The sequence below is a fragment of the Stegostoma tigrinum genome, chromosome 3 (assembly GCF_030684315.1).
Source record: "Stegostoma tigrinum isolate sSteTig4 chromosome 3, sSteTig4.hap1, whole genome shotgun sequence".
NCBI lineage: Eukaryota > Metazoa > Chordata > Chondrichthyes > Orectolobiformes > Stegostomatidae > Stegostoma > Stegostoma tigrinum.
The window spans coordinates 131,994,847-132,114,664 of record NC_081356.1 but is presented as its reverse complement, the minus strand read 5'-3'; the positions used below and the strand labels follow the sequence as shown (position 1 = coordinate 132,114,664).

Below are 119,818 nucleotides of genomic sequence, written 5' to 3'. Positions count from 1 at the left end.
TCCACCCTTCCTGGCACCTTCAGCGAGGGTCAACTTACATTTGGCAAGAAGACCATTGGCATGTGTGGCCTGTCTCGACACAGGCATTTCTGAGGTTTGCACCATGAAACCTCCAGGGCCAATGGACTCAATGGCTGAGCGGGCTTACAGCATCCAGCTGTAGAAGCAAGGGACTTAGTGAGAGGGGGAAGAAGAAGAAAACACATTGAGGGCACTTTGGTGGCAAAGGTAAAAGTGGCCAGTTTCTGCATAAGTGTACCTGATGTTAGCTTTCCTGTAGTTGAGAGTCTCTATGTGCAGGTGCTAAACACATTTTCACAGCTTCTAGCAATGCTTTGATGCCAGAAGGAAGGTTCCCTGGATGGATGAAGGTTCCTGTCTGGGACCAGGGACAACAATTTGCAAACATGGCATTTGATCAGGGTGAAACCTCTGGCCGCCCTCATTCAACATCTCCCTACTGTTCAGCTCCCTCTGAGCACAAAGGTGTAGGCTGTGGGGGTGCAGGGATGTGCAACACACAGAGAGGGTCAATGGTGTAGAATGGCCAGGGAGCAGAGCAGCCTTCATGCTGTGTTGGCTGGCGACTAATGTTCTTTTCCTTTAAAAGCCCAGTGATCAGTGTTTGCTGCAGCTCTGTCCTTCACAGGTCGAATCACTTACCCTGCCCTCTGCAAGTGTGGCTGCAGCCATTTTCTTTCCTGTTGTGCACTTTTGATTTCCAGCACTTTGGATGGTAACAGTGAATACTTCTCAGAAGTTGGTTTCCAGCCTCAGCCTCACCATGCCAGTAAGACCCAAACACCAACATCCCCATCCACCAATCCCACAGGCTTCACATTTCCAGTAGTCCCTACCCAACCACCGACATTTGCAAAACCTGTTCATGTTTCCCTTCCAGCCCCTGCCACATGAGGTGATCATACCAGGCCTCATAACTGTGGATGACTATCTTCCCTTGCTCTATCATATCCTACCAAGTCATACTTTATATACCCCTTGTCAATTCCTGCAGCCCCTTTCCATCCAACATTGTAGAGTGCCCTTGCCCAGAGCCTGCAGGCCCTAGTCACAGACAATAACCCAGCAAGGCTGAATTCTACAGAAATGGCAAAACTTGCCCTCCATCCCTGCCCCCTTCCTTAGGTTATGTGAACAGACCCCAGCAGGCTGACCATGGCGCACCCCATGACCAACATGACCGGACAATCACATACAAGATGTGCCCAGACCCCTAACTGGTGTAACACGGTGTGGAGCCGGATGAACACAGCAGGCCGAGCAGCATCAGAGGAGCAGGAAAGCTTGACTTTTCAGGTCGGGACCCTTCTTCAGAAAAAAATGTTGCTCGGCCCGCTGTGTTCATCCAGCTTCACACCGTGTTATCTCAGATTCTCCAGTATTGGCAGTTCCGACTATCCTCCTAACTGGTGTCTCTGTTTGCTAACTGCATTAGGGACTGCTCCCTCCCTCCCCTCCCCACCCCCCGCCAACCCCTGTCCTGGATCTCCTGCTATGGAGCCGAGAAAATGAATCTGCCAGCTGCTCATTCTGGTTTCTATGTCACATTTTACTGATATAGAGTTTGTTTGGTGGGTTTAGTAAGATAGGAGGTTGAATATTAAAGAAGTGAGTTTTGGCATTAACAATGTGTTTAACAAGCAATTATCCCCATCAATTGGTAACTCATTGCTACCTAAGGATACTGCCATGCCACTTTTGCAAAGCATAAAAGCTGGAATGAGATGATCTTGATATTGAGGTGGCCCTCTGGAATTTTCACCCAAGTCTGCGACACATCTTGTCCACCTCACACAGACCTCTATAAGATTGTACCCATGGTCTTCACACATAGATAAGTAAGAATTAAAATTCACTGTGACTGACTATGGAACAGCAAATGTGAGAATTAGCAAACCAGTACTTCATGATTGATTTGATTTTTTTTATATGAAATCATCATTACTTCATGATTCATTAAAAAAATTGATTGAAATTGAAATGCCTGAACTTCCTCAATTCGAGATTATTCTGATTTACTGAACAGAAGGCTTTGCAATGAAAATTGAACAATCTGTTATTAGGAAATACTGATTTAGTGGAACAGTAACAAAGAACAGTTTCTGTTTATTGAGATCTTCCATTGTGTGTTCAGTTCCATCAATCAGGAGACCAGTGATGGAACTGGCTACTCATTTGATGGAATCTATGCAGAGTCCAAACGAATTTCATGGCTGTGACTGAACTTACATATGTATAGTGCTATTAACATAGGAAATGTCCCATTGTAATACATAAAGACATAAGGACACAGAATCTAAAGCTCCTTAAAACCTATATCTTTGAGCAATTACAGTCATAGAGGTGTACAGCGTGGAAATAGACCCTTCGGTCCAACTTGTCCATGCTGACCAGATATCCTAAATTAACCATAGAATCCTGATAATCATAGAATCCCTGCAGTGTGGAAACAGATCCTTCAGCCCAACGCTACAGGGTAAACAGCCCCAGCCTATTCAGACTTTCCCCTATAGCTCATGCCCTCCAACCCTGGCAACATATTTGTAAATTTTTTCTGAACCCTTTCAAGTTTCGCAACATCCTTCCTACAATCGCAGCCTAACCAATATCCTGTACAGCCGCAACATGACCTCCCGACTCCTATACTCAATGGACTGACCAATGCAAGAGTACCAAATGCCTTCTTCACTATTCTATCTACCTGTGACTTGACTTTCAGGGAATCTGCATTCCAAGGCTTCTTGGTTCAGCAACACTCCCCAGGTTAGTTAAGTTTTGTCTTGATATTCTCTTTGTGACTTGGTGTCAAACTGTCTAATTACATTTCAGTAATCTTGACTTTAGGATGTGTTGAAGATGATAGATTAATGGAAGTTTTGCTTTTTCTGTTTTAAAACAGGGACGGCTGCACAGTATCAGTGTTGAACACAAATACTGATGTTCTTTCCAATGTGTTGGTGGGGGTTAGAATGCTATTGAAACAGCCACTCATGGTATCTGAAGTTACAGGAGGAACTTTTATTTACTGTCAATGTGGTTAACTTTAATTGCTCTTGTTTTGTGTCCAGGAAGGAGTAAGACTGACTCATCACAGATGGCTGAGAAACTTCATGTACAAATTGCAATGTAAACCTGTTCCACTCACCTTGCATTGAATCCTATTCGCAACTTAAGCTGGGAGATAGCAAGAACTGTAGATGCTGGAAGTCAGAGTCAATAATATGTAGATTTGGAGAAGCACAGCAGGTCAGGCAGCATCCGAGGAGCAGGACAGTCCTGATGAAGAGTCCTGACTTGAAACGTTGACTTCCCTGCTCCTCGGGTGCTGTCTGATGTCTGTGCTCCTCCAACTCCACAACTTAATCTGGACTTGCTCTACTGATCATCCATTGTGTGATTTGACAGGGGTGCACTCCCATCTTCCTAAAGACAGTTCAGATGATCAACAAAATGCTGGTCATGCCACTGATTTTCACATCCCATGAAACCGCAGAAGCAAATTCCTGGGTCATGTGTGCAAAATTCCTCATGCTATTCAATTTTTAAAATTCATTCACAGGATATAGCCATCACTGGCTGGGGCCGGCATTTATTGTCCATTCTTAATTGCCCAGAGGGCAGTTAAAAGTGAGTCACATTTCTGTGGGTCTGGCAGAACAGACTTGATGGGCAGAATAGACTATTCCATAGAGACAAATAAATCAATATCAGGAGTAAACCATTCAGCATTCCAGCCTACTCCAGCATTCAATATGATCATGGCTGATCCTCTATCTTAATGCCACATTCTTGCTTTTCCCTTCCCTGAATTCAGTTTAAAAAAAAATTGGAATTAAGAGTCTAATAATGACCATGAATCCATTGCTGATTGTTGGAAAAACCCATCTGGGTCACTAATATCCTTTCGGGAAGGCAAATGCCATCCTTACCTGGTTTGGCCTACATGTGACTCCAGACCCACAGCAATATGATTGACTCTTAACTGCCCTCTGGGCAAGTAGGGATGGGCAATAAATGCTGCCTGGCCAGTGATGCCCACATCCCATGAATTAATTTTTAAAATTATATCTTTAAAATCTAGAAATTCCTTAATCTTTTTTCTTGACTGTACTCAGTGACTTGGCCTCAACAGCTTTCTGTAGTACTCTCTGAGTGATGAAATGTTTCTTCAGCTCAGTTCTAAATGGTTTAATCTGTATCCTGAGACAGTTCAGAGGAAGGGTTACCAGACCTGAAACGTTTCACAGATGCTGCCAGACCTGCTGGGCTTTTCCAGCAATTTCTGTTCTTGTTCCTGAGACTGTCCCTGGTTCTAGACTGCTCAACCAGGGAAAACATCCTCGCTGCATCTAATCTCTACAGACCTGCTAGAATTATATATGTTTCAACCAGATCCCCTCTAATCTTCGAAATTCTAGTGAACACAGGCCCAATTGCCCTACCTGTTCTCAGCGGACAATCCTCCCAACCCTAGTGTCAGCCTAGAGAACCTTCGCTGCGCTGCATGTATGCTAAGTATATTCTTTTTTAGATAGGGAGACCAAATTTCACCCAAATATTCCAGGCATGATCACTCATGAAGGCCTTGTGCAACTGCAGTAAAATATGCCAGCTTCTGAACTCAAATCTTCTTGCAATGAAAACCAATATATCATTTGCCTTCCTAATTGCCTGCTGCACATACCTGGTTACTTTCATTGACTGGTGTACAAGGGCACCCAGATTGCTTTGTACACTCACACCATCAAATACCTTACAGAAAATGTCAGGGTTTCCCTTTTGTATTTGCTGCATTTCTTCATAAATCGTTTTCGCTTCCTTTCTTTGCTGTTTCACCTCCCCCTAAACATTCAGTGTTCCCAATCTATCACTATTTAAATGATATTTTGCCTCTTTCCTGTTTCTCTGTTGCCATGTATCCATCATGACACATGACCAAATTATTCTCACTCATATAACCAATCTTTTTTCTTTCTTTTATATTCCCATTACCTTCACACTTTCCCACATAGTCTTTTCCATTCCAAGTTATTATAACACATACCTGATGTTTTCTCACACATTTCCAGTATTTTCATTCATATTCCTATATATCCTGCCCAATCCTAATTATGTTTTCAGGTGCCCAGTACATTTTTTCCTATTTCTGACATTTTTCACTCACATTCCTGGTGGTTCATTCTCACATTAGCGGTATGTTTTTACTTATATTCTTAGTACATTCAGTCACATTTCCAGTGTTTCTCTCTCACTTGCTCAGTGATTACTGGTAAGGCCCGTAAGATATAGGTGCAGACGTAGATCATTCAGCCCATAAATCAAATCCAGACGTCACTGGATGACAAAGGAGGTAGAAATTAACATTAGAAATAAAAAGTGTGTTTATGACAGGTGTAAGGCCGAAAATACAATTGAGAATCAACAGGAATACTGAATGTTTAGGGGGAGGTGAAACAGCAAAGAAAGGAAGTGAAAACGATTTATGAGGAAATGCAGCTAACACAAAAGGGAAACCCTGACATTTTCTGTAAGGTATTTGATGGTAAAAGTGTGATAAGAAGAGGAGCAGGGCCAAAGAGAAACCAAAATAGGGAGGCAGGTGTTAAATGAATATCTTCCATCAGTCTTCATGAAAGAGGATGCTGCTGCTGCTCAGACCACAGCGATAAAGAGGGGGCCTCTGTCACTAAAAGAGTTCAAAATTAACAAGAAATAAGTCTTGGACAGACATTGATATTTCATGTTGACACCAGGATCAGATGAGATAAATCCAAAGAATTTAAAGGAAGCGAAGGTAGAAATTGCAGGGTCATTGATCTTAATCTTTTAGTCTCCCTGGACTTGGGGAAGGCACCAGAGGACTGGAGAGTTGTAAACATTACAGCCTTGTTCAAAAAAGATTGTAAGGATAAGTCCAGCAATTAAAGACCAGCCAATTTAACTTCAGTGGTGAGAATTAGTTAATTGGAAACAATTAATCGGAATAGAATTAGTCATCACACGGAAAAAAAGGTGGATTGATTAGAGAGAGTCAGCACAGATTTCGAAAGAAGTTGTGTTTCGGTAATTTGCTGGAATTTTTTGAAAAGGTAACAGAAAGGGCTAATGAAGACAATACATTGTAGATGATATTGAGGATTTCTGTGAAGATTTCTAAAAGTAATTTCTAGAAAGCGTTTGATACAATGCCATACAACAGACTTATGAGGATAGGTACAGGTCATGGGACAAAGTAGTTGCTGAGTGATCGGGGCCAGAGAGTAATAGTTAAAGGATATTTTTCAGGCTGGTGCAAGATTTATAGTGGAGTTGTCTCCAAGAGTCAATGTTGGGACCCTTGCTTTTCCTGATATATATTAATGATCTCAACCTTGGCGTGCAGGCGACAATTTCAAAATTTGCAGATGACACAAAGTTTGGGAAGAATTGTAAACTGTGAAGGAGACAATATGGAACTCCAAAAGTACATTAACAAGTTGGCACAGTAGATAGATTGGTGGTAGATGAGATTCAAATGGAGAAAAGTGTGAGATCATGCACTTGGTCAGAAGAAAATTCAAAGACAATATAAAATAAGGGATGCAATTCTAAAAGTGCAGGAGCAAAGGGACCGGTTTAAATATGTGCACAGATTATTAGAAAGAAACAGAATAAGGGTCAGAAAAAAACCCAAAGAACTGTGGATGGTATAAATCAGAAACTGAATCAGAAATTGCTGGAAAACTCAAGAACATAGAACGTTACAGCACAGTACAAGCCCTTCAGCCCTCGATGTTGTGCCGACCTGCCATACCAATCTGAAGCACATCTAACCTACACTATTCCATGTACGTCCATATGCTTGTCCAATGTCGACTTAAATGTACTTAAAGTTGGCGAATCTACTGTTGCAGGCAAAGCATTCCATACCCTGACAACTCTCTGAGTAAAGAAACAACCTCTGACATCTGTTCTATATCTTTCACCCCTCAATTTAAAGCTATGCCCCCTCATGCTCGCCATCACCATCCTAGGAAAAAGGCTCTCCCTATCCACCCTATCTAACCCTCTGATTATTTTATATGTCTCAATTAAGTCACCTCTCAACCTTCTCTCTAACGAAAACAGCCTCAAGTCCCTCAGCCTTTCCTTGTAAGATCTTCCCTCCATACCAGGCAACATCCTAGAAAATCTCCTCTGCACCCTTTCCAAAGCTTCCACATCTTTCTTATAATGCGGTGACCAGAACTGTACGCAATACTCCAAGTGCGGCCGCACCAGAGTTTTGTACAGCTGCAGCATAACCTCTTGGTTCCGGAACTCGATCCCTCTATTAATAAAAGCTAAAACACTGTACGCCTTCTTAACAACCCTGTCAACCTGGGTGGCAACTTTCAAGGATCTGTGTACATGGACACCGAGATCTCTCTGCTCATCTACACTACCAAGAATCTTACCATTAGCCCAGTACTTTCCATTCTGGTTAGTCCTACCAAAGTGCATCACCTCACATTTGTCCACATTAAACTCCATTTGCCACCTCTCAGCCCAGCTCTGCAGCTTATCTATGTGTCTCTATAACCTACAACGTCCTTTGTCACTATCCACAACTCCACCGACCTCAGTGTCATCTGCAAATTTACTAACCCATCCTTCTACGCCCTCATCCAGGTCATTTATAAAAATGACAAAGAGCAGTGGACCCAACACCGACCCTTGCGGTACACCACTAGTAACTGGACTCCAGGATGAACATTTCCCATCAACCACCACCCTCTGTCTTCTTTCAGCAAGCCAATTTCCGATCCAAACTGCTATATCTCCCACAATCCCATTCCTCTGCATTTTAGAGAGAAGGGGAACCTTATCGAAAGCCTTGCTGAAATCCATATACACCACATCAACCAGTTTAATCTCATCTACCTGTTTGGTCACCTTCTCAAAGAACTCAATAAGGTTTGTGAGGCACGACCTTCCCTTCACAAAACCGCACTGATTATCCCTAATCAATTTATTCTTTTCTAGGTGATTATAAATCCTATCTCTTATAACCTTTTCCAACACTTTACCAACAACTGAAGTAAGGCTCACTGGTCTATAATTACCAGGGTTGTCTCTACTCCCCTTCTTGAACAGGGGAACCACATTTGCTATCCTCCAGTCATCTGGCACTATTCCTGTAGACAATGACGAGTTAAAGATCGATGCCAAAGGCTCGGCAATCTCCTCCCTGGCTTCCCAGAGGATCCTAGGATAAATCCTATCCGGCCTGGGGACTTATCTATTTTCACACTCTGTAGACAATAGATGCTGCAGTAGGCCATTCAGCCCTTCGAGCCAGCACCACTATTCATTATGATCGTGGCTGATCATCCACAATCAGTATCCTGTTCCTGCCTTATCCCCATAACCCTTGATTCCACTATCTTTAAGAGCTCTATCCATCTCTTTCTTGAAAATATCCAGAGAGTTGGCCTCCACTGCCTTCTGGGGCAGAGCGTTCCATATATCCACCACTCTCTGGGTGAAGAGATTTTTCCTCAACTCTGTTCTAAATGGCCTACCCCTTATTTTTAAACTGTGTCCTCTGGTTCTGGACTCACCCATCAGCGGAAACATGCTTCCTGCCTCCAGAGTGTCCAATCCCTTAATAATCTTATATGCCTCAATCAGATCTCCTCTCATCCTTCTAAACTCAAGTGTATACAAGCCCAGTCGCTCCAACATACGAAAGTCCCGCCATTCTGGGAATTGACCTCGTGAACCTACGCTGCACTCCCTCAATAGCAAGAATAGGAGTAGGATTTCTAATACCTCTTCCTTGTGAACCTCAATCCCACCTAGTCTAGTAGCCTGTATCTCAGTATTCTCCTCAACAACATTGTCGTTTTCTGGAGCGAATACTGTCGAAAAATATTCATTTAGTGCTTTCCCTATCTCCTCTGACTCCACACACAACTTAATCTTACTTTTGTCATTCTTTTATTCCTTATATACCTATAAAAAGCCTTAGGGTTTACCCTGATCCTATCCGCCAACAACTTCTCATGTCTCCTCCTGGCGCTTCTGACCTCTCTCTTTAGGTCTTTCCTGGCTACTTTGTAACCCTCAAGCGCCCTAACTGAGCCTTCACATCTCATCCTAACATAAGCCTTCTTCTTCCTCTTGACCAGAGATTCCACTTCCTTTGGAAACCACGGTTCCCACGCTCTACAGCTTCCTCCCTGCCTGACAGGTACATACTTATCTAGGACACACAGGAGCTTTTCCTTGAATAAGCTCCACATTTCTAATGTTCCCATCCCCTGCAGTTTCCTTCCCCATCCTATGCTCCCTAAATCTTGCCTAATCTCATCGTAATTGCCTTTCCCCCAGCTATAACTCTTGCTCAGTGGTATACACCTATCCCTTTCCATCACTAAAGTAAACATAACAGAATTGTGATTGCTATTACCAAAGTGCTCACCTACTTCCAAATCTAACACTTGGCTGGGCTCATTACCCAGTACCAAATCTAATGTGGCTTCGCTTCTTGTTGGCCTATCTATATACTGTGTCAGGAAGTCCTCCTGCACACAATGGACAAAAACTGACCCATCTATACTACTCGAATAGTGTTCCCAGTCAATATTTGGAAAGTTGAAGACCCCATGACAACTACCCTGTCTGTCTCACTCCTATCGAGAATCATCTTTGCTATCCTTTCCTCTACATCTCTGGAACTATTCGGAGGCCTAAAGAAAACTCCCAACAGGGTGACCTCTCCTTTCCTGTTTCTAACCTCAGCCCATACTACCTCAGTTGACGAGTCCCCAAACATTCTTTCTGCAACTGTAATACTGTCCTTGACCAACAATGCCACACCTCCGCCCCTTTTACCATCTTCTCTGTTCGTACTGAAACATCTAAATCCCGGAACCTGCAACAACCATTCCTGTCCCTGCTCTATCCATGTCTCTGAAATGGCCACAACATAGAAGTCCCAGGTACTAACCCATGCTGCAAGTTCCCACCTTATTCCGGACGCTCCTAGCATTGAAGTAGACACACTTCAATCCAACTTCTTGCTCGCCGGTACCATCTTGAATCCCTGAAACTTTATTTCAGACCACCCTACTCGCAACCTTTTCTATACTCGAACTACAATTTTGGTTCCCATCCCCCTGCTGAATTAGCTTAAACCCACCCGAATAGCCTCAACAAATTTCCCCCCCAGGATATCGGTACCCCTATGGTTCAGGTGAACACCATCCTGCTTGTAGAGGTCCCACCTACCCCAGAAAGAGCCTCAATTATCCAAGAATCCAAAACCCTCCCTCCTGCACCATCCCTGTAGCCACGTGTTCGACTCCTCTCTCTCCCTATTCCTCGCCTCACTAGCATGTGGCACAGGCAACCGTCCTAGCTCTCAGCTTCCACCCTAGCTCCCTGAGTTTCTGCCTTAAATCCCCATCTCTCTTCCTACCTATGTCATTGGTGCCAATGTGGACCACGACTTGGGGCTCCTCCTCCCCCTTAAGGATCCCAAAAACACGATCAGAGACATCATGAACCCTGGCACCTGGGAGGCAACACACCAACTGTGAGCCTCTCTCGTCCCCACAGAACCTCCTATCTGTCCCCCTAACTATGGAGTCCCCAATGACTACTGCTCTGCTCTTCTTCCTCCTTCCCTTCTGAGCAGCAGGGACAGACTCTGTGCCAGAGACTTGTGCCCTACTGCTTTCCCCTGGTAAGTCGTTCCCCCCCAACAGTATCCTAAACGGTAAACTTATTGTTGAGGGGAATCCCTGCACTGCCTGCTGGTTCCCTTTCCGTCCTCTGACTGTAACCCATCTGCCTTTTTCTTGTACCTGAAGAGTGACTACCTCCCTGTAACTCCTCTCAATAACCCCCTCTGCCTCCCAAATGATCCGAAGTTCATCCAGCTCCAGTTCCCTAACGCGGTTTTCAAGGAGCAGGAGTTGGGTGCACTTCCCGCAGATGTGGTCAGCAGGGACACTAGTGGTGACCCTTACCTCCCACATTCTGCAGGAGGAACATTCAACTGCCCTGATCTCCGTTCCCATTATTCTAAATTCCCAAAAAGACTGTTGAAAAATAAAGAATAAAAAATAAACTCGGTACCTTACCAATCTGGCGCACAGAACCTTTTTTTTGGTTAGAGGAGGAGGATGGGGGGGGAGACACTACCCGAGTCATGTTTCGGGTAACGCAACCACACAAATATACTACCTCACTCACTCACCAGTCCCGTGTCTGCTCCTGCTCAGCGTACGCTCCGCCTATTCACAGTAAGTTTTTAAAACAGTGACTCACCTTCCCGGCAGCTACCTGGTCAACGCTCCCGCTCCTTCTGCTGTTGAAACAAAAGTGGAAGGCCCCGATGCACGCGGTAAGTTTTTAAAACCTTACCTTCCCGGCAGCCTCCTGGTGCTCTCTCTGTCTCGCTCTTGCTCTCGCTCTCCTCCCGAAAATGAAGACCGCTCCCGCTCGAGGTAAGCTTTTTAAAGCATCTATGGAGAGAAAACAGAGTTAATATTTCGAGTGTAGTGAGCCTTCTTCAGAACTTCTACAGAGAATAGAACAATACAGCGCTGAACAGGCCCTTCGGCCCTCGATGTTGCGCCAACCTGTGAACTAATCTCAGCCCCTCCCCCTGCACTAACCCGGCATTATCCTTATACTTATCCAAGGACTGTTTAAATGCCCCTAATGCGGCTGTGTTAACTACATTGGCAGGCAGGGCGTTCCACGCCCTTACCACTCTCTGAGTAAAGAACCTGCCTCTGACATCTGTCTTAAAGCTATCCCTCAATTTGTAGCTATGCCCCCTCGTACAAGCGGACATCCTCATCCTCGGAAGAAGACTCTCACTGTCCACCCGATCTAATCCTCTGAATGCTGAACAGTTCGCACAACTATTCTTGATTCGAGTCGTACTGGACTCAAAATATTCTGTTCCTGTCTCCACCAATACTGCCAAACCCAAGACATTTTTCCATCCCCACCCTTGTCTGCCTTCCGGAGAGACCACTCTCTCCGTGACTCCCTTGTCTGCTCGACACTCCCCTCCAACCCCACCACACCCGGCACCTTCTGCTGCAACCGTTCACCTGCACATCTGCCAATGTGGTATACTGTATCCACTGTACCCGGTGTGGCTTCCTCAAAGTGGGGACCGCTTTGCAGAATACCTCCACTCGGTTCGCAATAAACAACCGCACCTCCCAGTCATAAACCATTTTAACTCCCCCCTCCCATTCCTCAGACGACATGTCCATCATGGGCCTCCTGCAGTGCCACAATGATGCCACCCGAAGGTTGCAGGAATAGCAATTCATATTCCACTTGAGAACCCTGCAGCCCAATGGTATCAATGTGGACTTCACATGCTTTAAAATCTCCCCCTCCCCCACTGCCAGCCAAAACCAGCCCAGCTCATCCCCGCCTCCCTAACCTGTTCTTCCTCTCACCTTTCCCCTCCTCCCACCTCAAGCCACACCTCCATTTCCCACCTACTAACCTCATCCCGCCTCCTTGACCTGTCCGTCCTCCCCGGACTGACCTATCCCCTCCCTACCTCCCCATCTATACTCTCCTCTCCACCTATCTTCTTTTCGCTCCATCTTCAGTCCGCCTCCCCCTCTCTCCCTATTTATTCCAGAACCCTTTCCCCATCCCCCTCTCTGATGAAGGGTCTAGGCCCGAAACGTCAGCTTTTGTGCTCCTGAGATGCTGCTTGGCCTGCTGTGTTCATCCAGCTCCACATTTTGTTATCTTGAGTTTTCCAGCATCCTGTGTTTGTTTAGATTTCCAGCATCTGTGACATTTTGCTTTTATTCAGTCATGGGATGTGGCAGGACAGGTGGAGAGAGCATTTAATAAAGCATACAGTGCTATCTTGGGCTTATTAATGGGGGCATTGAGTACAAGTACATGGAGGTGATGTTGAACTTGCACAAGACACTTGTTAGACCTCAGCTGGAGTAGCGTGTACTGTTGTGGCTGCTACATTATAGGAAATATGTGAATGTACAGAATCGATTTACAACAATGGTTTCAGAAATGAGAAACTTCAATTACAATGTTAGATTGAAGAAGTAAGGATTGATGTATGTGAAATATCTGTAGAAAGCAGGAGATTGGCACTCAGTAATCATGCTCGTTTAACGAGCTGGTGTAGATATGATAGGCAGAATGACCTCCTTCTGCACTAAAGCACCTCTGAGATTGCAAGTCTGCCCCACCATTGAATCGGGTGATGGGTGATCTGATTATTCTCAACTCTGCTTTCCTTCTCTTTTCCCCAATAACCCTTGATTTCCTTCCTGATTAAAAATCTGTCTGTCTCAGCCTTGAATATGCTTGATGTCTTCATTCTGATATTCTTGTTGTGAACCACAGACAATTTTCCTCTGTCTGTTATTGTTCCTCGACTGTTTTTGCCACTAAATTTTTTCCTGTTGCACTTTAGACAGCTCTGCCTTCATTTCTTTGTAATTATCCTTCTTTAGGTTGAGCACCATTATTTCCAACCCAGCTTTCTCCCCCCCAAACTGAATGCTAAATTCTACCAAGTTACGGTAAATGTTTCCTGGGGAGATTCTTTCACCCTGAAATAATTTTTTAAAACCTGCCTCATTTCACATCACCGCAACCAAAATATTGTTCAAGGAATATACTCGCAATTACGATCTTTTAATTTTTTCTCATAGCTACTTCTTTTGATCTCACTTTCCCAATCAACATGAAGTCAAAGTCACCTGTTATTAATGTACGGCCTTCTTTACATGCCCTGATTACCCCCGGTTTATTTTCTATTATGACCACTTTTGGGGCCCTCTAGACTACTACTCCCAGTGCCTTCTACCACCTGATATTTCTTACCTCCATCCATATGGATTTTACATCATTTTCTGCTCTTGTGCTTATTTCATCCTGGACTAACAAAGCAACCCCACAACATTTTCCTGCTGAAAAGTTACATATCTCTAAATACTCAGTTCCCAGTTTTGATCCTGTTCAGACTAGGTATCTGTGATGGTCATTAAGATCATATCCATTAACCTGTAAGTTCATTTATCTTGTTCCAGATACAACACACATTTAAGAACCATTAATTTTGCCTTACAATCTTTTTCCTCCTTTCACCCTATTTACTGCTGACCTTTCAAGTCTATATTCTATCCATTTCCGTGCCACTCTGGCTATCGTTATCCAGATAACTGCCTGTAATGCTGCTGTATCTTCTTGCTTTGTAAGCCTACAGTGCCCTTCTCCTAAACCCTCCACCTGCTAATTAGTTTAAAGCCCTTCCTTCTGTTCTGGTTACTTGATCTGCTAGGATTCCTGTCTCAGCACAGATTCAAGTGAAGCCCACCCCCCTGGAACAGCTCTCATCTATCACAGTACTAGTGCCAGGGCCCCACAAACTGAAATCCATTACTCCCACACCGATCTTTGAGTTACGTCTGGTGGTGGTAAATCTTCTTGAACCACTGTAGACCATGTGGCGTGGGGTCAGCTGGAGTGCTGTTTGGAGGAGGCATGTTGTTTGCGGGGGCGGGATGTGTGGTTATAACCCAGCTTGGAGACTCACTCTATCCGCTGAGAAACAGGCACTGAACAGATCAGTCCACAAGCCACAGGTTTCATCAGTGATTGAAATAATGGAGCTCATGGGTCAGAAGTGATTGTGAGCTTCGCATGTTTGAAACACCAATTATGACAGGTGCTTTGCTCAGAGCCATTGCTGTTTCCAACTCCTTAAATGTAATGGGAGAACCTGCTGCCAATTGCGATTCTATGCTTTTACTGCCAAGCTATCAAAGTTTATATGATGATGCAGTTAGCCAATTGTAAACACTGCAATAAACAGTTCTTTGTACCTGCATATTGGCTCAGGTTTAGCATCAATTTATACCACATTTCACAGATTCTAACAGCACAGATGCCACCCATCACATCTGTGTCAGCTCTTTGTTATTGGTTAACGTGACAACAGAGCCTCTGGCAAAGCTGATGTTTATTAACCCATTCCTATTGTCCTGGAGAAAGCACTGGTGAGTTCCCTTGAACTTCTGCGATCCATTTGTGTAGATTCCCACAGCGCAGTTGGGAGGGAGTTCCAAAATTCTGATCCAGTGACACTGACGAGAATGATAGTCTAGTTCCAAGTCAGGATGGAGTGTGGCTTGAGGTGGAATTTGCATGTAATGGTGTTCCCCTATATCTGCTGGCCTTGCACTTTCCTGGGTGGGAGGCATTTGGGTCTAGAAGGTGAAGTCGAAAGAAATTTGGAGAGTTTACACCAGTGCAGTTTGTGGACGGTACACAATGCTGTCACTCTATATTAGTGGTGGAGGGAGTGAATGTTGGAAATGGTGGATAGATTGCCATTCAAGTGGGCTGTTTTGTGCTGATGGTGTCAAGATTTGAGTATTGCTTTAGCTGCAGATATCCAGGTAAATGATAAGTAGTCCATCATGTGGTTGAGTTGTACATTGTTGATACAGGATAGGAACTGGTAGGGCAGGAATTGAGTTACTTATTGCAGAGCCCCCAGGCTCTGAGCTGCTATTATGTATTTTATACCCATAGAAATAGACAAACAAAGAGACAGGACACAAGTATTACTGAGGAAGAAACAAAAATGGTGAAGCACAGTTCAGGCACTAGTTCAGAATACAGGCATTGTTGAGTTGGTTTCCTTCAGTTCAATTTTAGTTCCTTTTAAGCAGGAGTTGAGGCTGTAGACACAATTCTGACGTGTTCAGGATTTTTCCTTTCATTGTCTGTGAAGGTGGTTTATCCATTTTTTCTTTCAAGGGAACTTGCAGGGAGAGAAGGTAGTTGCTGGGCATGTTTTTCTACATCTCCACTCACAAATGGAAGAGGAAAGATTTTCCACTGTATTGACCAAACACAAAGCTGTAACTGCTCACCTATGAGCCAATGCTGGGGTGGAACAGTGGCTCGGCAGTTAGCACCACTAAGCAACAGGAACCCAGGTTCAATTCAACCCTCAGGTGATTTCACAGTCCAAAGCTATGCAAGCTGGGTGGATTGGCCTTGAGAAATGCAAGGTTACAGGGATGGAGTAGGGATGTAGGTCTGAGTCAATGAGAACTTGATGGGCCAAATGGCCTGCTTTCACACTGTAGGGATTCTATGATTCAATCAAGAAGTTGTCACTGCACGGCGTGTTCCTGAACATACAAAATTGGTCCTGGTTGAAGACCAATCATAAGTCTGTCAACAGTGGGCAAAACTACCCCGAACATGCACCTGTCGAGCTGAGGTGTCTGTACCCTCCCTGATTGCTTACATGAGGTTACCTTGTAGCTTACATAAGCTACCTTGTACCTTGACATGAGGTCTGCTTACCTACTTTCTTTAAAAATAACAGCAGCATCATTTTCCACATTTCCTTGTTTTAAAGCAGTATCTTGTCCCATTTTTAAGTCTACACTGCTACAAGCAAGATTGTCCTTTCTTCCATTTTGATAGTGTTTTCACATGAGACATAGCCATAAAATAAACAAGTAACAGGGCCATGTCAGAAACTTGTAATCTGGGATCAGGGAGTCAGGACATCATGGACCCAGTAGGCAAAAGATGATAATCATTGGGCAGGCTCAAGATGTGAGCATTTCCCATATGGTTTAACAGAGGACTTTTGGGAAATTTTATTAAAGCCACAAAAAGCTAGGACCGTCTCTTAAAGCTTCCAAAAGCCTGAAGTGAACACAACTCAAAAACACAAAAGGCTCGACAGCAGGCGGGAAAATCAGTCGGTTTAAGTTATACTACATTAATTTCTATCACCGATGCTCAATAGCAGCAGTATGTACCATCGAAGGATTTGGGGAAGGTGATAAACCAGCCATGATTAACCAGGCAAGTTAAGGATAGCATCAGACTGAAAGATAAAATATCCAATGTGGCAAAGATAAGTGGTAAGCCAAAGAATTGGGAACGTTTGAAAAAAAAACACAAATGACCAAAAGATAACAGAACAGCAATTTTTTGTCACCTATTTTTACAAAAAAAAGTGAAAAATTTTATAAGTTGCTGTACCACAGCACGTGTGTTGATGACAAGTCATTGATAAGAAAAAAAGTAAAAGTTAAGACAAAGTTCATCTCATCAATTTCCGTTTGATTAAAATGAGAAATCGCTGGAATACCCGGCAACTGCCGCCAAAGAAGACCTCCATGCCAGGACAAGACCACCAGACCTGGGGGCTGACATGCCAAGTTGGGACCACCTTCTGGAACGTGGCAACGGCTTCGCCGTGCTGAAACTGCCACGTTGGGACCAGACCGTCAGACCTGGGGGCTCACATGCCAAGATGAGGCAGACCCTGTGGAATGAGGCCACCATACCAGGTCATCACTGGGCCAAGATCACCACGCCAGGCTGGAAGCCTCCTCTTCACTGGGCCTGGGCTGGGTGAAGATACTTGTTTTAACAGCTTCGGCAGAAGGTAAAATAATAAAGAAATACTTTTTTAAAAAAGCAGATAGATTAAAAAGTAACAAGCTGATGAAGGAGACAAGCTCCAGGCTCCTCAGCAAAAGAGCCCACAGGAGTGGTGGTAATCCATCGTCATCATGGAAGAGGGAGAAGACAAACTTTGAGTGTGAACTTACAAATAATATCAAGATACACTGCAGGAGATTTTTAAGAAGATACATACAAACAGAGAGACACCAAAATGAACCCAAATCCCTTAGAGAATGAAGGTGGGGAAATAATAAGGGGAACAGGAAAGGGCAAAGGAGTTGAATAAGGTTTGTCTTTATATCAGTCTTCATAGTAGAAGATTGTAACAGCATTCAAAAATTACTAAATAAACAAAGGGCAAAACGAGGAGAGGAATTGAATGCAATATCACCAGAAGAAAAGTATGGGAGAAACTAATATGATAGAAGACTGATAGGTTTCCTGAACATGATGGGATGTGTGTAAGACTTTAAAAGAAGTAGCTATAGAGTTAGTGGATGCACGGGTTGTAATCTTCCAGGAATCCTAAGGTTCAGATGTAGTGCTGGAGGTTTTGAAAACTACCAATGTAGCATCTTTATTTAAATAGGGAAAGAAACAAAAAACATAGGCCGGTTTACTTAATGTTTGTTATCAGGAAAATGTGAGTGACTATTATGAGGGGTGTAATAGCAAATAATTTAGAAAGACAGAACATGATCAAGCAGAGTCAGTATGGCTTCACAGAGGGAAAATCATGCCTGACAAATTTATTAGAATTCAGGTGGTAACAAGCAACATGGAAACATGGAAAGCAGGTGGATAGAGCATTGATTAAGTTACTTAATAAGATGAGTTGAATGAGGTGCAGGGCGAATCAGAGACTAAAAAGGGGATTTTCAGATGAAGGCAGCAGGAATAGCAGAGGTGTTAAATAAACACTTTGCATCTGTCAATGCTGCTCCAGCCACGGTGACAAAGCAGAAAACTGTCAGTACATGGATTCAAAACAAATAATGAAAAAATCTTATAAAGATTGCTGGCATTTAAAATTGACTAGACGCCAGGACTGGTCAAGATGAATCCAAAGATTTTTAAGACATGTTAAAATTATGGGGACACAGGCCATTATCTTTCATCCTTCCTGAACTTGAGAAAGGTGCCAGAAGAAATTAGTCCTCCAGGCAATCAGCTTCCAGCATTGAAAATAAAAAACCTCAAAAAAAGGAGCAGCACTGTGGTGTTGCAGTTTGATCAGAAGATCATTGAAAGACAATATGAAGTACGTGCTACAATTCTAAAGGGGATGCTGTATTTGGGCATATTTGTGTACAAATCATTTAAGGTGGCAGGGCAGGTGGATGGAGCAGTTAATACATTATACAGTATCCTCACAGAAAGAGAAATTCCTGTAAAAACTCAGCAGGTCTGGCAGCATCTGTGGAAAGAAAGCAAAGTTAACATTTCAAGTCCAGTGACCCTTCAGAAGGTTACACCTTTATTAATAAGAGTTTAGAAGAACGAGGGGTCATCTTAGTGAAAAATACAAGGTTCTGAAGGGGCTTCACAGGATGGATGTTGAGGTGATGTTTCCATTCATGGGTAATCTCAACCTAGTGAATTCAGCTATAGAACAACGGAGTACTCATTTAAATGTGAAGGAATATCTTCTCCCAGAGGGAAGTGAACATCTGGAATTCTCAACTCTACAGGGTTGTGAAAGTTAGATTAATGAAAATATTTGCACAGGAGGTAGACATATTTTGAAATATCAAGTGAGGGCTATGATGAGCATGAAAGAAGAGTTGAGACCTGGGTCAGATCAGGCATAATCTTAGAGAATTTCAGAGTAGGTTCCAGGGGCTGAATGTCCTCATTCTATTCCCATTTCTTTATATACTAAACAGTGAGGGCTTAAAAATATGGAATTCACTATCTCAAAGTCGTTGAGGGAGATAATATTGATGCATTGAAAGGAAACTCAATGTGTGGAGGAAAGAAAGTGGAAGCACATGGAGCAGAATGGTAAGAGGTCCTGGTGAACTGTAAATTACTGCAGGTACCAGTTCGATCAAATATTTCTGCACCTGACATTTCACAGAATTAGAACCATCATAAAGTGCTTGCCATTCCCATGGCAACATTTTGATTGTCCAGCCTTATTTAGATTTTGACAGGCTACTGGATTTTGACAGTTGGCCTGATGTAGTTTGCAAGTTTGAGATCTGAATACTGAACAGGGACAAGCACTAGCAAGTGCCGAGAGGATGATGCTGGTTCTGAGATGGCTGTGTCTGATTCCTTTAATTTTTCACTTCTTTCAGTCACATGGAAAAATTGGAGAAATTGGTATTCTATTTCTTGGAGAGAAAGCTGGCAGGAGATTTGTTGGAAGTGTTCAAAATCACAGCAGGTGCCTGGACAGAGCAGAAACTAATCTACTTGTGAAGGGATTCAGGATAAGAAGGTTCAGATTTAAATAGTTGTCAAAAGAAGCAATAGCAATATGTGAAAAACATTTTCACACCGACAGAATTTAGAGTCCATTGCTGTGACAAGCTTTATAATCCAGATTTATTCATTAAACTTAAATACCACCAGTTGCTGTGGTCGGATTTAAACCAGCGTTGGGCCTCTGCATTACTAGTTTAGATATATTATGATTAAGGCATCATCTCGCTTTTTTACCAGGGGAATTAGTTTCTGACTAACTACATTAATGAGCAATTGACCCAGAGATATGTCATGACACGTCTAAATAGGCTGACTGAAATAATTACAAAGGTAGGTGGTTAATGCTGGCATTAAAAACACTTAACACTAAGACCCAGCAACAGCACAGCAAAGATCGGCACATTCTCCAAAGATAATCTTTTAATTTTTCCATGGTGCAGACAATGAAATGGCAGTAATTTCATTTTATATTAAGGCATATTTTAGAAACAATAATCAAAATATAAGAATTCTCATCAGTTCACTCATTGGGACCAGACCAATAATTTACACCGAAGATTTCATTACATGATGCACAGCAGTACTGTGCAAATCGAAACTAGATTATACAGTTACACAATCTTGGACCGAAATGTTAGACATAATTCTTTTAACAGTCAGCAACTATTGATGGGAAAGCCCAGCTCTGGTATAACTGGGCAATGGACAACAGAAATCAAAAATCCCAAGGCCACTTTCAAAAAAGTCAGATGGATCCAAACTTATCGTTTAAAACCATTGGCACTGATTTTCCTTCGGTCTCTAACCCACCCTCCTGAAGTCTGGATGTGACCTGGGTTTGACAGGTGTGTTTCAGTTTAATCACTGGCACCAGGCAAAGCCATGCCACTCTAATGACTTTTGTGATCCCTGGACATCCCAAAGTGCTTTAGTAGTAATTCACTGCTTCCTAAACAGCAGTCACTGCATTGACAGAGGAAATGCAGCAACCAGTTTGTGTACAAAATGATCCCACAAACAGCAATACAATGGTGACCAGATAATCTATTTTTGTGATATTGGCTCAGAGATAAACATTGTCCAGATCACTGGGAAGAACATCCCTGTTTGTCTATGAAATACTGTGGAGAGTCCTTTAGCTTCACTTCACAGGCAGCCTAGGACTTGGTTCAATGCCTCCATCGAAAGCCAGCACCTCGAACAGTGCAGCGTGAGAGACCTTGTCGTGCCCCGATTACAGGTTAACAAAACCCATTGACAGAAGCTCACTCTCTATGGTCCCAAATTGCACTTGGGACATCCTGAGGGTGTGAAAAGCTCTATTTAAACACAAACGCTTTGAAACATGACACCTTTGGCTGAAACTCCGAGTGTTTAAACTTCAGAATGCTGCTTGAACAAACTCAGGAGAAAACCTATTAGGCCACTGGAAGAATTATTCAATGTTTCTGATCTGCACTTATGTTTACGTGTTTGACAGTTACGACTCACTTGATCATGTAAGGGAGAATCTATTTGGTTCCTGGTTGGATCCTATCTTGCCATAAGCAATTCTGTGACCAATGGCAGGAGGGTGAAGGTGGGGAATGAGGACTTGGACAATACCTCAGAAATATGTTTAACCAGTGCTGAAAGTCATCAATACTTCCCTGTTTCCAATTTTTTGAACATGGACTTTTCACAATCATAATTGGGAAGCTTCTGGTTTTAAGCTTTCGTTTTGATTCTAATTTCTTTTCCCCTTCCCCTCCTCTTGGGATAGTATGCCTCCAATGTTCCTTTGGTAACTTTCTAGTATATTAAACTACTTTCCTTTAAGTATGAGCAAAGATAAGCTCATTGTTAAGGTTCCACAGTTACACTTAACACAAAGCTTACAGACCAGCCCCAGTGACAGGGGGAACATTGTCCTTGTCACTGATTTCAATGGCTCTTGGCCTGGCTGTGACAACCGAAGATAACTTGATAACTGGGTGCATCAACCCATGGGGTAATTTAGCAGGAATCGTTGGAGTGACGAGAAGTTGGGAGCTGGGACAATGCAATAAGAGTCAAAGCCTGAAAGTGTAAGAGACTGGACAAGGCTGCGTTTAATCCCTCATTGGTCCAGGTTACAGACATGACCAATTACAAGCATTAAACATACAACTGGAACTACCAAATTCTGCGGACACTGAGAACCCCAAGTTGAACAGAGAAACCACGAACTCACCAGGACAGTATTTATGGGCAGAGACAAGTTTCCTTAATCGTATAGAGTGGGGGAGAAAGGAATATTCAAGATTACTGTTACAGCTGTAGTCATCAAATTGATCATATGCAATACACACGATGCATACTTACCATCCACAAGATGCACTGCAGCAAACTGCCACAGACTCTCTGATGAAACCTTCTAAAACGACAACTTTGACTAAAAGGACAAGGGCAAGCCCCCCCCCCCCCCCCCCCCCAAGTCTAACAATGCCCTGACTGGGAGCTTCATTGCTTTACTGTCACTGGGTCAAAATCCTGGAACTCCTTCCGAACAGCACATGGTCAACAACTGTTCAAGGAGGCAGCTCAGCATCACCTTCTCCAAGGGTGAGGGTGAATGGCAGGTTTCTCGTGACTTTCACCTTTTTACACCAACTTAGATCAAATTTCCTGTCATCTCAAAGGCCGCTGAGCGTGCCATTAAATCAGCTTTTCCGGGAAAGCAGCAAATCAAGCAAAAGGACCTTTAGGGACAAGCAGTAAATGTTGCCTTGCCAGTGACATTCACATTCCATGAATGAAGATATTATTCATTTACACTGATTCATACTGTTGTAAGAGAATTACATTGTGTATTTGTTACAGATAAAACATACAGCACCTAAACAGATTCATATTTGATATAGAAATGTCTTTATGTATGCATATACATATAACACACGTTTGCAAATACACAAAGATTCACAGTTTTCTCAGTGCAATATTTACTGTTACTCACTTAATCATTAAGTGTATTCTAATCTAATTAAAGATGTAGCCTTCACTATTTTCTCCATGAGCAGACGCTACCTGACCTGCCTCCTCTTGCCTCACCTTGACTTTCTGGGGTGGCTAACTTTCCATATGTGGCAGTGGGAGAGTCACACTGATTTCAGCCTGATATCCTTTTGATGAGCCCAAAACAGAGCTGCTTTTGTTGGTCTCTCACCTTAGCTATACTCCATCAATAAATACTGAATAAACAACATAACTAAGCTTTGCAGTGCATCATTTCACAACTCAAAATGGATAGTGCAAACAACTTAGCCGGGAAAAGATTATCCACTTGGAAAACTCAGAACTCCAGAGAGGAAGCTATCAGAAGGTAAACTGACATACTTGGTGATAAATAAGCTCACCAAATGCAAGGAAATGAAAGATATCATCTGCTACAAAGCCAATGGTTAAAAAGTAGCTGATTTAAATGAAACCACAGTTAAAAGTCGTCTCAACCCAGGGAAAAACACAAGCTCCTCAGTGCACATTCCATCAGAAAGATATCTCAAAGTTTGGCTGTCAGAGATGGCAACACCTTAAAGAGTTGTCCACAGTGACCAACATCAAAACTAAAACACACTGCTGTCTCAGAGCAGTGGGGATACAAACAGGTCTAAACACACTCAACAAACCAACCAATCATTGCAGTTTGGGAAAGCCCAATTGATCCAATCTTTTGGGAGAAGAGAGTTCAGATAGTTCCGCTAGTCTGTGAATGAAAAGAAATGATTCTTCATTCCTTCCCCTATCCCCTAAAAGTTCCAAGATACAGTCCTCTTACTCCTGACTTCACCAGCAGAGGAAACAGTCTCTGCATCCATACTGATACAACAGCTCAATCAGATCATTTGTCACTGGCCAGAGGGACAGTGAATGTTTAAAGTAGGTGATGGGGTGCCAATAAGTGGCTGCTTTCTCTTGGATGAAGCTTCTTGGAATGCTGTTGGAGCCTCACCCATCCAGCCCAGAGGAGAGTATTCATCACAATCCTATGGATAGGCGTTGGGGAATCAGTTAAGTCACTCACTGCAAAGTTCCCAGCTACTGACCTGCTCTTACAGTCACAGCTCCTAGATTGTAGAAAGAGGGGCATTGACAGAAATGCTGTTGAATGTCAGTGGGAGGTGCTTATTGGATGGTCACTGCTGGGGCATTTGTGTGGTGTGAATGTTGCTTGCAATCCATCAGCTCAAGTATGAATACAGTCCAGGTCTTGCTGCATATGCTTCATTATTGGAGGAATTACCAAATGGTGCTGAACATGCTCAGTGAACACCCTCACTTTTAAGTTTAAACACTTACTTAGTGAACATGAACACAGAAATCAGATGGGAGCGCCAACTGCAACAATCCAAAATGATGGTCCCCAATCAGAAGGACATACCTGTGGAAACATATGAAGTCTTCACTCCAAGGGCCCAATACAGAGTCTTCTTTTTGATTTTGAATTAATCTGTACAAAAACTGTGGAAGCTGGGACTGTTCTCCTCAAAGCAAAGGACAATATGGGGAGATTTAACAGAGTGCTTAAGATTGAGATGCCTTTTGAAGGAGTAACAGCAATAATCTGTTCACCTGCAGGAGGGCAGGAACCAAAATGTATACAACTGGCAAGAGAAACAGAGGAGAGCCACTTATCTGTTATGATCTAGAATGTGCAAGTAACTTTCCAAACAAAAAACTGGATCAATATTTAAGGGAAAGTACTGCAGGAAAAGTGAAACTGATTGACTAAATGCTTCAAAGGGTTAGCACAGGCATAATGGGCCAAAAGACCTCCTGTTGGGTTTAAGATTCCTTGATTCCAGTGGCTTTGTATAGGTAGCACCAGTAGAAATGAGACATTAGACTGGACAAGTAACTGTTTTCTCTGGGAAAATATGCATGGACACTGTACGACACTGTAACAGATAGATTTAAATCAGTATAGACACAAAACGACTAGATCTGGCTACCATTTGAAACTGAGATAGCTTTTATTAAGTTAATAATTGGTCTGTTAAACCCATGGAGGCAGTGTGGTATTACGGAATGCTTTGCTGGGTCAGTTCAGAGGGCAGTTAAGAGTCAGTTACGTCAATGAGAGTCTGGAGTCACGTATAGGTCAGACCTGACAAGAAAGGCACAGTTCCTTCCATAAAGGATATCAGTGAATCAGACAGATTTTAGCAGCAATCTGGTTTGGTGACCATTAGTATTGAGACAAGTTTTGCACTCCAGGTTTATTTATTAACCGAAGTTAAATCCATCAGCTATACTAATGAGATAGGATCTCAGAATCATTAGTTCATGAAGTAGAACAGTCATATAACCATTGGACTACTGTTCTGTTTAAGCAAATCTGACAGCTTTCATGGTCATTTTTGCTCTCTCTGGAGCCAGCCCAGATACCGTGCTGATTGCAGCATGGTGCATAAACAAGGCATTATTGAGATTGTACAATAATCAACTGTACACTGAACATGTTCTGATTAGAACACAGACACCATTGCAAAAAGTTGCCCAATCACACAGCACAACAGAAAGTAAAACATAGTAATCATAGTCATCATAATCAAGTTTTATAACTTGATTAGACCAAACAATATGCTTTGAGCGTAGACACACAGGATATGATGTACTTTGTGCACAACAACATGAACTTTGCTGTGCCTCATAGTGCAGCTGACTTTGCGCCTGCTCAAAGTACACACCTAAGTTTCAACAACTTGGTTAGACCAATCAAAATATTTAGAGCACAAACAGATATTACAATATATTTTATGCACACACATGCACGCACACACACACACACAAGGTAGAACACATGAACAATGGTATACTGTGAGAGTGCCCACATAACAATGTACTCTTTGCACTGCCACACCACAACGCGTAGTGTGCACTGCAGTATGACACTGACAATTCAATATTAAAAAATTAAACATTTCCAAGACATATCTAAACACAATGCACAGTTATCTCAAACTGATCAGCTGATTACTTCAAAAAAATTCAATATCTTGAAAGACAAACTTTAAAATCAGCAGACTAAACAAATCTTGCTGTCATTTACAAATATCATTTTAAAAGTTTCAGCTATGACAATTTAAGCATTGCATAAATTAAAATTAAATTAACTGTACCTTGTGAGAAATGGTTCTATTTAGCGTCCAGCTGGTTCAAACCTATTCCAGCTGTGTTCAGAGTTCAGCACACCCCCAGCCTAATGAGTATTGGCTAAGGGTCAGTCAGTTTTAAATGCCCCTCTGGTTTCAGAGTTCACCTGGTGATGATGGGCAAATGCCAAAGGTCTGGGGATTAGTCAGTTAAAAGGTTACAGCAAGTCTGGGAGCAGGATTCAGTGCTTGAAAATAAAAAAAAAGTTATTTGCAGGATGGGTGGGTGTCACTGGCAATCTCTAATTATGCTGAAATGGTGGTGGGCTTCCTCATACACTTCATGGGACAGTTAAGAGTCAGGTGTGTGACTTGAGAGACTGCAAATAGATATGGGCCCAGGGCAGGTTATAAAAGTAGTTCTGGATGCGAGTTTGCTCGCTGAGCAGGAAGGTTAGTTTTCAGACGTTTCGTCACCATTCTAGGTAACATCATCAGTGAGCCTCCGACGAAGTGCTGGTGTTATGTCCCGCTTTCTACATAACACCAGCGCTTCACCGGAGGCTCACTGATGATGTTACCTAGAATGGTGACGAAACGTCTGAAAACTAACCTTCCAGCTCGGCGAGCAAACTCACATCCAGAACCTCAACCTGAGCTACAAATCGTCTCAAAACTCGCTATAAAAGAAGTGTGGAGGTCATTCCACTGGATTAGCAATGGGGGGATTAGTTCAAATCCTGCCAAGGCAGATGGTGAAATCTGAATTCCATAAAATCCTAATTAGAAGAAGTTAGTCTAATGGCGAACATGTTGCTATTGTCAACTGTCGTAAAATCCAGTTCACTTTGGGTTTTTAGGACCATCAGACAGATTCATGGCCATTTTAACTGATATGAGCCTTTTATTCCGCAATTTTCATTTAAGTTTTCGAACTGTCATGTTTTTGAACTCCCTTTTCCTGGATTATAGACAATAACAAAAGCATGTTCATGTTTAGGGATGAAACAAGCTTGACAAATCTGCAATAACTTTTTAAAGAAAAGTTCTAATACCAAACAAGTGTAACTTTCCACAAGGTGAAAATTCAGAGTGACCACAAGAGAGTGAAAGGTGAGACTTCAGTCTGACATTTACGGTGTTTTGTTTATCTTTCATGCGATTTCACCTTGTGCTGACATGGACGGTGAAAACTGAATCATACAAGTATGCAAGATAGTCAGAAACTCACATTGCATGTCATGAGCATTAGAAACCACAGTTCTACTCAGAGTGCAGTATTACAATGCAAAACTAATGTTGAGGAAAGACTGATGTAGTCAGGTCACCCACTGAGCCAGGCCCTGAACGTCAGTGTATCAGGAATGTCAATAGGACAGCACTATCGCAATTTAAAAATAAGTAATTAAATGAAGAATGAGCAAGGGAATAAGGAACGATGACAGCCTGAAGTTGTTGTCACTGGGCTATTAATCCAGAGATCCAGGCAATGGCCTGGGCATCTGATCAGTGATGAGAGTCTGAATTTTAAAAAAAACCGGAATTAGGATTCTAATGATGACCACTGTCAATTGTCATAAAAACTCATCTGCTGCACTTTAGGGAAAGAAATCTGCCATCCTTACCCAGTCTGGCCTATATTTGACTCCAGACAACAATATGGGTGACTCTTAACTGGCCTTTGGGCAATTAGGAATAGCTAATAAATACTGGGCTAGCCAATTAATAAATAAAAGAACTTGAGTCCAGAGTGCGACCAAACGAGACCAGACTGACATCTAGTGAATGGAAGCATTGGATTCATTGTACTGGAGACTAAACGGCAGATTTCCCACAGCCTCAAATGCCCCCTCAAATTCAGCTGTCATGAGGTACAGGACTGAGAGCTGGAAGGAGTTTGGGCAGGGAAGGAGGGAAGGGAAGTGGCAATCCTCACTCAGTGAGGCTGTGCTTGTGCATCTCATTTCAATAGATTACAGCGTAGCAATAACAGAAACCTCTGGATGGGGTAGCGGACTCTTGATTGGGTTAAAGGAATAACAAGAAGCAGCGAGCTCAGACCTTAACTCAACCAAGTTTTCAAAACAACAAGAACTGAGTCTCTGTCAGCAAAAGTAGGAAAGTACCTGCCTGTCACCATACAAACCAGTCATTAGTACATTCCAACTTTGAAAAATATTAAATACCAAATTTTTTTTAAAAAATCAAAGAACTGGAGATGTGGTAATCCAAAACAAAAACAGAAATTGCTGGGAAAAGTCAGCAGGTCCGGCAGCATCTGTGGACAGAGAGCAGAGTTGTTGGTTGGTTCGCCAAGCTGACTGGTTCCCATGCAAACATTTCATTTCCCTTCTAGGTGACACAGTCAGTACTGTATAGCCTCCAAGGAAGCACTGTTGTTCTGTCCCACTCTGAATTGAAATAGATCTAGGCCCGAAACGTCAGCTTTCCTGCTCCTAAGATTCTGCTTGGCCTGCTGTGTTCATCCAGTTCCACACTTTGTTATCTCGGATTCTCCAGCATCTGCAGTTCCCATTATCTCTGTCATAGTGGGCAGTCTTGTTTTGTACCAGAGTGGTATGTAGATGGGATCTATTTCATTATGTTTGTTTAATGCATCAATGGTTGAAAACCAAGCCTCCGGGAATTCTTGTCTTTGTTTTGCTTGTCCGAGTACTGTAACTTTGCCCCAGTTAGAAAGCACATGACACCAGGTTATTGTCCAACAGGTGTATTTGAAAACACAAGCTTTCGGAGCCTCAGTCCTCCTTCAGGTGTTAGTGAGAGGGATAGTATCAGACACAGAATTTATCAGTAAAAGATCAAAGGGCCACACCACAGAAGAGGATGTACTAAACAAACCAAGATGTTATTAAATCTTTAATCAGTTATAAGGTTTTAATTGATTAATATGTGTATGTAAATCCCTGGATTCCTTTCAAGTCACTATCCTGGGAGAATTAAAGGTTTTATTAGTGTTGTGAAGAGGTGACATTTTAGGTCAGACAGTGCATGTCACGTGTGAGGCCTTGTTTAGAATCTGTTTGAGTTTTGGTTTGGAGTCAGATCAGACTGGTTTTATTTCTAAAGTAGGAATTTATAAAACGCCACATTGATTATCTATGAATTGTGTGCTTTTTGAACAGAACGTACCTGCAAATACAAATTCAGCCCACAGATTCACATGCGCGTGTTGGAGTGTATCGGAATGAGGGAGAGCTGGTCGTGCCATTTTGCTGCAAATTGGTGTTTGTGTATCCTAGTGGCAAGTTTCCTGACAGTCTGTCCTATGTAGTGTCTCTTGCAGTTGTGGAATGGGTATTTTGCATATCACATTTGTCCTGCTCTTTGTGAGTATGGCGTCCTTCATCTTTGAGAGTAGCTGGCGAAGTGTAGCTGTTGTTTTATGTATTATCCTTATGCCAAGAGGTCATCTCTGTACAATTTTTGTAGTCAGTTCCGATGTGTTTCTAATATAGGGTAGGGTGGCCATTGTGTTGGGGTGTACAGTGTCTTCTTGGTGTTGTCAGGCATCAGCAGACTAAGGTGTTGGGATACACATTCTTTCTAGAGATTCTGTACAGGTGCTCCTTTTTGTGTTTGCACAGCTCTGGGGCGTTGCAATGAATTATCACTCACTTTAACATGATTTAAGTGTTTGTGTGCACTGGAGTGGTTACTGTTGTAATTCAGGATTTGGTGTGTGTGTGTAGCCTTTCTGAATGGTAAGGAATTCACCCGTTGTTTGTTCCACCATTATGTATGGAGATGGGAGCTGAATGCTGTTCTCCTCTTCCCTGGTGAACTTGATCACAGTGAATATTCTGTTAATACGGTGGAGCATTTCTTCTAACTTTGCTCGTGTAATGATAATGAAAGTATGGTCCATGTATCTAACCCATAGTTTAGGCTGGATCTGGGGGAGGGCTGTGCATTTCAGTCTTTGCATACGTTTCCACTATGAGACCGAAGATGGGTGAACCACGGGTAAACAAACACGTTGGAATAGACCCCATCTACATACCAGCACGGTATAAAACTTGAAACAAAACTGCTCGCCATGACAGACCAGACCATATAAATTCAGAGCAGGATAGAACAACAGCGCTTCAATGGAGGCTACATCGCACTGACCATATCACCTAGAAGGGAGATGAAATCATTGCATGGAAACCAGTCAGCTTGGCGATCTAACCAACAACTCTAACCACAATCCAAGCCAGAAATTTTCATTAAAACACTAAAGGAGAAAGTACGGTTAATGACTGGGGGTTAAACATTAACTCTGCTTTCTCTCCAAAAGAAAACTTCACCCAACATGTAGCCCAAGTCCTGAGGAAGTAAAGCTTCTGATCTGCCCCTGCCACTTCTCTGCCCACCCAGACCTGGAGTCTAAACTGAAATTGGCTCAAGTGCCAGCTTTAAGCTAACTGCTAAAAAATGGCGGACCTGGTGAGGAATAAACTGGCTCCCATCAGAAAATAGCAACGTGTCAACAAAAGGGGCTGCATTCAACATTTACCTATTGGGGTGGAATCCATGGCACCGCCTGTCAATCCGACAGAGATGGTGGTAAATGGTTAATTAGTTAGCCCCCTTTCTTTGACCGCCTGCTTCCCATTTATGAGTCGCCTAGTCCCATGTATGCTCCAAACTATAGCAAAGGCAAACCACAGCATGACGAGATCACCAACTATCCACGAAGTATGGGTTACATCAATATGCTGTGGGCTTTCCTTGGTTAAAAACTGGTACAACTATTTCACTCTCCCAGGCGATATCCCAGCACCACTGACCGATGGGAGTACATAATCATTCAGGACCCACTCTCACAAAGATGTCTCTTGCAGGACCTCTACCGCCTGATCCCCCTTCCTGATTTCCATTTCCTTTGGCGGTTCAGCTCCAAACTCCTGCTTCTCTTCTCTCCTCATCACGTCATTATTTATCATCCCGTTTGGCTCTTTGGTTGGCACGAGAGAATGATGCAAGCTGGGTTCATTGCGCTGTGTTCAAGACAGGGAAGAGGAGAGGATACAAATCAGATAAAAGACTGACGTTTAAACTTCACATTAACAGAGAAACAGCAAACACCTCAACATTCACCCTCAAACTGGCACTGAGCGTTCACGATAAATATCCAGAGTTGAGATGAAAGTGATTGGGTCCCATTAAAACATTCAGAAGTCTGTATCTTTCCCAGATTAGGGAATGTACAACATTCTGTCGAACAGAGCCGTCAAACAAAGTCTCAGGGCCACAGTTTGACATTTAAGACTATGACGAGGGGAAATTTCTTTAGAGGGTTGCAAAGCTCTGTTGCAGAAGGTTGGGATGTCTAGTAGTTAAGTAGATCCAAGGCTAGTTTGATAAATTTTTGGACAGGAAGAAAATTAAGGAATTTGGGGATTGGAAGCGAAGAGGCGACCTGCCATAAGCTGACTGAGTGGCAGCGCAGGCTAAAGAATCCGTTTCTGCTTGTGTTTCCGATGTTCTTATGTTAATCTCGCAGAGCTGATAGATTGAATCCTCGAAGAATAATACATCAGCCAATGAATAGCCATGGTCTTTTTCCGAGGACATAGATCTCAAAAGGGCCTAAGGGGTAACTTTTTCATGCAGAGGATGGCACATGAATGGAACAAGCTGCAAGAGGAAGTGGCAGAAGCAGGTGCAATTACAACATTTAAAAGGCATCTGGATGGGTACCTGAAGAGCAAGGGTTTAGAGGGATATGGACAAAGGGGATGAAGTCATATTGGGACGTTTAGTCGGCACAGACGAGGTGGATCTAAGGGTCTGTTTCCATGTTATGCAACTCTTTGTCTCAGCTCTGCATTGCCAGTCAATCATTCAGTGCGATCCTAACTGCACGGGCCACAGACAGGGGCACCCAAACGGGGGGTGAGCTGCAGACAGCAAGTTTCACTGGTTGCTGATTTGAACTCTCAGCATTTGGTCAACACAAGGAGGGACGGAATGAAAAATGATCGATGGGTCTGTACATACTGCAGGATGATAGCGGACTCCACAACTCAGCTTCTCCTTGCATCGCTCTGGCAGGAAAAAGAGCAGATAACGCAGAACCGGAACAACCGTTGACGGGTTCACATCTTCTCCTTTCACTGGGCCTGGAACGTGCACAGAAGCAAATGAATCTCTATGAAAGGCATATAAATGCACTAACTTACAAAGACACACACTAACACAGACAGAGGTAGGCACAAAATATCGCACACATGCACATGGATTGATGATAACAGGAACTGCAGATGCTGTAGAATCCAAGATAACAAAGTGTGGAGCTGGATGAACACAGCAGGCCGAGCAGCATCTCAGGAGCACAAATTTTTTTAAAGCTGAGTAGAACTGGGTATTCAGTCTGTCGATCCTGCAGAGGATAAAAAAAACAGGAGAGGTCCTTTGCAGGTCTGGGAGAGGGAGGCTCTGAGCTGGGGCAGGCTGGATTGCTGGAACCTCTCTGATGAAGGGTCTAGGCCCGAAACATCAGCTTTTGTGCTCCTGAGATGCTGCTTGGCCTGCTGTGTTCATCCAGCCTCACACTTTGTTATCCTGCACATGGATTGATACCATTTATCAGAGGCACTCCTATGGAGACATTTTTATGTTACATTTAAAAAGCAATTAGGCTGAACAATGAGATGGAACGCGATCTGCAAGGATGAGAAAGCAACAATCACAAGATCAGGCCTGAGCTGCCTAGCGACAGGGCAGGAACTCCAATGGTGCCTCTTCATTCAATTCAATTATGGCCGGTCTTGAACTAAATTCTAGCTTCTTCCTCGATTCTAGACACCTCCAAACATCTTTTAGTGAGAGGAATGCAGCAATCAGATTGTATCTACCCACAAAGTGCTGTGGGGTAGTCTTTCTTCAGCCTCTAGATGATACTTTTAGCTTCAACATCTCAGAACAAGACTACATGCTCCATAACCTAGATGTGATTTGCCTCTGACATTATAGTTAGGGTCGGATTCAATTGGGGGGGGGGGGGGGGGGGGGGGGGGGCAGTGACCTAGGGGCATGGCATTGGGCTGGTCATTCAGACCTTAGGCTAACGTTCTGGGGAGTAAAAACAGAAATGGCCTGCAGATACTCAGTAGATCTGGCAGCACCTGTGGTAGGAAAGCAGAGTTAACATTGAGCCCAGCAAGGGAAACATGGTATGTTTGCTCAAAATATGATGTGGGGTGTGTGTGTGCGTGCGCGTGCGCGTGTGCGTGTGTGCAGCAGCACCAATGATGGCAATAATGTGCCAGAGAAAGAGTTGTGGGTGGGTGCCCGTGTAGGACTGGAACACAAGGAACATACCCTCCAAAGAGACAGGCATAACCGGGGCTCCGAGTGGGCATTTACGGCCACATCTCCAACCTGAAGAAAGTGACAGGAGTTAAAAGAGAAGTTGTTCAGGGTGAGAGAAAAGCTTGCCCAAGCACAGGAGGGTGGTGGTGGGTGGGGACCGTTCAGGCCTTTTCTCCCGGAAGAATCAGAGAGCCCTGGGACCATTCTGATGGGGGAAATGGGGGTTGTACATCCATAGTAAAGAGGAGGCAGCTGGAGCCTGTGAACTGGAAATTCTGAAACTGATGTAAAGCGTCAGAGGAATTGGGAATGTAAAATGGGAAGACAAGTCAAGGTGAGAGGCAAAAAAAGAGTTGAGGTAGGAAGAGATGGGTTCTCTGGGCCAAGAACAGGCAAAAAGAATGGGTCAGCACAGTCAGTCCAGTGTGTGGATTCTGGGGAGAAGGTAGAAGCCAGCTGTCCGGGATTAGGGATTATGACCCAGGAGGCAGTCGTGGAGAGATCCCAGATGAGGCGAGGTTGGTGACAGTGGTAGACACAATGGCCTGATGTTCAACGGTGAAGTCATTGCCCAGGGGATGATGGGAGGAGGTGACCGAGAGCTGGTGCTCAATCTCCGCAATGTAGAGGTCAGTTCGCTGGACAACAACAGCACCATTCCTGTTGGCAGGCTTGGTGACAAAGTCAGGGTGGGATCTGACAGCACACAGCACAGAGTATTTTGGGTTTGAGCGGATGAGTGTGGGGGCAGAGAAATTAAGGTGACCAAAGTAACATAGACAGTTCTCAACGAACAGATAATGTTCTGGGGACATGGGCTCAAATCTCACCATGGCAGAAGGTGAAATCTGAATTCAATAAAAGAAAAATCTGGAGTTAGAAAACTGACCCAATGGTGACCAAAATCGAAAGAACTGCAGATGTAATTCACAAACAAAACAGAAGCTCCTGGAAAAGAACAGCAGGTCTGGCATCATCGTGAAGAGAAATCAGTGTTAATATTTTGCATCCAGTGAGGGTCACTCAGACTGACCCAAAACGTTATCTCTGATTTCTCCTCACAGATGTTGCCAGACCTGCTGAGCTTTTCCAGCAATTTCTGGGTTTGTTTGTGACCAAAACCCATCTGGTTCATTAAAGTTTGTCAGAGAAGGAAATCTACATTGGGTCTACATGGCCACAGGCTGATCCTTAACACTTGGGGGTGGGAAGAAAATGCTGGTCTGCCAGTGATGCCCACATTCAGTGAACAAGTTGTTTGTGCAGTCTTGGCGCTTAGCATTAGCAGTTTTTTAGAGACGGTGTTCCAGATTTCCACAGACCTTTGGGTGAAATACTTCCTGATCTCAGCCCTCAACAGCCTAGCTCCAATTTTAAGGTTTTATCCCCTTGCTTTGCACAGGGAAAAAAAATTGACAGCATCGCATTAAAAAGTGCAATGAGGCAAATGGTTATTTCAAAAGCTTTTGAGATATGCTGCACTCAGCACTATGGCATACAAGTTAAACAATGTTTCCAAAGAAAATATTGCCAATTTCTCAAAAAGGCCATTCCACTGCAGGTTCAGTGAACTTTGTAGATCTGGTTTTAATTACTGAAACATAGCCAGGTCACAATTAGTCCCACGCAATGGAACATTTAAGAGGCTTAAAGCTGAGCAATAAATGGAGAGATGGCCTTGGCTGTAGAAGTTTAGACAGTCAGATAATCAGAGTTATACTGTGCTGAGAACACTGCATCAAATCAAATCAGCTACACTACATGCGATTAGACTGACAATAGAAAGGCAAATACCTGTGCACAAACTGGAGAAACAATGGAGACTCAATAAGATTTTATTTAACGGTCACTCTCAGGATATTGGTTCCACTGGCACAGCCCACAACTTATGGTCCCCTTTAATTTCCCTCAAGAACATTTAAGTCCTTTCTTCTTGAATTACTGCAAACTGTATTAAGCAGTTTACTCAAGCAAGCTTAGAGTCTTGGTCAGTCATTTCAGAGCACAGTTAACTGTCACAGGGCACTCATTAGTGATACATATTTCTCCTCACTTCCCTCCATTTCTCTTGTTGATCACCGATGCACCCACAACCCCGTCAGTTAGTGTCATGCCACCGCAGACAGTTTCGCTTCTTGTCAGAGAACTCAACTGGCTTTGTTGAGCTGAGTTATTCTCATCCATTCTTTGCTGGGTTCTACCCATCTATTGCTTGTCTGCAGCAGCTCTTCAGAAGGTGTAGAGTACACCTTATCAAGGTTACGTATCAATTCAGAGCTGGATATGGGATGGAATCATGTACAGGCCAGATAAGGCAAGGATGGAATATTTCCTTCATCAGGGAGAAAGTTGTGGTATTTTCCTTTATTCTTTCATGGGATGCGGGCATTAGTGATCAAGTGGTCATTCGTTGCCAATCCCTAACTGCGCTCAGACCGAATAACTTGCTTGGCCATTTCAGGAGGTGGTAAAAAGTCAACCACATTGTCGTAGGTCTAAGGGCTGCATGTATGCCAGGCCAGATAAGGGCAGCAGATTTCCCTTCCTAAAGGGTGTGCGTGGAACAGTTGGCAGTTGTATTTTACAACAATCATCGCTTCATGATCACCAATATTGAGACTAGCATTCGACTCCAGACTTATTCATTGAATTTTTTACTTCGTCCAGCTGCCTTGGTGGGGTTTGAACCCATGCACCGCAAGGCTTTGGCATGGATGTCTGGGTTCCTATTCCAGTGGCATTACCACTACATCACTAAGGGTATTGGTTATCTTAGTTAGCTGGATGATCGGTTTGTGATGCAGAGTGGTATCAACGGTGTGGGTTCAGTCCCCATTTTGACAGAGGTTACCATGAGGGACTCTCCTTCTCAACCTCTTCCCCTCCCTGAGGTGACCCTCTGGTTAAACCATCACCCGACTCGCTCTCTCTCTCTCTAAATGCCCTCCGGTGACTTTACAATTACATCGCAATCTGCCCACCAGTCTTAATGGACGCTCTGGGTAATACCTGCTATGTAAGAGATGAATTCAGACTCATTAACAGTTATTTTACCACTCAATCTTGGAATTATTCCCAAAGTACAAAAACTACAACAGCACCATACCCAAAACTGGAAGCTGAATCTCCGGCTAGTGGTAGAAAAAGATGAAATTGACAAGCAGCAGTTCACACTGCATTGACTTGTACCATACCTGTTAAGAAACTGACCAGCAGTCCCACAATAACTACGGTGGCTGCATTGTGCCCACTGTACCACATGTAGGAGAGAGAGTAGAACTTCTTCAGTCCTGTGAGGCTACAGAACAGAACAAAAAACCTCAGACCAGTAAAGGTGGATCAGCTACTCAAGCAAAAGCAAAATTAGAGGAGAAAGGAACAAACAAAAAACCCTGCATTTATCTAGCACCTTTAATCACCTCAGAGCATCTCAAACACTTCACAACCTCTGAATTTTTTTTTCTGAATGTATTCAACTGTTATAACATAGGAAACAACAACAGTTCAACTCCACAGCAATCTCTCGTAAACAGCAATGTTTAAGCTGTTTAGACAGAGACCCACCAGCGACGCTAGTTGAAATAGTGCCCTAACCATCTTTTCCATTCTCGACCAGGAAGTCAGGGCTTCGGTTTAACTTCTCATCCTGAGGTGGCACCTTTGGCAATAGCAGACTTCATTCGTTCTAGGTTTCGTTCTCAAGTCTCAGGGTGGAACTTGAAGGTCACTACCATCTGAGCCACTAACATTGCAAAGACATGAATTTTTTTTCAGAACATTGGCAAGCCTGAAGGGACTAAATGGCCTCCTTCAGTATTCTGAAGTTTTCTGTCAACTGAATGACTTACTAGGCTGTGAGGCAGGGCAACTGAAAGTCATCCACATTCTGTGTGGGTCCAAAGACACACAAAGATCAGGTTTCCTTCCTTAAAAGGCACCCAAAGACTGGAACACAGGGCTGACATAGAGCGCAGTATTTAAGGACTGTCGAGTTAAGGGAAGTGCCATCTTTCAGAATGCGACAACAAATTGAAACCTCATCTGCCATCTGAGTGTACATATATGATCCTATGGATATTACTGTAAAGGACAGGGGAGATTTCTCTGAAGTCCCAACCAACAGGGTATTCAGTCAATAACTTATTGCTTTTGGAAGCTTGCTGTATGCACATTGGTGCCTTGTTTCCTCCCATTACAACCATACAAGATTATTTACATTGATTTGAAGTAGTCAGGGACACTTAGAAATTATTAACAATGTTTTACACATGCACGTTCTAGCTTACTTTAAAGAACCTTAGTGAAACAGTTGTTTCTTTACAACGTCTGCATAGTCAATTTTTATTGCTAATTTGAGGAGGAAAATTGGGTAGGCTATTTCAAGAGTGTGCACTGCATCATCATCTGATTTCAGTTATACTGTGCATCAGGCTAACAACAATAACAATTGAGTTATCAACTGGATTTCTGCCACCACACTTTCAGAAGCATGGGAAGGCTTAAGAGGCAGAAAAGATTCACCAGAATTATTCCAGGCATGATAGACTTCTGTTAGATAGATAAACTGAAGACGTTGTATACTTTGGGGGCCTACATTATAGGAAAAACACAAACACATTAGACTGAGTTCGGAAGTATTCATAAGAATGGTTGGAGGGATGAAGAGCTTCAGTCAGGAGGATACATTGAAGAAAGTGGAACTATTCTGAACAGAGGAAGGCTAAGAGAGATTTCACAAACCATGAACAGGTTGAATAGTTGCTAGGAAGAAACTGTTCATGCTTGTAAAAGGAACAAGAAGTTGCAATAGAAGTAAATATGAAGGAAGAATAACCATTTTCACATAGCAAGTAGTCAGGGCATGGAATACACTGTCTGGATGGGGTGGAGGTCAACTCAATTAAAATATTCAGGAGGGCACTGGGCAGTTATTTGGAAAGGTGAAATGTACCATTTACATGGGGAAAAAGCAGAAGATTGGTACTAGGCACTTATGGTCTCAGAAATGCCAATGCAGATTTGTCAGGCTGAATGGCCTCCTTTTGCATCATAACACTTACAATATCGTGAAGTTGGGACTTCACTTTAGAATGGAGATGTGATAGGGAAAATGTCTGAGAAGGGGTGGGGGCAGGGCAGAGGAAATGTCTGAGACAAGGCAGGGCGGAGGAGATGGCTGAGAGGGAATGGGATGGAGGAGCTCACAATTATGACTGTCTGGAAGGAGTCAAGAGAAAAAAGCTGTTCTCATTTGTGGAGGATTGAGAACCAGAGGAGGCAAATTTAAGGTGACTGGTTGAAAGAAAGGATGAAGTCAAAGAATTCGAAGGACGAGACGTGACTTGATAGAGGTGTACAAAATGATCTGACGTGTAGATAGAGTAGACAGCCAGAGACTCTATGGAGATAGCTATTACGCGGGAACATAGTTTTAAAGTGAGTGGAGGTAGATATCGGGGAGACGTCAGAGGTAGGTTTTTTACTCAGAGTGGTAGGGGTGTGGAATGCATTGCTGGAGAGGTAGTGGAGTCGGCCTCGTTAGGGGCATTTAAGCGGCTGTTAGATAGGCATATGGATGATAGTATAAGGTAGGGGTGGAGGTTAGATAGACCTTAGGTTTCGGGTAAAAGATCGGCACAACATCGTGGGCCCAAGGACCGTGTACAATGCTGTACTGTTCTATGTTCTAAGAAAGCTAAAGGTAACACAAGAAAAACATTTCTACTGAGAAGGTGCACAACCCAAGGGTGTGATGGAAGCGGATTCAAATGTGGCTTTCAAGATGGAATTAGATCATTAGCTAAACAGGAATATTTGCAGGACTGTGCAGTAAGGCAGGGCAATGGGACTAACTGCGCTGTTCTTACGGAGACCCTTTACCATCACAACGGCCCAAATGAACCACTTTTGAGCTGAAACCTCTAGGAGGTGAGAGATTGTGGTGATCAGAAACCAAAGTTCCTATTGTCACTCCCTGCCCACTGTAGGTTAACCTCAGGCAAGACCTACGGATTTAAAATGTGACTGTCTCCTAGATAAACAACACACTCTGTCTGTTAGCACTTTGGGGTAAGTCCTGAACTTACCTACTGTTTGGCGCTACTGTCGTCAGGTTGACAGGTGTCATGGTGTTAGTTGTCAAGGCAGTGCTAATATTCTTGATTGTGGTTGCATTGACGAATGAAAAAGATGCACGGTTGGAGATAAAACTGCCAATTCCAATCCAGAATGCCATTATCAATCCTGCTACCAGTCCAGAGATTGCACCCTGTTAGAAATCAGACAACCTAATAGTCAGCCACAGAAGCAGTAAGGTTTGTTCATGGGATATAGGCATCACTGACTAGGCCAACATTTATCACCTATTCCTACTTGCCCAGAGGACAGTCAAGAGTTAACAACACAGCTGGAGTCACTTGCAGGATAGAGCAGGTCAGAAATACCTTCCCCTGAAGGACATTTGTGCAGTTGGTAGGTACATGGTCACCATTAGCCTGGCTTCTTCTTCCAGAATTCAGATGTCACCATCGCCATGGTGGGATTCAAAACTCATATCCCCAGATCATTAGCCTACTGTTCTGGATTACTGGACCAGTGGCATTACCTGGTGTGCCATCATACCCTGACTGTACTCAAATGTTACCACTCTCCACCATAAAAAACTTTCAAGTAACTGGTTTCACATTAACTCACCATAGAGTTAGCCATGGGGAAAAACATTCCTAGGCAAAAGATTCCAAGCAGTGGACCACCAACCATCCCAAAAATACTCAATGCTGCCTGAATTTGAACAAGAGAGACACATCAAAACCAAGACTGGTAGAGAGCGACAGAAATACAGTTAAAGAGAGGCAATTTCATACAGCACCTGGAGCACTGAGCCCATCAGTGACGCGACGTATGCCATTCCGAGACACAGCAACCCGTAGCCCAGTGCTGCAAAAACACAGGAAATCACATTTACTGAGCGCTACAGGTAAAAGACAGAATCCACAGGTAAAATCTTCTTCATTTAGAGTGGTGAGAATGTAGAACACCCTGCTGCGTGGAGTCAGTGACGCAAATATCGCAGAAGCATCTAGCGAGGAACATGAGGAGAAGAGAAGGATATTTTTTTGTTGAGTGCGGATTTTAAACTAGTGGTGCATGGGTGTTGTTTTATTTTTGTGAAGGAGTTTAAAAATTAATAAGCTGTAGCAGAACCCTGGACAAGCCCCCATTGGGATGATTCCAGCCAGATTTCACTCTGGGATCTGTCTTATTCAACAGTAACATCACCTGGGATCATTACAGAAGGCAATCAATACATGAGGGAGAAAGGAATTCTCATGCCCTTCACAGGGCTCTTGCGGCACAGTGGTACTGTCCATACCTTTGAACTGGAAGACCTGGGCTCAAGTCCCATCTCATCCAAGAGGTATGTCAATAACATTTTAGAAATGGATTGCAGCACTTCAAGAAGGCACCCTACCACCACATCAAGGGCAACTAGGGGCAGACAATAAATCCTGGCCCAACCAGCAACTCCCATATCCCATCAGTGAACAAAAGAGAGAATACTTCTGAGATAACAAGGCATAGAGCTGGATGAACACAGCAGGCCAAGCAGCATCAGAGGAGCAGGAAAGCTGACGGTTCTGGCCTAGACCCTTCTTCAGAAATGGGGGAGGGGAAGAGGGTTCTGAAATAAATGGGGAGAGAGGGGAAGGCAGATCGAAGATGGATAGAGGAGAAGATAGGTGGAGAGCAGACAGACAGGTCAAAGAGGCGGGGATGGAGCCAGTAAAGGTGAGTGTAGGTGGGGAGGTAGGGAGGGGATAAGTCAGTCCAGGGAGGATGGACAGGTTAAGGAGGTGGGAAAAGGCTAGTAGGTATGAGATGGGGGTGGGGCTTCAGGTGGGAGGAGGGGATAGGTGGGAGGAAGGGCCAGGTGGGAGGAAGGGACAAGCTGGGCTGGTTTTGGGATTCGGTTGGGGGAGGGGAGCTTTTCAAGATTCAAAATCTCCCCTTCCCCAACCACATCACAAAACGAACCCAGCTTGTCCCCGCCACCCTAACCTGTCCTTCCTCCCACCTAAAGACCCACCCCTATCTCCTACCTATTAGCCTCATCCTGCCCCCTAGACCTGTCCATCCTCCCTGGACTGACCTATCCCCTCTCTAACTCCCCACCTACACTCATCTTTACTGGCTCCATCCCCACCTCTTTGGCTTGTCTGTCTCCTCTCCACCACTCTTCTCCTCTATCCACCTTCGATTCGCCTTCCCCTCTCTCCCTTTATTTCAGAACCCTCTCCCCCTCCCCCATTTCTGAAGGGTCCAGACGTGAAACGTCAGCATTCCTGCTCCTCTGACGCTGCTTGGCCTGCTGTGTTCATCCAGCTCCACACCTTGTTATCCCAGATTCTCCAGCATCTGCAGTTCCGACTGTCTCAGAGAATACTTCTGCTTGTTTTTCAAGCTGGAGGAGGCTTTACATTGGGGTTTGTCGTTAGGATCCTTGCACTTTCTGACTTAAACTTGGGAGGGCACAACTTCAAAATGTCTGGAAATTGCAGAACTGGGGAGCATTGTGAACCGAGAGGAGGTTAGCCCTCGTCTACCAGAAAACGAAGACAGGCTGGAGAAATGAATAGACGTGGAGGACTAAATTTAACGCAGTGAAGTGATATATTTCGGTAAGGAGAATGAGAGGAGATGATATATAGGGTACAGGACTACAGTAGTGGAGGAATCTGGGATTCAAAATCCCCAATGGAGATGCAGTTGATAAAGCATGCAGAGACTTTTATTCAGGCATCATTAACAGGAACATCACTTAAAACAAAAGTAAGCTACAACAAACATGTATAAAACACTGGTTAAGCTTGAGTTGTTGTCTTGTGGAGAATTCCTGGGCATCAGGCTTTAGGAAGAATATGAAGGCACTGGAGAGTATGCAGGAAAGATTCACAAGAGTAGTTCCAAAGGACGAGGGATTTAAATTACACAGATAAATTGGAGAAGTATGGGCTGTCCTCCTTGGAACAGAAAATTATGATGAAATTTGATAGAAATGTTCAAAATCATGAAGAGTCTGGAGAGATTAGGCTGGGAGAAACTATTCCCATTTGTGTGGGATCGAGCGGCAAAGGGCACCAATTTTACATGATTTGTAAAAGAAGCATTGGCCATGAGATTTTATTTTGTGTATTTTTTTTTAAACACCAAGTGTTTAGGTTCTGGAATACACCGCCTCGAACAGTGTTAGAGACAGAAACAATCACTGCCCTCGAAGGAGAACTGGATAACTATCCAAAAAGAAAGGATTTGAGGCATTAGAGGGAAAAGGTGAGGGAGTGAACCGAGGAGAGATGTTCTTGCCAAGAGTCAGAGCAGACACAACAATTTGAATGGTGGCCTACTGTGCAATAAACATTCCAAGGCATTTAGACAAAATGAAGATCAAAAGGGGTGGGAGTGGGGGATGGTTTGTGTGGAGCACGTACACCAGCATAAACTATTCGGGCAGAATGGCTTGGTTCTGAGCTGTGAAGCCCCCAAGCTATCACAATACAACAAAACACAGTACCAATTCCACCCTCTAAGCGCTTCAAGAGAAGATCCTGCACAGCAATCCCTCACCACTGACAGACTGTCTAAATAACAACTCTAATGTCTGCAATCCCTCATCACCTCTTGTTAATCTCAATCAGCACCTCCTTTCTAGCATCTAACCTTATGTGGTAAAATGCTTCAGACACTGATTCTCCACCTTGGGAGAGGTGACTAAAGGGGCGGCCAGGTAGGCCTTACATGAGAAGCGCAGAGAAGTGTATGGGATGAAATAGGACTGGAAGCTCTGGAGGGTACAAACATGATGAACTGAAAGCCCTCCTGCTCATGGGAACTTGTGAGAATATTGTCTAGGATAGGGTAGCTTAGGGGCCAGAGGTGTTGGCTGTGAGCAGGCCTCATCTCGGCACGATCAGTGAATCCAGAGGATTCCATACCACTATTTTGAAGTAGACAAGCTTACATTTTCCCCGGTGTCTTGGTTAATATTTATCCCATCGAAGATATTACAAGGACATGATTTGTCTTGCTGTGTGAGAGCTTGTTATGCGAATACATTTCAAAGTACCCATGTTGGATCATAGAGTTAGTGCAGCACAGAAACAGGCCATTTAGCCCTAAAAAGTTGTGTCAGCTATCTGCATAAGCAACCCAGCTCATCTTGGCCAAAGTACTTTCGAATATCGAAGTCATAAAAGGTGCTGTAAAAAATCCAAGCCTTTGTTCCTTTCTGCACAGATTCCTTTGGCCTTGTTGCTAATGTGCAGGCATCAGCTTTCTTTGCCTGGAATGTTCACAATCAGCCATTGGGAGTATGATCACTGCTGCCAATCTATTAGGAAAATGCATTCTAGGCTGGGATAATCACATCAAAGGCAGAATCCGATTAACAAATTAATTAAGTCAGGTTCACTGCTCAAAACTGTGGGAAGCTTGGAAACTGAAAGGCTTGTGTTATCTAATCCTCAGCCATGGCAGGATGAACAATGCTATAGTCACTTCAAACAGATCATGGAACTTGAGGACCCAGGCCCTCTGCTCCACATTCTCAATCTCATCAAGCCACCTAGCAGCCCTTGTGCTCATTGACTTACACAGAGAAGCATCCTGAATCTAAAATTCTCACCCTTGTTTTAGAATTCTTCCATTGCCTCAACTTTCCTTACTCTTCAACTCTTTTAGTCCTCCAAGATATGTATCCTCTTCCAAGTCTGGCCTCTCATGCATCACCAGTTTTAATCACTCCACCATTGGCGCCTATCTTTTCAACTTTGCAATTTGTTTCCTAAACCAACTCCCCAACTCTATTGCTGTCTATCAAGCTTATTTCTTCAAGCAGCCTTTTGGTCACCCACCCTCACAGCGCCTCATCCTGCTCATCAAATTTTGCCTCATGACACTTCTATGAAATGCCTTGGGGCATTTTACTATAATGAACAGTGCTATATAATTGCAAGTTATTGCTGGTATTTTCCATTGTCACTCACCGAGACACTTGGATATCAGTGTGGCTCGAGCCTCTGTCATGTGTGGACACTGAGGTTTCACCAGGTCTGTCATGGTGACGGCAGCTAGCGAATTGAATGCAGATGATATTGTACTAAAGAGACACAAACAATGATTCAGCATTAAAAAGAGAGCCTAACGTGCTTCCACATCCAACCAGAGTTGGCTGTGGATTAATGATCATCCTTTTACTAATCGTTACGTGAAAGCTGGTGCTTGTAAGCAATAAATCTAACAATTGATGTCACCTTCAGAACATCTCTAGAGCAGTACAGGCAGAGCTCCATCAAAGAAACATGTGCCAAGAACTGCACAGTTGCTTTGCAATACCTTGCAGTGAATGTTACTAAAGTTCTGATGCAAATGATGGCTTTGAAACTACCACTTATACTACTTAAAAAGAAACAAGGGGGAGGCGATGGCGTAATGGTATTACGGCTGGACTGTCAATCCACAAACTCAGATAGCATACTGGGGACCCAGATTCAAATCCCGCCACCGCAGATGGTGGAATTGAACAAATATCTGGAATCAAGAGTCTAACGATGACCATGAATCCATTGTCGATTGTCCGAAGAGCCCATCTGGTTCACGAATGTCCTTCAGGGAAGGAAGCTGCCATCCTTACCTGGTCGGCTCTTAGCTGTTTTAACTGCAATTAGGGATGGGCAATAAATGCTGCCCAGCCAGTGACACCCTCATGGGATGACATGAATGTATTAAAAAAAAAGACATACTGTATCTGATCCTTGCTTTGCTGTAATTGTCATGCAGCAAATGAGCTGGATCCACAAACATAAAGGATTGCACTACAGTCAACACCTTGGCTCTCAGCTTCACAATGATCAGAAAACACATTATATTCTAAAGCAATTTCTGATCCTTAAAGACATTCGTGCATTGGTGAGGTTCTGACAGAGAATGCTCAGGTCAAAGCGGTCTGGTGATCCAGACCTTGTCTCCACCAATAGACAGATACAAGTCACTGAAGAGGATGGTTGGGCAGTCACCTGGATACTAGACTTAACTGGAAATGGTGACTCCACGTTACAGAGAAGTCTGACTAGGACCTGAGGAAGGGTCACTCAACCCAAATCGTTAACTCTCATTTCTCTCTACAGATGCTGCCAGGCCTGCTGAGCTTTACCAGCAATTTCTATTTTTGTTTCTGATCTGGACTAGCCCTGCTTGCAGGGCAAGTTAAGAAGGTGGTTATTAAAGCACCCTGGGCTTCATAAATTGAACACAGGAGTCAGGAAGTTATGACATCAAGATGAGATCAGCTATGAATGCATCAAATGGGAGAGCAGTTTAAGGGACTAAACTGTCTATTCTTGTATTGATCAAGTTCTTTACAAATTACTGGTTGGTGTCAACTAAAGGGAGTACAGGGAAGTGCGTGTAAGGGCAGGGATTTGGTTAATTAGGTGAGAAAAGAACAAGAAAGTACAATGTTAAAATTAAAATAGAAGTAGGTTATTGAGGGGTGACTTCAGAAACCTGTTTCTCACATAAAAGGAATTGGAAATCTGAAATTCTCCCCAAAGTCATTGTTGAGGTTGAAAATAGTTCAAAATTTAAAAACTAAGATTAATAGATTTTTAAATAAAAACCAAAAACAAAAACAGCAGATGCTGTAAATCAGAAATAAAAACAGAAGTTGCTGGAAAAGCTCGGCAGATCTGGCAGCATCTGTGAAGGGAAATCAGGGTTAATGTTTCGGGTCCAGTAACCGTTCCTCAGATAGATAGTTTCTTGTTGGGTAAAATACCTGAAAGGCTATGAAATCAAAGCAGATGGATGAAGTACTGATCAGCTTTAAGTCTGACTGAATGGCTGAACACACTCATTGGGAAGAATGGCCTTGTATTAAACATATAGATAATGAAATGTGAAGCTGGATGAACACAGCAGGCCCAGCAGCATCTCAGGAGCACAAAAGCTGACGTTTCGAGCCAAGACCCTTCATCAGAGAGGGGGATGGGGTGGGGGTTCTGGAATAAATAGGGAGAGGGGGGGAGGCGGAACGAAGATGGAGAGAAAAGAAGATAGGTGGAGAGGAGAGTCCGAAGAGATTACAAGAGAGTTGCAATGGGAGAGAGATTCCCTGAGGTTGGTCCAGAGGGAGGAGGGTAACTTCTTCTAGGCATGCCTAACCTGAAGAAGTTACCCTCCTCCCTCCGGACCAACCTCGGGGAATCTCTCTCCCATTGCAACTCTCTTGTAATCTCTTCGGACTCTCCTCTCCACCTATCTTCTTTTCTCTCCATCTTCGGTCCACCTCCCCCCCTCTCCCTATTTATTCCAGAACCCTCACCCCATCCCCCTCTCTGATGAAGGGTCTAGGCCCGAAACGTCAGCTTTTGTGCTCCTGAGATGCTGCTGGGCCTGCTGTGTTCATCCAGCCTCACATTTCATTATCTTGGATTCTCCAGCATCTGCAGTTCCCATTATCACTCATTAAATATATAGAGTTGCTTTTCTAATAATTTTCTTAAGTCTCAGGCGATTCCTTCCGGGAAAACACTCCAATCAGAACCTTAGATAATATAGTGTGGAGCTGGATGAACACAGGGGGCCAAGCAGCATCAGAGGAGCAGGAAAGCTGAAGTTTCAGGCCTAGACCCTTCATCACTCCTCTGATGCTGCTTGGCCTGCTGTGTTCATCCAGCTCCACACTTTATTATCTCGGATTCTCCTGCATCTGCAGTTCCCATTATCTCCAATCAGAACCTTCCTTGGCATCAGGCAAGCAAAAGGATATTGGACAGAGTTTGGGAGGCGGTGACATGTTGGTAATGTCACTAAGACTTACAGTTAGAACCTCAGGCTAATGACTTTGGACATGGATTTGAATCTCACCATGCCAGATCACCAAACGTGAAGCTAATTTAAAAAAAAATAAAAAAAGCTCACGACTGGTCATCAATTTACCATTGATAACTGTTGTAAAAATTCATCTGGTTCATCCAATGTCCTTTAGGGAAAGAAACCTGCTGCCCTTACCCAATTGGGTGTACACGTGACTCCAGACCCACAACAATGTGGCTGACACTGAAATAACCAAGCAAGCCACTCAGTTCAAAGGCAGTATGAATGGGCAATAAATGCTGGCTCAGCCGACAACACATACATCCAATGAATCAAAAAAGTAGGTTCTTCAGTAAAACTGGCAGACACAATGTACAGACTGCACTTTTTAAACAAATATAATGTTAAAACTGGCAAGGTCATCTATTATCTCAGTGCAAGTCTTGGCAGTCTGTGCACTCTAGCTTCTCAGTTTCAGCCCCATTAATTTGTCAAGATTTCATTCTGTAGCTATGAAAGTACCTGAGTGCTCCACTGAACAGGCAGGCAATGAAGAGTCCAGGTAAGCCAGGATAATGCTGAAGAATGTCCATGACAAAGTAAAGCACCATCTGAAATTCAAACCAAATTTAACATTGTTCCATCTGATCAAACACACACAACAGCCTGGCAGGAGTCACAGAACACCGACTCCAGAACACCAGCACTGCCCAGTCCTCACCCACAACACCTTCTGGATTCACGATCCCAAACCAAATTACAAACCCTCCTGGCCCCTTGCCACTTCTGTAGATTCGTTAGGCCTTACACTTCAGGGCGCTGCGCATTTATGTTGCCCTGCCCTCCTGATTCTGTCTCTCTCATCACCCTCTGGGAGAAAGATCTTCAATCCTTTAACTCCCATAGATTCTAAGCCTCTATCAAATCTGACCAGTTTTCTCTTCTTGGCAGTGCAGATTCTGCAAAGACATGGGGACATATAACTGGAAAGCTTAAGAAAAGGAAAACAAAGATTTAAAAAATTTATAGTGACATTCCAGGAATCGAGTGGGTGAATGGGATGGACAACAGGCCGAATGGCTCCATCTATGACACACTGGCTGCTTTATACAGCACCTCTCGCAACCTCACGATATCCCAAAGAATTTCATGGTCAATTGGGTATTTTTTGAAGATTGCGGCCACATTGCACACAATAAACCTCCACAAACAGCATGTATTGTAAAGGGAAGATAATATGTCTTTTAAGACTTTTTTTTATTTACCCTTCATTGGCATGTGGGTATTACCAGTTGGACCAGAAATTGTTGCCCATCCCTGATTATGTTTCAGAAGGTGGTAGTGAGCTGCTAATTTTGAATCGCTGCTAGCCGTAGGATATAGGTACACCCACTGTGCTGTTAAGGAGGGAGTTCCAGGATTTGACCCGGTGACACTGAAAGGTACAGCTTCGAGTCAGGAAGGTGACAGAATTGGAAGGGATCCTACAGGTGGTGGTGCTCCATCTGTCTCCCGTCACTGTCCTTCCAAATGACGGAGGTCACAGGTCTGGCAAGTGTAGATTCTTAAGTATTATTAGGCGAGTTCAAAACTAGGAGCCACATGCACACAGTCACTAATAAATCCATCAAAAGAAAGGTTTTCACCCACGTTATGGTTAGAATGAGGAGCTCACTACTGCAGGGAGTGGCTGAGGTGAATAACACAGACGTGTTTAAGAAAAATATGAGGGAGAAGCGACTAGAAGGAAGGATACACTGAATTGTGAAGAGGAGGTTCATGTGCACCTTGAACTAGTTGGATTAAATGACCTGTAAATTTTTTGTAAATCGATGTAATTTGAGATGTCGCAGGGCTATGAAAGGCAGTTACATATATGCAAGTTCTTCCTCTTGCTTTCACGTGGTTTGGCTCTGTTAAAAAAAAACCACAGGCCTTACCTGATCAGAGGCGTTGACATAACCCTGCTGAAGGGGGCCATTTTCTCCATAGCGAGCATACATAACAAGGCCCAAAATGCATCCCATAGCCAGAACTAACTGTTGGCATGGAAACACCACATAGCACGACCTACAGGGATAACAGGAACAAACAAGATCATCCAACACATTTATGCCAACATTCAAACTGTTTTAGCCTAGTTTTTAAAAGTACTGTTCAGTTGGATGCTCTGTAAATTCACTGGGGAGGGAGGTAGACTGACAATTCCTCGGACTCTGCTGCCAGAATCAATCAGCGCTTCCTGTAGATGCGGTGGGCTCTGCAATTAGGGTCTCAGCGGACCTGCTGTATACCTCTTGGGGATTGAAGAGCCTTACTGTGCACATTTGTCTTTCATCGAATGTGACAAGGTCAGCATTTGTTTTCCATCCTTAATTGCCCTCAAACTGAGTTGCTTGCTAGTGCCATGTCAGAGGGCAGTTAAGAGTCAAGCACATTGTTGTGGGTCTCAAGGCAGATGTAGGCCAGACCACATAAGGATAGCAGATTTCCTTTTCTAAATCACAGGTGGGTTTTACAACAACTGATGATCGTTTTGTAGTCACCAGCATACAGACCAGTCTTAAATGCTGCAAAATTTTATTAATTGTCTACAAAGTTCACCAGATGCTGTGTTGGGATTTCCCCAGATCCATAGCCTAGTTCCCTGGGCTACTATCCAGTGACATCACCACAATGCTACTGTCTCTCAGCATAGTGATGCAAGGATTTACTAGACCTAAAACGCACATTTGAGCAGCATCTTTCATTTTGGAAGGGAGAACACAAGAACAGAGTATTATTTATAGGGTACGTTACTGCAACAGGTAATCAGGAAGGGTGATGGAGTGTAGTCTCTTATTTCAAGTATGTTGGAGTGCAAGAGCAGGGAAGTCTTACTGCAACTGTACAAGGTGCTGGTGAGAGTATACCTGGAGTACTAAGAGTGGTTTTGGTTCCATTAGTTAAGGAGAGACATGTTATTTTAGGCAGAGTAGAGAAGATTCACTAGGAAGGTCACTGGTATGGCAGGATTGTCTTACGAGCAAAGGTTAAATCTGGGGCTGTACTCACTGCAGTTTAGAAGAACGAGAGGGGATCTAATTGAAATAGAGGTTTCTTCTACATTATACATTAATGATCTAAGTGAAGGAACCAAGGGCATGCTGGCTAAGTTTGATACAAAGACACATAGAGGGACAGGTAGTATTGAGAATGTGGGGAGGCTGTAGAAGGATTTAGACAGGTTAGGAGAGTGGACACCCTTGAGACAGGGAGAACCCACTCGCAGGTTTAGCAATGCCAGCTTAACACATAGCAATTTGCCCAAAGTAGGGGCCCAGCTTGGTTTGGTTCAATAACTTACAAAATTGCCTGCTGCTCCGTCCGTGAGCTGAGGTAGCGTTGGACTTGTGCTTGGTTCACCCCGTAAAGTGCCAGCATCATGAACACACCGCCAAAGCTCAGAGTCCAGAAAGTGTGACGCTCAAAGGGGTCAGGATTCAGGCTGCAGAAGGAAAGGACACTTCAGCAAAACAAAACAATTAGACTGTATGCTGGACACACACTCTCTGCTAGGTAAGAAAAATCTATCCAATTAGTCCTGCTTCACCTGCTCTTCCCCACAGACCCATGAAATCTGTGCTTCTCAAATATTTGCTGGAATCCTTTTTGAAAGTCCTTATCAAACTTGTTGCCTCTGCAATGTTTCCCAGATTACAAAATTTACCACATGAAAATTGGTCATCACACTTTTAAACCAAGCCCTTTAAATTAGTTTCCTCTGGTTACCACCCTCCCCTGATCATCAGTTCAATGAAGTCACTCCTGTCTTAGATTAATTCTTCAAGTTTTTGAAATTGCTTTAAAAAGATATACTTACTCAATTCCTGAGATCTTGCCGTTGTTTTTGGCAATTCGCCACACTTCGCTGATTCCTCCGGCCTCCTTTGTTCCAATGATGATGACAGCCAGCTGCCCAGAAAACATCACCAGCGTCTGAAACACATCTGTCCAGATTACAGCCTTCAGTCCACCCTGAGGGTCACATGGAGAGGTGCAGTGAACAGCAATGAAACAGGAAAAGCAGCTTCGACACTAACACGGGCACCAGGTGTGGCTCTGCCTTTCATCTGCTCCTTTCAGTCAGACAATTATCCATTCAAATTCGCACTCCAGAGATTTCAGCAGAAAATACTGACTGACACTCGTTACGAGGGAATTTGCTGTGATCTAAATGAATGGGTGGGACAAGATTGAGGGATTGAACGACCTCTGCCTGTTCTTATGCACTGGTCATTATTTATCCCTCAACCTTTAGAACAAAAATGGATTACTGCTCTTTTATTGAACTGTTCTGTGTGCAAGAGCACGCTCCAGAGAAATAACCACATATTGGAGGTGAACATAATACTCAGCAAATGCTTGCGCTGTCAGGACTGTTTGGTTTTCAGTTCAGGGTCTCTACCCACCCTCTGAAAAGCATACTGAGGCAGCACTGGGAAGAGGAGCAGGGATGTTTTCCTTCATGTTTTTGTCAGGAACTTTTGCTTCCACAAAACTGATCGGCTAGTGGGGGTAAACTGAAATTTCAAAACTGATAGCAATAGTTTAAATGAGGCTACAGAGCCACAGAAGCAAATTAAGGAGATGCAAGCCATCTATGATCAAAATCAATGGTAGAACCAAACGAAAACCTGAAGGGACTTTCTCCTGTTCCTACATAATTTACCCTTCATCATTATTTGAAAACAGTTCTGCTGGGTTCGCTCATTGCTGTCCGCGGGATCTTGCTGTGTGCAACAGCCTGCTGTGTTTCCGAGACTGCAGTGGTGACTACAATTCAAAAATGTGTCTCCTGTTTTAGGCAGCATGGGTTGTGAAAGGCTTTGTATAAAGTCAAGACTTTCTTTAAGACAACACTGAATGGAACATTGGAGCTTGCTGACCCATTGATTACTCACCAGTGCTGTGTACAGTGTGCAAACTAACCCCATGGTTAACACTGCTCCCCACAAATCGAAGCCAGTCACTGAAAACATTAAAAAAAATCTTTTAATATTTCAACAGTAAATGTCAGAAGGCCACAGCAAAGCTAACAAGAGAGCCAAAATCAGTACTCTCAAGACGACAAAACTAATGGAATTGTAATCTCTCCATCATTACCATTGTGAGGAAAATAAAATCTGTGTTGCCCTCTGCTGAAAATTCGTCCCGTATCATGCCCACACCCTTCTGCACTCTCCCATCCCCCTCCGCCTCTGGTCCATTCAGACTACCTCAGTCTCCCGTCCTGCTCTGCGTCTCCACCTCAGTCACTGTTACCCCGATCTGCCATTTTCTGCCTTCTATTTTATGGGGTGAGATTTGTATTCTATTCATTAGAAAGCCGCGCAAATCTGTTTGAAGTGCTGGTAAAATCATTTACTGTTGGAAAGTACCTCAATTTTACTTAGGGATCATATTTAACTCCAGCAAGAAGCAAGGTGACACACCGAACACCACCATTTCCTTTTCTCCCCACAAGCTTAACAAAACATTCCTTTAGCATTTCTCCAGTAACACAGCTAATGCAGCACAAAGGGGAAAACTGTGCTGGTGATTCAACACTGTGTTTCAAGGTCAATTACTCCTTCTGTTCATGGCCAACTGATAGGAGGCCTGCTTTTGGGCACATTTCTCTGAAACATTGAAGTACTTTTGTTAAAAAGTGTTACAATGATTTAATCTGAAGTTAAGGAATGAAAGACCATGGATCTAAAACATTCACTACGCTCCCCTGTCTGAAATGCTGACTGTATTTCAGACTTCTCTGTTCTAATTTAACATTTTCATTTCTACAGTATCTTTTGTCGTATGATTTAGTTCAGTTCATCTGCCTTTAATTCCTCAGCACTGATTCGAAACATATAATTACTGTGGGCATAATTTCCGCTGGGCATGTGTAATTTTACAGGACTTGATTAGTCACAGATCACATGCCAGGGATTCAGTGCCTTTTTAAGTGGTTTAGAGCTTTCACTGGGTGCTTAAACAGCCAAGGATTTTAAATTTAAGCTTCAGAGAGCAGGAAATGCAGTTGAACCACAACTTCAGATTCACTATTAAACTGCTTATAATCACTTCATCATTATATGTTTGGAAATAACAATTTGCAAGTCCACGAGAAACTAGTAGGGCAGAAAAGACAATTGCTTTAATTTTCCAAAACTCCCTGGATTCAGGAAGTTCTCATTAGACAGGAAGGTAGCAAATATGACTCCTTTATTCAAATGAAGGAGAAAGACAGAAAGGAGGAAACTAGGAATGAGTCAGCATTATTTCTGTCATAGGGAAGATATTCAAAGGTATTGAAGCGAATGCTGGACATCTGAAATAGAACCATAAAGTGCTGGAGAAGCTCAGCATGTCCGGCAAAATCTGTGCAGAAAGAACAAAGTGAATGCTTTGAGTCAGGTATCACTCCCCTTCAGAAGAGTTATATTGAACTTAAAAAACATCAACTCTTGTTTTTCTCTCCACAGATGCTCCCAGGCCTGCTGAATTTCTCCAGCACTTTCTACTTTCATTAAAGAAATTGTAGCTTAGCTAAATTCAAGGTGATCAAGCACAGCCAATGTGTGAAAGGGAAATCATGCTGAACTAATCCATTAGGAGCTCTTTGAGGAATAACTTGTTACAGATAAAAGGGAACAGTGTACGCACCATGTTTTGATTTCCAGAAGATGTGATAAAACTGCCAACTCCAAGACCATTGTAAAAAAATGAAAGTACATGCAGTGAAGGGGTGGACAGAAGATTAACTGGGTAACAGGATGCAGAGAGTAGGTCTAAATGTTTTTGTTTCAAATTGGCAGGATATAAAGAATAACTACCACAGGCATCTGTGTTGGGATCTCAACTATTCACAATTTATATAAGTGACCTGGACAAAGGAACAGAGGCATGTTTGCCAAATTTATTGATGATGCATAGGTAAGGAAGTGAACTCTGGAGAGGACAGAAGGAGGCTACACGAAGATGCAAATAGTCTAAGTGAATTGGGAAAGACCTGGTAAATGGATTATAATGTAGGAAAATGGGAAATTCTCCATTTTGGTAGGAAGAGCAGAAAAGTAGCATAAAATTTAAATCATGAGAGACACAGATCTGAGATGCAGAGGGTTCCAGGAGTCCTCATGCATGAGCAGCAATAGGCTATGTCTGGACGCACAGCAAGTAATAAGAAACAAATGCACTTGTTTAATATGAAGGGAACTGAATACAAAAGGAGCAGATTATGTTTCAGTCACACAAGACACTGGGGAGACCACATCTGGAGTACTGTGTAGAATACAGGTCTCCTTCTTTAAAGAAGCACGTAAATGCAATGGAAGCAGTTCAGAGAAGGTTTATTAGACTCATACTTGGTATGGCAGGTTGTCTTATGAGGAATGGTTGGACAGTCTAGGTTTACATCAACTGCAGTTTAGAAGAGTAATGGACAATCTGACTGTAACATATAAGGTTCCAAGGGGTCTTGTTAGAGTGGTCTTGTAAGGATGCTTCCGTGTTACTTTTTATTCACTTGTGGGACGTAGGCGTTATTGCCTGGGCCAGCATTTAGTGCCCGCCCCTAGCTGCCCTGAGGAGATAGTGGTGAGCTGCCTTCTTGAACCACTGCTGTTCACTGTGCTGCTGGTAGAGCTGTAAACCAGATACCTAGCCAACTGAGCTGACCGTGATTTCTCAACCTCTCCCCTCACCTGAAGCATGGTGATCCTCAGATTAAGTTTACCATCAGACATCTCTCTTGAATGAGGCAGCAGTCCTATAGTCCTCTGGGACGATGGCAATTTCACCTAGGTAGACTCACAATGCCTGAAGACCAGAAGAAATAGGAAGGGGAGCAGGCCTTTCAGGCCCCTGAGCATGCTTCACTATTCAACAGGATCGTAGTTGATCGGACACTCCTCACATCCACTTTTGCACATTTCCCTGACCGATCAAGAATCTATCTCAGCCTTAAATATACGCAAGGGGTCTGCCCCTACAGCTGTTTGGGAGTTCCAGGACTCACAGCCCTCTAAGATATTCCTCCTCATCTCAGAATAAAGGGTGCCAATTTAAGACTGAGACTCTGCCCTCTGGTCCTGGACTTTCCTATTAGGGGAAACACCCTCTCAACATTTAACCAGTTACACCCCTTAGAATTCCTTGGGGCAGGTTGGGGGAGATCCAAGATTTTAACACAATTAAGGGAATATTTAGAACTAGGGGTTACTGTTTAAATATATGGGGCTGCCATTTAAGACAGATAAGCAAGAATGTTCTCTCTTCCCAAAAGGTGCTGGAAGCAGAGCTTTTGAATGTTTTTAAGGCAGAGTTTGATAGAGTCTTAGTAAGAAAGGGGTTAAGATGCTTTTGGGATGGGTGGGAACTTGGAGGAATCAGACCAGCCACAATTTTATCGAATGGTGAAGGAGATACAAGGGGTTCAGTGACCTATGATCCTAACATGTAAATTTGTACGTTTTGGAGTTCAAATCCCACTGCTGAGCGTTTAATGCAATCAATCGGAAACATTTGGTGGGCTTTAATAATCAAGAAAATAGAGATAATCCATTTTCGCTTGCAGAAGATCAGGAACTAAGTTAGGAGAATTAATACAAAAACTAGAGCGAAGCTCAGGAGAATTTCTTACGACAAAGTGAACCACTTTGTGAATGAACCACCAAACCCTTACTGCTATTGGACCAGAACTCATTAGTTTTAAGCAGGTGCAAATCAGCAATGCTGTGAATGATCGGATCTGGGTTTAAAATCTAGGTTTTTCAATAAGTGCGTCTTCTGAAAATAACTGATTAGTCGTTTTACATTATTATACTGACAGCTGGAAAATCACCTCAGGTCTGAGGGGGTTCAGTCTGCACAGGTGAGTAATGAATGTCTGGATTATTTCAATATACTGTTGTTCCACCTTAACTTACCTGCATTCAATGCCAGTGCAGGTGCATAGAGCACAACACCCATGTAAATCACCTGCAATTAGAAGAGAAGGATTGCTGTTATTATGAAGAAAAGCTTCTCTCACACCATGCAGCTCTGTCAGCTTGAAATCAATCTCACTGTCAGCGACAGCACTACCATCTGCGAGTCATTGTGTTGAAACCCCATGGGAATTAAGTACCTACATTTCCAGACAATAGTGAGGTGCTGTACCGTACATAATAGGGTGACTTAAGATAAACTATTTCCATTGGTTGGAGATTCTAGAACGAGGGGATGCTGTCTAATAAGGGCCAGCCCATTCTAAAGAAAAACACCTCTACAGAAAGGGTGTTAGAGGTTTGGAACTCTCGCCACAAACAGCAGTTGATGCTAGATCAGCTGTTAATTTTAATTCGGAGGTGGATAACTTTTTCTTAAGCAATGGTAAGAAGGGATGCAGGCCAAAGACAGTATGTGGAGTTAGGTCACAGATCAGCCACAATTTCACTGAATGGTACAGCAGGCTTGAGGGGCTGAATGGGCTACTTCTGGTTCCTATGTTTAATTTTTCCCAAGACTGTCAGCCAATAACAATGCTGAACCATAAGCACTGGGAGCATGAGCTCACTGGGCAGTCTTTCATGTGTGACTATATCAAACTTGCCTTCTGGAGGGTGTATGTTATAGGAATTCACATTGCCATCTTGAGACATCAACTTCTCAGAAGGAAGTCAAGACAGTTATCCAAGTTGGATCTCACCCTTTCTAAAACCACAATGTTTTCAACTTGTTTAAGAGTGGGAGAGCTACTGGCAAGGTCAGCGTTTATAGTTCATCTCTAGTTGCCTTGCGGAGAGTGTAGTGAGCTGCCTTCTGTCGGGGAGGTAGTGTCATTACAGTAACGCCATTAGGTTAGTAATCCAGAATGCCAGGCTAATGTTCTGGTCACATGTTCAAATCCCAGCAAGGCACATAGTGAAAATTAAATTCAATTCCAAAATGTTTGGGAATAAAATTGCTTGCCTAATGGCGACTGTGTACCATCTGGTTCACTGATTTTATTTTCTTTATTCATTCATGGGATGAGGGAGTCGCTGACAAGGTAGAATTTATTACCCGCCCCCTAATTGTCCACAGGGCAGTTAAGAGTCTAACACACGGCCGTGCGTCTGGAGTCACATGTAGGCCAGACCGGGTAAGGATGGTTTTTCCTGACGATTGACAATGGATCATGGTCATCATTAGATTCTTAATTCCAGATAATTACTGAATTCAAATTCCACCATCAGCCGTGGTGGGATTCAAACCCGGGTCCTCAGAACGCGATCTGGGTCTGTGGATTAACAGTCCAGTGCTGATACCACTAGGTTATCACCTCCCTGATGTCCTTTAGGGAAGAAAAACTTCCACCCTTATCTGGTCTGGTCTACATGTGACTCCAGACCCAGAGGAATCAGGCTGACTTTTAAATGTGCAAATCAAGATGGGAAATAAATGTTGGCCTATTTAGTTTAAGCCTACATTTTGTGAACAAATAAGAATACAATTGAGAAGATTTGTAGCTCAGGTTGAGGTTCTGGATGTGAGTTTGCTCGCTGAGCTGGAAGGTTTGTTTTCAGACGTTTCGTCACCATTCTAGGTAACATCATCAGTGAGACTCCGGTGAAGCTCTGGTATTATCAATGTGTTTTAGAAGCATGGCATTCCAACCGGAAGTCCATCAACAAACACATTGATTTGGAGCCCATCTACCACCCTCTGAGAAAAAGAACAGGAAATGACATCACCAACACAGGAAATGACATCACCAACCCAAGGAAACCTAAACAGATGAATAGAAAGCGGGACATAACACCAGCGCTTCATCGGAAGCTCACTGATGATGAAACGTCTGAAGACGAGCCTTCCAGCTCAGCAAGCAAACTCACATCAAAAAATACAATTCTTTGTCCCTTAGAATGTAGGTACACCCACAGGGAGACAGAGTTCCTGGATCTTAACGCAGTGACTGTGACGGAATGGCAGTATAGTCCCATGTCAGGGGAGTGTAGTGTTGGTGTTGTTTCCACGCATCTACAAACCTTGCCCTTGAAGGCGGTACAGGTCATAGGTTTGGAAGGTGCTGATGGAAGTGCCTTGGGAAATTACTGCAGTGCAACTCGTGACAATATATAACACTGCCACTGTGCGTTAGTCGTGAAGGACAGGTATCAATCAAGTGGGCTGCTTTGTCCTAAACGTTGTCAAGATCTTGAATGTTATCATCCAGGTAAGTGGGGATTATCCAGGACATTCCTGACTTTGTAAATGGTGGCAGGTTTGGAGAATCAAGAGTTAAGTTTTGAACATAAGAACCAGGAGCAGGAGCAGGCCTTCAAGCTTCTTCACAGCTGATGTTTTTATGGCCTCAGTTCCACTTAAACACCCTCTCACCATAAGCTTTAATTCTTTTATTTTTCAAAAGAATTGCCTACTTTAGCTCTAAAAGCATTCAATGAGGAAATCTCAACTACTTCACTGGGCAGGGAATTCCAGAGATTCACAACCCTTTAGTGAAGAGGTTTCTCCTCAATTCAGTCCTTAATCTGCTCCCCCTTACTTTGAGGCTATTACCTCTTGTTCTAGTTTCACCCACCAGTGGAACCTCCTTGCTTCTACCTTCTCTATTCCCTTCTTAATTTTATATGTTTCAGTAAGACCCCCCTCTCATTCTTCTAAATTTCAATGAATATAATCCCAGTTTATTCAGCCTCTCCTCATAAGCCAATCTTCTTAACTCTGGAAGCAATCTAGTGAATCTCCCCTGTACCTTCTCTTTCAAGTAAGGAGACCAAAATTGCACACAATACTCCAGATGTGGCCTCACCAGCACCCTGTACAGCTGTAGCATAACCTCCCTGCTTTTAAACTCAATCCCTCTAGCAATGAAGGACAAAATTCCATTTGTCTTAATTACCTGTTCTACCTGCAAACCAACCTTCTGCAATTCATGCACAAGGACACCCAGGTCCCTCTGCACAGCAACATGCTGCAATGTTTCACTGTTCAAGTAATAGCCCCTTTACTGTTATTCCTACCCAAATGGATGATTTCACATTTATCAACATGGAATTCCATCTGCCAGACCCCCATCCACTCACCAGTGTAGAACCTGGACGCATTTCTAAAGAACGGCCCATTTCTAAAGAAGGGTCCAGACCCGAAACGTCAGCTTTCCTGCTCCTCCGATGCTGCTCGGCCTGCTGTGTGCTCTACACCTTGTTATCTCAGATTCTCCAGCATCGGCAGTTCCTACTATCGCTGAATCAATCTTAACCCCTTGTTGAAAAACTGGGAGTACTGCGGGCGCCAGACTCGAGGGTATCGGTTTAGGAAGGAGCAACCCACATTGAGGAATGCTGCTCTGTCAGAGGTACAGTACTGAAGGAATGCTTCACTGTCAGTGAAGCTGATTTTCAAGTCCTACGTTAAATAAACATGCTGTACTGTTCTCTCAGACGGGTAGAAAAGATGCCTCAACGCTACCTGAATAGGTGCAGGGATGCTCTTCAAGCATACTACTAAATGTGAATTTCTCAACGAGATCACCAAATGATTACATGGCTATTATCAGGCTGCTCTTTGTGACAGCTTGCTGTGTGCAAATTGGTTGCTTGTTCCAACACTTCAAAAATTACTTTATTGTAATTTTGTAAATCACATGCTGGAAATGTGTTAGTTTTGAGTCCTTATAGCCAATCCAGGAACTACACCAAACAATGTCCACTTGTACGACAGTGGTCAGCTGACAGCACTGTCGGTGGCCAAGAAACACATATTTAAGGCATTTGTCAAAGGAACCAGAGGGAAGTCAGACTGGGCGGGGGGACAGGGAAGTGGGATGAATTGGGTAACTTTCAAAGCGTTGGCACGGACATGAAGGGCTGTACTCTCTGAAATTTTACATGCAGCATGCAAAACATTTTATTAACTAATCAGAATCCAGGGAATATTTAGCTTAACAATTAACTTCTGCAGATTGAAGATAAACCGAGCAGTGATTGCATGGTTAGTTACGGACATTGACTTACTGGCCAGGATGGCACAATCCCACAGCAAAGTGACTGATGAGTTTTTTTTTGGTTTATGTACAAGTTTATGTTTTATTCCCGGCTATTTTAAAGGAAAATTTCATCTGCGCAGCAATGTTGCCTGTATGGTGCATGTTCACATGACCACACAATTACCATGATGCTATCACACAGGTCCCTTTATGATACTATATAAGCAATAAAACCTAAAAGATCCTTTGGTCAAAATACACAGGTCATACACACCTCCGCCCTCACATCACAACCTCCCAACAAAAACAAAGGAAGAATCCCTCTTGTCCTCACATATCACCCCGCTAACCTCCATATCCAACACATCATTCTCTGCCACTTCTGCTAACTACAATCTGATCCCACAACCAAAGAGATATTTCGCTCCCCACCCCTATCTGCCTTTCACAGGGACCGCTTTCTCTGCGACTTCCTCATTTGCTCCACACTCCCCACTAACCCCACCATCCCCGGCACCTCTCCCTGCAACTGCAGGAAGTGCTACACCTGCGCTACACCTTCCCCCTCACCTCCATCCAAGGCACCCATCAAATCTTCCACATTAGACAAGGGTTCACCTGCACATCTGTCAATGTGGTCCATTGCATTCGCTGCTCCCAGTGTGGCCTGTTCTACATCGGTGAGACCAAGCGGACAATTGGAGACCATTTTGTAGAGCATCTGCACTCCATGCGCAACAAACGGCAACAACTTCCGGTTGCCAATCATTTAAACTCCCCCCTCCCACTCCCTGGGTGACATGTCTATCCTGGGCCTCCTCCAGTGTCACAATAACACCAAGCACAAACTGGAGGAGCAGCACCTCATATTCCGCCTTGGAAGCCTAGAACCCAGTGGTCTCAATGTGGATTTTCCCAGTTTCAAAATCTCTCCACCCCCGCCTCATCCCATGTCCAACTGTCCCTCTCATCCCCACCTCCTTGATCTGGCATAATCTGTCCATCTTCTCCCTCACCTATCCACTCCTCCCACCTCACTGACCAATCCACACTACTGCCTACCTGCACTCACCCATCACCATCCCAACTACCTTCCCCAGCCCCACCCCTCCTCTCCTTATTTATTTCAAGGCTCCCTACCCTTCCTTATTTCCAAAGAAGGGTCCCGACCCAAAACGTCAGCTTTCCTGCTCCTCTGATGCTCCCTGGCCTGCTGTGTTCCTCCAGCTCCACACTGTGTTATCTCTGGCCCCAGCATCAGCACTTCTTACTATCTCTGAGTGAATCACACACAATAAAGACAACTTAAGGGAATCATTATTGCAGAGCTATTAACTATCTGGTGGACGAGACTCACCATCTGGAAAATGAAGGTCAATGTCCCGCATAGTCGCGTTGCCTTGTTAAACCGCAGCTCAAGGTACTGGAAGAGAAACACAAACTCTACATTAGGATTCAGGTTAAGGACAACTGGACCCAAAACAGTCGAAGTAGATTTAGAACCAGAAGCCAGAGAGACAGAGAGAATAGAAATACCATTCTTGAATTCCAAACACCTTGCCAAGCATAGCCCAAGTCAGAAGTCTCTGGGTAAAAGTCACACCGGGGACCGGAGCACTCGTGGTAATACGCAGGAACTGCTGCACTGCTAGAGATCTCCGGATGAGCTATTAAACTCAGGCCACAACCTACTCCCATAGCCCTTTATTTGACAGAATGTGGACATTTGTTAGCAATGTTAGAACATTTTGCTATTCAATGGAGTATTTTGATAGGCCATTTCAGAGGAGTTAAAAATCAACCAGATTGTTGTGTGTCTGGAGTCACACATAGGCCAATTTGGGCCAAGAGTACAAGAGCAGGGATGGTTTGTTACAGACTTGCAGGGTCTTGGTGAGCCTATACCTGGAGTACTAGGTGCGGTTTTGGTCTCATTTTCTAAGAAAGGACGTTCTGGTTGAGGACCGAGTGCAATTGAGCTTTACCAGGCTGAGAATGACAGGACTGATATATGAATGAGATTGGATTGGTTAAGACAATTTTTTTTTATTCACTGTGGGACATGGGGGGGGGGGGGCGGCATTAGCTGGGTCAGCATTTTATTGCCCGTCCCTAGTTGCCCTTGAGAAGGGGTGGTGAGCTGGTGCCTTGAATCACTGCCATCCACCTGCAGTGGACAGGCACAATGCCATTTGGGAAGAAATTCCAGGATTTTGATTCAGTGTCGGTGAACTATTTCTAGGTCAGGGTGATGAGCGACTTGGAGGGGACTTGAAGGGGTGGTGTTCCTGGCACTATCCAGGCAAGTGGGGAGCATTCCATCACACTCCTGACTTATGCCTTGTGGACAGGCTTTGGGGCATCAGGAGGTGAATTCCTCACCATAGTATTCCTAGCCTCTTCCCACTATGTTTGTGTGGTGAGTCCAATTGAGTTTCCAATCGATGACAACGCCCAAGATGTTGATAGCAGAACATTCAGTGATGGTAACACGATTCAATGTCAAAGGGCGGTGGTTAAATTGTCTCTTACTGGTGATGGTCATAGCCTGGCATTTGTGTTGCTCAAATTTGTCAGCCCAAGCCTGAATGTTGTCCAGATCTTGTTGTGTTTTAACATGGACTGCTTCAGTGCCTGAGGTGTTGTGAATGGTGTTGAACACCGCGCAATCATTGGCGCACATCCCCACTTATGGGAACTCCTGCAAAGATGTCCTGGAACTGAGATGGCTGACCTCCAATAACCACTGCCATTTTCTTACGTGCCAGGTATGACTCTAACCAGCAGAGAGTTTGCCCTATTACCAATTGTTTTCAATTTTGCTAGGGCTCCTTAATGTCACACTCAGTCAAATGCAGCCTTCATTTTAAGGGCTGTCACCCTCATCTTACCTCTGGAATTCAGTTCTCGTGTCCATGTTTGAACCAAGGTTGTAAAGAGGTCAGGAGCTGAGTGGCCATGGCAGAACCCAAACTGGGTGTCAGTAAGCAGGTTATTGCTTGATAGCATTGTTGATAACACCTTCCAGCACTTTACTGATGACCATGAGTCAATAAATGAGGGAGTAATCGGCTAGGTTGGATATTCACTGGCGTTTAGAACAGCAGGAGGATTGTGGGGGGGGTGGGGGGGGCGGGGGGGGGGGGGGAGGTGGGGGTGCTGGAAGGAGATCTCAGTGAAACCTTAAAAATTCTAACATGTCATGACAGGGGTTAAATGCAGGAAATGTGCTCCCATTGATCTGGGGAGGGTCAAATCAGGCATCAGATACAGGATAGGGCATTTAAAACTGAGAAGAAGGGAAATGTCTTCACCCAGAGAGAGTGGTGAACCTGTGGAATTCTCTGCCACAGAAAGCGGTTGAAGCCAAAACATTGAATATTTGGAAGGAGTTAGATATAGTTCTTAGGGCTAAAGGGATCAAAACTGTACAGAAAGAAAGCAACTACAAATCACGGAGTTGGAGGATCAGCCATTGTCATCCTGAACAGCAGAGTGGACTTCAAGGGGAAAATGGCCTACTCCTGCTACTTTCTATTACAGCAATTTCTCATCTAAACAAGTGAACCAGATGGGGATTTACATCAATCGAACAAAGTTTCATTCTCTGCGCTTTGTTCATAGAATGAGCGTTTTGATGGCTTGGTCAGCATTCAGTGCCCATCCCTAATTTCACTGAAGCAGGTTGGGAACAGCCACCTCTTGAATCGTTGAAGTCATCAGTGCGTACATATACCCCACAACAGTTGGGAAGGGAGTTCCAGGATTCTGATGCAGCAACATTGAAGCAATGGCTTTAATGCTTTGAGTCTGGGTGTTGTGTGGTTTGAAAGGGTGTAGGTGGTCATAACCCCAAGCATCAGCTGCCCTTGCTCTCCTAGGTGTCAGAGATCACGGTTCTGGAAGATGCTGATGGAGCCTTGCAAGATGGAGAAGGTGCACACTGCCGCCACTGTCCATCGACAAAGCAGTGTCTATTGATCAATACTTTGTCCTGGATGGTGTTGAGTTTGAATGCTATTGGATTGCAGCAGCCAGACAAGTTGGGGATTGGAGGTAAGTTTCTCACTACAGAATACCAAACCTTTGAGTTGCTATTGTAACCTCTGTATTTATATAGCTAATTTAGTTCAGAATTTTTGGTCAAGGATACCTCCAGAATATTGATAGTCAGGCTTCCAGTGATGGTAATGCCATTGAATATTAAGGGTTGGTGGTCAGATTCTCTATTGTTGGCAACGATTATTGCTTAGTACTTGCACAGTGCATCTGTTATTTGTCACTTGTCGGCCTGAGCCTGGCTAGTGTCCAGATCTTGTTGCATTTGAACATGGACTGCTTCAGCGTCTGAGGAATCATAAATGGTGCTGAATGTTGTGCAAATCATGAGCAATTTCACCATCTTAAGATCAGAAGCGGGAAGAACATTGATGAAACAGTTAAAGGTAACTGGCATTACCTTGAAGATCTCCAGCAGTAACGTACTCGGGAGTGCTGAGTCTGTCCTGTCAGTGGGACAGGATCATGATGGCAATAATCAGAAACAGTGTGTGTGGAAGGAATGATCCCACAAATCTGGCTGTGTCAGCCTATTCCTCTATGAGACCTTGCAGGATCCCGAGGGATATGGTTCCCGTTGCCATTCCTGGCACCATGGTCGATGCTGAGAGGACTGTTCAATTTCATTCCTTTCATCAGACTTTGTAGCAGAATGATACAACTGGCAGATTTCCTTCCCTAATGGCCATTAGTGAATCAGATGTTTAATTTTTATCGGCAATCAACAATGGATATATGGTGACAATTAGACCAGTTTCAATTCCAGTTTATTTCTTAATTTCAAGTTTGGATTTGAACCCATGTTAACAGAGCACTAGACTGGGGTTCTGGATTACTGGTCTAATTACAATACTACCACTGCATGCAACTTCCCTAGAGTTTACCTAATTCTCCTTTGATTACTCAATCTGCTTCTAACATCACTCATATTATAAATTTCAGTTTTCAGCTAGAGTAAAGATTCTCATCTAACTCCTTTGCCATTTTGTGGATTTAGATGCAAGTTGTCGAAGATAATTTTCTGAGAGGAAAGGAGACGGTAGTGAGGGGGCAAGGGAATTGCCCTACATTGAAACTGAGTGGCTAGCATGCCAATCACCACAAATACAAATGTGTCCTTGAACAGGACAGAAATCAAGGGCGAAGTGGGAGAGGGAATCTTGGATAACAGTGTGGAGCTGGAGGAACACAACATGTCAGGCAGCATCAGAGGAGCACGAAAGTTGACGTTGCATGTCAGGATCCTTCTTCAGTGATCCTGTTCGTCTGATGCTGCCTGGCCTGCTGTGTTCCTCCAGCTCCACATTGTGTTGTCTCTGACTCCAACATCTACAGTCCTTGCTATCAGAGAGTCTGGACTGCTTTTTCTCATATCTCACCAGCCACCCCACCCACCTCATTTACTTCAATTCATTGGGATCAGCAGGGAATAGGAGAGTGACCATTTTGGAATCCAGGTATGTTTGATGGCATTATGTATTACAAAAAGCGGTAACAACTTTTTTAAAATCACTTGAAAAATATTTTGCTGTACTTTTGGTTGGACTTCAGACACACAGCACTGATCTTTGGTTATCCAATTTGGAGAGGTGTGGGCAACTTGGAGGAACTCACCCCAGGCCTGTCCTTGGGCCTTGCAAGTTGACCATTAAAAGGTGCAGGCAGCAGCCACAGAGAGGATATAGTTGCCAATTGCCTATCTTTATTCCATAGCTATGTTTGTGCTCAAGTGTCGTTCGAGAGGGAGCACAGAGTACGCCAATATCCTCGATGCCTTGGTAAAAGGTGGGAACCACATGGCTAAGTGCTTTATCTTAGCCTCCAACTCCATTTGGATTTTCTCCCCTCCTTCTCTTCCACCTTTTGGTATTATTGCATGTGTAAGTTCATAAGAAAGAGGAACAGGAGTACATGATAGGGTCATAGCTGATTCAAATTCTTCATGTCCACCGCCCTGCCCTTTCACCACAGTCTTTAATTCCCCTATTGATCCAGGATCTCAGCCTTAAATAAATTAAAATGGGCTTTCCATGTAAATTAATCAGTTGGAACATGAGTGATTTGGTGGTGATAGTTAACAGATGAAAGATACCACAGGTGACTTGGTGGTGGGGGAGGGAGAAAAGCTGTTCTCTCATTTGTGATAACAATTCCAGCTATACGAGATAAACAAAAACCTGTATCAAGGTCTCTTGTGATACTGCAGTATTGTCCTTACACCTGAGCTAGGAGGCCTGAATTCAAGATCCACCCACCCTATAACATTTGGGGACAGGTTGATTAAAAATACTAGAAATCGGTAACTGAAACTATCACCATGACTTCAGTCTGAAAGCCCACACTTGTGCAGTGTTTAGATAGGTTGACAGGGTGCGATAAGGCAGACAATGAAAAGCTGTTCCCATGAGCTAAGCACACAGGGACCAGGGATATAGATTAACAGTTGTGGACAAAAGATAAGGGGAACAGATATGTGGAATAATTTAGTTTTAATACAGTAAACAGCAATGGCTTAGAACTATCATAGTGGTGGAAGCAGAAGTGAGCAGTGATTTCAAAATGAAATTGTCTGGGCACTTTAAGGAAATTAACTTGCAGGGTTGGAGTGGGGGAGTGAACTGGATTGCTGCGCAAAGACATGCCTCGACTGGTTCAATTACCTCCTCCTCTGCCAAAACCACTAACCAAATGAACTTCATGCCACAAATGTAAAATACTGCAGATGTGAATCTGAAATAAAATACGGAGAAACTTTAGCCTGTATGGAAACAGAAGCAGTCAACGTTTCAAGTTGATGACCTTTCATTAGCAATCAAATATGTTGTTTTACTTTTTATATTTGAACGTGTTTGCATTTGCTGTTAACAATGATCAGAATAAAAGCACGGAGTGCTGACTTGATCAATAGGAAAACTTTACTTCCTTGTGTTACGACATGCACATGTCGAAAGTCTCAAATGTGAGTAAGGTGATGTCCAAAGCAATCCATGCAAGGGGGCTAAAAGAGTCTAAAACATTTCATAACCACTGCGACTGGTCAACAACTGAACTGCACTGGGCTTAAAGAAAAGTCGCAGTCATTTTCCAGAAAAGGTCTGTAAATAGACAAATTTACAGCCCACTGCGTCCACCTAGTCTATACCAAAGTTAATGTTGTACATGAGCTTCTTCCTAATTTAACACTACCATCTTCCCTTGCACCCACTCACCCACCCACCTCCTGCTTCAGGTACATAGCCAGCTTCCTTAAACAAACGTCAACATTCACCTCAGCCACTCCCAGTGGTAGTGAGTTTTTTTTAAAAAACCATTCCAACCACTTTTTGGGTAAAGGCATTTTAGTGGCTAGTCTACTGTCTGACCGAGTTTTAGACTTGCCCACAAATGGGAACACCCTTTCCTCAGTGGGTACCTCTCCAGAGCATTGAAGAACACTTTTCAGTCACCTTGCCACCTCATCTTCGAGCAAATTGCACCACTGCCTGTTCAATCTTTCCCAATAGGTTATACTCACTTAACTTATTGAATCTTAAAAGCACACAGAGGGACACCAGTTGGCTCGCCCTTCTTGTGACAGTTCTTTGATTTCGAATTAGTTGATCTGGCTCCCAGCTTTTTCCTTTTACTCATCCCACAACTTCCTCCCTCCACATTTCACCCACTTCCTTTGGCAGGTTCTGAATCTGCTTCCTCCACCCTTTTAAGCAGCGTATTCCAGAACACGACCATGCAGTGTGGAATGAGCTGTCTCCTCTGATAAATCTGAGCCCTGCTGCCTACCAATCCTCCTGTCACTGGAAACCATTTCCAGTGATCAAAGTTCATGGTTTTGAAGGCCTCAATTAATTTTTCTTTAAAATTTGTTCCTCTAATTGCCCAGAGAGCAGTTAAGAGTTAATCATACTGCTATGGGTCTGGAGTCACATGTAAACCAGACCAGGAAAGACAAGTTTTCCTACCCCAAAAGAACATTTGTGAACCAGATGGGTTTTTAGAACAATTCAGTGGTTACATGAATATGATTAGGTTAATCTTTTAATTTCAGATTTTTTTTATTGAATTCAATTGAGCTATCTGCCTTGTGGGATTCAAACCCATGTTCCCAGGTATTACCCTGTGGTTGTGGGTTACTAATCCTGTGATATGACCACTACACCACCACCTCCCACACAACCATCCGATAAAAACAATCTCAGGTTCACTCCACAAGACAGAGGAGTTCTGATGTCTCCTTGTAAAGTTTTACAACAATCCCTCGCTTTCCATTTCTCACTCACCTCGTAGGTGCTGGTGATCTTCAGCCGGTAGAACATGGGGACAAAGATGTGGGCGGGAATGAGAAGCCCGAGGAAGTAGGAGCAGCCGAGGAACCAGTACTCAGTACCGAAGGTGTAGATCTCAGCTGGTACGCCTAGGATGGCGACAGCAGACTGGAAGGTGGCAAGGAGGGAGAGTGCCACTGGTAGGAAGGTCATGCTGCGGCCTGCCAACAGGAACTCCTGGGTCGTCCGCTGCCGCCCACCACTCAGTGCGTAGAAAAGGCCGATGACTGATGAGAAGATCAGGAGGAGAGCAAAGATGACATAGTCAACTACGGTAAAGCGCATTACAGCTGAACTGGCCATTCTCACTGCGGGAGGTGTTTTGTGGCCCAACACCCGGCTCCCCGAGCACACTCTCCACCTTATCAGAGAGTCTCCCTAGGGGGAAATCACCACTCAGCATAGACAGGCGGGAGAATGAGCAGAGCTTAGGTCATCACAGCAAAGGTCCGAGTGTTCTAATTAATACGGCGAGAGGTCATTAGTATGCACAGACATACACACCCCACAGGCAACCAGTCTAATGCAGGGCTCGGAGAAAGTGGCACAGCCGGACTCCTTTCCCTCGAGCTTGTGTGTCCTGCTCAGTCTGATTGCCGCCTCTCTCTGGTCATTCCTTTCATTAACGACCCAGCAGGACGTCCGCACAAATAAAACCTCTCAGGGTATGACGGAGCAGAGATCATCGGGTTTTAGCCAGGTGGAACAGCCAGCCATCGAAGAGAACACACTGTCCAAGTCTGGTTAGAAGATAAATCAAATGTGGGGGAGGATACATTCTATCCAGCCTATCAGAGGAGAAGAATAGAAAGATTATTTAAACTCTCTCAGACAAAGCATGTATTTCTATAATCTTGATCACATCAGTGTTTCATAACAGCACAGCAGTTTCTTGAATTACTGTGTACATAAGTCAGCAGGTTAGTGCAAAGCTTGTGAGTTTAAACAAAAGAAGTTTGTAATCCTGGTAAGAATTTAACCTTCTTGAAATGAAAGCTAGTTTTAGAACATTTCTATTAGTGTTTCTGCCTTTCAGTTTTTTAGTTTACCTTGACCAGGAACCAACTGTCAAAACAGTAGGTGAGAGGGAGCTTGCACTCACCAATGTAACTGCCAGTATAAACAACGAGAGCACACAGACTATAAGGGTGTCAGCAAGGCTCAGTGGGTAGTACTCTTGCCTCCGACTGAAGGTGGAGAGTTCAAGTCCCACCTCAGAGTTTCACAGCCCCATGAAAAGGGGGCAGTAATGAGGGAATCTTGCACTGCTACAAGTGCTGTCTTTTGATGAGACATTTAAGATCCCACAGCATCATTGCAAAGGAGACCAGAAGAGTTCTCCTCAGTGTAGAGGCCAATGTTCATCTTTCAACAAGCATCACTGAAACTGACTATTTAGTCAGTTATCGCATTACATGTTTTGGGATCTTGCTGTGAGTAAATTGGCTCCCACACCAAAGGTGTTGCCAGAGGCACACTCATCCCATGACAGAATGAAGAAAATCATTGCTGTTTCATGTTACTGAGATCAATGCTCTACTGGAGGGATTCAGGCAATTCCTCAACTCCTGTCCTGGGTGTCAGCCACATTTGCTCATTTTGGATTACAGTTCATTGGGACAGTGCAGAAAAAGGCCATTCAGCCCAACTACATATGGGTGTTTATGCATCTCACCCCATCAAGATTCCCTTGTGCTCCTTGCTCCAGCATGTTATTCAAACTTCCTCTTTAATGCACTTTTGCTATTTCCCTCAACTACTTCCTGCAGTGTCTAGTTCCATATTTTCACCACTCCCTGGGCAAAAGTTCTACTTGTTTGATTTACCAGAGACTCCCTTAGGTTTTATAGCACTCATTCTGAATGTTACAGTGCCGCTAGCCTCTGGACTGTAGAGATATGAGAGTACATTATACTGCTTAGTTCATGTCTCTCCTTTTACCTGATCATCTGACTCTTATATTCTTGTTAACTGCCATTTGACTAAGCTCTGTGTCCTGCTTCAGGGCTCTGTCTGATCTGTTTCTCACTGGTTAGTTACATTTCAATTGTTATTGTCTGATAGACAGAACCATCTTCATTTCTCCACCTAGATCTACCTGTCACTAAACTCACATCCCTTCACACCCAGTGATCTCCCCCAAACCCTTGTACTTCCTCCAAGCACACCATGGCTCCTTGGTCTCCCTCTCAATCTCTGACCCTCCCTTACCCCCACCCACTCTGTCTCTCCCTCTCCAGCTCCATTTGTCACTCATGATTTCCCCACTACCACACATTGCCCCCCCGTTCCCCAACACAGTCCTTCCCTCCTCCTCCTCACTCCATCCATCAATCCCTCCATCCACCCTCACCCCCATCTCCATCATTCTGTCACACCCTTTCTATCTCAGTCTCCTTTTCTATTACCCCTTTTCCACTCTCTCCCTCTCTACAAAAATACAAAATAGAAAAAAAGATAACCATTGAACCTGCTCGGTCATTCGATAAGATCATGACTGATCTGTTTAAGTTCTACACTCCACACTTCGAGATACCCATCATTTCAAGGGGATAGATATGGTTCTCATGGGTAAAGGGATCAGAGGGTATGGGGAGAAAGCAGGAATGGGGACTAGGTTCGATGATTAGCCATGATCTACTGAATTGCAGAGCAGCCTTGAAGGGATGAATGCTCTTACTTCATGAGTTTCTATCCCAGAGAACATTTGACTCCTCTGTTGAGCAAGAATCCATCTGCTTCTGCCTTAAAAATATTCAAATGATCACACCTCTATCACCACCCACAATGTTCCAACGTTGCACAACCTTCAAAGAAAAGAAATTCCCCTTAAATGATGCTCCCAGCCTTGGAAAGGATCATTGTGGTCCCACTCTCCCCCAGGCCATGGTAGAGACTTCAACAAGATCAGTGATACCCACACACCCCTCAGGCCTCAGCGCATCCAACAGGGGCAATTTAACACACTGAGGCTAGGGCAGTCGTGATCAACTGTGACCCACTCTATGGAGTTTGCTGACTCCCTCAACTGGAGTCAGGCCGAGGATACCGCTGGATGTCCGAACCGTGCTTGCCAAAGGCCGCACTGGCACATTCATTCACAGGATCCAGTCACTAAACCTCAATCTCTCCCTCAGTGCCTGGTCCCTGACCGTCCAGAGCACCAACCCTCCCTCCGATCCCGCTCCTGAACACTCCCCCACCTCCCACCTCCCCCCCGGCGGCCGCTCTCCCTCCCTCGGAGCCCGCTCTCTGACCACCCCCGGACCGCTCTCCCTCCCTCGGAGCCCGCTCTCTGACCACCCCCGGACCGCTCTCCCTCCCTCGGAGCCCGCTCTCTGACCGCCCCCGGACCGCTCTCCCTCCCTCGGAGCCCGCTCTCTGACCGCCCCCGGACCGCTCTCCCTCCCTCGGAGCCCGCTCTCTGACCACCCCCGGACCGCTCTCCCTCCCTCGGAGCCCGCTCTCTGACCACCCCCGGACCGCTCTCCCTCCCTCGGTGCCCGCTCTCTGACCGCCCCCGGACCGCTCTCCCTCCCTCGGTGCCCGCTCTCTGACCATTCTCTCTCTCTCTCTCTCTCTCACTGTCTCCGGACGCCTCAAGGATGCGGCACCTCGCACTGAGCGACAAACATATCGGGCAGCCTCTGGGCACCAGAGGGACGGGAAAACCCGCCCCGCAGAAACATGGCAGCCAGCACGTGGTGCAGAGATTGCCCAGCAAAAGCATGGCAACAGGGGTCGTGTGTGCGCGTGCGCGCTGAGTAAAACCATTCACTCTATTAATCCCGACCGTGTAGAAACACAGATAACAAGGTGCAGAGCTGGCCGATCACAGCCGGCCCAGCAGCATCCGAGGAGCAGGCAAACCAACCTTTTCGGGCCTGGAACCGCCTTCAGAAATAGGGGAGGGGAAGGGGGTTCTGAAATATATAGGGAGAGAGGGGGAGGCGGATGGAAGGTGGGTAGAGGAGACAGACAGGTCAAAGAGGCGGGGATGGAGCCAGTAGAGATGAGTGTAGGCGGGGAGGTAGGGAGGGGATAGGTCAGTCCGGGAGGACAAGGGGGCGGGATGAGGTTAGTAGGAAGGAAATGGAGGTGGGACTTTGAGGTGGGAGGAAGGACAGGTTCGGGAGGCGGGGACGAGCCATTCGGCCCAACAAGTCCCAAGCCGCCCCTCCGAAGAGCATCCCACCCAGATCCATTCCCCTACCCCTGCATTTTGTCATGTCTAACCGAATTATCCCTGGGCACTAACTGCCCCGCACGAACTTTCAGCCAAAACCGTAGAACCTCCGCCTTCCACTTCCCAGCAGCTTATCCCTCGCCTTCCGTAAGCGCCGTGGCTAAGTATGGCTGAGAGAGGGGCGGGATCCGTTCGCGTGAGGCGGGGCCTGTTGGTGAGGGGGCGAGATAACAAAGCGTAGAGCTGGATGAACACAGCAGGCCGAGCAGCACCAGAGGAGCAGGAACCCGAAGCCCGTTTTGTGGCGGGGCATGCGGTTCGAGAGACGGAGCCTGATGGCGGGGATTATACAGCAGAGGGGCGGGGCCTGCTGGCGGGGCGTGGACAACGGGTGGGGGCGGGGCCTGATGGTGCGGTGGTTTGTGCAGCAGTAAGAGGCGCGGGCCCGTTGGCGAGGGGGAGGACCACGGTTTGGGGGGAGGGGCCCGATGGTGGGGTGTTTGTTCAGCAGACAGAGGGGCGTGGTTAGCGGATCGAGGGGCGGGACCCGATGGCGGACGGGGGCGGGGTCTATGTTGCGGAGTCGGGCATGTGCAGCATTTGTGTGGCAACATTATACAGTTTTCACTGTACTTTTGTACCTGAGTACACATGACAATCAAATCAAAATCAAAAATCGACTTTATCTTGCTGCATAGATGTGAGTTATTAGTTTTCATAGCAATGCCAAAAACCTCAAAAATGGGATATTGTTTGAAATAAGAGAAACATTATACTTTTCAAAACTCGCGTCTGTTAAACTCTTGCCTCTCTATCTGAAGGTTACAAGAATACTGGAGTCAGTGGCCCAACATCTATTTATCAAGGAACCACACAAAATCTCTGAGATAATGGGAACAGCAGATGCTGGAGAATCCGAGATAGCAAAGTGTGGAGCTGGATGAACACAGCAGGCCAAGCAGCATCTTCAGAGCACAAAAGCTGACTTTTCGGGCAAGGGTCCAGGCCCGAAACATCAGCTTTTGTGCTCCTAAAAACCTGCTTGGCCTGCTGTGTTCATCCAGGTCCACACTTTGTTAACACAAAATCTCTCAACCCTTTCACCTCAGATCCTCTGGCACTTGTCGCATTATGCTACATGGTTATAACCCCCTCAAAATATTCACTGAATATTGACTTCAATCATCAATGTCAGTTAACGAGCTGAATGCCAGCCAAGATAATAAAATGTGAGGCTGGATGAACACAGCAGGCCAAGCAGCATCTCAGGAGCACAAAAGCCGACGTTTCGGGCCTAGACCCTTCATCAGAGAGCACCACTGTTTATTAACTTCAAATTCATAGCCAGCAACAATACTTAGAAAATGATTATGGAAATTATTAGTAAACAAGGTTGTTTTGACCAATGGGAATTTTGGAGGTGGCGGCGTGTGTTCAATTCTTGTGAGAAACTACGCCACGTTCTTCACTCTTCTTCCATGCTCCCCACACACTCACTCTTTCTCTCTTTCTTTCTCCCCTCTCCCACACACGTTCTATTTCTCTCTCTCCCCCCTCCCATACAGTCTTTCTCTCTCTTCACCACCCACACACTCACTCACTCTTTCTCTCTCTCTCCCCCCTCTCCCACACACTCAATCTTTTTCTCTCTCTATCGCCACTCACTCATACACACACACAAAAACACACATATTCTCTCTCTCTCTCACACACACACACACACACACACACACAAACGCACATTCTGTCTCTCTCTCACACATTTTATCTCACGCACATTTTCTCATGCACATTCTCTCTCACATTCTCTCTCTCACACGCACACACATAATCTCTCACACACAAACACACATTCTCACACACACAAACACACATTCTCTCTCTCACACACATATTTTATCTCACACATATTCTTCTCACATTCTCTCTCACGCACACATTCTCTCAGACACAAACACATTCTCTCTTACACAAACACACGCATATTCTCTTTCACACATATTTTATTTCACACATATTTTCTCACATTCTCTCTTTTACACACATTCTCTCTTACACACATTCTCTCACACACATATTCTCTCACACACACGCATATTCTCTCTCACACACACATTCTCTCACACACACATATTCTCTCACACACACATATTCTGTCACACACACATTTTCTATCTCACACACACACACACTTTCTCTCTCACAAACACACATATTTTCTCACACACACACACACACACGCACACACACACACACATTCTCTCTATCACACACAAACACACACACATTCTGTCTCACACACACAAACACACGGTCTCTCTCCCTCACACAGACACACACATACATTCTCTTTCTCACATACACACACAGACACACATCTTGTCTCTCACACACAAACACACAGATATTCTCTCTCTCACACACATGCTCTCTCACACACACACTCTCTGTCTCCTGCTTATATATACGCACACTCTCCCATAGTTTTCTTTTAATATAGGAAACTGCAAAATACAAAGACACTGTCCTTACAATATGATTTAGGATTAAAAGAAGGCCATTCAGTCCCTCAGGTCAATTCTCCCATTAACTAAAATCATGGTTGATCTGACTGTGACCTGAACTCCACATTCCCATCTACCCCAATAACTTTCATTTGCCCATCTAACAAAAATGTATCTCCCACCTCAAAAATATGCAATGACTTTGCTCCACTGCATTCTAAGGTAAAAATTTGTAAAATTGCACAACATTCTGACAGAAAATAAATAAATCTAATTTCCGCCTGAAAAGGGCAATCCCAAGTTTTGAAACAGCACTCCCTAGTTCTGGACATATCCACAAGAGGAAGCATTTTTCCCACATCTATCTTGTCAAGGATCTTATACACTTTAATTAAGTCATCCATCACTCTCCTAAAAATTTGTGGAAAGAAGCCCAGTCTGTCTGATGTTTCCTCACAGCAATCTGCTCATTCCAGGTATCAATTTAGTAAGCCACCTCCAATGCATTTATATCCCTTCCTTTAATAAGGAAACCAAAACTGCACACAGTATTCATAACGTGGTCTGACCAATGCCCCGTACAACTGAAGTGCAGCTGCCTCGCTTTTATGTTAAGTTCCTGTCATAATAAACACTATGGTTCCACTAGCCATCTTTGTACCTGCACATTAATATTTTGTCATTCATCCTCTGGAACACCTGGATCTTTCTGCACCTCAGAATTCTGCAATCATTCTGTAACAACACACAGCTTGATTCTTTCACCTTCCACTCACTCAACCCATCTATGTCAGCTTCCAACCCCATTATGGCTCCTTCACAACCACTTTTGTGTGGCGCAAATGTCACCGAAAGAGACAGATTTTGCGGACGATTACCCCGGCGACGTTAACTGCCTCAAAAGTTTGAGCAACAGGCGAAACTCACTGTTAACGCTCTGCGACTACACAGTAGCAACACAAGTGGTAATGATGGTCCTGCTGTAGAAGCTCGTTGTGCTCACTTCGTCAGCCTGGTTTCATAGCAGCGAGTGCACTCCAAAAGTAAGGTCCTTAATACACTGTAAAACACACTGCTGTCTGCTGACTGTGGCAAGTGCAATATAAATGCAGCTCTGTTCTTCTTTGATTAATGATATATGCATCAATAGACCCTCCATTATGTCACTCATTCTCAGGATTGCATGTTTCTAGAAAGGTTGGAATTCTCAGCACATAATCATGTTAAAGGCTTGTCAATAAAGGCTATAAAACAGTGAGAGGGGAACTAGGCCATTCAGCCCCTCAAGACTCTCTGCCGTTCAATGAGATCATGACAGATCTAATAATCCTCAACTGTACTTTCCCCATAACTCCTGATGCTATTACTAATTAAACATCTGTTCACCTCAACCTTGAACACACTTAATGATCTAGTCGCAAAATTACTCTGTGGCAAACATATTCAATCACCACGAGAGAAAAGAATTCCTCCTCATGGAGTCATAGAGACGTACAGTACAGAAACCGACGCTTTGGTCCAGCTTTTCCATGACGACCAGATATCCTAAATTAATCTAGTCCCATTTGGCAATATGTGGCCCAGATCTGTCTAAACCCATCCCAATCACGTACACATCCAAATGTCTTTAAATGTTGTAACTGTACCAGCCTCCACCACATCCTCTGGCACCTCATTCCACACACGCATCACCCTCAGTGTGAAAAAATTGCCTCTGAGGTCCCTTTTAAAACTCCTTAAAATTGGTGACCGATTATTTTGAGATTATGCCCTCTGGTCCTTTTAATGCATTGCTAATTTAAAATGTGTCTCTTCATTAAACCTATTCAGTGTCCTGGTTTCTATCACACTCTGGGACAGTAAATTCTGTGAATTCATGGCCCTTTGAGTGAAGCAGTTCCTCTTCAACACAGTTTTAAATCTGCCGCCCCTTATCCTAAAACTCTCCCACTGGGGAAATAACCTTTCCACATTTATCCTATCAATTCCTCAAGAATGTTGTCTGTTTCAGTAAAGTTGCCTTTCATTCTTCGAAATGCCAACAGGTACAGACACAACTTACTTGGCCTCCCTCCATATTGAGTAACAGCCTCTGGAATTCACTGCCACTGAATGCGGTTAAGTTAAATGTTGTATGTTTTCAAAAAGGAGGTTGTGGCTAAAGGAATTATGAGTGTGTTTAAGGTATTGAGTTTGAGGATCAGCCATGATCTTATTGAGCAGATGTGAGGGGTCACATGGCATACCCCTGTTCCTGTCTTCTACGTTTTTATTTACTCAGAGATAGTAACAACTGCTGATGCTGGAGTCTGAGTTAACACAGTGTGGAGCTGGAGGAACACAGCAGGCCAGGCAGCATCATTGGAGCAGGAAAGCCGACGGTTCAGGCTGAGAGCCTTCTTCAGAAATGGGGGAGGGGAGGGTCTGAAAATAAAATAGAGAGGGGCGTGGAATTGGTGATAACTGGTTGGTCTTTAGTATCTGGTCAAGCAGATTCTGGGCTGAAGAGATTACCGGACAGTTGCAGTGGGAGATCCACTGAGATCTTTCTGGATGGAGGAGGATAACTTCTTCAAGGTGGGAATCCTGAGAAGAAGTTTCGCAGTGGGGTTATAATTGTTTCAGAGATAGTAGGAACTGCCAATCTCTGAGTGAGTTATAACCCCCCTTCAATCCTCTGGTAATCTCTTCGACCTTGAAGCTGCTCAACCACATACTGAAGACCTACCTGCTATCACCAGCCACCCCCTCTCTATTTATTTCAGAGCCCCCTTCCCCTCGCCCATATCAGAAGAAGGGTCCCGAACCGAACTATCAGCTTTCCTGCTCCCCTGATACTGCCTGGCCTGCTGTGTTCATCCAACTCCACACTGTGTTATCTCTATGTTTTTGTGTTCCTCTGAACCTGCTCTGCACAACCTCTAATGTCTGCACATCCTTCCTTACTGAAGTGGCCCAAAGTTGTTCACGATGTTCCAGAGTGCCTTGTTTTGTTTTAGCAAAGCTGCCCAACTTTTACAGTCCTAACCCTTTGAAATAAAGGTCAACATGCAATTTACCTTCCCTATTACATGCTGATCTGCCAGCTTCTTGTGGCTCTTGGGTGAGGACTCTCAAATCTCTCTGTTCTTTGGCTTTCTTTCACCGTTTAAATAATGTTCACCTCCTCAATCCTTCATGCCAAAGTGCATAACCCCACATATCTCCACATTAGTTCCCTGATGTTAATGCCCCAGGATTTTCCTGGGCTGTGGGGCAGGCAGTAAATGCTGGCCTGGTGAGCAATGTCCTCATCCTGTGAATGAATAAGAAAAAAACCAATTATCTAATCCTGACCCTCCCTCATTCTGAACTGTGGAAAGTATGGACCTAAACCATTCAACCAAAGACAACCCTTTGCTCTCGGGACTCAATCTAGTGAACCGTCTGTTTGATTGGTGGGACTTCATTTCTGTACCGTCCCCAACAAATTCCCAAAAGAATGAATTTAACCCTTTCTTGCCCTGCCTTTAAAGTCAGTCAACAAGTTACAAACTGACGATTGCTAATTACGTTTAAAACTGCAGTCAGCTGTACAGTATGCTAATTGTTGTGTTGGATTAATATAATGAATGGTGGTGTTTGCAGATCAGGGTCCACAGTAACTCTGTAACTACAGTCCCCAGCAAATTACTCTTGCAAAGGTATAGGAGGAGACTTCTTCCGAGCAAAGTTAGAGAACGATAGAGCCCAGCAGAAGGCTGTTCAGCCTGTGCCGGCTTTTCGTACATGCAATCCAATTAGTCCCACTCCTTCGCTTTTTCCCTAAAGCTCTGCAATTTTTTTTCCTTTTCTCGAAGTCCCTTTTCGAGAGTTACCTTCCCCTACCACCCTGTCAGACAGCACTTTCTGGATTGCAACAACCTCCTGCCTGAAAGAAATTCCTGCTGCTGCCTGAGGTTGACCGTCTCTTTCTCAGGCAGCGGAGACAAAAGGCCAAATTAGCCAATGATTCACTTTAACCTTCAGTTGACCCCTTCGATTCCTGACCTGTCTGACATGGGAAACAGCAGCGTCAATTTTCCCAAAAGAACTGCGGATGCTGTAAATCAGGATCAAAAACAAAGTTGCTGGAAAAGCTCAGCGGGTCTGGCAGCATCTGTGCGGGAGAAAACAGAGTTAACGTTTCAGGTCGGGTGAAGCTTCCTCAGTTTCAGACCTGAACCGTTAACTCTGCTTTCTCCCCCACAGATGCTGCCAGACCCGCTGAGCTTTTCCAGCAACTTTGTTTTTGTCTCAATTTTTCTGACATTTGGCTAAGCGTTGACCTTGGGAAGGTTCCACAAATGGCATCTCTCCTTGAATTCTGGCGCGCTTTCTTGTGCAAATCTCCACTGCTTACCTTGTTAATGATGCACCATGCCTCTGTGATGCTGCTGTTGTGCTATCTTGTACTCACCGCCAGCAGCAAATGTGCTCCCTGCAGCCAGAACCTACTGGTTTCCCAATGTCTGTGATGTTTTTCGACTCCAGCTGTGCACCAGGTCAAACACAGTCAAAGTCAGGGATTTGCCTTTCACATAAAAATGTAGGCAATAGGTGCAGCAGTAGGCCATTCAGCCCATTGAGCCAGCTCCACCATTCAATAGGATCATGGCTGATCATCCTACACAATACCTGCTTTCTCCCCAAATCTTTTGATCCCTTCAGCCCTAAGATCTATATCCAACTCCTTCTTGAAAATGTTCAATGTTTTGACCTCAATCAGTTTCTGTAGCAGAGAATTTCACAGACTCACCACTCTTTGGGTGAAGAAATTTCTCCCCATTATGTGAAGAGTGGGAATACTTGTTTGTCATCACAGGAAAGCAGGAATGCTCCAATTTATTCACAAAATGTAAGTTGCCCACCAGTAGGGCAGCACGGTGGCTCAGTGGTTGACACCGCTGCCTCACAGCACCAGGGACCCAGATTTGGTACCAGCCTCAGGCGACTGTCTGCGTTGTACATGATATCTATGTCAGCATGGGTTTCCTCTCATAGTGCTAAGGTGTGTGCAGGCTATGTGGATTGGCCATGATAAGTTATCCCATACTGTCCAGGAATATGCAGGCTCGGTGGGAAAGGCCATGGGAATACAGGATTACCGGGATAGATGTGGCTGCATGGGCTGTTCTTGGGAAAGTCATGATGGACTTAATGGGCTGAATGGTCTGCTTCCACACTGTAGGGATTCTATGGCAGTAGAAAGCAGCAAAACTAGCATTACGTAAATCAAAACCTTTAAAGCAAGCCAAATGTATAATCATATTTGCAAGACATGGCATCAGAAGTAATGTTACCAGGAAGACTTAACTTCAGATATGAGCTACATAGAACACAGATTTGGACATCAAAGAGAATACAATTTTTGTGCTACAGAATAGCTTCCAACTTAGAGACCAAATCAAGAAATGAACATTACATACACATTTACAGACGAGTGAAATTATAGAAAACAGCACACAGTGGGATAAGAGAAACAAAGATACCTTTGAAGAGGCACTGAAAGCTTTTCACATTTATTTCAGCCCAAAAACTATTAAAATGGCTTGAAAGTGCAAGACTTAATGGAAGATTTAAGCATCTATGGAACTCCATTGACAATTTCATTAAGGATCTCTGTGCGTTAGTGGAGAATGTGAACTGTGGTGTCTTCAAGAATTCATAACACACAGAATTTTTGCACAAATGTTGTTAATGAGCCTTCATCTGATTAGGTACATTTGAGATTCTGTAATGGGAGGAATGCACTGATAGTAAGTCCCACTATTCCATGAGTTGTACTAAAAGTGTAAATGTTTTATTTAATCACCAAAATGGTCAAATTTTTTTCTCTTTATTACTGTTATCTGGAACAATATGAACTTTCACCATACTCTTCAATAAAACCAAAAATAGCTTGTTTATTAAGAACGAATGTATTCCTTAAATAAATAACAAAATAGCTTACCAATTAGGCTACAATGCAGACTTAAATGATATCCTCTTAATCTCAAGCACACATACAGGGAAAAGAAAAGACAACATAGTTCTGTGGAGGTATCATGGTTTTGTAAAAAAAGGCTTAATAAAGAAACAACACCTCCGAAGGTCAAAGGTTCAGATGCAGAGGGTGGAATGCATTGACATCTCACAATTCCTTCGATTTTTCTGCTGACGGTATCTCACTGATGAGCGTCACAGAGCGAGGGAAGATCATCAAACCAGTTAAGAGCCCTGACCATTGAAACTTTTTCATGTGTTAGGGTTGTAGCTCATGGCATTACTGGACAAATCAAATGCCAGAATGAGATCTACTTGATCGATCGTATGTTTACTTTGCTTTATATAATTATTTAATGTGGTGGTCAGTCACTGAAGTTCGCGCAAACATAAGAACTGGACAGAGGTTTCTTCCACAAAAGATGAAGAAGCAAAGTAATGCTGTCTACTTATAGGAGACCATTTAGAACAATCTTAAACCAAAAGCAAAACAAAGTTTTCAGCCTATTTCCCACCATCATCAATCACAGAATTGAAGTCCAGGTAAACTACCCCTCAGGTTAAAATCCTTACCTTCTGCTTGTCTGAGTCTCTCCAGCTTCTTTCCTGTGAACTCTGGAGCCTTCTTACATGAACGCCCATCAAGCTGAAAATTCAAACTTTCTCAGCCTCAAATAACCTGCGTATCTCTGACCAAAATCTTCAGCTTTAGAAGCTGCACAAATGAAACTTCTGCAGAGATACCCTAATCTTTGAGGTGTTCTGACAAATTCCCAGAAGAGAGACTATATATGCTTGTGACTCCAGACAGGTATCCCTCAAAACTACCCTAGGAACCTTCAATCTCTGGGGTTTTCCTAATCACTTGTGGTACCAGCATGCTAACTGTTCATTGATAATGGGAACTGCAGATGCTGGAGATTCCAAGATAATAAAATGTGAGGCTGGATGAACACAGCAGGCCAAGCAGCATCTCAGGAGCACAAAAGCTGACGTTTCGGGCCTAGACCCTTCATCAGAGAGGGGGATGGGGGGAGGGAACTGGAATAAATAGGGAGAGGGGGAGGCGGACCGAAGATGGAGAGTGAAGAAGATAGGTGGAGAGAGTGTAGGTGGGGAGGTAGGGAGGGGATAGGTCAGTCCAGGGAAGACGGACACCTGAAGGAGGTGGGATGAGGTTAGTAGGTAGCTGGGGGTGCGGCTTGGGGTGGGAGGAAGGGATGGGTGAGAGGAAGAACCGGTTAGGGAGGCAGAGACAGGTTGGACTGGTTTTGGGATGCAGTGGATGGGGGGGAAGAGCTGGGCTGGTTGTGTGGTGCAGTGGGGGGAGGGGATGAACTGGGCTGGTTTAGGGATGCAGTAGGGGAAGGGGAGATTTTGAAACTGGTGAAGTCCACATTGATCCCATATGGCTGCAGGGTTCCCAGGCGGAATATGAGTTGCTGTTCCTGCAACCTTCGGGTGGCATCATTGTGGCAGTGCAGGAGGCCCATGATGGACATGTCATCAAGAGAATGGGAGGGGGAGTGGAAATGGTTTGCGACTGGGAGGTGCAGTTGTTTGTTGCGAACTGAGCGGAGGTGTTCTGCAAAGCGGTCCCCAAGCCTCCGCTTGGTTTCCCCAATGTAGAGGAAGCCGCACCGGGTACAGTGGATGCAGTATACCACATTGGCAGATGTGCAGGTGAACCTCTGCTTAATGTGGAATGTCATCTTGGGGCCTGGGATGGGGGTGAGGGAGGAGGTGTGGGGACAAGTGTAGCATTTCCTGCGGTTGCAGGGGAAGGTGCCGGGTGTGGTGGGGTTGGAGGGCAGTGTGGAGCGAACAAGGGAGTCACGGAGAGAGTGGTCTCTCCGGAAAGCAGACAGGGGTGGGGATGGAAAAATGTCTTGGGTGGTGGGGTCGGATTGTAAATGGCGGAAGTGTCGGAGGATAATGCGTTGTATCCGGAGGTTGGTAGGGTGGTGTGTGAGAACGAGGGGGATCCTCTTGGGGCGGTTGTGGCGGGGGCGGGGTGTGAGGGATGTGTCGCGGGAAATGCGGGAGACGCGGTCAAGGGCGTTCTCGATCACCGTGGGGGGAAAGTTGCGGTCCTTAAAGAACTTGGACATCTGGGATGTGCAGGAGTGGAATGTCTTATCGTGGGAACAGATGCGGCGGAGGCGGAGGAGTTGGGAATAGGGGATGGAATTTTTGCAGGAGGGTGGGTGGGAGGAGGTGTATTCTAGGTAGCTCCCGGCACCTTCCCCTGCAACCGCAGGAAATGCTACACTTGTCCCCACACCTCCTCCCTCACCCCCATCCCAGGCCCCAAGATGACATTCCACATTAAGCAGAGGTTCACCTGCACATCTGCCAATGTGGTATACTGCATCCACTGTACCCGGTGCGGCTTCCTCTACATTGGGGAAACCAAGCGGAGGCTTGGGGACCGCTTTGCAGAACACCTCCGCTCAGTTCGCAACAAACAACTGCACCTCCCAGTCACAAACCATTTCCACTCCCCCTCCCATTCTCTTGATGACATGTCCATCATGGGCCTCCTGCACTGCCACAATGATGCCACCCGAAGGTTGCAGGAACAGCAACTCATATTCCGCCTGGGAACCCTGCAGCCATATGGGATCAATGTGGACTTCACCAGTTTCAAAATCTCCCCTTCCCCTACTGCATCCCTAAACCAGCCCAGTTCATCCCCTCCCCCCACTGCACCACACAACCAGCCCAGCTCTTCCCCCCAACCCACTGCATCCCAAAACCAGCCCAACCTGTCTCTGCCTCCCTAACCGGTTCTTCCTCTCACCCATCCCTTCCTCCCACCCCAAGCCACACCCCCATCTCCTACCTACTAACCTCATCCCACCTCCTTCAGGTGTCCGTCTTCCCTGGACTGACCTATCCCCTCCCTACCTCCCCACCTACACTCTCTCCACCTATCTTCTTCACTCTCCATCTTCGGTCCGCCTCCCCCTCTCTCCCTATTTATTCCAGTTCCCTCCCCCCATCCCCCTCTCTGATGAAGGGTCTAGGCCCGAAACGTCAGCTTTTGTGCTCCTGAGATGCTGCTTGGCCTGCTGTGTTCATCCAGCCTCACATTTTATTATCTTGCTAACTGTTCATTGTTCACTTTCCAAGTCACCCAGATCCCTCTGTACTGCAGAATTCTGCAATCTCTCTCCATTTAAATGATATGCTGCATTTCTATTCTTCTTGTCGAAGTGGGAAAGTTTGCATCAAACCACAGTTATATGCCACCTGCCAAATTTGTGCCAGCCTATCCATAATCCAATGGTTTTCCTGTGACTATGCTGATTGGCACAAATCTTTTCCACTGTCATCAGCACTGAAGTGTGCTCTGATGGTGCCACATTTGTGGGGTAGAACAAACTGAGGTACTCAACCAACAGCAAACCCCACTTGAACCAGTTGGTGAATCTATAACTGATATAACACAGACTGCAATACAGCTCCGTGACTAAATACTTTCAACAGATTCAAACCTGATGCTTAGGCAACTCAGAAAGGGCGATCTTCGACTTCCTTATCTTCCCAGGAGGAATCCTCGGTGACAGAGACCATGCCAAGCTAGAAGCAATCCTCCAACTGTGGAACTGAGGAGCTGAATGTGTCCGTTTCTCCAGGAATGCAATCACTGAGTAGGGGTGGGAGAGTCCAAACCTACAGCTGGACTGAAATAAAACCTGCGGAGGTGGATTGAAAATGTGGTACAAGTAACTTCATAGAAGCCACCACCTAGAAGAGACAACAAATGCCCACAATTCAAGGTACTGCAGGGGAACTTTGCAGATTGACGATGCCAGAAAGAAGCAGCTGTTTGTTTCAGCATCAAAGATTGCTTTACTGTGAAAGAAATCCAGGAGAATAAAGATTGTCCACTTTCAAGGGAATCTCCTGCCGTCAGAATGGTAGGAAGGAATGATAAAGGTGAAATTGGCATAGTCCTACCAGTCAATAGGCGGCTCTCTCATCAAAGAGATGTGGAGACATGAGGGTCACCACACCTCAGGGAAGGGGAGAGCTTGAAGAAGCAGATTCCTTCATGGCATCCTCAGAGTGAGGAAGTTAGGATCTGGGAAAATAAATCAAAGACACAAATCTTCCACCAACAAAAGTCTTTGAGAATAGTGAAATCTCCAGATTGCCTCAATTTATAAAGTCAGAGGCATGGGGTAGGGGGTAAATTCAATTTAACATGTATCATATTAATAATGACAAAAACACCTTGTGGGGAGATAACAGCATGGAGCTGGAGGAACACAACAGGGCAGACAGCATCAGAGGAGCAGGAAAGCTGATGTTTCTGGTCGGGACCCTTCTTCACTTGAGTGGAGATGTTGTATTTTGATCTGGAAAGGTTTAATTAGACAGGAGGACCTTAAGCACCACCCACTATGCTGACATAATGTAGATTTGTGGGCAGAACAGTTCAGGATCTCGCAGGAATGAGAACTAACTTCTGGCTCTCCTCTAAATCTCTGTAATAGCGTTCATTGCATCCTGTAATCTGTAACTAGTTGCTAATATATAATAACTATATCTTGTTAATTACAAGAGATTCTAATGGTTAGATTAGGAAGTGGTTTTCCCTGACCATCAGACTCTTAAACATGTCAATCCCGTCCTTGAGTAAATCCACCCCCCGGTTTGCTGGCTTGAATTTTACCTTCCTTGATCATTCTTCTGTTAAAAGCTTAGGAAGGACTTTTGATGCTGAAAACAGGCACATTTGTCAAATAAGCCAAGCACTTGTCAGTACACATGTTGGGATTCCTACAACACTCTGTAAGATTGGCTTTGTCGGATACCTCATAATCAGAGCCCATTTGTTCGTTGTGCAAACTTGACGCTGATGTAGGGTGCATCAAAGCCAGCCTGAGGACAGCGGCTAGCCACCACCCAGACATGGCACAAACAGGATGCTGCCATCAAGCTGAAAAAGATATTCTATGTCTATCATACAAACGAGGAATGTAGTGTGTGAATTTCTATGCCAGTGTGATGCCAGGTGTGGAGGTCATAAGTGCCAAAACCTGGCAGATTGTATCGAACAGCTTGTATCTTTGGTTGCATGTTTGCAACAGACAATGCACTGACCAAAGCCAACCAGCCTACAATTGTAAAACTCACAGCACAGCGTCAAACATTAAATGTGTTTCTGCAATTGAATAGCGTTTGCTGAACAATCCTGATTGTGTGAGGAATTAAACTGACAACTAATTTAAGAATGTCAGTCAGGCTCACCATATGGTGCACCTTCACACTCTGGAAGGTACCTGTGTTAATATAGAGGACTATATTCTTTGTTTGCAAGAAGCAACATGTCCACATGCTGCATTTGTTTCAATTCAAGAAAATAGACCATGGCCATTTGCTGGTTCAATTCCCAGGGCAAGCTCTGACCAATCAGCGTCAATCTGCCTCGCTTAAAACTTAACAAAGTCTGGCTGTTAACTGCGAATTGGCATCAATAGGTTCATTCTCCCTGGAATCATTTCAGAGTTCACTTGCCTCTGATCAGCTCTCTCTTTCCATGCTGTATAAAGGCTGCTCTTCACTGTTGGTATTCTTGTGAGATGCTGTGGTGAACATACGACAAAGAAGCTTGACAAAATGCCTTTTCTCAGCAATACTCAAGTTCTACATCAGCAAATTATTATGGCATTTTGTTGGTTTGCACCTGTAAAAGTGGGCTCTAACTGATTGAGGATCAACGGGATGAAAGCGATCATAACCTGGAAAATTCTCACCCTAAAAGTTGGGGAGTCAATTGACAGATTTTAAAGCTGAGATTGACAGATTTTTATTAAAGTTTTTAAGGGTTACGGAACCAAGACAGGTTGATGGAGTTACGAAATTGATCAACCTTCGTCAAAAGATTTAGACAGTTCAGGAGAGTGGTCCAGGAAATGGCTGATGAAATTCAATGTGAGTAAATGTGAGGTTTTGCACTTTGGAAAAAAGAATACAGGCATGGACTATTTTCTAAACAGTGAGAAAATTCGGAAAACAGAAGGACAAAGGGATCTGGGAGTGTTGGTCCAAGATTCTCTAAAGGTTAACTTGCAGGTAGAGTCCGTAATTAAGAAAGCGAATGTAATGTTGTCATTTATCTCAAGAGGGTTGGAATATAAAAGCAGTGATGTGCTTCTGAGACTTTATAAGGCTCTAGTTCGGCCCCATTTAGAATACTGTGTCCAATTTTGGGCCCCACACCTCAGGAAGGACATACTAGCCCTGGAGCGTGTCCAGCGGAGATTCACACAAATGATCCCTGGAATGGTAGGTTTAACGTACGATGATTGGCTAAGAATCCTGGGATTGTACTCATTAGAGTTTAGAAGGTTGAGGGGAGATCCAATAGAAACTTACAAGATAATGTATGACTTAGAAGAGGTGGACGCTAGGAAGTTGTTTCCATTAGGTGGGGTGACTAGGACCCGTGGGCACAGCCTTAAAATTAGAGGGGGTAAATTTAAAACTGAAATGAGACGACATTTCTTCAGCCAGAGAGTGGTGGGCTTGTGGAATTCATTGCCACGGAATGCAGTGGAGGCCGCGATGTTGGATGCCTTCAAGGCAGAGATCGACAAATTCTTGATCTCACAAGGAATCAAGGGCTACGGGGAGAGTGCAGGGAAGTGGAGTTGAAATGCCCATCAGCCATGATTTAAATGGCGGAGTGGACTTGATGGGCTGAATGGCCTTACTTCCACTCCTATGTCTTATGGTCTTATGGTCTTATGGAATTGAATGACGGAACAGCCTCAAGGGGCTGAATAGCCTCCTACAGTCTCCTGTCACCCTGCTCTGTCTCTGCAGTTGATAATAATCTCATCTGTCATCAATCTCACCTTCTGTCTGTGAGGAGTGTAACAAGCTTGTGTTTAGATGGAATCAGGAAGACATTCCCATCCACAGAGCCCAGCTGACATTCTATCTTCTGAAACAGCAAAAGTAACGGGCACCATCTCAATTTAGCATTCCGAGCTGGAAGAGGAATCCTCTTTCTGGGCTTCACTCAGTCGAAGGTGACCCTGGTGGAGTGTTGTTAGCCTCCTGAATGGCCCTGACATCTCACTGAAGGTCATTAGCCCGGTGTAATTACACTGGAATCAGAACGTGTCTCAGTGTGCTACAGCAAAGTTATTAATCACATGTAAGGGGCTAACAGCTCCTTAAAACTCAAAATCCAATTGTGAACTTGTAATACCTGTGTAAAGTGTTGTAAAAGGATGTTAATCTAATTGGGAGTGCTTTTATTGTTACTGATTAAATGGTCGGGTGCAACAAACTCTAGGCTGATCAAATAGTCATGAAAGTTGTAGGATTTTCATAAAAACCCAACTTGGTTCACAACAGTCCTTTGAGGAAGAGAGTGTGTCACCCTCCTTTGGTCTGAAGCTACAGGTGGTCCCAGTCTCACCTGCTTGGATGGGCATTAGCTATGAGTGTGCTGCCTTTTCCCAGCGAAATTGATCATTTTAATTTGAATTCAAGAAGATTGTAGCTGATCTGAATTTAATCTCAACTCTACATTCCTGCTTTGCCCACCACTGGCACCTCCATTGGTGCTGGAAGGGCAGCATTGGATGTAGGTGTCAGGCAGGTCAACTCAGGGACTTGGGCCAAAGGAGCTGTGGAAGTTGTAAATCTGAAACAAAAACAGAAGTTGCTGGAAAAGCTCAGCAGGTCTGGCAGAACTACACTGCCGTGGGTCTTAAGTCACAAATAGGCCAGGCCAGGTGAGGATGGCTGATTTCCTTCCCTAAAGAGCATTAGTGAACCAGATGGGTTTTTACAACCGTCAATACCGTTTACACAACCTGAAATCAACATAAACATCCTCAGTCGGCACCTCCCAAACCCACAGCTTCTTTCATATCGCCGCCCCTTCAGGGGGAAAAATCCTGGAATTCCCTCCCTAACAGCATTGTGGGTCATCCCACAGCACATGCAGTTCAAGAATGCAGCACACCCCCAACTTCTCAAGGAGCGACTAGGGCCGGGCAATAAATGTTGGCCCAGCCAGTGAAATCACTTCCCATGAGTGAATGTAAAGCAAAAACACATCGGCTAGCTTTTACTTTTCCCTATGTAATTCAAATTTCACCATCTGCTGTGGTGGAACTTCAACCGTTGTCCCCAGAATATTGGCGTCTGCCTCTAGATTGCTAATCTAGCCACGTCACCACCACACCACTGTCTCTCCCATACTGTATAACCACTTAAATGTGTCAAAGTGTGTATGTGTATGTGAGTACCTGTAATCCTGGCAGTCTCTTTGTGTATTTTGGTGTGACAGAGAGGAATAGTAAGAATAAATAAGTTAGCAAATGTTTACTTTCAATTGGAAATACTCGGACCTTACGATCCTGTGGGCTGGGAAAAATTCTAGTGGGAAATCTACCTGACCTCACTGCAAAACCTCTTCCAGGGATGCCTAACCTGAAGAAGTTACCCTCCTCCCTCCGGACAAACCTCAGGGGATCTCTCTAATGCTGCAACTCTCTCCTCTGCACCAGTCTTCTCCTTTATCTATCTTCAGTCCGCCTCCCCTTCTCGCCCTATTCATTTCAGAACCCTCTCCCCATCCCCCTTTTCTGATGAAGGGTCTAAGCCTGAAACGTCAGCTTTTGTGCTCCTGAGATGCTGCTTGGCCTGCTGTGTTCATCCAGCTCCACACTTTGTTATCTTGGATTCTCCAGCATCTGCAGTTCCCATTATCTCTGATCTACCTGACTGGTGTTTGTATTTCCTCATCCAAAATGTTATGTTTGCTATATATTTGATGTGTTGAGTGGACTCACGCCTTTGCGTTCTTCAGGAGCTGGTATTCCAGCAGTTTTGGAACAATGCTAGACTTCCAAAAGGCCTTTGATACAGTGCCTCACGGGAGGCTGCTGAGCAAGGTGAGGGCCCGTGGTGTTTGAGGTGAGCGACTGGCTTGGATTGAGGATTGGCTATCTGACAGAAGGCAGAGAGTCGGGATAAAAGGCTCTTTCTCGGGATGGCAACCGGTGACGAGTGGTGTCCCAAAGGGTTCAGTGTTGGGGCCGCAGCTGTTCACTTTGTATATTAATGATCTGGACGAAGGGACTGGGGGCATTCTGGCGAAGTTTCCCGATGACATGAAGATAGGTGGACAGGCAGGCAGTACTGAGGAGGTGGGGAGGCTGCAGAAAGATTTAGACAGTTTAGGAGAGTGGTCCAGGAAATGGCTGATGAAATTCAATGTGAGTAAATGTGAGGTTTTGCACTTTGGAAAAAAGAATACAGGCATGGACTATTTTCTAAACAGTGAGAAAATTCGCAAATCAGAAGTGCAAAGGGATCTGGAAGTGTTGGTCCAGGATTCTCTAAAGGTTAACTTGCAGGTAGAGTCCGTAATTAAGAAAGCGAATGTAATGTTGTCGTTTATCTCAAGAGGGTTGGAATATAAAAGCAGCGATGTGCTTCTGAGACTTTATAAGGCTCTAGTTCAGCCCCATTTAGAATACTGTGTCCAATTTTGGGAAAAACACCTCAGGAAGGACATACTAGCCCTGGAGCGTGTCCAGCGGAGATTCACACAAATGATCCCTGGAATGGTAGGTTTAACGTACGATGATTGGCTAAGAATCCTGGGATTGTACTCATTAGAGTTTAGAAGGTTGAGGGGAGATCCAATAGAAACTTACAAGATAATGTATGGTTTAGAAGGGGTGGACGCTAGGAAGTTGTTTCCATTAGGCGGGGAGACTAGGACCTGTGGGCACAGCCTTAAAATTAGAGGGGGTAAATTTAAAACTGAAATGAGACGACATTTCTTCAGCCAGAGAGTGGTGGGCTTGTGGAATTCATTGCCGCAGAGTGCAGTGGAGGCCAGGACGTTGGATGCCTTCAAGGCAGAGATCGACAAATCTTTGACCTCAAAAGGAATCAAGGGCTACGGGGAGAGTGCAGGGAAGTGGAGTTGAAATGCCCATCAGCCATGGTGGAGTGAACTTGATGGGCCGAATGGCCTTACTTCCACTCCTATGTCTTATGGTCTTGTGGTCTAATGCTGTAGCCACTCAAGAGGCTGCAGCAACGAATGTAAGAATAAGGTATTACCATTCTTCTGGATGACGAACCTGCGAATATGGTGAACTGAACATATAAACACCTGGTGTTCTATTTATAAAAGCGGCAATTTATGGCCATAATAGATGGGAGCATGACCAGGCCATTCAGCTCATCAAATCTGCTCTCCCATTCAGACGTCATGGCTGATGGGACAATCCTCAACTCCACTCTCTGCTCTTTTCCCCATAACCCTTGATTCTCTTCCTAATTAAAAATGTCTCTCTCAGCCTTGCATATACTGAATGACCCAGCCTTGGCAGCCCTCTGTAGTGTAGAATTTTGCAGATTCACAAATTTCTTTTATAATGTTCGATAGATCTAACAATACAATGAATCATTAACCAACGCATCCAGTGTTTATGCTTAAATTTCCTCCCACCGTAATTTATCTCGCCCTATCAATGTAGCCTTTTCATACTTTCTGTTGTACGATCATAAGACCATATGAAATAGGAACAAGAGTTGGCCATTTGGCCCAATAAACTTCATGTCCGCTTTCCTGCCCTTTCCCTATAATCCTTGATTTCTCTACTGCTCAAGAATCTATCTACCTCAGCCTTAAACATACACTGGGACTCTGCACCCACAGCTCTCTGTGGCAAGGAGTTCCAAAGACTGACGACTCTCTGAGAGAAGAAACCCTCATCATTTCTGTCTTAAATTGGCTCCCCTTAATTCTGAGACTATGCCCCTGGCCCTCAACTCTCCCGTGAAGAAAATGTCTGATATGTGTTTATCTGGTTTCTCTAACTGCCTCCCACACTCTACCCGCAGCAAACTTCAGGTCATCCAATACTCCACTCCCCCACCCAGAGGACATTCTGCGCCCCCCCAGTGCTTTTCCTAATTGGCGTTTAACACAGGGAAGTAGTGAGATGTCTCTAGACCGTGACAACTCAGAGTCCATGTGTTCCTTCACCTTTCACACAGTGGGCTGACCCTTGCAGTTCATAAACTTGCACAGTTGAATGGTTTCCGAGTAAAGGTAAACCAGACAAACACCCAACCAAGCAGTAGGCTTAGGAATCCAAAATTAGTCTCCCTGGCAACCACTTGCACATTGCACAGTCCTTAATATTATTGATGGTGGCTTCTGTTTGTGCCTCAGATTTAGGAAGTGAGCCCAAGGACTTGTGTTGCTGGATGAGTTAAGATCTAGGTCTACTTAGCTCATCACCTGGCAAAGAAAGGAGGGACTTGCATTCCTGTAGCACCTGTTACAACCTCAGGATGCCACAAGCTGTTTCATGACCACTAAGAGGGGGCTCAGTACCCGAGGACACGAATGGTGAAAGAATCTGAGGGACGAGTGGATGCGGTGAGTTGCTGTGACCTAAAAGGGTGATGGAAAGAAAGTGGCAGAGTGATGGATTGTTAGGAGGCCACTTGGCCTTTGATGCAGAATTTAATAGGAGCCTGAGCAACAAGGGCCATGGTGAGACTTGTGGCACGATCAGAGAAGTGCGGAGAGTTTTATGTTGATATCGGTGCATCCTTTATGGATTTGCTGAGCAGTGAGGCAGGTCTCTCACTAGGCAGCAGGAAATTGTGAATTAAGGGGACGTTATAGCTTTATAAACACTTTATTACTGCCCGAACCTGCCTGATTAGCATTCAGCCTCCTGTCTTACCAAACATGCCGAGCAAGTTAGACATCGCAAATTCTCGATGTGGAGGTCAGAGCAGGTACCTGGAGACTTCAGCTCACCGCTGGCCGTGAGGAGTCTCTGCACCAAACAGCGTCTCAGGGCATGGTCCACGGACATCATCCACACATATCCATCGTCCACAGGCATTGGCATCCTGACGTTACCAACCCTTCGCGATCTTTAATAAAAATAGAATAGGAAAGGCGGTCTGACTTTGGCTAACAAGCCTAATTAGGGATGGTATTTGGTTCAAGGAAACAGACATGCAGGGCGACCAAATAAAGTAATGGACCTGAGGATTGGGAGTAGGTTAGATTTCAGCAAAGGAGCAAAAGCATGTGAAGAGAAAAAGATTAATGAAGATGAATGTAGGTCCCTCACAATCACAAACAGGGTAGGGTTATAATGGGGAAACAGAGATGGTAGGCAAAGAGCTGGTGGCTCAGTGGTTAGCTGCCTCACAGCATCAGAAACCCAGCTTCAATTTTAGACTTGGGTGACTGTCTGTGTGGAGTTTGTATATTCTCCCTGTGTCTGCATAGGTTGCCTCCTACAGTGTATGGGGCTGACTCTGTGTGGGAAGCTCTTTTGAAGGTTGGGCCGAGGCTGAATGGCCTGTTTCCACCCTAGAACATACAATTGTACAGCACGGTACAGGCCCTTCGGCCCACAATGTTGTGCCGAACCTTTACCACCGTATGGATTCATGCAATAAAATGCATATTTTGGTTCTACCTGCACAAAGTAGGACACAAATGTAATCCCAAAAAATGTCAGGGAATAGAGAAATTAGTGAGAGGGAGGAACTGCAGCAAGTCATGAAATGGTGCTGGGGAAATTGATGGGATTAAAGATTGATTAATTTCTCGGGCCTGATAATTTAAATCCCAGAGCATTTAAGGAAGTGGCTCTCGAAATAAAGGACGTATTGGTGGTCCCCTTTCAAGAGTCTACAGACTGTGAAACAGCTCCTTTGGATTGGAGGATAGACAGTGTAACCCCACAAGGACCAGACTATTCCCATCTAGAAGGATAAGAGCAGCAGACGCATGGTATACACACCATCATCTGTAAGTTCCCCTCCAAGTCACTCCTCCTGACTTGGGAATAAATCACCATCCCTTCAGACATGCTCGGTCAAAATTAACTCCCTAAGGGCAGTGTGGGTCTACTTGCAGCATTGTGACTGCAGCAGTTCAAAAAGGCAGCTCACCATCACCTTCTCACAATGACTGCAATGAAAACATTTTAAAAGGAGGTGGACAGAAAAGTATAGGCCTGCCATTAATAGTTGGGAAAATGCCGGGGTCGATTAGAAGAACAGAGCTCCCGGAAAACAGTGACAGGATGGGACAGAGTCAGCATGGAGACAGTAAAGCGAAATCAAGCCTGGCAAATCGACTGGCATTTTTTGAGGATGTAGCTGACGGGGCAGGCGTGAGGGGGACGGGGTGTCAGCGCAGCAGATAGAGTTTACTTGAGCTTTCAGAAAGCTTTCAATGAAGTCCCACCTAAGAGATGGAAGCACATGGAGTGAGGGTGCGGGGGTTGGGGGAGAGCGGTGTGGTGGTCCACTGACATGGATTGTGATGGCTGTCGGACCAGACACAAAGAGCAGGAATAAGTAGGTTCGATGGTACATTCCACACCCTAACTACTCGAGTGAACCTGCCTCCCACACAATCTCAGTAAATTCTACTCCCTAACCATTCGCTGTGCATTTTCAAATGCCTTCTTTTGTCGATTACCTTAAACTGTGCCCTCTTAGTCTTGAGCCCTTCATGATTGGGAATATTTTTTCCACTCGCTCTGTTCAGCAATGCCCTGATTTTGAATGTTTCAATCAGATATCCTCCCAGCCTCTGAGATGAACACACCCTAATGTCTCTAATCTGTGACTTCCTTGTACAGTCTCTGTCTGGGCAACTCGGCCCACTGTTTGAGAGATAGTGGGAACTGCAGATGCCGGAGAATCTGAGATAACGCGGTGTAGAGCTGGATGAGCACGGCAGGCCAAGCAGCATCAGAGGAGCAGGAAAGCTGATGTTTCGGGCCTAGACGCTTCTTCAGGGTCTAATCCCGAAACGTCAGCTCTCCTGCTCCATTGTTTGAGAACCTGTTCAGCTAAATCCTGGGGTAAACCCAACTCTGTCAGTCACGTGGGCCCATGTCAGAGCAGTTTTAGCCTGAATCAGACAGGGCCCCTGGTCCACTGTGGAATGACCTTGTACCACATTTGTGAGGCTGGAGTGTGTCCTGCGAAGCCCTTTCTCCAATAAAACAAGGAGCCTTTTACAACCTGTGCTTTAAAAGAAATATGATGGTATTTCACAGAGCGTTAAACCTCCTGGGGAATGTTTGTTCATTAAAACCAGAACCAGCCAGCTTGGGGGCCCGGCATTAACTCACTGTGTGCCATGAGAATGCTCACAAGCAGCTGGCGCCAATGAGTCACTCGCAGAATGGCAAGGCATTCTTTGGCTGGAGAAAACACTGGCTCTGTCATTCAGAAATGACACACAGCAAAGGAGCAGTGCTTGAGACCAAGCCTGCCCAACATGGTGAATTGGAGCTAAATGTTGCTGCTCCTTCCTTTACCCTCCAACCCGACCACCAGGTGATGGCTTGGTGTATTAACATTAGACTGTCAATCCAAGGACCCAGGGAATGTCCTGGGGACCTGGGTTCAAATCCTGCCGTGGCAGATAGCAGAACTTGAATTCAACAAGTATCTGGAATTAGGAGTCTAATGATGTGACACACTTCTTGACTCCCCCAAAGCCTGTCCACCATCAACAAGGCACAAGGCAGGAGTGTGGTGGAATACTCTCACTCGCCTGGATGGGTGCAGCTCCAACAACACTCAAGAGGCTTGACACCATCCAGGACAAAGCAGCCCCCTTGATTGGAAACATATCCACAAGCACCCACTCCCCCCAACACCGATGCTCAGTAGCAGCAGTATGTCCTATCCACAAGATGCGCTGCAGCAATTTTTGAGGCAGAATCTTCCGAACCTATGACCTCTTCCTCCAAAAGGACAAAGGTAGCAGATTCGTGGGAGCACCACCTCCTGCACGTTCCCTTCCAATGGCTTCACCATCCTGACTTGAAAATATATCACCATTCCTTCAGTATTGCTGGGTCAAAACCCTGGAACTCCATTCCTAAGGACATTGTGGGTCTATCTACAGCATGTGGACTGCAGCGGTTCAAGAAGACAGCTCACCACTTCATTCTCAAGGGCAACTAGGGAGTGGCAATAAATGCTGGGCCAGCCAGCGTTCCCACATCCTGTGAATGAATGATAAGAAAAATTGAGCCTGATAGTCTCACAAGAGATAGTCCCCAGTGTGGTGGTCCTAGCTATTAGCTACTATGTAATTAAACTATTTCCTGTTCAACGATATTGAGCTTATCTACCTCTGAAGATTTTGTGAGGACATCCTTCCCATCTAATATCAGCAGCTTGGATTAATCCTGTCAAGAAGTGGTGACAGTGAATCTGATCGGTTCTGTAATGAAGCTAGAAGTTGCTGGAAAAGCTCAGCAGTCTGGCAGCATCTGTGAAGAAAAAATCAGAATTAACATTTCAGGTCTGGTGAACCTTTCTCAGAACTGATCAGTTCTATTTTACATGATGCTTTATGGGAATGTTTTGAAAGCAGTAATATGCATTTACTCTTAACCTAAGGCTGATATCTCACAGGAGACCATCATATTGTTCAGATGTAACTAACTATTAAGTACTGGGTAATAGATCTGTTCCTCAAGTTTGAGCTTATCTACTGCAGAAGGTTTTGTATGGACATCCTTTCTCCACATGATAGCACTATCAAACACTGGCCAGAGGATTCATAGCAGGCACCTCTTTGAAGACTTACACAGTATACAGAGCCCACATTAGCATCACCCAAACCTGTGGGAATTACACCTTCTGAATTGTCGAATCGAAGTCCAATAATGAGTTTCAACAACAGTGAGGCCATTTACACTTTCTCATCACACATGAGCCATTTTGTTAAAATTCATTTGTAGGATGTGGCTGTCATTTATTATCCATCTCTAATTCCCCAGATGGCACTTAAGCATCAACCATGTTGCTGTGAGCCTGGACTCACCCATGGGCCCTACCAGTCAAGGACAGTGGTTTGCCTCAGGATTTGAGTAAAGATTTGTAGCTTTGGTACTGGTTGTAGATGTTGGTGTGTTCGCTGAGCTGGGTGGCTTGATAGCAGATGTTTTGTCCCGTTGCTAGGTGACATCCCCAGTGCTGTGGAGCCCCCTGTGAAGCGCTGTTGTCTTGGCCTGGTTTGAATTTACGTGGTCCACTTTTTGCTGCTTCTGGTAGGTGCAAGTTCCGGCTGTCACTGTAATAGTCAGTATAGCTGTCTAATTCAATGTGTTTGTTGGAGTCCGTGGATAAATGCCTAGCCTCTAAGAATTTCCTGGCTGTCCTCTGTTTGGCTTGTCCAACGATAGTAGTGCTGTCCCATTTGAAAGTGTAGTGTTTCTCGTCTGTGTGCATTGAAACCAAGGACATCTAGTCATGCTGTTTAGTTGCTAGCTAGAGTTTGTGGATGTGGGTTGCTAGTTGTCTGCCTGTATGTCCAACATAGTGTTTTGCGCAGTCTCCACATGGTATCTGGTTATCAACATTCATCCTGTCCATAGTATCAAATGGAACTTGAGCCCTGGTCAGTTGCTGTCCTAGTGTGGCTGCCGGTTTGTGTATTGTTGTGATTCCTAGCAGTCGAAGTAGTCAGTCAGTCAGTTCTGAGGGTTTTTTGTTTAATATATGGTGTGGTGATTGTTGTTTCAGGTTTTGCTATGTCTTGGCTAGGCATCTGTGCATGAAGCTGCGGGGGCATCCATTCCTGGTAAATGCCTGGTAGAGGTCTTTTTCCTTCTGTGGATCAGGTCTGCTACAATGCGTAGTGGCCCTTTAGAACAGGGTCCTAATACAGCTCTTACGAGAGTTGGGGTGGTTGCTGTGATATTTTAAGACCTGGTCAGTACGTGTGGGGATTTCCTGCATACTTTTGTAGTGAAGTCACTGCTCTCTTTTCTTTCCACCATGATGCCCAGGAATGGGAATTTGTTGCTGTTTCCCTCCTCTCTTGTAAATTTGATCCCTGTGTGTATGGTATTGATGAGACAGTGGGTGCTCCCAATTTTTGTTCTTTTCACAATTACAGAAGTGTCATCCACATACCTGATCCAGAGCTTGGGCTGGATCTACAGGAGAGCTACTTGCTCCAGTCTTTGCACAACTGCCTCAGTTATCAGTCCGGAGATGGGTGAGCCCACAGGTGACCCGTGGATCTGCTCTTATATCTTGCCATTGAATATAAAGTGTGCTGCTAAACGCAAGTCCAGTAGTTTCAGTACAGTGTTTGTGAACTGTTCCGCATTCCTGTCGTCTGTTGCGTTTGTCTAGTAGGTTGGATATGGTTTCTTTGGCTAGGTTTCTGTAAATTGATGTAAATAATGTTGTTACGTCGAACGAGATCATTACTTCTTGTCTATGTTAGTGCTCTTCATGTTGTCCAGGAATTTTTGCTTTGATTGTATGGAGAGACGTGAACTACTGACTAGATGGCGGATTTCCTCCCCTAAAGGGCATGAGTGGCCCAGATGTTTTCACTTATTCTGATAAAAAATGAAAGAACTGCAGATGCTGAAAATCAGGAACAGAAACAGAAGTTGCTGGATAGGCTCAGCCAGTCTGGCAGCATCTGTGAAGAAAGATATCAGAATTAATGTTTCAGGTTTAGTGTTCTGAGGAAGGGTCACTGGACCCAAAATGTTAACTCTGATATTTCTTCACAGATGCTGCCAGACCTGCTGAACTGTTCCAGCAAATTCTGTTTTTGCTTCTGGGTTTTCTGATGATTGACAGCAGATTGATGGTTATCATTATCTGAGTATCTGGATTATTAATCTTTTGATAACACCAATAGGCCACCACCATCCTCAGAGTTAGAGACCAGCACAGAGATAAGAGTGTGGGAAGAATAAGGTGGTCACAGACTTATTAGATAACAAGTGGTAGGGAATCAAAGGGATATGGGAACCCAACTATACAAACCACTGTGAGTAGAGCAAGGGTGAACAAGGTCCCAATAAAAATAAAGCAAGTCAAATGTAATGATTTATTTCTAAAGGGTTTGCGGGCAGGGATACTCAGTTAAATTTGTGCAGAGCTTGGGTTAGACTGTACAGTGCACTGTGCTGGATTGACAATAAGGCAGGCATTGTGATCCAATTTGATTGATCAAACGCACAGACTTGAAACAAAACACAACTTATTCATTTACTATATTTAAACTGTAACAAAAAAAGAATAAATTGGAATAACTTTACAGAATAATAGATTCTATAGCTACTAAATACTAACTGTTCCAATATAGTAACATCCCATAAACACACCCCTGGCGAAAGCAAATTCAGTAAAATGGATTGTCTCCCAGGCAATTCTCCAGTCCAGGAGAAAAACATTAAGAGAAAACTCTGAGGGAGCGTGGCAGGGAGAGATGTGCTGCAGCCTTCAAACCCAGACTCAAGACCCCAACAACTGCAGCTAAAAAGCTAAAACTAAAAATCCTGTTTCTGTGGAGCGTTGACCACACCCATTCAGGCTGCTTCTATTGTTCTAAATATAGGATAAAAAAGAATCCCCAAGGCCTCACAAGCTGTTTACTTTATGGGCTTTGAAGTAGATTTGTCAGCACCTCTGTCCCAACATTTCTTCTTAAAAAATCCAGGACCAAATGTATCTATTAAAGCCAGAGCCTGCTTCTGGGCTGTGGAAACTGCAATGTAACTCCCTCACAACACAAAAAGTTAAACTGTGTTATAATGCATCTCCCATTTTAAAGCAGCAAGATGGAGATTTAAATAAATATTCACCTACTTTTGGAGCCATGAGGCTGCCATACCATAAACAGATTTATAGCGTATTGAATTACACATTATAACTGACGTTATTTTCATATCTACCGTGCTTAATTCAAAATTGGCCGGGTTCTCTAATGGATTCAGCTGAATCCCAGGAAGTGAGGCAAAAGTCTACCCCTGACTTGTCCCATCCTCTCTTTGACATGTCGAACGGTGGAGCAGGCTCGAAGTGCCGGATGGCCTACTCCTGTGCCCAATCGCTATGTTTTCTATGTTACCTCTTTAAGAGCTCAGACACGCACAGCAAACAAACTGCAGTGTCGCACTTTGGTCTGGGAAGCGAAGAGTTAAGGTGCCTGGCTGTAGGTGGAGTTGTGAAACCGAGTGAGAGTCAGGAGGAAGGGAAAACGGTTCAGGATTAACTTCAGCGCTGAGCAGGTTCGCTCAAGGGACTCAAGCATGAGTGAGGGATTCAAGAGGATGGTGTTCGCGGCCTTGCTGTGTGTCATCACTGAGATCAGCTACACTCAAGGTGGGCTAATGTATGTGTAGCTGTAATTTACCTGATCGCCTTTTCAAATGGCCAGAACTTAGCCCAGTCACTGGGCTAACTAAGTTATGCTCATAGCTTAGTTATATGAGAGTACTGCTCACTCAGTGAAGTTCATTCTGAAAGAAGTGACAGAGCTCTGAGTTTAGTGACAAGCATCTTGTCATCTGTTTGCACTCTTTATCAGACTCGAGGGAAAGTTCAAGTGCAGTGTGGAGTGTCAAATGTTCTTTGTCCTTCGATTGTCTGAATGGCAAGGCATTGGATTAATGAGAAAACTAAATCATTATCACTTGGTTCGATAAAGGGCTGGAAAGGAAATGAATGAGGCAGTTAATAATTGTATTCTCCCACTCTGAGTTGGTGCAGTGACTCACTGAATTCTGCAGCAAGGCTGGTCACAGAACTCAACCTGACGTTCCACAGGGAGCATAGCAAGGAATCAGGCTATTCAGGCCACTGGTCCATGCTTGTGTGTGTGTGTTCCACCCACCATAGGAAAAGTAATAGGTCATTCAGGCCCTGGAGGCTGTTCGCCATTCAATGAGATCGTGATTAAACTGTGCACAAAGCTCCACATGCCTACCATTGGCCCATATCCCTTACTAACTTCATTGAACAAAAATTTTATCTACCTCAGAATGAAAATTAACAACCAATTCAGGATCCACTGCCATTTTGTGGAAGAGAGCGCCAAACATCTCCAACCCTTTGTGCGTAGAAGTGCTTCCCATCATTTATCCTGAATGGTCCAGCCCTATTTCTCAGGCCGCGCCCCTTGTTCGAGAAGGCAGCTACCAGCCAAAATGGCTCATCTACCCCGTCTTTTCCTGTTAATATCTTGAAGATTTCAAACAGATCACCCTTTGATCTATGTTCTACCAGAGAAGGCCTTAATTTGTATCATCTCTCCTCATAACGTAATCCCTGAAGACCAGGTATCTTTCTTGTAAAGCTACAATTCCCTCTACGATCATCACTCTTTCATCTGTTCAACATTCCTTTTTATGCCTTTCTCCTTCCTGTGCTCAAGTAATTTGCCATTAGCACTATTATAGAATCATAGAATCCTGCAGGACAAAAAGTTTCCATTGAGTCTGTGCTGCCAAAAACGTACTTCTAGCTACACTAGTCCCACATTCCCACACTTGGGCCCGTAACCTTGAAAGTTAAGACATTTCAAGTGCTCATCCAAGGGCTCTTTAAAGGCTGTGAGATTTCCTGCCTTAACTACCTTCACATGCAGGGCATTCCAGACCCGCATCACCGTCTGATAGAAAAAGTCTTTCCTCAGGCCAGCTGGAGGTCATTGTACATGTTGGTACCAACAACACAAGAAGAGAAAGGACAGGGTTCTGGAGAGAGAATATCATCAGAAGTTAGGCAGGAGGCTAAAACGTGCGTCTTCAGGGGTAGTAATATCTAGATTACTCACGGCAGCACATGCTGGTGAGAGCTGAAGTAGGAGTGTGGAGCAGATGAACGTGTGGATGAGGAACTGACGCGGGGGCAGGGATTTACATTTTCATCAGAACCTCTTTAAGGGTGTAAGTGATAAGAAGGAAAGGTCGTACCTAAATTGGAAGGGAGCCATTATCCTGATGAGGAGATTGGCTAGTGTTACTCAGGAGGCTTTAAACTAGTAAGAGGAGTGGCAAGGGTTGGACCGAAAGAGATAGTGAGAAAAGATTAGTCTGAGGCTGGTACTGTTGAGATGAGGAGCAAGTCAAATAGTCAAGGCAGACAGGATCAAGGCAGGGCTGATTAATTAAACTACATTTATTTCATTACAAGAGGTGAGACAGGTAAGACAGATGAACCCAGGGCATGGTTGGGAACAGGGAACTGGGACACCATAGCAATTACAGAGATGTGGCTCAGCGATGGACAGGACTGACAGCTTCATGTTCCAGGGGATTCATGCTCCAGGTAGGATGGAATGCGGAGATGGGGTGGAAACAAGAGTGGAAGGGGCTGGTGTTTTTGCTTAGGGATAACATTACAGCTGTACTTAGGGAGGATATTCCTGGGAGCACATCCAGTCAAATTATTTGGGTGGAACTAAGAAATGAGAAAGGGATGATCAACTTATTGGAATTGTCCCCTCCCACCCCCGCCCCCGTAGTCCGTGGGAAATTGAGAGACAAAATTGTCAGGAGATCTCAGTAATTTATAAGAATAGTAGGATGGTTATGGTAGAGGATTTTAACTTTCCAAATATAGACTGGGGTTACCATAGTGTGAAGGCTTCAGATGGAAAGGAATTTGTTGTGTGCAGAAGAAAATGTTTTTATTCAGTATGTGGCTGGAGAAGATAGGAAACTTGACCTACTCTTGGGAAATAAGGCAGGGCAGGTGGCTAAGACGTCAGTGGGGCAAGTGGCCATAATTCTATTAGCTTTAAAATTGTCATGGAAAAGCATTGACCTGATTTAAAAGTTAAAGCTCTAAATTGGATAGAGGCCAATGTTGACCATATTAGGCAAGAATTTTCATTAGTTTTATAGGGGCAGATATTCGTGGCTAAAGGGATGACTCAAAAGTTGGAAGCCTTCAAAAAATGAGATAAGGAGAGTCCAGAGACAGTACGTTCCTGTTGGGGTGAAGGGCAAGGCTGGTAGCTATAGGGAATGCCGGATGACTAGAGAAATTGAGGTTCTGTTCAAGAAAAAGGAAAAGAAGGGAGCATATGTTAGGTATAGACAGCAGGGATTGGGTGAATCCTGGGAGGAGTATAAGGGCAGTAGGAGTATGTTTAAGAGGGAAATCAGAGGGCAAAAATGGGCCGTGATGTATCTTTGATAAATAGCAATAAGGAGAATCCAAAGAAATTCTACAAATGCACGAATGACAAACTAGTAACGAGGGAGAGAATGGAGCCCCTAAAATATCAACAAAGCCATCTATGTGTGGCAGCTGGGTGAAACATTGAACAAGTATTTCACATCAGTATTTACTTAAGGAAGGTGGTAAGGAAAAGCCAGGGAACTATAGGCTGACGAGCCTAACATTGGTGGTGGGCAAGTTGTTAGAAGGAATCCTGAAGGACAGGATTTATATGTATTTGGAAAGGCAAGGACTAATTAGGGATATTAAACATGGCTTTGTGTATGGGAAATCATGTCCTACTAACTTGATTAAGCTTTTTGAAGAAGTGACGAAGGAGATTGATGAAGGCAGAGTGATAGATTTTGTATATATGGATTTCAACGAGGCATTCAACTGGGTTCTGCTGCTAGACTGGTCAGCAAGGCTAGACCACATGGAATACAGGGAGAACTAGCCATTTGGATACAAAAGTGGCTCAAAGGTAGAAGGTGATGGTGGAGGTTTGTTCTTTGGACTGGAGGCCTGTGACCAGAGATGTGCCACAAGCATTGATGCTGGGTCCACTGATTTCTGTCATTTCTATAAATGCTGAGGATGTGAATAAAGGTGGTATGGTAAGTAAGTTTGCAGATGCCACCAAAATTGATGATGTGAACAATGAAGAAGGTTATCTCAGAGTACAGCGGGATTTTGATCAGATGGGCCAATGGGCCGAGGAGTGGCAGATGGAGTCTAATTTAGATACATGTGAAGTGCTGCATTTTGGGAAGGCAAATCAGAGCAGGACTTATACATTTAACGGTAAGGTCTTAGGATTGTTGTTGAACAAAGAGACCTCGGAGTGCAAATTCAAATTTCCTTGAAATTGGAGTTGCAGGTAGATTGGACAGTGAAAAAGGTGTTTGGTACACTAGCCATTATTGCTCAGTGCGTTGAGTGTAAGAGCTAAGAGATCATGTTGTGGCTGTACAGGACATTGTTTAGGCCACTTTTGGAATACTGCATTTAATTCTGGTCTCCCTGCTTTAGGAGAGATGTTGTGAAACTTGAAAGGGTTCAGAAAAGATTTACAAGGATATTGCCAGGGTTGGAGGGTTTGAGCTATAGGGAGAGGCTGAATAGGTTGGGGGTGTTTTCCCTGTCGTGTCAGAGGCTAAGGAGTGGCCTTATAAATTCATGAGATGTATGGACAGGGTGAATAGCCAAGGTCTTTATCCCAGGTTAGGGGTATCCAAAACTAGAGAACGTAGGTTTAAAGTGATAGGGAAAAAGTTGAGAAGGGACCTAAGGGGAAACATTTTCTGCAGAGAGTGGTGTGTGTATGAAATGAGCAGCTGGGGAAGTGGTGGAGGCTGGTACAATTACAACATTTAAAAGGCACCTGGATGGGTACATGAATAGAAAAGGTTTAGAGGGATACGGGCCAAATGCTGGCAAATGGGACCAGATCAGTTTAGGGTTTCAGATTGGCATGGATAAGTTGGGCTGAAGAGTCTGCCTCCATGCTGTACAAATCTACGACTATGACTTCTATGTCTCCTGACTTTCACATTAAAATGATACCCCCTTGCTATTGACACTTCAAATGATGGGAATAACTGCTTTTAATCCACCCTGCTTCTCTCATACATCTCAGACAGGTCCCCCCTCATCCTTCTCTGCTCCAAAGAAAATGACCCGACCTTATCTAATCTCCCTGCATCTCTGGAATGCTCCATCCCAGGTAACTTCCTGGTGAATCACCTCTGAAATTGAAAGTTCGTCTCAGCGATGGTGATCATGAAATTATCATTGATTGTTGTAAAAACCCATTCTGGTTCACTCATGCCCTTTTGACGAGGGAAGTCTGCCAACCTTATCTGGTCTGGCCTACTTGTCACTCCAAGCCCACAGCAATGTTGTTGACTCTTAATTGCCCCCTGAAAATGGCTGAGTGAGAGATTCAGCTCAAGGGCAAGTAGGGACGGCCATTGAATGGTGGCCTAGCCAGTAATGCGCACGTTAGCTGAAAGATTTTTTAAAAATTCCTTGTCATAACCTTCTCCAGTAATTCAGATGATGAGTAAAATAAGTTTGGGGACAGGGTAACAGTCAGTTAGCTGAGTTGGCTGGAGAGTTGGAGTATGTGCAGTATAATGCTAATATCATCGGCTCATCTCTGTGCCAGCTGAGGTAGGTCTTACGCAATGTCCTCATGATGTACCCCATGGTTACAGGGACAGGGCAAGAGAATGGGGTTGAGAAACATATCAGCCATGATTGATGATGAGCAAATTCGATGGGCCAAATGGCTGAATGAATTCTGCTCCTCGATGTTATCTTATGGTCTATTGTGATAACAAAACTGAAGGCACAATTGACAACCCTCAGAGAATGAGAAAGCAACGTGGAATGAGAGATACAGCAAAACTAGCACAGGGCCCAACAATGTCTCAGGGGAGCAATGGGGAAGAAGAGGTTTGCACAGAACGTAAATTCGTAACTATTTGGGCTCCCAGGCATCTAACTGTGAAGTTAGCAAATATGCCCCACTCAGTGTCTATGTAATGTCTTGAATACATGAATTGACCCTACACTGAAGGGAGCAAACATCCAGGGATTGTTTTGCCTTCACTGTTTTCTGGAACTCATCCTCTTTGTCTCGTGTTGAAAGCCTCACAGTGGCCTTTCTGCTACTCAGAGGGACCTTACCCTCGGAGCTGCCAGACGGGCTATGAGAGGTTGAGTAGGCACTGCTGGTTCAGAATTTGGCCTTTACATACTCAAGGCAGTTGGCCTTGTTGGATTGGTCAGCACTGTCTCACTGCTCTCTCAGAAGGTCATGAATTCCGCCTTTAACCGTCAGAGGCTGGAGCCATTAAAAACCAGGGAAGTAACCCACAGAAAGGCGAGGTGTATCTGTGATGGGCTGATACATTTCCAGGCATTAGGGGTTTCCTGTAAAAGCAGGCATTTGCGAAGGACTTTGGTTCAACCACATTTGGAATACAGCGTACAGTTCTGGTCGCCACTTTACCAAAAGGATGTGGATGCTTTGGAGAGGGTGCAGAGGAGGTTCACCAGGATGTTGCATGGTATGGAGAGTGCTAGCTATGAAGAGAGGTTGAGTAGATTAGGATTATTTACATTAGAAAGACGGAGATTGAGGGGGGACCTGACTGAGGTCCACAAAATCATGAGGGGTATAAACAGGGTGGATAGCAAGAAGCTTTTTCCCAGAGTGGGGGACTCAATTACTAGGGGTCATGAGTTCAAAGTGAAAGGGGAAAAGTTTAAGGGAGATATGCGTGGAAAGTTCTTTACACAGAGGGTGGTGGGTGCCTGGAACGCGTTGCCAGCGGAGGCAGTAGAGGCGGGCACGATAGCGTCATTTAAGATGTCTCTAGACATGAATGGGCTGGGAGCAGAGAGATGCAGATCCTTGGAAAATAGGCAACTGGTTTAGATAGAGGATCTCGATCGGCGCAGGCTTGGAGGGCCAAAGGGCCCTTTCCTGTGCTATAATTTTCTTTGTCCTTTGTTCTATTTGGATGTGGCATCACTTAAAAAACCGTCCTTAAGGACCCTGGAGTAGGTGATAGGGATAGATAATAAAATGTGAGACTGGATGAACACAGCAGGACCAGCAGCATCTCAGGAGCACAAAAGCTGACATTTCGGGCCTAGACCCTTCATCAGAGAGGGGGATGGGGTGAGGGTTCTGGAATAAATAGGGAGAGAGGAGGAGACGGTCCGAAGATGGAGAGAAAAGAAGATAGGTGGAGAGGAGAGTATAGGTGGGGAGGTAGGGAGGGGATAGGTCAGTCCAGGGAAGACGGACACCTGAAGGAGGTGGGATGAGGTTAGTAGGTAGGAGATGGAGGTGCGGCTTGGGGTGGGAGGAAGGGATGGGTGAGAGGAAGAACAGGTTAGGGAGGCAGAGACAGGTTGGACTGGTTTTGGGATGCAGTGGGTGGAGGGGAAGAGCTGGGCTGGTTGTGTGCTGCAGTGGGTGGAGCGGATGAACTGGGCTGGTTTTGGGATGCGGTGGGGGAAGGGGAGATTTTGAAGCTAGTGAAGTCCACATTGATACCGATGGGCTGCAGGGTTCCCAAGCAGAATATGAGTTGCTGTTCCTGCAACCTTCGGGTGGCATCATTGTGGCACTGCAGGAGGACCATGATGGAAATGTCATCTAAAGAATGGGAGGGGGAGTGGAAATGGTTTGCGACTGGGAGGTGCAGTTGTTTATTGTGAACCGAGCGGAGGTGTTCTGCAAAGCGGTCCCCAAGCCTCCGCTTGGTTTCCCCAATGTAGAGGGAGCCACACCGGGTACAGTGGATGCAGTATACCACATTGGCAGATGTGCAGGTGAACCTCTGCTTAATGTGGAATGTCATCTTGGGGCCTGGGATAGGGGTGAGGGAGGTGGTGTGGGGGCAAGTGTAGCATTTCCTGCAGTTGCAGGGGAAGGTGCCGGGTGTGGTGGGGTTGGAGGGCAGTGTGGAGCGAACAAGGGAGTCACGGAGAGAGTGGTCTCTCCGGAAAGCAGACAGGGGTGGGGATGGAAAAATGTCTTGGGTGGTGGGGTCGGATTGTAGATGGCGGAAGTGTCGGAGGTGATAGGGAGCTGCCTTTTGAACTGCAGCTGTCCATGTTCTGCAGGTGGACCCTAAATGCTGTTAGGGAGACATTCCCAGGATATTGACCCAGCAACACTGAAGAAGTGGTGATATATTTCCAAGTGGCTCGGAGAAGAGCTTGCAGTGGTGGTATCCCTGTGTATCTGCTATCCTTATCCTTCTAGCTGGAAGAAGTTATGTGTTTAGAAGGTGCTAAGTAAGGAGTTTTGATGAGTTGCTCTCACTCTATTTCAGAGAATAGACCCTGGGAAGATTGATGAGAAGGTGATGATATTTTTCTAATTCCTTCCTTTTTGTGATATTGTTGAAAAAGGACATATTTTGTCAAAGATTTTTATCTTGCACAAATCAGTACTATTTGCAAGAACACCAAAAAAGGGAAAACAATGCATACAATGAGTAATAGAATTTTGTTTTCCCTTCACATTGGTTAATTCTTGCTAATTATCTTGATGGAGAAGGATAATGCAGGAAACATTGGCTGCTCCTTTCCTCCAGATGCTGCCTGACCTGCTGTGTTCTCCCGGCCTGCTGTTTGTCTACCTTGGATTCCAGCATCTGCGGTAATTTCGGATCTAACCAAGAACTGGAGCTGGCATAGCCTTGGCAGAGAAGATTAAGGATAATCCAAAGAGATTCCACAAGTACATTAAGAGCAAGAGAGCAAATAGAGAGATATTAGGGCCCCTTAACGAATAAAGAAGTTGCTTTTGTGCTGGGCCTGTGGAGATGAGAGAGATATTAAATAAATAATTTGCATCCGTTTTCACTGAGGAGAAAGAAATGGACGCCAGAAAACTCTGGGAAATAAATATTGATGTTTTGAAAACATCATGTTTTGAAAAGGAAGTACTGGAAGTCTCAGAATGTATAAAGGTAGATAAATCTCCAGTACCTGATCTAGTGAGTCCCAGGGCATTGTGGGAAGTTAGGGAGGAAATTAAAGAATCCCTTACAGAAATATTTGTATCATCTATAACTAAGCCCTTGACGAGATTCCACATGGTGAGCTAATGGGTGAAGTTAGGTCACATGGGATTCAGGATGAACTTAGCAGTTGGACACAAAATTAGCTTAATGGCAGGAGACAGAGAGTGTTGGTGATGGGTTGATTTTCCTGTCTGGAGGCCTGTTACCAGCAGTGCTCCACAGGGATGGGTGCTGGGCCCACTCTTGTTTGTTAGTTATATGAACGATTTAGGTGAGATTGTAGAAGGTGTGGTTAGTAAGTTTGCAGATGACACCGAAATTGGTGGTACACGAGACAGTGAAGAAGATTGTCTAAGGTCTTAAATCAACTGGGTCAATGGACTGACGAGTGGCAAATGGAGTTGGATATAAATGCGAGGAATTATATTTTGATAAAACAAACATGGGCAGGACTTACACAATTAAAAGTAAACCATAGAGTCATAGAGATGTACAGCATGGAAACAGACTCCTCAGTTCAACTTGTCCATGCCGATCAGATATCCTAAATTAATCTAGTCCCATTTGCCAGCATTTGGCCCATTTCCCTCTAAGCCCTTCTTATTCATGTACCCATCCAGATGCCTTTTCAATGTTGTAATTGTACCAGCCTCCACCACTTCCTCTACCAGCTCGTTTCATACAAGCATCACCCTCTGTGTGAAAAAATTGCCCCTTAGGTCCCTTTTAAATCTTTTCCCTCTTACCTTAAACCCATGCCCTCTAGTTTTGAATTTCCCCACCCCGGGGAAAAGACTTTGTCAGTTGACTCTTTCCATGTCTCTCATGATTTTCTGAACCTCTGTAAGGTCACACCTCAACCTCCAACACTGCAGGGAAAATAACCCCGGCCTATTCAGCCTCTCCATATAGCCTTGGGTAGTGTTGTAGAACGGAGAGACCTTGGGGTTCAGGCGCATAATTCTTTGAAATTTGTATCACATGTGGACAAGGTGGTTAAGGAGGCATGCATGCTTGCCTTCATTGCTCAGACCTTTGAGTATGGGAGTTGGACTGTCAGGTTGAAGGTGTACAGGGCTTGGGTGAGGCCTCATCTGGAGTACTGTGCCCAGTTCTGGTTGCCCTGATACAGGAAGGATATTATTAAGCTGGAGAGGGTTCAGGCAAGATGTATCAGGATGTTTCTGGGAATGGACGGTATGAGTTATAAGGAGAGGTTGGATAGGCTGGGACTTTTTCACTGGAGTGTAGCAGGTTGAGAGGTGACCTTACAGAGGTTTATAAAATCATGAGGGGCTTGGGTAAGATAAATGCCAGGTGTGTTTTACTTTGGATGGGGATTTCAACACTGGGAACATACTTTTAAGGTGAGAGGGGAAAGATTTTGAAAAGACATGTGGGCAACCAGAGAGTAGCTTGTATGTCGAATGAACTTCCAGAGAAAGTGATGGGTGTGGGTACAGTTACAACATTTAAAAGACATTTGGATAAGTACATAGGAAAGGTTTGGAGGAATATGGGCCAAATGCAGGCAGGTGAACTAGTTTAGTTTGGGATTATGTTCGGCATGGACTGGTTGGACCAAAAGGTCTGTTTCTATGTTATATGACTGTATGACTCGAGATAATGTGTCTCTTTTTAGCAACACTCCAGTTCTGTACTGCCAAATGACTATTTTGTGATACGTTGTTATTGTCCACAGGTTTCGGTCAGAATGGCTGGACAATTGCGACCCCGAGCAGGCTGACAGGTAAGGAAGGAAAGACCACTGTCCTGATCTGTAAGTTTACTCATCCTCACCCAGGATATCCAGGAAATATCACTGTTACATGGAAGGAGGTGCGGGCAAATGTGATGCTCTACAGTTACACAAACTATCCATCGCTGAACTCGCAGAGCGTGGTGTTTGAGAATATGATCCTCCAGAATATGAACAAGCGTTACCAAGTGCTTGGGAATCCAAGGGAGAATGATGCTTCCATAATCATCAAACAGCTGTCTCTACATGACAACTATCAGCAATATATTTGCCTTGTGAATCTGAGCCACTATCCAAATGAAACATCACAGAGTTCAATTCAAACAATTACTGTGGTGCCAGGTGAGGATTTGTTCAAACGTTGTCGAAATCAAATTGTCAATGATTGGGGTCAGAGAGTCGTGCAACATGGCAGGAGGCCATACATCCCTTCACATTCATGCTAACTACCCAATCACCCCATTCCCTTCCCCTCACTCAGTAGTCCTGTAATTCCTACATTTTTCACCTAAATCGAGCTCCTGATCCCCAGCTTGCAAGCTATCCTGTTTTGAAATATGATTTTGAACATCTCCCTTGACCTTTAGGGGCAGCACGGTGGCTCAGTGCCACATAGCACCAGGGACCCAGGTTACTGTCAGTGTGGGGTTTGCATAATTCTCCACTGTCTTTGTGGGTTTCCTTTGGGTGCCCTAGTTTCTTCCTATGGCCCAAAGGTGTGCAGGTTGGGGTGGGATTGGCTGTGTTAAATTGCCCATTGCGTCCAGGGATGTGCAGGCTGGATGGATTAGCCATGGGAAGTGCAGGGTCACAGGGGCAGGGTGGGTCTGGGTAAGATGCTCTTCGAAGGATAGGTGAAGAATCAATGTGCCGAATGGCCTGCTTCCAAACTGTAGAGATCCTATGATCCTTTCCATTTGGAAATCCCTTGTGGATACAATGTGATCCTGAGACCATCTGCCCTGTCACTTGAACGTGAAGGTTTGTAAGAATTGAGGAAAAGAAGACAATACCATGTTAAGTTTAGAAGAACGAGAGGTGATTACCTTGCAAAGTCTAAACTTAATTAAGGCTTTGGCTGGGTGGGTACTGAGAGGGTGTTGTAGACTTCCTGACTGGACTGTGCAGAACATGAAGCCATAGCCTCAGGGTGACAGCTTGGACCCTCAGACTGAGATGAGGAGAAATCTCTTCAATTGGAAGAATGTGAGAATAGTGTGGGAAGGTTAGAATTCTGCATCTTACAGGCAGACTCAAAGGGCTGAATAGCCTTATCCTGTTGTGGCTACCCACCACTTCTCAAGGGCATTTAGGGAGGGGCAATAAATGCTGGCCTAACCAGCAATACCCAATAAATAATAAAAACAATTCAATCAAAACTTTTCCTAATTTTAAAATTACACCCTCCAATTAAATCTCCTCTGCATCTTCTCTATTTCAACTGGGGCATAGCACTACCCTCTCTTTGAGTTCAAAGCTTGGGGGTTTGGGTCTTACATAGCTCGGCTGTTATTCCCACTCTAGCTCTGAAGGAGTGCTGCTCTGTCAGAAGAGCCATCTTTCCCCAAGAACATAGCTGAGCTCACGTCCGCTTATTCCCATGGAGATCGTACGAGAAGAAGCAATTATCATTTCTCAAGTAGACAAACAGGAGGCTGAAAGAACACAGCAGGCCAGGCAGCATCTGGAGGAAAGGAGCAGCTTTGGGTATTACCCTTCTTCAGGGCTGGAAGTGGGGGTAGGGGGTGCTGCAGATAAAGGGGAAGGGAGATGGAACAGTGGTGATAGGTGGAAAGTGGTAGCAGGGCGACTATGTTGGTCGATGGGAGGGATGAACCCAATTGGTGGCTGGAAGGAAGGGTCAGTAAGTGGAATGGTAAGGAACAGGTGGGGCTGGAAGGAGAGGTGGAGAATGGGTGGGGAGGTTATTAGAGAACTCAATTTTGAGTCCTTGTAGGGTGCCCAGGCAGAAGATAAGGTGTTGTTCTTCAAATTTGCATTACGAGTCATTGTGACACTGGAGGAGGCCGAGGACAGACATGTTGTTGGGGGGTGTGGGGTGCGGGTTGGGGGGAGTTGAAATGGGCAGTGACCGGGAGGTTAGTTTGGCCATTACAGGCCAGTTAGAGATGCTCGGCAAAACGGTCACCTAGCCTATGTTTGGTCTCACCCTACGTAGAGAAGACCACGTCAGGAGCATTGGATGCTTATAGGTTGGAGGAGATGCAGGTGAAGCTCTGTCTCACTTGGAAGGGCTGTTTAGGGCCATGAATGGAGGTGAGGTCACAGTGACTCAGGATGCAAATTTGAGGAACAGCATCTTATCTTCTGTCGGGGCACTCTACAGCCTGCAGGACTCAACACTGAGTTCTCCAATTCCAATTACCCTCCCCACCCATCCTCCTGCTTCCTTTCCAGCCCCACCTCCTCCCTTCCATTCCACCTTCTGACCCTCCCTTCCAGCAACCAATCGGATTCGTCCTTCCCATTGACCAACCAGGTCGGACCTACTTCCACCTATCACCATCATTCCACTACCTTCTCCCCAGCACCCCCTTTATCTGCAGCTCCCCCTACCCTCCACATCTAGTCCTGAAGAAGGGTCATACCCGAAACGTTGACTGCTCCTTTCCTCCAGATGTTGCCTGGTTTGCTGTTTTCCTCCAGCCTCCTGTTTGCCTCTCCTGGATTCCAGCATCTGCAGGTTTTTTTTGCCTCTAACACAATTTCTCAAGTGTCCTGACCAGCACATGCCCCCAGATTACTGGGTCATTTGTACTTTGCTCCAGAGCTTGGTGTGCAGCGATTGCATCTGTATTCCTACATTGGACCGGGGACCACGCTTCACAAATGCTTTGTTCAGTTCACAATATTTCCAGCCAATGTGCGAAATTGTGAAAGCTGCAGTGAAAGTGCCTGCAGGCTTTTCATCAATTTTTTTCTAAAGCTGCCTCACTTTCTGTCTTCCTGAATGTTGGCATAAACACAAGCGCATTGTCATACAAATACAGGGAGATGAATCACATTCTGTAAAATCATTTCTCTATCTCAGCTTCAAGGAATGATTTGGTGCCAGTGACCGGGAAGAGGGGAGATCCTGCCACACTGCCCTGTGCCTTTAACCCCTGCAAATGGCTCTCCCAGTCCGTCACTGTCCTGTGGATGAAGGCGAGCCCAGACAAGGAGTCCACTATTTTGAATCAAACTCGTTTCCTCTGCGCTGGCTGTCACTATGTCGACACGGTCACTGTCAATGAAGGACAGCGATATGAACTGACTGGAAACCTGACCCAAGGAGACGCCTCCATCAGAGTGAGGGACCTGTGGCTGAACGATTCCAGCATTTATTTCTGTCATGTCCACGTCAGGATTGGCAATCAGGAAAATGTGACTCAGGATGTGGTGAGGCTCCAGGTTGACGGTAAGGGAGCACCGCGGTCAGGAATTAGATCATTTCCAATTACCTCCATCGTTTACAATTCGATTATTCAATAGCCCCAATTGCCCACATATTGAGAAGGTAGTAGGAGCTGTCTTGTTGAAACATTACCATCGCTTACTTGAGTAGCCTCCCACAGTGTGTCCCAGGCCCAACCATCTTCAGCTGCTTCATCCCCACTTCACCGATGTTTGCACAATGTTCAGCACCATTCGCAACTCTCACACACTGAAGCCATGTCCAAATGCAACAGGATCTAGTCACTACCCAGGCTTAGGCTGACAAATGGCAAGTGACACTTACACCACACAAGTGCCAGGGAATGACCATCCCCAACAAGAAATAATCTAATAATTTCCCCTTGACATTCAATGGCATTACCATCACTGAACCCTGCACTATCGACATCCTGGGGGTTACCATTGGCCAGAAATTGAACTGCACTAGACACGTAAACACAATGGCTGCAAGGGCAGTCCAGAGGCTGGGAATCCTGCAGTGAGTAACTCACCCCCTGACTCCCCAAAGCCTGTCCACCATCCACAGGGCACAAGTCAGGAGTGCAATGGAATACTCCCCACTTGCCTGGATGGGTGCAGCCCCAACAACACTCAGGAACCTTAACCCCATATGGGACAAAGCAGCTCCCACTTGATTGGCACCACATCCACAAGCATCCACTCCCTCCACCACTGACACTCAGTGGCCGCAGTGTGTACTATCTACACTGCGGAAATTCACCAAAGATCTTCACACAGTACCTTCTAAGCCTGTGACCTCCATCATCAAGAAAGACAAGTGCAGCAGATACATGGGAACACCACCATCAGCAAGTTCCTCTCCAAGCCACTCACCATCCTGACTTGGAAAATGTATCACCATTCCTTCAGGTCAAAATCCTGGAATTCCCTCCCAAACGGCATTGTGGTTCAACCCACAGCAGGTGAACTGCAGCTGTTCAAGAAGGCAGCTCACCCCCACCTTCTCAAGGGGCAACTAGGGACGGGGCAATAAATGCTGGCCCAGCTGGCCGCACCCACATCCCATGGACCAATGAGAAAAACGTAACTTGCATCTCTCTGTTTCCCTCCCGAAGCCCCAGCGACGATCCTGGAGCTGTCGGCTCTGAGAGAGAATGGCACTGGAACCGTTATCGTGTGCCGCGTGGTGGGGGAGCCATTTGCCAACATAACGTGGGTAGACCCTAAAGGAAGCCCCGTGTCCAGGGGCGTGACAGTCACCCGAGAGCCTGTGAGGCATCAGACCCTGGGAAAGCTCCATAACCCGGCACTGAGAGGGACGTACAGCTGTGTGGCTGAAAACAAACACGGCAGGGACTCTCAACAGATTGACTTCCCCTCTACTGACAACAACTACTCCAATTTCATCGTGGGAATGCTGTGCCTGATCCCTTTAATCAAATTTCTCCTCCTGCTGGTGACAGGGATCATTCTCTTCATGAAAATAAAAGGTTCGCCCATCTGTTTCTGTCTGTTTTGCGATTTAAAGCAGGAATGAGCAAGAAAGTGAGTTAGCTACCTCCTAAGTTGTCAAGAAAAGACCCTAAATGTGACCGAAAATAACTGGGAAAGCAAAAAGCTGCTGACCCTGGAGACCCGAAGTAAAAATAGAAATTCCTGGAGAAACTCAGCAGGTCTGGCAGCATCTGCAGAGAGAGAAACGGTTAACATTTTGAGTCAGGGACAGAAGGAACTGGAGAATCTGAGAGAACACAGTGTGAAGCTGGATGAACACAGCAGGCCAGGCAACATCAGAGGAGCAGGAAAGCTTGACGTTTCAGGCCTAGACCCTTCTTCTGAAGAAGGGTCCTGACCCGAAACGTCAGCTTTCCTGCTCCTCTGATGTTGCTTGGCCTGCTGTGTTCATCCAGCTTCACACCGCGGTATCTAACATTTTGAGTCATATTGGGCCCCATAAGACCACAAGATGTAGGAGCAGAAGGAGGCCATTCAGCCCATCGAGTGCTCTGTCATTCAATGAAATAGTGGCTGATCTGGTTATTGACAACATCCCTTTCCTGCCTTATCCCTATAGCCCTTGATTCCCTGACTGATTAAAAATCTGACTACCGTGGCTTTGAATGTACTGAATGACTCAGCCTCTGCGGTAAACAATTCCACAGATTCACAACCCTCTGAGAGAAGAACTCGAAATATTAACTCGGTTTCACTGGTCACAGATAATAAAAATACAAACCTGCTTTGCCCAAGCCTGAGACAGCAATTGTGGATTAATGGTTCTGTTACTGCGCCCAGCAGTCTGGGCTGTACTGAGTTCAATATCTCACTGCAGGAGCAATGATATTTCAAATTTGATAAGTCTCGAATAAGATAGACATCCTGTCAATGACCTTGAAGCTATCAGATTGTTGTAATAATGAATCAGATTCACCCGTGCTCTTTAGGGGAGGGAATTTTCTGCTGTTGCCCAATTTGGTTTGCATAACTACAGGTAGGCGCTCTCTGAAATAGCAGAGAAAGCCACTCATTAGTGCTGGGCCCAGGATTTATTGCCAGTCCCTAGTTGCCCCTTGAGAAGGTAGTGGCTAGTTGTCTTCTTGAACCGCTCCTGCTCTGAGCTGACCCACAATGCCATTAGGGAGGGAATTCCATCATATTGACCCAGTGACACCGAAGGAACGGTGAGGCGCATCTGTTTCTGCTGCCGTGGTCAAAGCCAGCTAGTCTATTTATTTTACTCCTTCTACTCTCTGGGGTGGCACGGTGGCTCAGTGGTTAGCACTGCAGCTTCACAGCACCAGGGTCCCGGGTTCGATTCCAGCCTCGGGCGGCTGTCTGTGCGGAGTTTGCACATTCTCCCCGTGTCTGCGTGGGTTTCCTCCGGGTACTCTGGTTTCCTCCCACAGTCCAAAGATGTGCAGGCTAGGTGGATCGGCCATGTTAAATTGCCAGTAGTGTTCAGGGGTGTGTGGGTTATAGGGGGATGGGTCTGGGTGGAATGCTTCAAGGGGCGGTGTGGACTTGTTGGGCCGAAGGGTCTGTTTCCACACTGTAGGTAATCTAATCTAATCTATCCTTTCTCATAATCAATACAACGGAATGCCTGACAGAGCCTTTCAGAGAGCAGTTCAAAATTAACCACATTGCGTTGGGCCTGGAGTCACATGTAGGCCAGAACAGGTAAGGATGGCAGTTTCCTTCCCTAAAGGACGTTAGTGAACCAGATGGGTTATTTGATGTACTGGATATCCTTCATACACGGTATGTTTAAGATACTGAATGGATAATGGACGATCAATACTTGAACATTGCATTTCTCTTTCTTCCCACAGATTAAATGACCATCAAGTGGAGGGTGAGACATCCATGGCTTCCGTACGAACGCTTTCTTATTCCCCTCTCCCTCTGCACCAAGGTCTTATCCTGAATGCGACTCATAATTATCCATCAGGATAGACTTTGTTTTGTCCTCTTTCCTGGTTTTACTTCTTCGCTCTGGTGGATGCTCCCAGTGTGGTCCTGGGGGAGTTCTGCACCATTGGAGACACCGTATTTCTGGCGGGATGTTAAAGTGGGGCCCTGCCTGACCTCTCATGGGGGAGTGAAATGTCCCCTATCCATTTCAATGAAAAGCTGCATGGCTGCATTGGGAGCGGGGGCTTGTCCAAAATTTACCTCTCAATTGGCGTCGTGAAGGAAAGAAATTGTCCTGTGTTTGCGGGATCTTGCTGTGCTCAAAATGATCGCGGTGTTTCCTGCCTTTCAATTGTGATAGATCATAGACAATGTCAGGAAGTCGCGTTCTATCCTGCAAATTGATTTTGGTGTGTCGGACTTTCTCTGTATTTCCTGCTCTCCAAGTCATCCAGCTTTTACCTACTTCCTAGATAACAAAGTGTGGAGCTGGATGAACACAGCAGGCCACGCAGCATCTCACGAGCACAAAAGCTGACGTTTCGGGCCTAGACCCTTCATCAGAGAGGGGGATGGGGAGAGGGAACTGGAATAAATAGGGAGAGAGGGGGAGGCGGATGGAAGATGGAGAGAAAAGAAGGTAGGTGGAGAGGAGAGTATAGGTGGGGAGGTAGGGAGGGGATAGGTCAGTCCAGGGAAGATGGACAGGTCAAGGAGGCGAGATGAGGTGGTAGGTAGGAAATGGAGGTGCGGCTTGAGGTGGGAGGAAGGGATGGGTGAGAGGAAGAACAGGTTAGGGAAACAGAGACAGGCTGGACTGGTTTTGGGATGCAGTGGGTGGAGGGAACGAGATGGGCTGGTTTTGGGATGCAGTAGGCGAAGGGGAGATTTTGACGCTTGTGAAGTCCACATCGATACCATTGGGCTGCAGGGTTCCCAAGCAGATTATGAGTTGCTGTTCCTGCAACCTTCGGGTGGCGTCATTGTGGCACTGCAGGAGGCCCATGATGGACATGTCGTCTGAGGAATGGGAGGGGGAGTTGAAATGGTTCGCGACTGGGAGGTGCAGTTGTTTGTTGCGAACCCAGCGGAGGTGTTCTGCAAAGCGGTCCCCAAGCCTCCGTTTGGTTTCCCCAATGTAGAGGAAGCCACACCAGGTGCAATGGATACAATATACCACATTGGCAGATGTGCAGGTGAACTACTGCTTGATATGGAAGGTCATCTTGGGGCCTGGGATGGGGGTGAGGGAGGAGGTGTGGGGGCAAGTGTAGTACTTCCTGCGGTTGCAGCAGAAGGTGCTGGGTGTGGTGGGGTTGGAGGGGAGTGTGGACCGGACAAGGGAGTCGCGGAGAGAGTGGTCTCTCCGGAAGGCAGACAAGGGTGGGGATGGAAAAATGGCTTGGGTGGTGGGGTCGGATTGTAGATGGCGGAAGTGTCGGAGGATGATATGTTGTATCTGGAGGTTGGTGGGGTGGTATGTGAGAATGAGGGGGATCCTCCGAGGGCGGTTGTGGCGGGGGCGGGGTGTGAGGGATGTGTTGCGGGAAATGCGGGAGACATGGTCAAGGGCGTTCTCGACCACTGCGGGGGGAAAGTTGCGGTCCTGGAAGAACGTGGGCATTTGGGATGTGCGGGAGTGGAATGCCTCATCGTGGGAGCAGATGCGGCGGAGGCGGAGGAATTGGGAATAGGGGATGGAATGTTTGCAGGAGGTTGGATGGGAGGAGGGGTATTCTAGGTAGCTGTGGGAGACAGTGGGCTTGAAATGGACATTAGTTTCTAACTGGTTGCCTGAGATGGAGACTGAGAGGTCCAGGAAGGTGAGGGATGTGTTGGAGATGGCCCAGGTGAACTTGAGGTTGGGGTGGAAGGTGTTGGTAAAGTCGATGAACTGTTCAAGCTCCTCTGCGGAGCAAGAGGCGGCGCCGATACAGTCATCAATGTAACGGAGGAAGAGGTAGGGTTTGGGACCTGTGAAGGTGCGGAAGAGGGACTGTTCCACGTAACCTACAAAGAGGCAGGCATAGCTTGGGCCCATGCGGGTACCCATGGCCACCCCCTTTGTCCATAGGAAGTGGGAGGAATGAAACTTGCCCCCACACCTCCTCCCTCACCCCCATCCCAGGCCCCAAGATGACCTTCCATATCAAGCAGATGTACACCTGCACATCTGCCAATGTGGTATATAGTATCCATTGCCACCGGTGTGGCTTCCTCTACATTGGGGAAACCAAACGGAGGCTTGGGGACCGCTTTGCAGAACACCTCCACTGGGTTCGCAACAAACAACTGCACCTCCCAGT

General features: G+C 44.9%; 2 protein-coding genes across 13 annotated transcripts; one reads left to right on the top strand and one right to left on the bottom strand.

Moving 5' to 3' along the window:
* Window positions 1-26,639: 26,639 nt before the first annotated feature.
* slc5a6a (solute carrier family 5 member 6a) lies at window positions 26,640-84,834 on the bottom strand. Of its 11 annotated transcripts, none has more exons than XM_048528066.2 (17): window positions 72,496-72,652; window positions 71,302-71,428; window positions 68,577-69,409; window positions 61,598-61,663; window positions 56,198-56,249; window positions 52,193-52,260; window positions 51,112-51,266; window positions 50,596-50,736; window positions 49,190-49,319; window positions 47,772-47,860; window positions 44,420-44,532; window positions 40,246-40,313; window positions 40,071-40,157; window positions 39,464-39,645; window positions 36,572-36,675; window positions 32,064-32,185; window positions 26,640-31,060 (listed from the first exon to the last, which is right to left on the bottom strand). In XM_048528066.2, exons 3-17 carry the CDS (start codon window positions 68,922-68,924, stop codon window positions 30,884-30,886), a joined length of 1,902 nt encoding a protein of 633 aa, XP_048384023.2. In that variant the 5' UTR covers window positions 68,925-69,409; window positions 71,302-71,428; window positions 72,496-72,652; the 3' UTR covers window positions 26,640-30,883. The 11 variants fall into 11 exon arrangements, with proteins under 11 accessions (XP_048384023.2, XP_048384019.2, XP_048384022.2 ...); XM_048528062.2 differs by lacking the exon at window positions 72,496-72,652 and adding an exon at window positions 72,180-72,305; XM_048528065.2 differs by lacking the exon at window positions 72,496-72,652 and adding an exon at window positions 72,207-72,285.
* Window positions 84,835-100,389: 15,555 nt separating this feature from the next.
* On the top strand, window positions 100,390-118,032 carry LOC125451193 (uncharacterized). Of its 2 annotated transcripts, none has more exons than XM_048528035.2 (5): window positions 100,390-100,520; window positions 110,622-110,669; window positions 113,731-114,099; window positions 115,214-115,588; window positions 117,431-118,032. In XM_048528035.2, the coding sequence occupies exons 1-5, from the start codon at window positions 100,448-100,450 to the stop codon at window positions 117,433-117,435; spliced, it is 870 nt and encodes a 289-aa protein (XP_048383992.1). In that variant the 5' UTR covers window positions 100,390-100,447; the 3' UTR covers window positions 117,436-118,032. The 2 variants fall into 2 exon arrangements, with proteins under 2 accessions (XP_048383992.1, XP_048383990.1); XM_048528033.2 differs by having other exon boundaries at window positions 110,622-111,020.
* The last annotated feature ends 1,786 nt before the right edge of the window (window positions 118,033-119,818 follow it).

Coding starts and splice junctions, on each gene's coding strand:
- slc5a6a (XM_059644918.1), bottom strand. CDS start 68,924: ATGGCCAGTTCAGCTGTAATGCGCTTTACCGTAGTTGACTATGTCATC. Junction 51,267..52,192: donor GCACACTGTACACAGCACTG/GTGAGTAATCAA, acceptor TGTGACCCTCAG/GGTGGACTGAAGGCTGTAAT. Junction 32,186..36,571: donor GCTGGTCAGTTTCTTAACAG/GTATGGTACAAG, acceptor TGCACGTTCCAG/GCCCAGTGAAAGGAGAAGAT.
- LOC125451193 (XM_048528033.2), top strand. CDS start 100,448: ATGAGTGAGGGATTCAAGAGGATGGTGTTCGCGGCCTTGCTGTGTGTC. Junction 100,521..110,621: donor TGAGATCAGCTACACTCAAG/GTGGGCTAATGT, acceptor TATTGTCCACAG/GTTTCGGTCAGAATGGCTGG. Junction 111,021..113,730: donor AACAATTACTGTGGTGCCAG/GTGAGGATTTGT, acceptor TCTCTATCTCAG/CTTCAAGGAATGATTTGGTG.